The 144,179-nt window shown below is 40.3% G+C and overlaps 2 protein-coding genes and 2 long non-coding RNA genes across 6 annotated transcripts; 3 read left to right on the top strand and 1 right to left on the bottom strand.

Annotated features, from left to right (window-relative positions):
- The first annotated feature begins 9,651 nt into the window (after nt 1-9,651).
- LOC308040751 lies at nt 9,652-18,899 on the top strand. The gene is made up of 3 exons (XR_013922170.1): nt 9,652-9,709; nt 15,904-16,013; nt 18,843-18,899. It is a non-coding gene; the product is annotated as an uncharacterized lncRNA (long non-coding RNA).
- A 9,407-nt stretch (nt 18,900-28,306) lies between these two features.
- Nucleotides 28,307-29,477, top strand: WDR89 (WD repeat domain 89; the record flags this gene model as incomplete). The annotated part of the gene is made up of 1 exon (XM_080344594.1): nt 28,307-29,477. The coding sequence occupies one exon, from the start codon at nt 28,307-28,309 to the stop codon at nt 29,474-29,476; it is 1,170 nt and encodes a 389-aa protein (XP_080200720.1). The 3' UTR covers nt 29,477.
- A 6,877-nt stretch (nt 29,478-36,354) lies between these two features.
- Nucleotides 36,355-57,405, bottom strand: LOC308041304. Its single transcript, XR_013922211.1, has 3 exons — nt 57,220-57,405; nt 56,563-56,638; nt 36,355-37,228 (listed from the first exon to the last, which is right to left on the bottom strand). It is a non-coding gene; the product is annotated as an uncharacterized lncRNA (long non-coding RNA).
- A 160-nt stretch (nt 57,406-57,565) lies between these two features.
- PPP2R5E (protein phosphatase 2 regulatory subunit B'epsilon) lies at nt 57,566-134,424 on the top strand. Of its 3 annotated transcripts, none has more exons than XM_080344786.1 (14): nt 57,566-58,197; nt 60,984-61,144; nt 102,314-102,510; nt 115,496-115,597; nt 117,671-117,763; nt 122,509-122,639; nt 122,724-122,783; nt 123,433-123,541; nt 124,296-124,349; nt 124,446-124,496; nt 125,267-125,386; nt 127,223-127,350; nt 129,582-129,683; nt 132,242-134,424. In XM_080344786.1, exons 2-14 carry the CDS (start codon nt 60,988-60,990, stop codon nt 132,339-132,341), a joined length of 1,404 nt encoding a protein of 467 aa, XP_080200912.1. In that variant the 5' UTR covers nt 57,566-58,197; nt 60,984-60,987; the 3' UTR covers nt 132,342-134,424. The 3 variants fall into 3 exon arrangements, with proteins under 3 accessions (XP_080200912.1, XP_080200911.1, XP_080200913.1); XM_080344785.1 differs by having other exon boundaries at nt 60,981-61,144; XM_080344787.1 differs by lacking the exons at nt 57,566-58,197; nt 60,984-61,144 and adding an exon at nt 94,972-95,070.
- Nucleotides 134,425-144,179: the final 9,755 nt, after the last annotated feature.

The raw sequence follows: 144,179 nt of genomic DNA, 5'->3' as shown, positions 1-144,179 counted from the left end.
AGGACGTCTCATTGAATGACTTCATACTAGGACTTTATTCTAGTGGAAAGCTTAAGTGGCCTTTTGTTTTGGCAACAATAGATAAACCTATTTTAAAATTTACTGTAAATACCATATTTGTCAAATTAACAGATCAGTTGCGTCACTAAAGTTGGTTTTCTTTCCGTAATACTTCTTGAAACAAAGGCAAACAAAGCTTAATTTGGGAACAAGATGTGATATAGTGTGGTGGAGATGATATTGCTTTTCAGTTCTCTAAAAAGTGAATATCACATGCTGGAATTGAAGCAAATTTAACTATGCATTAGAAAAAAATATTTGCACTCCATTCTGCACCAGAAATAATTTGTGTGTTGGTAAGAGGCCATTTAACAAAATGAAGCAAAGCAGTATGTGCTTGCAGCGTGTAATTAGTAATGGTTCCCGTAGGATTAAAGAAGAATAGGGGGTATGTAGGGGAATATTACCTTAAAGATATTGACCAGTAAATGTAAATAAAAAGCCCTGTCAAGTTGGAGTATTTTGTTAGTCACTAAACTTTGACTAAATTAGTCACTATGTTTTTCCCACAACTTTATTTTTGTTAGAAAGTGCAATGAAAGACAACGGTGGTATTCCCAAAATGGAAATTAGATCTTAAGACAATTCTAGATATCTAAAGTATCATAACTGCAAAAGATCAGTTCAGGAGCTTGTGACCTGAGAAGCAAGAGCAAAATCTGAGGGGGATTTTGTATTAATGCACTTAAAAATGATGCCAAAATTTGGCCTATACTTGATTTATATGAAATCTGTAGTACAATATAGATACATATATATAATATATTGCGTATTGGAGTTTAATGTTTTTAATGTATAGATTTTTAAAATTGTTACTGCATTCCCTGATAAAAGCAAGTGTTTGTAAAATACAAAACAGCTTTATCTGTGTAAGGTAAGGCTGTATGTTAGTATTTTGGGAAACAATGCAGTTGTAACCCCCCTGGTCTCTCAACCTCTTGGATTACTTTATTTAAAAAATGGTACTTTCAAATGTAAGCCCTGAGTTAATTGAGGATCATATAATGGTTGCTGTATAATAGTGTACAACTGATGTCTTAATAATTAATACATCAGAACTTTTTGTTACATTATTGTTAATAATTTTGTACTCATTGTACACTTTCTGCAGTTGTCAACTAATATTTAAACTCATAATGACTGGTAACTGAAGTGTCTTAACTTCATCTGCAACGAGTGGGTAATAAACTACTGTTGGATTCAGGTGTGTTCTGTCATTATTCCTTTATATTGTGTCTTTATTCCTTCCAGCGCTCCAGGACACGTGGTTGGACACACACCGCAAGGGTAAAATGCTCATCACAAGAAAACTGGCATTCACATTACTGTATAGCAATAATTGTTACAACAATATTGTCTTTGGAGGTGTGGGGCTTAGATGTAAATGTTTAGAAAAAAGTATGAGGAAATACTGAAATTAGGTTTTTCTTTTTCCACTGCCTTAAAATCTGGACTGTTTTGTTTCATGTACTGAACAATAAAAGAAGCTATTGATCAGACTATTGATCAAAGATTTAAGTTGCATCTTTCTATAGGTTTTGTCACTTGTTGCACACTGATAAATGAATACAGAAACATGCTCTTTCTCTGAGAAGAAACTTGCTTTCTAGGAAAGCACCTGTTGTGGGGAACAAAAGGTTTCACAAGTTCTGGAAGTACCGCAGTTTGGTTTTCCAGTGGATATCTGATTATCTGATGACTGCTTGGACTTATGCTGCAGGTGTAGTTTGAGACAGCTCAATCCTTACCTGTAATCAGAATCCTCAGAGAAAACCACCACATGAGTGAGTATCCTGTTGGGTCACCTTCCAGTAACTCTGCTCACCTCCCAAATCTCCTTTGAAAATTGGCCAAGTGGGGGTATTTTTTTTCCCAGACAAACGAACATCTACAGGTTTTCGTGGAATGTATGTAGGCAGTACATTTGCATGAGTTTCGCGTAGTAAAGCAGACTAATTGCAGGATACTATTAATTTCAAATGCTGTGAATTTTGCTTTACCATGGTCTCAAGAGGTTTTAACTGCAATGTAATATACAAGTAGCCTTAAATTACTTGGAGAAGTGTAGCAAAAAAAAAATACCAGTATAACTCTTGCTTTCTCTCTTCCTGCAGTTGTACAATGCGCAGTGAGAAGGTTTGAGCGGTTAAATAATGTATCTGAAAAGTATTGCAGAATACACTAGAAGAAGTGGGAACTGCCCCTTAAAAGGAAACTTCTATGCTATTTCGAAACCATTTATTGGACACTGTACAGCGTTGCTCCTTGTTTTGCTTCATGTGGAGCTAGTGCACAAAATTCTACTCGTTACATAAGGTATGAACTCTTATGCTAAGCAAATCTACAACTTGTTGAGATTGCTGTGGTTTTTTTTGTTTGTTGTTGTTGTTGTTTTTTTATGTCCCACCAAGGCCTTTTTGGCCTTTGTTAGAGCTGTCAAAAATTGAGGTAACCAGGATGTTAATTGCAAGGACCACAGAAACGTATGATCTTTTAGTTATTAGTTTGTTCTATAAGCTTCAAGTTACTTTTTAAGAGGCTGAGAGAAAGGAGTAAAAACACCACCACCAACACACACACACACACAAATACTTGAAGAACCCCAAAAAGGATAAACTCAAAGTACACGATGAAAGCCTCCAAAAGTGTACTTAAATCACACCTCTTTAGCTAGATCTTTAATTTGTCATTCCACTGATGTTTGTGACTGTTTATGGTCTTTGCTGGGGAAACAAACGTTTATTATAAGGACTCGAGTTGTTACTAAAGCAAAGCTCTGGTCCCTTGCTTCATAAAATGACTCATAAGTCCTTGGTCTTCCTGATTCTTCATTCTAAATAAAATAATTTTGAAGGGATTTGGAGTGCACATTCCTTCTCTGCTTCAACAGTTGATGGAGCTTAATGATACACTCATGGCAGTTCTAGTTATTACAAGAACGGAAACCAGAAAGGTGTAATTTGAACCCTTTTGATCAACCCATCCTGGCCAGGTATTACTGAACTGGTAACTAAGTCTCTATAGACATGAGATTTGTATCTTCTTCATTTATATATTGCGCTTGTTGCTGTTTCTGTGAGACTGTTCCACCACAAGAGTGGACCAGATGGAGAACTGCATAAACCTTTATAGATACAAAACATGTTTAACAGCCTTTTGACATCAGTTTAGCCATGACTGGCATATAGATTGTCTGATTTGACTTTTTGCTTGCCCATTACTTTGCAGAAAGTATCTTGTAGTTAAAAGTAAGTTCCTGCCCGAAAGCTTAAACCAGCAGCGCACTGGGAATTGTCCCCTCCTCCGTTATATGTTTTGTAATAGAGCTTTCCCTGTGCTTTAACCTTAGGCTGTGAAGAATAACTATTTTTCTTTTCTGAAGGATTTTCTTTTTGCTCCGTTAATTGTAAAAAAATTATTACACCCTTTGTTATTGACTTAACTGAATGCTTTGGCTTTATACAAGTGACTTATTCCAACCACGTGCAATAACTTCTCCAGATGGTGTGGCAAATCCTTGGTTTAGAGATGATGTGTGTTTGGTACAGTATGGAGCAGCCCTTTGTCAGTACAGCTGCTTTTATTTACCTCTGATCTGACCTTCCCTCCCCATTCTGGGACTAATACTTTCTTCTGTCCCCACAGCTATTGAACATGGATCACATCCTAAGGAGAAATCTTTTTAAAGTACACAATAAATCTTTTAGATACAAGAAAGGATTCTACATCTGTTATGAATCTGTGGAGTTTGGGTTTTTTCCTCCACTAAGTGCATATACATTGCAGCAATATGTAGGGGAGCCAAACTTGTTTGCTTAATCTCAAGAGAAAAGTTGCAAACTTCTTTACACTGCCATAAAAATCAGTGAAAAGCTGCTGCTAAAACAGATGCCTCATAATGAAAGTCATTGAAGTTTTGACGGACAAACTCAAGAGATTTTTGTTTCTTTGGATACTATCCTAAATGTAGATATTATCCTAAACTCCTTAGTTCAACAGAACTAAAGCCATTTGTTCTACTCTAGAAACCCCTACAAATTGGTGATAGAAAACACCAAGTCTGCAGGAGGTGGAATTACCTACAACTAGATTCTGATCAGCCTTTCCTGGGTGGGAAAGGAACAATCATGCGGAGTGAAATTGTAGATGAAAAGAAATAGAAAGTTGGGGAGGAAGCTGTGTGTAGCAGAGGTAACGTGTTGGCATATGGAGGTGGGAATGGGTAAGGGGAGGACATAAGGGATTAAGAGAGGTGTTGGGAAACAGGCTGTAGAAGAAATTGGGAGTTGCAAAGAAAGGATGAGCTGTAAATTCTTTGCCTTTTTCAGAATATCCTTGGGGTTAGGAAAAATATTCCATCTTCATAGTCTTTTATAACTTTTAAAATTCCTTTTTTTTTGCCATCCCACCTCGTTTGTTTTTTTTTCCTCCCCTAGCTGCTATGCAGTTGTATCTGGCTTTACTTAAGAGTCAAAAAGGTACTAGTTAGACTTTCCCAAAGCTGGAGAGTGGGGAGCTGTATTGGCTTAGAGTTGCGGTCACCTGTTGTGGTAGCTAGAGAACAGTCCATCGCCTGTACTAGTTCTAATGCAGTTTGATTCCAGGTAGTCTCAGTTTTGAGTTTGTTGATGGATTCAGTTAATCTCCTCAGAATCTTAAAGACAAACAAACAAGTTGTTTTCTGAGAGTTCTTTTCCCCTTAAATGTATACGGCTAATGTGCTGTGATAGCTTAAAAAGCATAAGTAGGAAGTATATTAAAGTACCAGTTGAAGACAAAAAAAATCCTCTGAATTATTTAATCCATCACGTTTTATCATCTCTCCTGCTATGCCAGTAGCCATATCTGGATAATTCCTGCTGTTAAGAATTCAGTCCTTGTGGCTAATCAAGTTCACAACTGCCTTAGGAAGATTGCCAAAAAAACGCCTGTTATGAAGAGTTACTTTGCAATTGCCAATCTGATGCTGTTAAGCAAAGGGAAGTGATCATGTTTGCCTTGTACAGAATGATGACATTTCAGAACAAGGTGACCCAGATTCCTACTAAACTGTAAAGATTTCTAAACTGAAAATGTGGAGAGGCTGTTACCTTCACTTCCAGTGTGTACAGCATGTATTTTGTACATGTTAATTTTTGGTGATTTACCGTTCACAGTATTATTCATGTTGGAATGGCTACTAATTGCTTTGCACTTACTGCTGTGGACTGCAGTGGATCAGTTGCAGACGCTGGACCTATAAATTAAATAAAGCTATTACTCAAATCGACATTTGCTGCTTTCAGACCTAGAATATTTGGCCTGATGTTTATATGATAGCGCTGTCTCTGTTATTTTTTAATAACGTTTTAATAACGTTTGAAGGAGTAAAGGTTGCCAACATCTTCAAGACAGCGCTAAAAGTACAAAGTCAACCAGTTTAGCATTCAGGCTGATTTCATAGCAGTGCTAATTAGCACTGCATTGTGCTTGGCCTTGCAACAGCAGTTCTGTTCTTTCTGATGCATTGGCTTTGTGACGGTATTGTGTCTAGATTCCATGTCAACCAATTTCAACTCAAGTTAGAGGGCCGGCCCCAATTAAAAAGTGTACAGCACATGGAATCTGTCAAATCCATGCTTTTAAAAAATTACCCCCCCTAAAACTCGATAGATGGCAGATTTGAGCTGCCTCATAATGCCTCCCTGCACTGTATTTGGGAACCTCACATGTTAATGTGTTGGCTTAATCCTGAGGTTCTTGGAAAAAGCCAGGAAGAAGGTAAAGGCTCAAGCAAGGCTGTCCTGTTTAGTCTGTGCACAAATCCAAAAAGAACTGACAGTGCTCCTGGTGTACTTTGTGTGCCCTCTGCCACCACTCGGAGGGAAACCCCCTGCTATAGTGTCCAGTTTGGTCTTTCTGCTTCAGGGAGGAATAAGGGGTCCTTGCCATTAACAAAATTGCCAATTAAAAACAACCAACCTCAAAACAAACCAAAACCAAACAACATCTCAACATGTATACCCCTAGCATGGGTGTTCAGAAAGAGAGGGTGATCAGGAAACCAGAAATACTTGTCTGCAGTGTTCTCCCTACCTGAACTATATCTAAAACATCCACTCGGCCATTTAGGGAGAATTACAGGGAACAGCTGGGGAGACTGAGGAGGTGCCCGGAGTGCATGGCCTAATTTTCTGCTTTCAACAAAATCAAATATAAATACAGTCGCACTCTGTGCAGGTCATGAGAAATTGCAAGCATTGTTACCAATAGTAGCATTATTAAAATGAAAAACAATTTCTTCACAGAAAGGGTTGTCAGACATTGAAACAGGGTGCCCAGGGAATTGCTTGAATCGCTGTCCCTGGAGCTGCTTTAAAGATCCACAGATGAGGTTCTTAGGGACATGTTTTAGTGACAGTGTTAAGAGTTGGAATCAATTATGTTAAGGGTCTTTTCCAATGAAAATGGTTCTATGAATTCCCTCAACGAAGAGATGATGGACACAGCTTTTTTTTACTGGAGATGTGGAAAGTCAGCTTAGGTTCTCTGAATTCTGAAGCTGTCGGCTCTGAGGTTACTTCTAAAAAATGGTCTCCTCATCCAACAACTTGACTTTGCAATCAAAAGATCCTTTTATTATACCATGTAATTGGAGTATATGATCTAATCATTTGATTTAGGTTTATAAAGTGCTTATTCAGCACTAAGTGGCAATTAAGTATTAAAGTACCTTCGATAAATCCAGGAACTTGATAATCATCAGTCATAATACATTTGTCTCATTTCTACACTTTGTGTCAAGTTCTGCAGGTAGAATTGCAAAAAGTGATGGAGAGAAGTTTGCCAGCTCTCCCCCTCCAACAAACAACTGAGAACTGAAAAGTTAAACAATCCAATGAGCTGTAACTCTTGAAGATGTTCAAAATAAACTGTTTCTCCACCAAATCGAGTTACCTTCTACTTCAGCTGCAGGAATCTGCTGATGGAATTATGTTCATTGATCCCTGGTATATAACACTTCATCTACAGGCATATACAAGTTAATTACAAGTCACTTTTTTGTAAAAGTTGGCATAGGTGGCCAAAAGATACTGCTACATAAATAACCTTGATATACTAGATAGATAGCCAAGTAGTCAGAGTACAACTACTTGATTTGATAGGCCTTACCTGAATAGTTCCAATTAAAACTGCAACAAGCAACATTCAGAATTATCAAGCCCTACAAACGCTAATTATGGAAGAGCATCTTAAAGTAATTCCAGCTACATCTAGATACTCTTATTTCTTTCTCTGCTTTGAATGATATACATAAAATTACTCTAAAAATAATGGTGCTTTCATTCCCCTTCCCTTTTTTAAGATTTAACTTTGCTGGGGGAAGAAACACTTCTCACTGACCTGTGTCTGACACAATGCAGCCCAAGCAAAAAAAAAGAGAGAAAAAAAGGCAAGCAAGATAGAAGAAATTTTTGTGGTGCATTATGATAATGTCCAGAAGTTGCTGGTTGTACTTGGGCAGTCGTGTCACAACATATATTATGGCATTATGTAAACACAAAGAAAAAATTCTTCTCCTAGAGAACTTGCTGTTTGAGTGCTTGACCTTAGTCCTAAAGTACATTAAACTGAAACTCAGATTTGTTTAGACCGCTACACTTTATTGTAAGGTGGAGATCATAAAGATTCCTTTCTAAAAATGTCTTTAGTTTTGTCTGTAAAGGAACTATCAAGAGTTACAGGTGATCTCTGGAGTAAGTGCCAGGCAATTAAAGTGGTGAACTTCATAGATGCATTTCTACCCAATATATACTGTGACTCAGCAGCGTTAGTGTGCTATGGAGAAAATCGTGCTTTCGGTTAATATAGCTGGATTCATCTGGGAGTACTGAATACCAAATCCATGCCTGTATAACCATGTCATTCCAGTTGATCTTGCAGCTGTTTTTACTACGTGAACAATGAACAGAAGGTATTTGTTGAATTTGCGGCAATACTAACCACCCCAGGAAACTTGGATGAAAAACACTAACTAAAAATATTTCTCACTGGAATGTTGACATTTACAATACAGACTTAAGTATTATAATGTATATTGTGTTAAATTCAATATTGTTTCCAATGAAATAATATATACTGACACTTTCAGAATAACTCTCATCAATTTGAGCATTGGTTAGTGCTGGGCAATAGACTTCAGCAGGACCAGGCATGACAAAAATGATAGGCAGCTATTTACTGCAAAAACAATGAGCATGTGAGTCTTTGTGCTTTGATGTCATTTGCTTAGATATTTTTCTATCTTCAGTGCACCATGCATGAATAAAATGGCCCCAAAATAATTGTTAACAAAATAGCAATTAAAAGCAAACAAAAATGGGCACATTTGATGAATCGGTCCATCCCCTGTGATACCTGCTTGGCTAAGAGGCTTCTGTGAGCTGTGCACCTGTGACTCCTCACAAATACCAACAGCTGCGTTAATATCTGGTCCTAATAAACTGTTTAGAGAGCAGATTTTTAGCTGTACGTGAATCACCAATTCACCTGTGACATACAAGTCAAGGTGACCATGCCACGGTATTGCAGAAGAGTATTCACTCAAAGAAAGATTCTTATGCTGGTAGGCCTGCAGATAGCTGCAGTAATAAAAATAACAGTAATTATACTGGACTACTGGAGCGTGTAAAATTAATTCAAATTTTGCACACTACGAGTGGCAGGCAACTGAATTTGTCAGTATTTTCAAGAGTCTTTGGACTGACTTTCTGCTTTCATTAGATATCAGAGTTAAGACCATTAAACTGAGGTTCAAGTTACGTTTTTTATAACGTTCTGTGGTTATTATTCATATGACTTGACCACATTATTTGGTTTAGATAAAGCTGGTCTTTTATCTTGCTAGAAAAGTATATAGTCAGCTCAAATGTTTAGATTTTAACTTGAAAAATGGCAGTGAAAACTAAGCTGACAAAAAATACATCTTGAAACAATTTATCTGTGATACTGGTAAAATTATTTACCACAATTTACAGGATTTATCAGAAAAGAGCACAAACCTGATTTTAACTGGTACAAAAGTAAAGGTACAAATTACCTTTCTCACTGCATTAATACCCATCTAGGAGTACGGGCTAATGCAAAACACGGCAGCTGCGGCCACATGAACTTCAGAACAGTAAATTAAGAACAGGAGGTTTGAAATCCAACACTTCGGGCAACATTGAATAAAAAGTTAAAATAAGCAAATGTTAAGTATGTTATCTTTTTCTAGTAAACTGTACGCGTTCGCCCCTTGCATTGCAAATTGCAACTTTGTCACAGCACCGTCCGTTCCTTCCCCTTTAAGGGCCGTTAATGGCGCCGGCGCTGCCGGGCGGGGAAAGGCCCCGCTACCATGGCAACGGGGGCGGGGCTCCCCGACTTGCGCGCGCCGCCTGTGGTAGCCAATAGAGCTCCCCGGCCACGCCCCCTCCGCGGCCTGCACCAATCCCCTTCCTCTGCGTCGCTTCCTACTCACGCCGTCAGGGAGGGAAGATGGCTGCCGGCGGGGCGGCCAAGGCAGCCAATGGGATGGCTGGGGCGGGGCGGCGAGCACGCGGCGGCCGCCGGCGGGAGGGGGCGGCTCTGAGGGGCCGGTGCGGAGCCCGGGAGGGGCCGCGGCGGGGTAAGGGCAGGGAGAGGGGTGACCCTGAGGGGCATCGTTTTTGCGGGAGGGGTGTCCTCTGTGGAGACTGCGGGTCCCGTGGGTTCGGCAGGGGGTGCTGGGGGAGGGTGGGGGTGGCCCACGGCGGGTGGTTTGGCCCGGCGGTGCCGCTGTCCTGACCCTGGAGCTGCCCCGTCCGGTGTGTATCGGGGTGTGTGGTGCCCGGTGCCGTACGGAGGAGAAAAGGGGCTCCTGAACTTTAATTCTGTCACCACTGCCTTGTCTTTCACCATTAGTGTGAGCTGCGGTGTCTCTTGTTTTCCTGGTAGTGATGCTGCCTGTGGCACTAGTGAAGCGTGAATGAAAACTCGGCTCACACAGTGGGTTGACCCTGTTACTGAGGGAGGCCTGGGCTGTTCCCTCTGAGCTGCTGGGGGGTTAACGCTAGTCTGATCACCCTTCCTTGGCTTTGATGGTGGGTTAGAGTTGCGCCTGGAATGAAGATTCATAGAATGTCCTGAGTTGGAAGGACCCCCAAGGATCATGGAGTCCAACTCCTGTCCCTGCACAGGACAACCCCACAGTTCACACCGTGTGTCTGAGGCTATCGTCCAGTCTCTTCTTGAACACTGTCAGGCTTGGGGCTGTGACACCTCCCTGGAGAGCCTGTTCTAGTGTCCAGCACCCTCTGGTTGGATCAGTGTATTGCTCATTTGGGCAGGCACATGTGATTAGAGCTGTGACTGGCTGCTTATGTGCTGTCAGGGTTAAAGTTAGAACCTGTATTGGCAGATAAAATATGTTTATTAAAGAAGTTATGCTGGTAACCAGCTGACCTCGCCTAGGTTTGGTGACTGAAAAAGGTTATTAGGAAGGTGCTGGAGAGAGACTCGAACTCTTGTGGGTTACTCTGAGCAGTATTTATTGTAGAAGATTCGCAGGAACAGCAGGGTTGGATCACCTCCTCAGAGAGTGACAATCATACAGCAGTACAGCTAGTCATTATATAGGGTTCTAACAGGTATTATGCAACTAAGCAAAATTTATCACTGTCTATCACTGTCAATGTCTTCAGGTTCCTTCCATCCCAGTGGTCTGCAGGTTTCACTTCTTCCTTCATGTTCCACTTTGGCAAGTACTGAACGAAAAGTCCTTGGGTTGCAGGGCTAGCTTTGAAGTTCTACCTGTCTCATTTGTTATCCATAGTTCATCAGTCTAGTACAGAAATCAGCAAACCTAAGAATAGCATTTATCAATGTCTAAGGGTACAAAGCAAGCATAAGGTAACCATGCTCATGGTTCTGGGCAAGGGCTATACAGGAGACAAGCTGAGACTTGCAGCCTTAGCAGCACAGCTTATAACACTGATATCGGCCTAAAATCCTAATTCCCTATTTTCCTACAACAGTGACGATGGGGATCTTTTTTTAAAAATATTAACAGTCTGAAACAAAAAATCTAGAGAAGTAAGAAGGAGAAGAAATAAATTCTTTGTTTTAGTTTGCTTTTTTTCTTTCCCTTGAGAAAAAAAGTGAAAATAAACTTTTAAAATGTTTTTGAAGAACAAAAAAAGTACTTAAAGTACTGCACGACCTTAAATGATATTTTATGTAACAATCATGTATTTCAAAACGTGCTGTGTTTGAGAACTTTTCCTCATGGATTAAAGGAGTGGAATTGTTAATGCTGTGCTATATTAAGGATATGTATTGCTTATAATTGTATAATTCCAAATTCATTTTCCCTAGAAATACATTGTACGTTTGGAAGAATGCAGAAACACGAGGGCTTCTCTTACTGTGTTCTTTTTTGGCTCTGTAAAAACTTTGTTCTCATAACTAAGCTATGTTAATGCCTTTTATTTCATAGAATCACAGAATGTCCTGAGTTGGAAGGGACCCACAAGGATCGAGTCCAACTCTGTCCTTGCACAGGAGCAATTGTCAGATTTGGTGAAGTGTGTTTGCTGAGCAGTTCTTTTGAGCCAACTGTCATTGTCAACGGAGTAACTGGCAAGATTTCTGTTGATGTGTATCCCAAGGATTGCTTTCTAGGTGCTGTTTTTAGGTAATGCTTCTCTGAAGTTTACATGTTGGTTTCTGTTTGTTTAGGGTTAAAGGCTGACTCAGCTAGTTGCATTTTCCTCCTAATGTCTTTTTATGGATGCAAGGAGCATCCCTGTAGGGAAGGTGGATCCAAGGCTCCTATGTGGGCAGTGACGAGGGGCCTGGTTGGTTCTTGTGTGTTCTCAGACTTTTTGGAAATAATTTTCTTCATTTTTGCTGTGTAAGAGTTCTTCTGTACGTGGGATGATGGATGATGTTGAGGTATCTTTTAAATGCCTTAAGTACAAGATTATTTTTGGGTTTTTAATTTTTTTTTTTTCACCGCATCAGTCTTGAGGACAAGGGTCCCTTTCTAGGCCGCCGTGGGGTCTGGTCTGTGCCTGACTGTGTGAGGTCTTGTGTAAAACCAGGTTGTTGTCATTATGTGCTGGCAGCATTTCCCAGCTGCGTTCTGCAGCTTGGACATGCTTTTCCTGTAACTGTACAAATAATGTGATTTCTGAGCTTTTCTGGAAAAAATCAAAGTAGAAGGAAATCAGCACCACCATGCTGATGAGCCATGTTGATATAAAGTTTCCTGTGCAGATTTCTAGGGTTTGGTTTTAACTGGTGAGTGAAAAGACACCTTTGTGGATCAGTTTCTCCTGTGCGATGACAAGCCTGTTAGTGGGTTTTACACCAGACATCAAAAAAGTCTTGAGACTTGTGAATTGGAGACTTGGTAAGGCCTCTGTGTTTTCTGGCTTGGAAGTAGTTCAGGTGGAATGAAGGGTGTAAGAAAAGGCAAGAAAAGAGCGTGTTGTCTATAGCCATGTGGGGCTGGGAAGTTCAACTTCAAACATGCTTTTGTCCTCTTCAGATTTTAGCCTGACCCACTATCCCCTTCTCCCTTAGCTCTTCCCCTTCTCATCTTTCTGTACTGTCTCTTCCTTTAATAGAAGTGTTAAATAAATCCATACTGGTGCATTGTCCTCTCTTCTTTCCTCCTGCCACCTCCTTTTCCTTCCCCTCTCTTGCCCTCATGGTTTGTTAACTTGTGGGGCTGGTGTAGAGATGGGTCACATTCGATGCAGTCTGTAAAGGAGCTCAGAGCATTTAATTTACGGTTGGTTAGTTAAACAGATGTGGACATAACTTGTGTATGGATGTGACCAAGCAGGTTGTGTTGTATTAGCTGCTAAAATAAAGAGGAGGGATTGTGAAATTTTATGTAGAAGATTGTTGCTTTGGTAGATAAAGCTTTAGATGAGAGTGAAGGATGGCCGATGCTGAAGTCTTGCCTTCAGATTAAATTTCAGTAGTATGGATGAATTGTTTCTATGATCTGTTTTTGCCTCAGCTAATACTTTGATGCAAGTTTCAACAAAATATTTCAGTGAGAAGCAAGCAGGGGATGGGGTGGGCAGCTCACTGGAAAAAGAAAGTATAGCAGCCTATAGCACTGAAAACATCATGCTCAAAGTGCAGGACAAGTTTCATTTGGCTCTTCTGAAGGTTTCAGCACAGAATGTGTTTTCTGGACCCTATGGGATATTTAAGTATTTTCAACAATCAAAATATTTTGTAAGTAGTGATAAGAAGCAGATATTTTACCGCCGTCCATTTTAACAAGTTCACCTTATTTTTTCATAAAATCTCCTTAATCTAATATGGTTTTATTCTGTTTCATTGTATCAGGTGTCCAGAAGGACTATTGCTTTATCTAGTCTGATCTCCTTTGCAAGAAAACCATCTGTACTGTTGTTTATACCCTTTACAAGCTTCTACATAAATTTATCTCCCCTTTTTATATTAATGAGGAGGCATTTCTTGCAGACAGTTAACATTCTCAGATTTTTGTTGTTATTTTTTATTACGCTATTTGTATTGTCAAAATTGTTTCGAGGTGACCTTAATGTTTAGTTCCAGACTAAAAGTTAAAACAGATAGAGGAATGAAAGTATTTTAAAACCTCTTAGTCCCTGTTGTTTTACTCTTTGAGACTTACTGTTTTATATATGACTTCGCTGTGGCCTTATAAGGGCACCTGCTATTTTTCTTTAATTCTCTAGTTTTCCAGCTAAGTGAAAACTTAATGAAAAATCAAAACTAAAGGGTTCTGGAAATTCTTTGTTTAATATAGCAGCTGAATCTTTTCTGTGAAAGGTGCATTACAACACTCATAGTTCTTATACTGGATTAAAGTAACAGATTAAAAAAGTCTAGCTTTAAAGTACAATTACTTTTTTGCTATATGGTGCTTAGGAATAGTAGCTATTCAATTTGAAAATGTTGAGAGTCTTTCTTACCATTTCTCTTTGCCTTTAGATGGATGAATGAACATATTGTTAACATCTGTAGCCACTGCTGCCGATTCTTTTTTTTTTTTTCAGCAGAATCTATTTTATTTATATTATTTTTTAATTGATAGCTTTTCACTTGCACCTTTCTGCAGCTCACTGTAACTACTGTGATCATTCTTTTTCCCCATGCCTGTTATTTCTAGGAAAACTATTACTCGGCTTCCAATTAATAAGAAGATGTAAAAGTACTGTAAAGTTGGTAAGCAGTTAAATTGGTAAATGACAACACAGCATTTAACTAAAATTGGCAAACTGCTTGCTAGATGGAGTTATATGCTGGCAATACCTAGAACAGGTGTGTATGTTTGTTACTATGGGAATGGCTGAGAGAGCTGGAATTAAGTGTTAACATTCCCTTGTGGAATCAGAAGGGACAAGTAGATGGCTGTCAAAGCAAATAAATTCTTGTTTAGAAACATACAGTTCTTTTACTAGCGAACCCGACTTATTAGAGCTTTTTTATACCATTTGTGAAGGATTTTTTTTTTAGGTGAGCAAATTTGATTTTAGTTTACTCAGTATCTGTCAAATATCGAAGGAAGTACATGACCCACTTTTGAGAAGGGGAAAAATAGATTTAAGGAACAAAGAATTCAAGTGGTTTAATGTTTCAAGTAAGTATTTACCATGTATGTGTATTGAACATTCCTGCTTCAGGAATGTTCATAAGAGCCATCTGTGAGTGTAACAGATTGAGAGAGGAAGGGTTTTTTAGTTGTTGGATTGAGTTTGTTCCCCTCTCCTCCCTGAGAAAATTTGGTGGTGGGTGGACTTGACACTCGCTGGATGCTTGAAGAGCAAACACAAAAGTCAGTTGTTCCCTGTGTGCATTGCACAGAAATAGCAGAGTCACACCTTGCAGCATCATGAAGTCTGAAAGATCAAAAGCTCTGAGCTGAATTCAGGAGAAAATTAGATGTAAAAATGAGTGTGTGACTTATTGTTAAACTCTTTGACAGATCAGAAAGTTGCAGTGTTGTTGATTTTGAGGGCTTTTTTCTTCAGTTTTTGGTGGTAGATAGTTCTAAGTGACTGTTGTGATTTTTTGATTAACAGTCTGATTTGAGGATCCGAGGCTTTTAAAAGGAAAAATAAATGCTGGTACGTTAATACTGTTCTTTCCGGTGCTTCAGGCTTATTTACTGTGTCCTGCGCTCTCAGTTTTTGTTTCCTTGAATGCCACTCTGTTAAGGAGACAACTTATTGTAACTGATTAAAATTAGTGGAGGAATATATCGATGTGAAAAAAAGTGCTCTCGTTTGGAATGGAGTGATCTCAGTCTGTGAGTACAGCTCCTCGGAGCGATCGTTCTGCTCGGGAGTGGTGGTCACGGGTGACATCAAGTGGGCTGAGTGTGGAATAACAGCTGCTGTCCCTGGGCCACCCTTGTCACCGCCAGGGTCTCCTTGACGGATGTGCTCTCAGCTACCCTGGTGTCACGTTTGTGTTGCACCGAGGGATGCAGTCACTGCAGGACAAGAAGTCTTCGGTTCCACCTTGCAGTGACTGGTGAACATTCAAACTTGAGAGGGAGGCATTGAGTTTTCCAGCCTTTGCAACAAGATGTGACTCTTTGAGGGGCATGCTCAAGCCCTTAGGCTGTTATCCTGATAATTTCAGGGGCATGGAGAGAAGAAACCACCCTAAGCTGGAAGTTGCATTCTCTCTGTGCACATTCATACCCTCTTACTACAGCCTTAGTACTGCCTTTTAAACTATGCAGTAAGCAAGTGCTGCAACCTGCTGTTGTCTGTCTGGCAATGTGGTATATTCTAGATAAAAATGATGAGCCAGCTTATCTTGTAGTTACAGAATCACAGAGTGGCTGGGCTTGGAAGAGACCTCTGGAGATCATCCAGTCCAACCCACCTGCTAAAGCACGTTCACCAGAGCAGATCACACAGGAATGTGTCCAGGTGGGTTTTGAATGTCTCCAGAGAAGGAGACTCCACAGCCTCTCTGGGCAGTCTGGTCCAGGCTCTGGCACCCTTAAAGTAAAGAAGTTTCTCCTAATACTCAGATGAAACCTCCTGTGTTTCAGTCTGTGCCTGCTGCCCCTCATCCTGTTGTTGGGCAGGAGTCTGGTCCCATCTTCTTGACATTCACCTTTCAGATATTCATAAATGTTGGTGAGATCCCCTCTCAGCTTCTCTTCTCCAGGCTGAACAGCCCCAGCTCTCTTACTCTCTCCTCATAAGAAAGGTGCTTCAGGCTCCTCATCATCTTTGTAGCCCACTGCTGGACTCCCTCCAGTAATTCCTTGTCCTTCTTAAACTGGGGAGCCCAGAACTGGACACAGATACTCCAGATGCAGCCTCACCAGGGCAGAGCAGAGGAACAACCTCCCTTGACCTGGTGGTCACACTCTTCTTTATGCACCCCAGGTTTCATTTGCCTTCTTGGCCACAAGGGCTCATTGTTGACCCATGGTCAACCCGTTGTCCACCAGGACTCCCAAGTCCTTCTCTGCAGAGCTGCTTTCCAGCATGTCCACCCCTAACCTGTACTGGTGCCTGGGGTTGTTCCTCCCTAAATGACGGAGTTACTTGTTTTTCAGTCTGCCTTCCTATTTGTGTTCTTTGCATGCAAGGGCAGTTGGCAGTGCCGGGCTGATGGGGTTATAAAAGTAGATGAAGACAGTCAAAGTTTTTTTCCTCCACTGTTCTAATTGGAAACTATTCTGAAATATAAATGTTATAATTTCTGCTCTAGATTTTATTTATGGTCAGTTTATGCTCTCAAACTGTTGTGCCAGTATTGTTCTTGAGTAGCTCCCCTCCCTCCTCAGCATTTATTCCTTTGATGTATTTGTAGATAGTAATCGTATCCCCTCTTGGTCGCTGTCTTTGCCAAGCTATACATGGCAAAGCATGCCAGCGACTTCTTGTAAAATAAACAGTCCATTCCCTGGGTCATCTAACCCATCCTCCTCTGCACTTGATTATGGTTTAGTTATCAAGAGGTTGGCTTCAGCAAAGGGCCCTGCTGGCAACCTGCTATGACCCTGCGAAATATGGATTGACTAAAGCGTTGAGAACAAACATGACTTGAGAGCAGGGTTATTAAAATGCTTAAAGCTCTTGACTTTGATTTTCATCCTTGTCTTGTTTAAGGGCAACATTGTCTGCCAAAGATGTTGCAAAGGTCTTTGTGGATCTCAGACACATAAATTTGCCACACAGGTTTTAGGGGTTCACAGGTGCTATCAAAAGCATATAGTAATAGTTCTTGTGATTCGTCAGCCCGGATTGTCTGTGGTGCTGCATACAGTAGGTGTCTTGATCAGAAAGTGGTGGAGTATCACTATGTACATGCTTGCTCTTGTCCCTCCTTTTCACCATTCCATTTCTTACGACTGAGTCCTAAATCACTCTTTGTAGTGGAAAATAAATTGATCATGAACTTCCAGTGCAGTATGGTGGAAAAATCACTGTGCATTTGGATGTTATAAAATGTGAAAAATGTTGGGTTTTGTTTGTTTGTTTGTTTAATCTGTGTATGGCATGGATGAAGCTGGAGTGTTGAGTATGGTTCAAGTGTAAACAGTGTCTGAAGGCTCTTGAAAACAAAGAACTGAAGAGAGTGCCTTGCATGGGTACAATGTGCGCATCCTTGATGCCTCGGCATCTTTTATGAAGACTGAGAGGTAATTTTCTTGAACACGATAGAGTCAACATAGCTTAAACGCCTTTATTTTAGCCTCTTCTATCCTACCGTTGTCACTTAGATGACAGTTTTTTTCCTTTTGTCTGCTACAAAGCGTTGAAACTTGAGCTTAGGGCATGATAATGATTCAGCAGAGCCTCCAGCTGTCAGGCTGTGCACAAAGAGTGTGTTTTGGAAATGGATAGTCTGTGAACTGTCACCGATACATGAGGATCTCCTGTTTCTCCTGTTGCTTTGATACTGGAGAGGGTCTGACAAATTAACCTGGTGATGTTCTGGCTGAGCTAAATATCAAAATATCTAAATATCAAAAATGCTATTGTAGGATGTGACTGGTGAAGATACTGTAGTGATCTACATGTTCCTGGGGAAGAAAATGAGAAGTTGCTTCCCCTGCTTAGGCTCGACAGATGTTTGTGCTTGTGCAGCACATCTGGAATTGCAGAGGATTGCTTAGGCAGTGATGGTTGCATAGTGTTAAAAATTGCCAAGAGCACAAATGTTGTGTTTGGAAAATCCTGGAGCCACATGTGCACATGAAGGGGAATATCTTCTAATCTGTTCACCAGCAAAATCCCCTGTGGAGATGAGAACTATAGTAGCTGATTTCAGCCTGAGTTTGTAAGAAGAGAGTCTTGTAAACATAATAGTCTTGTGTTTTGAAGAATGAGCTCTGGTAACAAAGTATACTTAAGCTAAATTACTGTTGTGAAAGAATTTCTAAAATATTCTGGCAAATAGAACATTTTATCTCATTATAGGTATTTTGGCACCAGTGTGTGGTAGTGGGAGCTATTTTTCCTGCTGTAGCTAAGTTTCTTTATATCCTTTTATTCCGGTTGCTGCTAAATTTAGGCTGAAATTTCCCAGGCTTCCTGTGGAGTAGAAACAAATTCTTTGAGAGATTTTAGCAAAATTTAGTAATATTTGGAAAGAATCTTCTTAGTTATTTATTTTATTTTTTACATGAGGAGGTTGGTACCAAGTGGCAATGTCTAAATTGAAGGAAATTAATTGTATTATTTCAGTCACTAAATTATTCCTGCAGCTGCGTAAGTAGTTTTTTCCTTTCTCTATAGGGTAGAACACTGGAGCTGCCCATTCATGTGGTGCTTTTGTTCAGCTTAAGATCGCCCTGAAAATCATCATTCTTGGAGTCGTGTCTTGTAATCGCAAACTTGAAAGGACATCGAAGGACTTTTTGATTGTGGAACTCACAGGTGTGTTGCAGCACTACTGTAACTTTTGCGTTTTTATCTTGTGTTATAGATGTTCAGAACTAGGCTTTTTCTTTCGAAAGGCTGCTCATGACTCTGCTTAATAATGTTTGTGTGCACAAATAGTATGAGTTAGGCAAATACTGTCTTTGTTGCACTGATTAAGAAAATAAAGAGTGAATGTTGCATCTTGCTGGGAATTACTTAGTAAGCCGTTCTGCCAGAACCAGGACTAATAAGTGTTCCTAGGCCAGAGTCTTGTTCAAATCCCCTCAGATGAATAGCTTTATTTCTGTCTTCCTTACCTGTGAGATGACCATCTTGGTGCACAGCTCTAGCGCCAAGTCAAACAGCAAGCTGTATGACCTTTTAACAAAAGAAAATGCTGTTAGCCAGGAGGGTTATGAGGAATAGTTCAGCAAGAGATATGAACCTTCTCAGAGCTGCTCATGCTTATAGTGTGGAAATGTGAATGGAGAAAAAACTTAATACTACGCAACGTTGTGCTCTGTGTGTTTGATTTCCAGAAGTTGCTGGCTGTACGTAATTGACAGGCTGATTAGTTCTGTATCTTCTTTCTTATGCTTGTGGTTACGAAAGTAATGTCAATATGGTGTCTATGGTGGGAGGTGCTCACAAGGGAAAGGAAATGACTTTTCTGTGGTCTGATGAGATAAGCACAAGTGCAGACGGCTGAGACTTGGATTCTCTTCAAGTCTTGCAGCAGGTTGGATGAATAGCTGTGGTTATATGGCAGCCAGACACCAGGACATGAAGGTGCTGCATGCTGAAGCAGTGAGGTGTCTGTCATCTGCTGGAGTTGCCAGCGTGGATGTTTGCGTAGCACTGGGACAGTGAAGCCTTCTGTAGCGGTTGGGTGCACTGTCCACCTTCTGTCCCTCGAAGGGGTGTTAACCAATATCCTGGGTCCCCTCCTAGGAGGAGGTGTTTGTCAGAGAGGGGGTGAGTGCCACAGAACTGGCCGTGACTCCCCTGGGTGGTGCTCACCCTTCCTTTAGAAGGTGCTCTGCATGCCTCACCCTGTGTGTTGTTAGTGTGCTGAGGTCCAGCACTTTTTGGACCCAGGAGAAGGGGGGAGCAGTAAGTACAAACCTCATCTGTGACCCCCATCTCCCAGACTTGCTCCAGAGCCAAAGCCAAGGCCCAGCCCCACGACAGTTATAGAATCACAGAATCATTTTGGTTGGAAGAGACCCTCAAGATCATCAAGTCCAACGACAACCTAACTCCAGCACTAAACCATGTCCCAGCAGCTCTTGCCTGCTCTCTGGAGTCCACCTGAGGGTGCAGTTTGTTGTTTACCTGTTCAGAGGCTGTGAGTGTGCAATTTAGGCATAGATTAGCTTTTTGTTTTAAAATACAGTATTTATTTCCAAAATAAAGGAGAATGCATAGAATTTAGAAAATAAATGTCCGTATTACAGTATCTTCGGTAATTTAATCTTTGCCTGGGAATCTTTCAGATCTGCCTTTATAAAATAGGATTGTTTCTGCTGCAGTTTCTATCAGCCTGATCTAAGAATAGCCATGAGGGTAAAACAGAGCATCTCTTATCCTCTTATTACTTTGCTGTCTCCTTTATTGGCTGACCACCTCAACACCTGAATGCAACAACATCCTCCTACCTGGTGAGGTCACTACTAGGAAAACCTGCCCCTCACCAGTAAGTTCTAGATCCAGTTTTTCATGTCAGAGTGTGATTTGGGTTATTTTAAAATTTTTTGTGGTATTTTTCCCACATCAGAATGTGATTTTGGTGGTTTTGACCTCCCTCTGCCATATTTTCCAGTGTTGGATGTAGGTCTTTCTAGTTGGAATGCAAAATCTTCCACCAAAAAACTATTTTTAAGAGTTTTCTTTTGATGAAAATATTCAATATGTGGGGTTTTTTTATGATGTATGCATTTAAAGCTGCATCTGTTCAAATCCAAAAGTTGGATTTGTGTTCTGTCTCTATGGATATCTGGTATAATATTCAAAAAGAGGTTTCGTTTCTGTATTGACATGAACACCTGCTTATGCTCCCAAAAGATGAGTACAAAAAAGTTGTGGTTTCCCTTTTTTTAAATTATTGATTACCAAAGCACCCAGCACCTGGGACTTTCTCCCTTTGTTTTCTCCTGGTTTTGACTCTATTATTTTCCTCTACCATTATTTAAGGCCATTTCCTTGGCTCTCTGTGCCACCTACAGCTCTTCAATTGCTCCATTGTACCCCCAAGGCCTGTCTGGTGGGAGGGCAGGATAGAATTGATTTCATGGAGGTTTGGTAGACTTATTTTCTTTGCTCATCCCATAGACACTGTTGTGCCAGTATTTTACCTTTTTCCTCCTTTCTACTCTCTTGATATCATATTTTTTCTCTGTACTGCAAATGCAAAATTACATGGTGTTTTTTCTTGATGCATTTTACGTGTGGAAACTAGATGTAGCTGGTTTGAAAGGATGAAATAATTCTCTTGGCAGTTTACATCTTGTCTCTGTACTTTACTGCGGCTTCTCGCGCATCTTATTCCCTTCTTGCACAGTAGAGTAAAACGCTTTTTTCTCTGCCTTAAAATGGCTTTGTGGGAATGCTGGAAAAACACCGTATTTCTCTGCTTTGGTAAAATAACCAAATGGACTAGAGGAGTTTGTATACTTCAGAAGTTCTGCCTGATGGGTGTTTTGTGCTTCCCCTCAGTGCTTAGATCATTTGGCTGATCTGTCTTCTGCTATGAAGCGGTGCCAGTGAGGAGAGGTCTCCAAAGACATTTTGCATCAGTGAAGTGCAGCGTATTAATGCGTTCTCCTCAACCAACCTCGTGCTTTGCTTTTTTTTTTGTTTTAAAATGCAAACCACATGTCATGTTGCATGCATGAACTGCTTTCCACTGCCCAGAGCTCTAGGTTTGTTCTTAGTTTGTTCTTGAACTTTTAATAATGGTGAAAATAAAGGGAGGGTCAGTTTGCATTGTTTATAGTAGGAAAGAACAGCACAAGATTTCATCTACTGCTGTTCAAATCCCTTGCTATTTTTGGTATTTGACCTCTGCAGAGAAGATTGCCAAAACTACAGGTTGTTTTCATTTTTATTACGTGTTTCTACCCTCCTGCTTGTAAGTTACTCTTACGTTACTGATTAAATCTTTGAGGCAAAGTTCCATTTATCCCATATTTTCCACTATATTTTTCAGGGGCAATTTTATGTTTCTGTATGTTGTTGAGCTAACGTTCCCTTTTGGAAATGAGAACTGTGCCATTTGGCAGCATCTTGTGTATACAACTGAAAGGAGAAAGAGAATAACTTATGAATTGCTGGATTAAAGAGGACTCGTGAGCCTGTTGTCTGGAGTTGAGACTGTGATGTTTAGAACAGTGAACAAAGACCCCAGCAGAATATGCTGTGACTTGTACTTGAAGGTCCAGAGGAGGCCACAACAATGGTGAGAGAGTTGGAACAGCTCTGCTGGGAGGACAGGCTGAGAGATTGGGGTTGTTCAGCCTGGGGAAGAGAAGGCTCCAGGGAGACCTTATTGTGGCCTTTCTGTACTTAAAAGGGGCCGATAAGAAAGATGGGGACAGACTTGTTAGCAGGGACTGCTGTGATAGGACAGGGGATGACGGTTTTAAACTAAAAGAGGGGAGATTCAGGCTGGACATGAGGAAGAAATTGTTGCCCCTGAGGGTGGTGAGAGCCTGGCCCAGGTTGGCCAGAGAGGTGGTGGCTGAACCATCCCTGGAGACATCTCAGGCCAGGCTGGACGGGGCTCTGAGCAACCTGATCTGGGTGAAGATGTCCCTGCACATGGCAGGGGGGGCACTGGATGAGCTTTGAGGGTCCCTTCCAACCCAAACTATTCTGTGAATAGTAAATGTTTAGTTTGTGCTGATAGGTGCTTACCTTTCATTCTTCTGCCATAGGAAAGGTGCTTGGGCACCTCTGGCTGTTTGCTTCTAGGGTTGTTTGCTTGTAGGGTTGTTTCCACACCCCACTAGGGAGATACACACAGCAAAGGCATCTGAAAATCCTATTCTGCCTCTTTGACATCCCTTCCGCTTCGTGCCTTCTGCTCTAAAAATCAAGCTTGTTTTTGTTTTGTTTTGTAAAAGGAGCCCTGTGGGATGCCCTGCAGGTCAAAATATTTTAGGTTATTTCAGAGAACTGTATTAATTCTAAGTTCTCAAGATGTAATGAGTTTTGAGTGTCCTTCAAGCAGCTTATTGTTTCTGGTAGCTGTGATATGAAGGAGTTGTGCAGGGCGTTCTTGTAACTGCAAAGTTCATTTACGAAGGTAGTTCAGAGGACTAGATACCATAACACAGAAGTTCCAGGCATAGTTTGAAGAGGTGGCTTTACCTTGTTTCGAGGTGCAAATGTGAATGCAGATGAGAGATGCAGCTGCAACTTACAGCTAGTCACTGAGGATGGGCTGCTGTGAGCTGGGATAAGTGAAGAACCTGAATTTAACCAACTATCTCGTGTTCTGAGCAAAGGAGGTGCCTTGGGGAAAGATTGTTTTGGCCAGTGCTATCTCTGCCATTTCTTCTGAGAATGAAACAGCTCAAGAGCAAACTGTCTGTCCCCTTCAAAGTCTTTGTGTCAGATGGTTTGTCACATCGGCAGGAGCAGTTTTCCTCACTGGTCATCGCAACCGGCTGTTGTGCCATATCCAAACTGTTGGGTTTCAAAGATACTGGGAAATTACATATTAGAGAGCAGTGTAGGGGAAAGGGACCTGGAGGTCCTGGTGGACAACAGGATGACCATGAGCCAGCACTGGGCCCTTGTGGTCAGGAAGGCCAATGGCATCCTGGGGTGTATTAGAAGGGGTGTGGTTAGTAGGTCAGAGAGGTTCTCCTTCCCCTCTACTCTGCCCTGGGGAGACCACACCTGGAATATCTGGAATATTGTGTCCAGTTCTGGGCCCCTCAGTTCCAGCAGGACAGGGAACTGCTGGAGAGGGTCCAGCGTAGGGCAACAAAGATGCTGAAGGGAGTGGAGCATCTCCCTTATGAGGAAAGGCTGAGGGACCTGGGGCTCTTTAGTTTGGAGAAGAGGAGACTGAGGGGTGACCTTACTAATGTTTATAAATATATAAAGGGTGAGTGCCACGAGGATGGAGCCAGGCTCTTCTCGGTGGCAACCAATGATAGGACAAGGGGTAATGGGATCAAGCTGGAACACAAGAGGTTCCACTTTAAATTTGAGAAAAAACTTCTTCTCAGTAAGGGTGACAGACACTGGCCCAGGCTGCCCAGGGAGGTTGTGGAGTCTCCTTCTCTGGAGACATTCAAGACCCGCCTGGACATGTTCCTGTGCGACCTCACCTGGGTGTTTCTGCTCCAGCAGGGGGATTGGACTAGATGATCTTTTGAGGTCCCTTCCAATCCCAAACATACTGTGATACTGACTTTGCCAAAGGATTCTGGGTGACCATAACAAAGCAGATGCCTGTCTTGTTGAAATTAAGCTAAAAGTGCTCCAGTTCTGCGGTGCAGTGCTCCATGTGCTTTGTAGGTGGCTGCAGTCCAATGCTTAGTTATCTTCCATTGTGTTTGGAAGACCATTGTTTCCTATTTGTCTCATAAATTTAACACAGATCCTATTCCTGCCATTTAAACTTTCCCATCAATATACAACAGTGACTTCCCCTTCTGAAAAGGAAGGGCTGGCAGCTACACCCTGAAGTTTGAACATGAATTGTTTATATAACCTTCAATCACAATTTCATAATAGTCTGAAGACTTTCTTACTAGGGCAGACGTTTTACTGAGTTTTTAGCAAAAAACTAGCTGCAGTCAGATGCAGTATTAAGGCTTCTTAGTTATTGCAGTGGAAATAGAATTGAGAACTGTACCCTCCAGCTTCCTGATGATAGAAATCGCACATCTATCTGGAAGCATGAACAGCATGTTTTTGGTATTTCAGAATAGCTGTACCTGTGTCATTCAGGGGTGAAAGCTCAAGAGCTAATTTTATTTCCCAGAAAATATTATTAAATGTGAATGAACATGCTTTTGCAGACTCTGGCTTTTTACAACTTCTGGGTACTTATAGAGTCTCCTCGCTCTCCCCTCCCCAGCAGTAAAAGCTCTGACATGAGTGTTGTAGAAACCGCTCATTGAATAATATTCTCTATCAAAGTCAGTAATATTTAAACAACTGCAGCTCGCTTCCCAAATGGATGACATTTGTCAGGAACATGTCTGTTTGAGTTTACTTGGCCTTTTGAGTATAAAAAGTCTGAATATTTAGAGCCTGAAATGGAGGTCAGTCTGGAAAACTACATTTTTCTTACAAAAAGTTTACAGAGAACCCAGTTTTTTTTAGTAACCATAGTACTACAGGATAGCTGGTTTATGAAAACCTTCTCCACCTGTAAGCATGTGGTTTTGAAATGGTGGTAATCCAGTAAATTGGGTTAAGTAGAAGTTATTAATAATAGTTTGTTTTCTTAAATTTAAATTAATAATTTGCATGAGTGTTGAATAGTTTTGTGTTGGAGCAGAGTAGCAAACAGTGTTTGAGAACAGTCCACTTTATGTAATAATTCTTGTAAAAGCTGGTTCCCTTTGAGGATATACCCAGAAAAGTAAGTCAGGAGCAGCTCTGTGGGTTGGGTTGTACACAGGCTAATGCCAGAAAACATGTTGAACTTCTTCTCTTCGGAGGGGAAAGGAGTTTCCACAGGATGTCTGCGTTTTATGGCAAAAATTACTTGTAGATGTGCTCTGAAACGTTGCTTTGATGTAGATGATTAACCTGGGGCCCTCACTGTCAGGATATTACTGAGGCAAATAGCTTAGTGAGATTATTTGTGACTTGGGAATTAAGCATTTTGAGTGGCCTGCTGAAGTTTTGTTTTAATAATTTGCTCGTTTGTCACATGGCATCGCAAATATTTGTCTGTACCAAATAGGAGGAGGGAAAACAAAACCCTGAAACTACAAACACCACCAAGAAGAAAGAAAAAGAAGCCAAATGCAGTTTTGTTGTAGCGGCTTTTCATTTGTTGCTGGTCTCTCATGGACCGTTAAAATAATTACCCTAAAACAAGTAATACTTGGAAACTTGCTTATTCCATCCCTAAAAATCCAGCCTGAAGAATTACCAGAAAAAAATAAGATGGGATAGCTAAACAGGCATGAGAATATTTTCTTGCATTCTGGGGCTGCCCGATTTTTACTCCGTTTTTGTGTGGATTTTTTTCAAAATGGTCCTTCCATGCATGTGATAATGTCGAGGGTTTAGATTGCGGGGTGACAATAAAACCCTGGCAGATGTATTGTTAACCCCCTCTCCCCGCCTTGCTTCCCCCTTTTGCCCCTCCCTCTCCCCCTTCCCACTCAGGACAGGCGATCGGGAGGGAAAGGAGGACAGAGAGAAGAGAGTTGGAAAAATTAAAAATGTTTTACTGATGCTACTAATAAGGAGAAAATAATACAAAATATACAAAACCAATCTTGAAAGTCTCAGCAACTGCAGAGCCAGCAACCAAAGTCCTGGACTGGACTCTGCAGCCAGCCGGAGCTGGATTCAGTGTCTCACTAGGCCTCAGTTCGCAGGGACAACTAGCAAGGTCCTCTCCTAATGTCGGCCATAAGCAGAAGGGAAAGAAGAAGAGGAAAAAAGGGAAAGGGACGAGATCCTTGTGACCTCCCACTTTATATGAAGTATTCATGTGAATGGAATGTTACACACAGTTGGTCAGTTTCTTGGTCACTTGTTTCTCATTGTCCCTCTCGTGAGATGTCCATCCATGCTTATCAATAATTTCGCATTCCATTGCTATGTTTACCAGAACATGTATTTGGTTCTCAAGGAAAATGCAGCTAATATGAAGGCAAATTCACTAAAAGAGAAACTTGTTTTTAACAAAACCAGGACAGATAACTAGGGTTGGGTGCTGGCCTAGTCCTTAACGAAATAAGGAGACTTTTGAGTATTGCTTTACCCTTGTTTGCATTACCTGGAATACCTGTACCATTGAGAAGTCACTGGAGTGTTGACCCCCTAAAACCCTCAATGCTTGTTTGTTTTTATTTTGTTTGGGGGGCTGTGTTTGCTTGTTTTGGGTTTTGTTTTGTTTTAAACACAGAAGAGTAGTCTAATTGAACCTGTAATTTAAACAGAAGTCATTCATGTGGATGGTTATTATGTTTACTTAACGTACCCCACCTACATCTTTCTTTTAAAAACGGTTGTAGTTTGTGAACTCACTAAAATGATGCATTGTTTATGATGGCAAATATCTCACTGAAGTGCTTCAGTACTTTGTCTGACTCTAAATTGATGAAAGGCTTTCCTGCAATTACACAATAGAATTTTCCTTTGTGTTATAGAAAGGAGAACTGTCTCCTCTTCATTTTTTTTCTGGACATGCTATTTTTTAGAAGACAATCGATGTATGAGAGGATTGAGAGACTATTTTTTAGTGTTGTTTTTGCTTGGTAAAATCTGAACTTGTGTACATTGCTGCAATCGTACGAGTTTCTAGGAGGGTTCAGCAGTGCCAGAGAAGAATTGCTTCTGAACTGAAGAATTTTATCGGTTGCACTAAGAGCCAGCGTTATGTGGTTTTATAGGAGACTCGAAAACCATTTAGGGTTCTTAGGAGAAGTGATGAAAAGGCAAAGGCGCTTAATTCCAGTGAATTCCACTGATGTCATGTAGCCTCTTTCAGTGGTCCATGGTGTGCTGACAGGTGTTTATCTGCGTCATTGGGCACCTAAATACTCGTAGCATTTACCTCATCTGGCCATTTCAGGCTGTAGTTCTCCATAATTTTGGTCTTGTTCTCTGCCTGCCCTTTGCACACCCCCCAGCAGAAAAGTTCACCTGACAAATCTCCTGCAGTTGTACTGATGGAACTATTTGTGGGCTGTGCCTGCTGGCAACCTTTTAAAACAAAAAGTACTCCTCTTCAGGTAGTGCTGATGACTTCATTTTCTTTCCACTCGTGGTGAACATCACTTTACTATTTACTTTACAAAAATAATAAAGCAAATTTAGCTACGTGACTTTCACAGGATTCACAAACAGACTGTTTAATCTTTCAAGGGGATTATATCATGTAGCATTTAGAGTCACACAAGACTGAACTCCTTAACTCAGGGAGCCCTTTCCAGTTCTCTGTTGCTGTAAATGAAGTTGTAGTGGGTAGGACATCAGGATAATTGAATTTTGACTGTGTGTCATCTCCCATGCAAGATGTTTTTCACACAAGTTTTTAAATCTAATATTATTTCAGAATGCTGTAATTAAAACTCGCCTTGGATTTTATTTCTTGCAGGTTTGTGACAACGTCAGGAGCAGCAGCTGAGATGACCGCAGTGGAGAAGATAGAGGAGCAGCTCGCTAGCCTGCGCATAGCGAAACGTTCTGCGCTGAGTGAGGAACCTGCTTATGTACTGGATGTCGATGTTTCCAACCCTGCTCAGTCTGAAAACAGTCGCCTTGTGGCAGTTTCATGTTCCAATAAGTCAATTAGAGTATACAACAGGGAAACATTAAACTTCCTGCGGGAGTACAGCAGCCAATCTGGGGTGCTTAATGGAGTGAGATTTGCACACGCGTGTGACAGCGTGCTGTTTTCAGCATGCAGCGACGGTACAGTGAGATGTTGGGATATTCGTCTAGCAACTCAGCAAGCCACGCAGGTATTTAGTGGTTATCCTTCCAATGTTTTCATCAGTTTTGATATCAGCTGCAATGACCTCATAATTTGTGCTGGAACAGAAAAAGTTGAGAAGGACGCATTTCTGGTGTTTTGGGATGCAAGAGGCATTACAAACTGTGCCAGCACAACTAGAGAACCCTTGGGAGTCTATTCGGAAAGTCACAATGATGATATCACTAAAATTTGCTTTCATCCTGTCAAACCAAATTCAGTGGCTTCTGGATCAACAGATGGGTTGGTTAATGTGTTTGACATTAACAAGGATAACGAAGATGATGCTTTGATATCAACTTGCAACTCAGATTCATCAGTGAGTTTTATTGGCTGGTCTGGGAAAGATTATAAAGAAGTCTACTGCGTGACACACGATGAGGGATTTTGTTGGTGGGACATTGCTCAGTTAGATACTGAAGAATCGATAACACTTTTGCACGTTCTGGATGTCAGAGATGCTGTCTGCATTGAAAACGACACCTTAAATTACCTGGTAGGTGGCTTGTACCACGAAAAGGCAGACAAACTCTTTCTTCTTGGGGGAACATCCACAGGAAACATTCACCTCCTGGGCTGCAGCACCAATGGGCTGAGCCTGGTGGGTTCCCTTTGCGGGGGACACTCTGCCACCGTCCGCTCCTTCTGCTGGAACCCGGCAGATGAGTCTCTGGTGACGGGTGGAGAGGATGCTCAGCTGTTGCTATGGAAACCCGGAGCTGTGGAAAGGTCCCTCACAAAGAAAACATCTCTGAAGATTGCGTCTTCTGTGCAGAAGAGAGTCAGAGTTCACAACAGCTCCCTCAAAAGCAGGAAAAAGTAACATTCTGAAAGTGGGAATCTCTGCTGTGTAGAGTTTTCCTGGAGTTTAATCTTGCCAGCAATACGTGGCTGTGCTCTGTTTGGAGGAGAGAAACGCGCTGCTTGAATTCTACCTGGGAATGTATTGCAGTCATCAGATGGATGCCTTTTTAAATTAATTTTTTCAAGTTACTGATATTAATCAGGAAAAAATAAATGTTTGCTCTCAAGTTCTTGAACAATAGATCTTAAATCACATTATATAAAAACATTTCTGTGGTTGCTAAATGTCTCAACCAACATTTTCAATGCATAATATAGGCCTGTGGCTTGCATAATTTGTTACCTTTCCACTGAAATTCCCTGGCATGTTTTAAAAGGTTTTGTATTTCATGCTGTATTTTGCTTTCTTTACAGAGAGCTTAAGGAAATCTCTCACTATATTAAAAGATTTTATGTCACATCTTAATGCCTGAAGGAATTACTTCTTGATGAAGCTGAACGTGAGTCCTGGTTTGCACTGTCATATCACCGGTTTATAACAAGCTCATAAAGAAGCAGCTGATAGAGCCACATTTTTTGCAGCAAAGATACAAATGTATTCAACTAAACAGCAACACTGATTCCAAGCAGCTAAGTTTTGAGTGTATGAGAACTGTTAAACTGGCATTATTTAGGGCATATTTCCTGTGTGGAAATACCCAAGAATTTCGCAAGCAACTTCATTGTCTCTGGGTAAGTGCATCTGGACGACCAGGGAGATCTTTGATGGGTTAAAGAAATTAATAGGTCTAATTACACCAGTGATGCTTAAAATCCCAAATCCTGCATTTGAAATAAACTCATATCCCATTCTAAGTGAGAATGTTAAAAGCTAAAAATGAGCCCTGCCTTCTGAGACGGTGGTTGTGGAGTAACAATCCAACACGCGGAGATTTTAACAAAACCTTTTAAAGGTCAGCGTGCGTCCTTTTAAGAAATGTGTCTCTCTGCAGTGAGGTTCTAAGCTTAGACGTCTCGCTAGGACAGCTTTGCGTCGGTGTTTCATCAAATACCTATTAAGTGCTGCAAAAATTGCCCTGCGCTTCTGAAGTGGTTGGGCCTTTGTGCTTCTGCTCCGCTGGCAGACGATCTGCGCATCTGGCTCTGCACACACAATTACCTCCGGCCTTCCCAGGCCCATCACCGTCACACAGGGCTTGGTAATTATGCTGCAGTTGACATATGTGGGTACAACTGAAAACAGCACAAGAGTATTTAAGAATTGCCACGTTATAAAACAGTTGGCGAAGGAATTAAGAGGGGCTGGTCTTATTTTTTTGCAGGTAGTTCCTTCAAGGTTTGAATGTCAAGTTTAGAGGATTACACTGGAGTTCAGGAATGGCTTCTGAAGTACAGCACATATCTCTAATATACAGTTACAGCTGTGCTGAAGATGTCTTAATCATCTCTAGAAACAAATCCCGTTCAACCAGAAGTATCGAGTTTCCACATGATGTGTTTTACAAACTGTCAAAGTCCTTCAGCCACAACTACGCATCTGTAGTTGTTTTGGGTCTGCCTGTGGGTGACAATTAAGATGATTCACTTGCTTTTACTGCTGGTGATTTAAAAGTGCAGCTTCAATTTAAAAAATCACATTTCTCTCAACTTTTTTTTTTTTAATTACTTGTGTCAAAATCAAGTTATACCCAACATCCTTATTTCCCAGTATCACAGTATGTTTGGGATTGGAAGGGACCTCAAAAGATCATCTAGTCCAATCCCCCTGCTGGAGCAGGAACGCCCAGGTGAGGTCACACAGGAACATGTCCAGGTGGGTCTTGAATGTCTCCAGGAAAGGAGACTCCACAACCTCCCTGGGCAGCCTGTTCCAGTGTCTGTCAACCTCACTGAGAAGTTTCTTCTCAAATTTAAGTGGAACCTCTTGTGTTCCAGCTTGATCCCATTACCCCTTGTCCTATCATTGGTTGTCACCGAGAAGAGCCTGGCTCCATCCTCCTGACACTCACCCTTTATATATTTATAAACATTAATAAGGTCACCCCTCAGTCTCCTGTTCTCCAAACTAAAGAGCCCCAGCTCCCTCAGCCTTTCCTCACACGGGAGAAGCTCCACTCCCTTAATCATCTTTGTTGCCCTACGCTGGACCCTCTCCAGCAGTTCCCTGTCCTGCTGTTGCTTCTCAAATTACTTTGTACTCCTTTAAGACCACTGGGGCAGTGAGTGTCAGGGCTATGAGGCACCTGGATCATGTACCCTTTCAAGATTTATTCCCACAGGTCACTATTGCTTATTTCTGTGGAATTCACGATTTTGTAACTGAGTGGCCCAAAAGCTTCAGTCCCCTCTGAATTCACCACAGTCCCCTTACAGGCTCAGCTTCTTTCAGTACCAATAGTTGCGGGTAAGGAACTCAAGGATTATTTTGAGGGCTGTTTCCTTGCAGGTGTGATGTGTAACATGATTTGGGTGTTTATCCACTCTTTCCCTGCAGTAAGGTCAGTGGGCCTGTCTGGTGCTGGATTTCTTGAAGAGAGTTTATGTGCCGCCTACAGAAACAGACAGTGAGGGAGGTTTCTGTTGCCTCCGCTCGCTTGCAAGTGTCTGAGCGGGATTGTGGTGCGTTCTGCCAACTGTCTCTGAATTAAAGCAGCAGAGGTGGGAGTTCTGCTACTAAAGAATTTAAGTCTTGCAATTTGTATCTCTTATCTTGTTTCTGAATTAAGTTGATACACAACAAATGGATAACCATCACAGGTAAAGCCATGCATTTCCCTGAAAAGTTGAGTTTTCTCTTTTACGTACATAATTTCAATAGCAGTGGGAGGGGGAAAAGTATATGTATGTATCTTAAAATTGTAAAAATATGCAGCAGCTGTCAGGGGACTCACGCTTGTGTTGCCTCTGAAAATACTTGATATTTTTTCTTTTGTGTTGACTTAATGTCAGGTTAATATCTGTCACATAAACATAGATGGAAACCACATGTTAACAAGTGATTAGCATCACTTACTTTTGTAAACTGCAAACACTATTACGTAGACCACAGAGCATGGGCAGAGTACGTATGTAATCATATAAATAATAACAGACTTGAAATTAGGCAGGTTAACTTGTGGGACTGTATTTAATCTCATAGGTTAGTTTTGATGTCTGTAAGTTCACTTCGGCATTGTTAAGAAACATATTTGACCTTTATAAAACTGAAGTAATTGAAATGATGTGCAAGTAGCAGGCGTTCAGATAGTGTCACTGTGTGAATTGTTTAACCCCAAGGGAAGCCTTAATTCTGCTAATAGTATGTCATTTTTTTTCAGTAAATGAAAAGCAAAAATCAGATAGGCTACTTAAGTGCAGACACCAGTGTCCGTCCTTATTCAGAGATGATAGTAAACCTGTCGTACAATATTTTCGAGCACACAGAATCACAGAATGTCAGGGATTGGAAGGGAACTCGAAAGCTCATCCAGTCCAATCCCCCCATGGAGCAGGAACACCCAGATGAGGTTACACAGGAAGGTGTCCAGGCGGGTTTGAATGTCTCCAGAGAAGGAGACTCCACAACCCCCTGGGCAGCCTGTTCCAGGCTCTGCCACCCTCACTGGGAAGAAGTTTCTTGTCTAATTTAAGTGGAATCTCTTGTGTTCCAGTTTGTACCCATTGCCCCTTGTCCTATCATTGGTTGTCACCAAGAAGAGCCTGGCTCCATCCTCCTGACACTCACCCTGTTTATATCTGTAAACATTAATGAGGTCACCCCTCAGTCTCCTGTTCTCCAGGCTCCAGAGCCCCAGCTCCCTCAGCCTTTCCTCACATGGGAGATGCTCCACTCCCTTCATCATCTTTGTTGCCCTGCGCTGGACTCTCTCCAGCAGTTCCCTGTCCTGCTGGAACTGAGGGGCCCAGAACTGGACACAATATTCCAGAGGGGAAGGAGAACCTCTCTGACCTACTAACCACCCCCCTTCTAATACACCCCAGGATGCCATTGGCCTTCCTGGCCACAAGGGCACAGTGCTGGCTCATGGTCATCCTGCTGTCCACCAGGATCCCCAGGTCCCTTTCCCCTACACTGCTGTCTAATAGGTCATTCCCCAACTTATACTGGAACCCGGGGTTGTTCCTACCCAGATGTAAGACTGTGGACATATGAAAATAAACATGCGTTCGACACATTCCTAAATTTCATCTTTGATTCTTTTTCCTTTCCTCTGTAAGTAAAATCCAGCACTTGCACACTTAGTTGTCATGTTGCAGGTGTGTTCCCCGTGCATACAGCCTTGCTGCCTCTTCTTGAATTGCTGGTTTAGTATTTCATTTTGTTGAAGTAAGAGGTGGATCAGGATTACATCCTGTAGTCAGTGGGTAATATCAGCAATTATTTCAGTAAGTGTAGGATTTTACCCACACTTTGGGATTGCGTTCGAAATTATTTGACAAATCTAACTAAAGCTGTGGATTTATTTCTAGGTGGAATTTAGTTCGCCAGTTGTCAGTCATAAGCCATTTTGTGGCCAAATCATATATGGCATGTGTCCTGTGTATAGAAATGGACATAACTGCATACCTCTATGTTAACATCCTAATTAGCAAAGGCACTGATACAGCAAAACACTGTAAAGACATAAAGTGTAAGTTTTATACTGGTTTTGAATGACAGCTTTCTCTTGGCCAGGATCTTATGCAGCCCTGGGGGTCATACCATGATATGAAGCAAAATACGTTGTCATGTGAAGTGCTGACTTGGAAATGGGCTTTTAAATGTGTTGGGAGGTGGTACCTACACACTTACGTAGCTGCATCTTGTGCTTTGTGGCAGGACGCCCCCGGCTGGGATGGGAGCCCGGCCCCAGCCTGACGGGGTCGGTGTGGACGCACTTAGTGGCACTGTCAGTTTTTCAGCAGAGCTTTTATGCTCCTGAAAGAACCAACGCTTGTGTTCCACCCCGTAAAGCTCGTCTGCACATACTGTTAATTTGGAATGACATCTCACCGTCCCCTCAAAATGGTCTTATTTGGCTTCTTGGTCTTTTTTTTTTGGGGGGAAGGGGGCGGTAATAGAGAGTTGTGCCTCGATACCTGCTTTTCAGGAGGGGATGAGCCCTGTCCACCCTGTGAGCTCTCCTGTCCTCTGTGCTTCTTATTACACCAAGCAGGTGGTGGAAGCAGAGAGAGGGAGGAGAAGTGAAGTTGGCCCCTGCCAGCCCTCTGTCCAGGGAAACTCCTTGACTAAGGAGTCGGACCCTCTACCTTGGAAATAAGTGTCATGGCTTGTTCTTGAGCTTGATGGAAGTAAGATAAGACCTTAAATAAATTATGCAAGACATAAACACCCTTCAAGCATGAAAGCCAGTTCCTGTTTGTCTGAGAGATGAACAATTTGGCAGCGAAGCGTGCAAGAGAGGCAGAAGGTGTTTGCTCAAAGGGGCTGGGTGTTCGAGAGCCACCAGGCAAGCCAGGGCTGCTGCCTCTGCCTGGCAGGAACCTGCAGGTTTGGAGATTTCATGTGCCACGGCAAAAAAGGACAGCTAAAGTGATTGTGGAGAAGGCATCTAAAGCAGCAATTCAGTCTGTGAACTTCCAGCTGTCTGTTAGGTGATGGCACAGAGCTCTGTTCCTTGGGTCCTCAGCAGAATTGTGACGATCACAGAGTAATTGGGGTTGGAAGGGACCTTCAAAGCTCATCCAGTCCAACCGCTGCCATGAGCAGGGACATGATGACATGACATGCCCACATCAGGTTGCTCAGAGCCCTGTCCAGCCTGGCCTTGAATTGTGGTAACTTCTTATTTTCTATTTCCTTTTTTCTACACCAGTTTGTAAACTGGCCCAGGTTGGGATGGGAGTGGAGGTGACTTCAGTTCTGCCTGCGACTGCTTGGCCTCAGCTTCCCATCCTACTCAGACTTCACACGCCTTTCTTCAACTCTTGCATCCTCATGCCTTTAGATCCTTTGGAATCTCTATTTTGGAAGTATATCTACTTTCCTGGAAACAGAATGACAGAAAATACTGTTCTATATACTCCTGCTGCCATGTTGGCACCGGTATTTTTATGGGAATATGTTTTCAATTTATCAGTTCCAGTCTTATTCTCTCATGTTCTGGATGAAGATTTGGTGCTTCTAAAATGCCGTGAAGGTGGTACTTGGGCAGCCTGTAAAATAGCTGGAAGTGACTAAACTTTTACTGGGACTTCTGGAAGGTGCTGGAAAACTCTGCCTAGAAATTCAGTACAGTGGTTGTGATTAGTTTCTTTGATATATGAAGAACGAAGGCAGAAAGTTAAACCAGTAAGTGTTTGTAACAATACCTTAAAGTATAATTATTCCTTCCACAGATTATTCATTGCTGAGGGTACCGGGTGGTGTGTGAGCTGATCCCTGGGTCTTGGAAGTAATTGAGGATGACACACTTTGATGATGGGAAATCTTATTTATACATGGAGATCTCAAATGGTGCTTTACAATTCTTGCAGAGACAATACTCATGAGGACAACGGTGTCTTGGATCAACTAAGATGGTGGTTCTGCTTCACACCCCAAAAATCAAAGTCTGGCTGAGGCTAATACTAGACAACCTAGTGTTTATTAGAAAGAAATGAATGTTTTCTAGAACAATTTTGTTCTGCTAAATGAAGACATACAATGGTGCATGAGTCAGAGGGAATACCGCCAGATCTTGAACCATTAACAAGGTAATCATGAAGATCTTGTGTAGTCTTCTGTCTCTATATGGCATTAGAGCAATAAGATGATTAAATGATTGTTGGAATCAACTCTCAGAATTGGGTTGAATTTATTGAATTTATTGCAATAGTAGAAAAAAATGAAGGAAATTAAGGAATGTAACAGGAGCACACAGGCATCCCACCACATGCCAAGGAACAAATGGTGGCTTTTGGTTAAAGTCTTGGCTAAAATGAGCCCAAATCCTTATTGATTTTTATTTGTGTTGTTATTTCAACATTTCTGGTGTGGTTTAGTTTTGCAGGGTGCCTGGACAGTGAGTGAACTCTGACCCTCGGTGGCTATGAACTCACTTGGTGACACGTGCAGCCAGTGAGAGCTTCTCTTCCCTTTATATGTTCACCTGCCAGCCAGGACACTCATGTTTCACCTTTCTTTTGTTCCAGATGTTCTAAGCCTGCATGTTTATTGTCTTTAATGTAAGAATTTACTCCCATTTATTTTGCAAACTGTTAGAATTCCCCAACAACATGTTACGATGAGAAATAACTGAAGTATTTGAGGTTTCTTACAGGGGTGTCTAATGTATTAGACACATTTGCTGCTTTACTAACATGGTAAAGCTACCTCATGCAGATTTACCTGGTTATTGCATTAGTATGGCAGTTTTAACTGCCCTGTCAATACTCAAATACACACACACAAAAAAAGTCCTGAGACTTGATGACAGTTGACAATTTCTGTAGGTGTGGGTGTTTTTAAAGAGCTTTGTTTATGAAACTACTCTGAAAAGTTCCATAGTATCTCGTAAATGAAAAGCCAGTGTTTTCCAGATAGCTCTATAAATAAATTGGGTAGATACAGAAATAAGTGAAGGTATTTCAAGAGCTCCGGGCGTGTTTTTGCGCGGAACGCTATGGTGAGCTAACAGAGGAAATGAACTTCCTTTTGTTTGCAAAATAGAAAAACCCTCAAGTTCGTGACTTTTTTCCACGCTGCTGGGCGACTTAAGCTACAACACAGGTTCTTCTTGTCGATCGCAGGTCTCCGTGCGCACCGCGTTCATGAACCCTCCTACAAAACCTTGAGGAAGAAAAGCCATGGTCAGCTCACATGGGTGCAAACCAGAGCGTTCTGCTGAGTCCAAATACCAGGTATCGGAGAACAAAGCGTGTGCGTGTAGCTGTCCTATAGCAGAAATTACAAATAACAGTTACTGCTGTGTTGGTATCGTCATTCCCTTATTTTTCCTGTATTTTTATTTTAGGTTGGTTTAATGTACCCTGCAATCCCAGGTCATCTTACTACAAAAGAGAAAGAGCTACCGAAGTTCTCTCTAAGAACTCCAGGTATTCTCTGCCTTTTCTCATTCTCAGACCATTCCTATTCTTTAGGCAAAGCTGAACTCCACAGTTACCATGATAATTTCCAGCTGTCCCACACAGCGACAGCACCAAAGAAACAAGACTGGTTTAAAATGAACGTTTTTGAGCCCGTGCTCCAAAAGCACCGTTTTTCTTCCTGGTTTTCATGCAGTATCTTGAAAAAAGAGTGGGAAGTGCAGAGTGTTACAGCCACCTTGTCCAAATGTGCAAAGGGACCTCGCGTGTTCACACACCTGCCAGTACGGTGCTTTGTGTAATGGAACACATGGAGGAGCTTGGAATCGCTGAGGAATGTGATCAGCTACCGGAAAGGTTTTAATATGGTTGATGTTAAAGCAACTGTGTAAGTGGAATAGTCTAAATATATACTTGGAATAATAAACTATTGCTAATCTGCTGGAAGAACTGTCATTCAAAGATGATTTTTCCCAGATTTTAGACAGGATTTAAGCTTTCTCTCCCCTCCATCCCGCCCCATTATCTCCAGTATAACTAAAATAAACCAGCTCATTTTTAAAGGGATGCCAGACAGTTGTTCTCAAGGAGTGAAATCAAAGCTTCTAAACTTTAGAACCCAAGCAGAATTTGGGTTTCTAAAAGTGCAGCTTTTTCAAATACATAATATCCATTCTGTTCCATCAAGATGGTTTCATTATTATACATTTCAAGAGCATTATATACATTTCAAGGTCTTGAAAACCATTATATGTATTAGATCAGCTTTTAGAAAATGCTACAGAACAGCATCTATCTTTAGCTTCGCTAAGAAACTCTTCAGTGAGTGCCACTGATTTACTTGCTCTGTGTTCTACCTGCTTCAGTTTGTTGTGGTTGGAGGCACCAGCAGAGGCCAGGGCTTCCCTGTGCAGACCAATAGCTCTGTATGTGCTGTACGTGGTGCTGTACGGGTAAAGAGTGAACTGTCCTGCCAGAGTTTATCATTTAAATGGGTCAGTCAGGGAGTGGATGTTGTATTTTTCATTTTACGGACAGTTGCATGTAAGAAATCTGTGCCAGAATTGGATCGGAGCCGAGAATTCCTGCTTCTCTCCTGCACCACACAGGGCTGCTGCTGCTTTGGCCTCTTCTGGGGTTTATAATGTTACCTGCAGAGATTATTTACTTAATTTAATGCTTTGGAGCCCCTGTCAAAGTCTAGAACCCCACAGGACAGAGAGACAAGGAGCATGCAGCCTATAGACCGGAGAGCATAAACCAGGCATGAACAAACACAGTAGGGTAAAGAGAGAACACCCAGTCACAGCTGTAAACCCCTGACCTTTCCCCAGTTCCGAGCCAAGTTTTGCCAAGCTTTTTAGACACTGGTGGCAGGGAGGGGAATGTGCACAAGGTTTTAAAGAATTCCTGAATGAGAACAAAGTCATGGTTTGGTGGTTGCTTCCTAAGAGCCTCTGGGAAGAGCGAGAGGTGGCAGCAGGGGAGAAAGCAGGAAAATGTTCATTTGGAAGTCAAAGAGGTGATAAGAGCTCCTACTAGATGTGTATCAGTGAGGCACGAGTAAGGCGGGTGTAACCTGTGTGGCCTGTCCTGTGCTCCATCAAGGCTAAATTGCAAACCCAAGGGTTTGTGTAGGGATGGCGAGGGGACAGTAAAGTCTCAGAGTCCTATTCTCCTAAAGCAGAAGGACTTGGAGAAATTGCACAGCTCCAAAAATGTGCCAGAGGCGGAGTGATGCCACTGCTGGGTGTGAGGCTGCAGGACCATGCCATGGGTGACGGATGGATGGTGAGGAGCCTTCACAGGAGCCAGTGGGCAACATTTGGGAGAGACAGAAGGAAAAGCTAGGCAATTGCGGACAAGATGTAAAGAGGAGCAGCAGCAAGGTGGCTGCAGTGTCAAAGGCAGCAGGACAGAGGAGGAGGAAGCGGTGCTGTTTGGGAACCAGCTGTCACCCACGGTATTTCATGATGATGCCCTGCGATGTCATCTCCCTTTATATTTTAACAGATCCATTTAGCAAACGCGGTGGTATGATTCCTGCCAGCTCTATTCAACCAGCTTTGTTTTCCCCGCTAACAAGTGCTGGTGGAAGGTGAGCAGGGACAACCAACCACTCTTGTGGCAGTCCCACAAACAGCTGTGCCGGGTACAGGGGACATGGGGCTGACGTTTGCGCTTAGCTCAGCTTCTCTCCCCCAAGGAAGGATTTTTTGCCAAGCTCTGCCCTCAGGCCCCTTTACACTTTGCTCCTGTGTGCACGTGTCTTGTTGCTGGAGCAGAAACTGTCCCAGTAAAATACGGCAGAGCTTGGTCCTGCTGTCTCTCCTGCAGCCACCCACCTCCAAGCCCTCATCACAAATGCCACAAGTCACCTATTTTGCACAGTTCAGCAATTTACAGTTGAGGAACCCCAAAGTGGGATCTGCTTGATCTAAAGCCCAGGCAGCTCAGCAGACACGGCCCTGCCTGTGTGACTGACATGGGGCTGCAACAGGTTGCAAAAAATATTCAGTTGCAGTAGACCTGAGATCAAGTTGAATGGAGGCTCTTTACCATGGCTGAAACTAAAGCAATCTTGTTGGGTTTTTATTTAGAATCATAGAATCATGGAATCTTTTTGGTTGGAAAAGACCTTTAAGATCATCAAGTCCAACTGTTAGCACTGCCAAGTCCAGCTCTAAGCCACATCCCTAAGAACCTCATCTACGAGTCTTCCAAACCCCTCCAGGGATGGTGACTCCACCACTGCCCTGGGCAGCCTGTTCCAGTGCTTCACAACCATTTCCGTGAAGAAATTTCTCTTTAATATCCAACCTAAACCTCCCCTGGCGCAACCTGAGGCCATTTCTACTTGTCCTATCACTTGGTACGTGGGAGAAGAGACCAACACCCTCCATGCTCCAACCTCCTTTCAGGTAGTTGCAGACAGTGATAAGGTCTCCCCTCAGCCTCCTTTTCTCCAGGCTGAACAGCCCCAGTTCCCTCAACCTCTCCTCATCAGACCTGTGCTCCAGACCCCTCATCAGCCTCATTGCTCTTCTCTGAACTTGCTCCAACAAGTACTTTTGTCCTTAAAAAGCCAGAGGGAAGAGCATCAAAAGTGAGTGTGGGGCACAGATAGGAAGGAGATGAGCCTTCCTGCTGGGTCTGTTTAGATACTAATAGTTTAGTGTTGTATTTACCAACTAAAGGCACTGATAATCCCTTTAAAGTCATGCTTAGAAACCAGGGCAGGTCTTAAGTGGCTGTGATCACTCGCAGCCTCCATCATGGGAAGGTGGGAGATATATTTATTTTAGTACATATTTAGGCTTTGCAAATGCTCTGAAACATGTGAAACAAACCCTAAAACCTTCTGAAAAATCTTGCCTTGGAAGCAAAGTTGCATATTGCACCTGTCTCCCTTGTACACTTAAATAGCACGGGGGAACCTCCTCACGCCAATGCAGACCTCACCGCTTGAGAGGTTCTCAGGTGGAAAATGGCACAACCCCCCTGGTGTAACGCTGCTCTGAATGCTTTGTGATATTTATACTATAGTTGTAGATTTTAAAAAAAGAACAACAAAAAACCCCGAACCAAACCAAACCAAAACCACAAAAAAACAACCAACCAAACCAGAAAACCAAACCAAAACACCCCCCCTCACACCAACTTATCGTGACAACAATGCTGTTGCTTTGAGGGCGTTTTTGACATTCTGTAAGTGCAGCACTGGTATCTGTGGCTGGATTTTACACTCACAGACTGACCATGTAAAATAAACTTCCCTAATGTGTTTTTCATCTGGGACTAAGGATTTCCCAATTTCTTCCCGTCCTTAGTTAACTTAGCCTGACTGAGATCTAAACTTAGCTCAATAAGACAACTTGTTCATGACTTTTGTCTAAACATCTGGAGTAAAAAAATTGTACTTCAATGTCTTCCCTGATGTTTCTTTTACTCTTGTTTCATTCTTATTGAAGTTTTCACATTTGTTGCTTTCTCCATAAGGAAACAAAGAGTAAGTGCCAATATCATCACATACCTGCAAGCTGTAAATCCTTAGTTGGCTTGAAATGTGTGCATAGCAACGCAGCCTGTGTTAGTAGCATAGAAATATACACAACAGACTGAACTCTACAAATAATTGTCATTTCCCTAACTTAACAGTGCTTTAACTCAAGTACCGTGTATAACAGAGCTTGTATACCACTGAAATCTAATTACATTTGAAAAATATCCAGTGTTAAATGTAAAAAATTCAGACTTCAGCCATGTTTAAAATTTCTTTTGGAACAGAAATTGTAATGTATTCTTCTGTGAATACATTAGAACTAGTGGCAAAAATAATTAACAGCCAAGAATGTGAGCATCTAATACTGCAAGACGCCTGTGAGAACCACTGGGTTCAGGTTTGGTGGGATGACTGCGCCCAAACTCATCAATGTTTTCCTTGCAGTGGTCATAATGTAGAGAAGAAACAAGCGACCCATCTCCCCTGCAGCTCATTGTGGTTTACATGTGTATATTCTAGCATTCAACCTTTCTGGAATTATTTTCCCCGACAGGAAGCTTATGGCCTCTCTGAAGCACAGGTGAGTGTTGGCCATCCAAAGACTGGGTGTCTGCCCTGTGCTGAGGGGTATGTGCTACTTCGGGACCTTGTATTTGAATGTGATCCCCTAGGAAGCACAAGCTCAACACCATGGCCTCTCCTCCACAAGACCCTGTTGTCCTTCACTGCTCCCGTGTGCTGCAGAAAACTATGGGGAAAAAGAGAGAAGGTTGGAAAGAGGCAGCATCTCCCTGCTTGAACAGCCTGAGAGTGCTACAGACTCTGCTCTTCAGTTAATGACCGCATGTAGGAAGAAAATCTGGTAATAATAGGCTTTTATTACAATAATCAACACACCTGGGTGCTGAAATTGGACATCACTCATTAGAAATAAGGTGTGTTACAATCACGGGCACCAAAATGAGCCATTCTAGCAACTTGCTGGACCATGGCAATGGAAATACTAAAAAATTAAGACTGGATTTACTTTACAAGAAATGACAACTACTTATTTACTATAGCATCACGTTTAAACACTGATAAATATTTCTTTTTTCTCCTGAAAACTCATTTCACTGGCAAAATGCAGGACAATCAATCTTGTAACTCTTTAGCCAGAAGTATTAACTTCCATTGAATTCTTCTCCCTTCTCTTCCCCCCCAGTTAAGAAATTGTCCCTCTTGTTAATTCAGTTTAATAAGTCCATTAAAGGCATCATGTTCTCTCCGCTCCCTTAAATTCTCAGCTTTCCTTAATTTGAAGCATTAAATGTTTGAACTTCAAACACTTCAAAAGATGAAACCATCTCCCTTAAGATGCCTGTGCCAGCCTGACCTTTCTACACCATCAGCAACACGGGATTGTTTCAGGACTGTGTGGATTTGGTCCATACTGTGACTGAAAAGAGTTGCACTTGTTTAGTGTCTTTGTCTTACTTTTCAAGTACTTTTCATGATAAAACCATGGGCAAGAGCTGCTCTGCACGAAGGAAGGAGCCAAAGGAGCTTTTGGAACCGCTTCCCTATTCACTTGGTGGCCTCGACAGCAGCAGGTCATGAAAGCGTTAAAAGCTCTGAATGGATGTCGGAGGGATTTGGTGGGTACCAAAGGAGCAATTTAGTGCTAGATTTAGGTTAATAGTTGGACTCTTAAGGGTCTCTTGATCTTAAGGGTCTCTTCCAACCAAAATGATTCTATGATTCTAACTACCAAAGCAATTGCTGAGGAAGATGCTGTAACTGGTACTAAAGAATCTCCACAGGTTGTTTCTGTCCCTAAGCAGAAACTTCCCATTTTTAATGTTCCAGAGCAGAACCAGGTGCTTCACCTGGAGAAAGAAGAAGATTCATCATTATTATCGTGTTATGACAGGACAAGGGGTGATTGTTTTAAACTAGAAGAGGAGAGATTCAGGCTGGACATGAGGAAGACATTTTTGACACTAAGGGTGGTGAGAGCCTGGCCCAGGTTGCCCAGAGTGGTGGTGGAGACATCCCAGGCCAGGCTGGACGGGGCTCTGAGCAACCTGAGCTGGTGAAGATGTCCCTGCTCATGGCAGGGGTGGCACTGGATGAGCTTTGAAGGTCCCTTCCCACCCAAACTGTTCTATGATTCTATTTAAGCAACCACTCCAGAGACACCTTAACATTCCTGCCTGCTCCTGTTCATCCCCATGCTGGGAGAGGGTCAGCGCTCACTGGGTTCAACAGGGATCTAAAAGAAAGGTAACACCTCAAATTTAGCTTTCAAAATATGCCTGTCTGTGCTCTTGGTGTATTTTCCATTTGCTTAGCTCAGGTATATAATTTATCAATTTTCAGGAAAAATCTGCAAAGCTGTAGCAACTGTGTATATCCCAGGACATGTGAATGACAGAAGCTAGTGAGGGACAGTGTAGGGAACAGTTCTTTCCTCCTTAGAATGATGCTCAAATACACTGAAGGTTTTTAACTTTTACTTTTGTAACACAGATGAGAGCAGCAGGGACAAAGATATATTTAAATACATACATATATATTTCATATCTATATTTAAAAGGTGTTAAGGAACGACAAAGTTATGGGAGAAAATGACGCTGAGAAATTAAGTGAGAAGAAATAAGCAATTCACAGGAAGAGGAGAATCACGAGAGGAGAGAAATTAATGTATTGCACAGTGCAGGCATTGAGCAGTGTGTTTTTACAGTCTAATACATTTATGTTTGACTATGGTATTTTTACCCTCATTTCCTCATAAGAGCTGCAAAGAAATAGTTCTGGTTAAGCTAAAAAGAATGGAGAAAAGGGTGGTATTTGTAGAGGAGAGGTATTTTTCATTTCAAGGTTTGAGAATTCTGCTCGCAATGCTATTGGTTCCTCTCTCTTGTTCATGTTTTGAATTTTCAAGTCACACACTGAATTATGCCAAGTGACAGAAGGGAAGATGCCTGTGTGGAGCAGTGTCGCGCTCCCACAAGGAACGGGCTTCCTTGGCATGTCAGTGTTTTCAGGCACTAGTGACCCTCGGAAACAGAACAGAACGAAGAACGACGAGACAGATTTTCAGGCAGGCACGCACAATTAAACGCATTTGAATGTGCCTTATTTATGCTCGTAAGGAGTTATTTGTTTTTCTTTCCTGAGCAGTTGGAGCCCACTGTAACCTTCTTTAATAGCCAGGCAGGTTGCTGCCTTCTACAAGGGCTTGACATTGATTTCATCCTTTCGAGCAGCGATGTAGCCTGTGACTGGGTAGAAAATATTTTGGCCAGCTGTAAGGCATGCACAGGAGTTACAAATTAATAGGGAAAAAACGTGAGCTAAATGTAGGATATACATATCATGCAGGATCTGAGTTTGGAGCAAGAAGGTGGGAGGCTGAGTGTGTTTACTAAAGGTTTCTGGCAGTGCGTGTTTGAGGCTGTGATTACGATGAGCATTTTCACAGAATCACAGAATGTCAGGGATTGGAAGGGAACTCGAAAGCTCATCCAGTCCAATCTCCCCATGGAGCAGGAACACCCAGATGAGGTTACACAGGAAGGTGTCCAGGCGGGTTTGAATGTCTGCAGAGAAGGAGACTCCACAACCTCCCTGGGCAGCCTGTTCCAGTGTCTGTCACCCTCACTGTGAAGAAGTTTCTTCTCAAATTTAAGTGGAATCTCTTGTGTTCCAGTTTGAACCCATTAGCCCTTGTCCTACCATTGGCTGTCACCGAGAAGAGCCTGGCTCCATCCTCCTGACACTCACCCTTTATATATCTGTAAACATGAATGAGGTCACCCCTCAGTCTCTTTTCCAAGCTAAAGAGCTTCGCTCCCATTTAAAATCCACATGGCTGTACTTGTGGCTCATTGTTTCTTAATAAAGCAAACAGCAGTAGAAATGATATATGTTCTCATGACTTGGCTTACACTTGAATCCAATGTTCTGCGTGAGGAATAACTGATTTTGATGTCTCATTCGACCACCGATACCATTCACGGTGTTTTTACTCAAGCACACTTGTGCTAGCATCGTAATTTTTTTGTACAAGTGGAAAAATTAGTCTGTTTTTGTAGTACATTGGTTTATATCATTGTCCTGCTTCCCAGATGAAAACTCTACATGCCCAAACATGCATCTTACTGTAGTAGGGAAAATGGCTTATGGATGATTTTGTTGAGTTCAAAAACCTCAGTGGAAAAGCTGAAGTGGCTGTGGTTAAAAATTGCAAAAAAAAAAAAAAAGGTAAGAAATAGATACAACTTTGTGTTCATAGTTTATTTAAAATCATCTGCAAGGGGGTCAGTACAAGCAGCCCTAAAATCTTCTGGATTGAAGAACCGAAACAAGAACTGGAGTATTGCAATTAGCAACACTGACTATAATATTGGCAGAATTCAATGAATGCAGGTAGTCCACTTGATTTCAATGCCTATCTTTCTGTGGCCAGGATACATGATAAAATAAAGCAAATAGAAACTGCTCTCCATATAATGGAGAATGTTGATAAGTGGGGTTTTTTGTTTGTTTGTGGGATTTTGTGTATTTTTGGGGGGGTTTATGTTTGTTTTTTTTCTGTCATACTGATTTTTATGAGCACAACCTTTTGTAGAAAAACCCATCATGTCAAGAAACTCTTTGGCTGTGCACACCAGTCAATGACACTTGGTCGCATTAGTGGGAAAATGGACATAACCCCCTAGAGAGTCTCTCTGCAAGGACACAGAAGCAGCTGTTGGGACACAGGTGAACAGAGTCTCACCTCTTACTCAAACTAGTTAGAGATTTTGACCAACAGTGTATTCTATTTAACCACAGAAAAAAATGACTCCAAGATGATGTTCCCATCATGGGAAGTTATAAAAAAAAATAGTCATTTTGACTAGAACACTGTAAATTCTCTGGTTTCACAGTTCTTGCCTCCTGGGTTGCTCTGAAATGACCAAATAGTGAATTGAAGGGCAAAATGGCTAATGATAAAGTGATAGAGTGCAATGGACATGGTACAAAATATCTTAAAATACAATGAAACTGGGCTTAACAATAGTTTATTGAAAAACAATGAAATGTGGAGGAAATTGGAAGTGTAAATACCTTTGATTTAGGAAATAATAAAGACTTGATGGGTTTTGGAGTGGGACCATCTACTGGATCTGTACTGAAAATACGCATTCGAAAGCCACTGGGAACTTTCTGCATTGGTATGATAGAGGAAAATATCCCATTATATAGGCCTATTGTGTAATTAGGTTTTCATGAATCAGAGATGAAGGTACACAAGGACAGCCAATGCTAGTCTAGCTTGCACTCAGCTATTTTGGTAAATGGTATATTTGGAGGAGAAACATCGAAATGTCTTAATTCTTTAGAATTACTTCTTAAACAAATGCCACATTTTTTAGGGCCTCTGAATGCAACAGAACAGATGTGTAGCCTGTTGAAATCATCCATGCAAAAGAGTTAGTACGTAAATTCTAGAAGAACGCAGAGTTGTCTTTCAAAAGCTTTTTCCTTTGATGCTCAGTGCTCTAACGCAATGGGCAGTGGACATGAGTAGCTGAGACCAGCCTGTTATTCCGTGGAGAAAAATTTTAAACAAAAAAAGGTGAAGCCCACTCCCAAACTGCCTCTCCCTCAGGACAAAACATCCTCAACATTAAGACTTAATAGAGACTACTCAGCAGACAAAATAACTCCTATGTTGCTTCTTTTTAGGAAAGAAGTTGAGGTGGGAATGAGTCCCTGAACACGGACACGTGCAGGGTCAAGCCTCAGGCTGGCATTGCTGCTAATTCACCCAGGCACTTAAGTGCCCGTGATCTCAGAGACGGAGTTAAGCACGGAGAACATCAGGGCAGTGCTGCTGGAGGGAAACCGGGAGGAGATGTACACCTGAGGATTGTGTCTCCGGAACGCTGGCGGAGGTAGAGCAAACACACACCATCACCTGCAGATCCTGCACTGTCCTGAGCAGGGACTGGCTCTGAGCACTAAGGTGAATTCCAGCCATTCAAGAAACACCATCTATCTAAAAAAATAGAATCATAGAACCATGCACTCATTTTGGTTGGAAGAGACCCTCAGGATCATCGAGTCCAACCATAACCTGACTCTGGCACTAAACCATGTCCCTAAGAACCTTGGCTAAATGCCCTTTAAACCCCTCCAGGGATGGTGACTCCACCACTGCCCTGGGCAGCCTGTTCCAATGCCTGACAACCCTTTCCAGGGAGAATTTTTTCCTAATATCCAATCTAAACCTCCCCTGGCACAACTTGAGGCCATTTCCCCTTGTCCTATCACTTGTGACTTGAGAGAAGAGACCAACACCCCCCATGCTCCAACCTCCTTTGAGGTAGTTGTAGAGCGCTTATTGTCAGAGAGAAAAATAAACACACACAGATTGTAACAAAACCAGAAGAACTGCACAAAGAACCTTTAGGCTCCATGATCAAGGACCTACATGTGGAAGCTTTTACCTGCAAATTTGGGTGGACTGGCAACACAAGATATGCCCCTTTCCAAAAAGCAAGAGGGTCTGAGCTACGAAGTGTCTCCACACAGGACTGATTTGGGCTAAACTGCATTGTGGTGAGATCAGTGTTCCCACCTGTAAGAAGCAGCCTGGGTTTGGATTCCAGAAATAAGTCTGCTGCATGGGAAATGTGAGCCACCCTTCTCAGCACAGTTTGTAAAAGTAGCAGCCATCTGTTGGGGTTTATAGAAGGCTGAGAAACACAGGATGTTTACTTTTATTCAGATGTGCAGTGGATGTGCCTCATATGTGCAGACTTGTTACAGTACTAATAAAACAACTGGGATATTATGGTCGAGAAAAAAGCTTGTTTTATGTAGTAAAATTGAACTTGAGCAAGATAGAAAGCATTACAAATATACACGCACACACGCATATAAATAATCATTTAAAGAAAGGTCAGTGGAAAACAGGCCGGACAGAAATTTGGAACAAACAGAGCACTAACTTTGAGACTCCATTGACTGCTTTCTGAGGTGCTTTAAGGAAACCATTCCCAGAAGAAATAATCTACAAAAGGCAAGGTAAGGAAGGGTCAAGTTTCAAAATAAACCTACATGGCAAAAGTAGGAGCTGAGATTAGTTTAGATAAACTCTCCAAAAGGCGATTTGGCATTACTGACAGAACTGAAACGTGAGTGCATATGGTGTGAACCATGAGATAGATAGAGGCAGTTCCTTAGCATTGACAGCCATCATCGAGACCATGTGAGAAACTGGAGGGAGAGCTGGGCTCAGGTGTCTTTGACCACAGGGAAATGTCATCCACAACATGAATAACTTCGTGCTGCTGTGAATGTTCCCCAAAGGGGAACAATTCCCAGAGTAGTTCAGAGGATGCAAGCGGAATTCTGCAAATAAATGCTATGAGAACGAATCCAAGAAGTAACCGAAGATGCAGATGGAGACGCTGGCAAACAGCATTAGCAACAGCCAAGGTTGTTTTTGCAAACAAAGGAAAAAGTTAACTATAGTAAATCAAATAAAATTAAACATGTAGCAGCAATAGATGCCCTATTTTTTTCTGCAAATGCCTTTTACCATTTTTTTTTCCCAGGAGGTAATGACTATTTTTGTAAATCCCAGTTGAAAGCAGACTGCCTTACTTATACTTCTGTCTAATGGCTTGAATAAGCAGATAACATTTCAGATGGCAAATATTTTTGCAACTAAATTAAAATAAAGAATTCTGCATACATGGCATTCTGGCTGAAATATCCTGTAGATGATCAGCAGCAGGATCAACACTTGATGGTAATTCTCTCGAAGAAACAACACAAATGGGACGATAGGCAATGGTACCATACAAAAGCTTTGGCATGCATATTTGTTATAATTCTGTCAATTTTTGTAAAAGCAAAGCAGTGAGTTATAGTAGGGAACAAGAGGCAAATTAATTTGCTTACATATATGTATCAAACAGTTTGCTAAGTGCAATGATATCAGGAACTATGAAAAAGTATCTAAAAAATCTCAACAGTGTTGTGTATCAGAACGGTAGTGTATAATTTCCTATAACAGCCACCCAAAAATAGCTGGATCCCATTGGCAAAAGGCCTGAGGTGGGTTTTGATGGGTGTGGAATTACATTTGACGGGATCGGAACAGTTTGAATATCAAGGAATGAAATTCGGGATCAAAACTGTGTATTTTGGAAGGAAGTTCAGTAACTCAGAAAGGATGTTTTATGTACAAGATGGAGAAAATTTATGTTCATATTTTCCAGGATGTGGCTTAAGTAAGATTTTAAGGTTCTAAACAATGCTGCAGTGTGTTTTCAAGAAAGGAACTTAAGGTCATAATATGAATTTGATCCAGGTATAAATCAGTGAAAAGAACAAAATATCACATTTTAAAATGGTACCCAGGCAGGCATTGAACGGTGTTGCTCGGGAGTACTGCACACTTAAGCTACAAGATGGTAATAAAACTTCAAGAACTAAGCTCTACAAAGATTACAGGACTAAAATAACTGCCCCAACAGCCCATCATTAAAACCCAGTAACTGCAAGACACCAGAATTATTCTACATCAAACTTCCAAGGAAGAGCTTGTTTGAAGGGCTCTCATTTGTCATTTGTGTACCAAAAGCTCCAATATTAGCATTTCATTGTCCAGTGTATTTTTGATGGACTTCAACACATGAAGTACAGACACACACTTAAAGAATTGCAGTTAGAGATGAATCTTCTCAAAGGCAGGAGCTCAACTCGAAAGACATATTAGAAGTAAACATGACTCAGAAGTGCACGATTCCATTAAACATTCATTTATTCAAGATGAGTGAACAGTCTGTGTGATCTGATTATTTTTCATCTGTATTTGAGCTGAAATGGCTCAAGTGGGAGCCACGATTTCTTGGAATGTACTAAATAAAACCTAAAATGAGTTTTCCAGAGGTGTCTGGTGGTGCTGCTTGGTGTCTTAGCAAATCATGGGTTTATCTCCTCTTTGCATCCTCTTAAAAAGGAAAATCTCAACTCCATTTTTGATCTTCCCTCATTCAAGTCTTCGGTATCGATTCTTGCTATAAATTCATCCAGAACCCACCTGACAATGTTGAAAATTCCCTAAGTGTGGGGACTGGATAGCATGTCAAAGCAGCCACTCAGTAACGATAATGGGCCAAATCTTACCGTAACATATCACAGATTTTATATTGGCTCAAATTCCTCTGTATTTACTGAGTTATCTTACCCTAAATCTGGTGTCCAGACTTCTCTATAAAACCGATTTTTAAAGTTGCTAGTGGTGCATTTTTATTCAGTGGCAAATAAGTTCGTAAACTCATTAATGTGCTGCACATGTATGTTGCAATTATGGTAGCCTGTTAAAATACAAGGCAAATTCAACCTCCTTGCTGCTTTTGGGCATCTGGTTTTAAAAATTTTGTTGTATTTGAACCTGTTCATACCTTTTGTCTCTTTAACAGGATGTAAAATCTTGTAATGCGCCATCTTGCCAAATAACACAAGAGCAAATAATACAAAGCGGTTTTGAAAACTACGTCACTCATTCACCCATCTCTGCTCCATCAAAGATCTTCACAGATCTTTACAAATTCAGCCTAAAGTTTTTTCTTCCAAGCTCAAGACCCCAGTGTATTAACCCTCTCCTTGTGTGGGAAGGGTACCAAGCCATCCTATTTCCTGGCTTTGTCTATACTATCTTTTCTAAATACAGTCTATACCACATTACACAGAGTTAAAGATAAGATGCACGATGGATTTGTACAATGGTGAAATGATGTTTCCTGTTAGATTTGCTTTTCCTTTCCTAAACTTAGCATTCCAGTCTTTGTCAACAAGGACTGGGGAGGTTTTCATGCCATTCCTTCTCAGTGTTTCCTAAAAGTCAGTTCTATCAATGTGCTCCTTTAAAGCGAGACATTCTCATCTTTTCAACTATGTTTTTAAACTTCCAGCACTTGCACAAAAGAACAGTTCTTGTTCTTTTTCCAGTTATCTATTTTTGTGGGGTCTGCTTAGTCAGGAAATTTAGATGGTTCTTTGCTATTTTCTGTGTAAATCTAATAAATTTCTGTCTTTTTCTAGGATTTATTTATTTTGGATTTTAACCATGGTTCCAGTCTCATGCGAAGTCCTGTCATACTAGTCATTTGTAGGGTACCTGTAATTCCTGTACAGCGTCATGAAAGAACTACAAGCCTCCTTATTCACATAATCTTCCCATTAGTGAAATGATCCTATTTGTCTGAGCCTGACGGTGCATCCGGGAAGATTTCAGAATATGCTTTTACAACCTTTCTTTTCCTACTGTTCCTTTTTCAGCAGTATCCATGCAGATTCCCTTCAAGTGGTTCCCTGCAGTAACATCTTTCCTGCTGGATCCACTGGCCAGGGAAGGCGGAGGTCAGGACTTTGTTTTGTGCTCCTGCAGCTGACTCCCAGGAGGATTTGTGTTCAGACCTGTGACTAACAGCCGGTTCCTTACAAGTAGCTTTGCTTCCGATGGCTCTTAACAAGTTGTTCAAAAGCTCCGTGGAAGTGCCCTCGGCACCTGTACAGCCCGTCCCCTGCCCAGCTCCGTACCGCAGGCTTTGGAACCCATCAGGACTTGTATTTTAAACTTAAGTGCTGTGAATCCCCCTGATGTTAAGCATTCCCTACAATGCTGAGCTCATACAGACTCTAGAACACCTTCACTTGCCACAATCGAGCTCTAGAAGAAGCTATAGAAGAACACTTTCACTCACCAGAATTTGAAAATTTAAAAGTATCTAATAGGTTAAAGCTGTACCATGACATAAAGAAGATAAAGCAAGCTGAAAAAAAAATCAACACAAATATTTGCTTGTTCTCTTTTGCAACAAGGAGAACAAGATACCTCTATCAGAGCCTACTCCGCCCTCAGGGTTTCTGTACTTGGGGAAAATCTCGAGTGTTTTATCAACCGCTGCTCTAACCATGAGAGAGGCACGAAGCTGGGGAGGGAGCTGGTGCGTCTTTCACTGGAGAAGTGGGAAGCATCATGAGAGCAGCAGTTCATGCACTGCTGGACACTTTCACCACCCACTGCTATTTTACTCATTTTCTTTGTGATAATGTAGAAAGCTGGGCCACAGGAGAGGGTGCTCATCTGAAGAGGATGGATTTATATGGGGAGATCATAAGCTTGTATACATTGGCTTACGACGCATTAAACGCAGAGATAACTGAAACACAGAGACTTGATCACAAAATGAAGAAACGGAACAGACCCCATTTCCCCTGGGATTCAGATGTGCTCCTTTGGCACAGGGGAAAAAGTAACACCCGGGCAGGCGCTGTGAGCCCAGGTGCAGTTTTGGGCCCCTGAGGCAGCCCCATGGGTGGCTGGAACCTCTGGAGGCAGTTGGGGAGTGACGGTTGGAGAGAGGAGGTTGGCTGAGGAAGGCACCGTGAAGCCTGGAGAGCGCAGAGGTAAACAGAGAAGGTAACAAAATATTCAGAAAAAAACTGGGCTTAAAGGAGCGCCTGGGGCTTGAAGGCAAGTTAAGACCCTGGGGGAGGGGAAGGATTCAACAAAAACACAACAAAAAAGCAAACTGGGGAATAACTGAAAGCAGCGCTGTGCTAGGAGGGGGCAGCTGCAGAGGCCAGCGAGCTCCTGCTTATCTTGCCATGTTGACTCCAGAAACAGACTTCAAGTGACGCAGTGTCTCTAAACAGAGAGGGAGAGTTAGTTCCCTCTCTGGTAGCTGTGTCCATGACCCTAAAGTGCGTACCCCACACACACATCGGGAATTCGCTTCCCGAAGGCACCGACAGTGTTATCGCAGAACTGGTACAAGGAGGAGCAGAAGGCAATGAGTAACAAGCACTTGCTTATTATTGTAGAAACTTGGTACTGCGATTAGAAATGTGGCCCAACAGCTGGACATACCATTCCTCCCTAAAATGTAAAACATATGAATCAGAAGTCAACTGCAGGGTAAGAAGACTAAACAGATTTTTTTTCTTTTTTGTTACACATGAATTTGATTCAAAAGTAAACAAAAAATCTCCGATTGTGTTGTTTCAATCAAATGGATGGAGCAGGACAGTTACTTTGATGCAGTATTCCACTGTGTTCATTTTTGTTAAAAGATGTATCAGAAAAGCCTTGTTCGCATGTTGATTTGCCTCTTCAAACAGCACTGCTGCTTCCTCCATAACACTTTGTCTTTCTGGTCTTTTTCCTGCTGGTCTGAATAATTAGTTCTCCAGGGAGATCAAGTCTTTTCTTGCTTACTGGTATTGGAACAGGGAATGTCTGAACTAATCCCATGGTACCCCCAATAATGCTTCTTTTGACATACAGGAGATCCTTTATGGAGCATTACGTGACCCTTACTGTAGAGAAATACATGTCAGATGGGCTGTGTCAAACATTTACAAGCCCCAGCCAGATCTATTTATGTTTCTCACTCAACGGAGCAGGACTTCCACCACGGTATCTACGTAGCAATCCTGTTTGATGAACTGCTGTGTAAAGAGCAGAACTGCAATGTGGATGGGAGCTCCGTATTCCTGCCCGGGTGGCCACAACAGATGGGCTATAGTGGAACTCCAGTCACACAAAAAAACGTGAAGTGGCACAAATCTGAGTCACTAGTACAAAAATCTCTATTTTGGAGGACTCTTGACTGCTGTTCTGACTGTTGGGGTGGTAATAAGGACACTGCCTAACTGGTGACAAGCTGGTGCTGAAAATTCCTTTCAAAGGTATTTTTAAAAATCCCTTTTGTAGGACAGTAAGGCAGTGTAACTTTTTAAAAGGACAGGATTGTTTTCTGCCTTTGATAGCAGTGGAGGAACACTGACCAAAAGAACTCATTGCTTGTAGGTCTTCAGGAAGGCTTGCAGGTATTGAACATGTGAATATTTTATATATATATATATGCCTACACACTTTTACGTGATATGTTGGCCATGTGAACTTTGATGACAATTTTTATTCTTGCAAATTGATATTATATATATGCATCTATACAAACACATACATACATATAGAGAGATACAACTCCCTGTAAAATACCCGTAATATTTCTTCTCCATCTTCCTTTGGAATTCATGTAATCATTTTTAAAGTAGTATTTTTTTGCAAAATACAGACTAAAGAGAGAAGAGGAGAGGGACAAGTAATAGTGTCCCTTTGAAATACTAGCAGTTTTACATTCACATCTTACGTTGCGGTCTTAAATATCCCTACAGATGGAGATAACACTGATCAAAGTAGAAAGAAGAAAGCAACCTAGAAATAAAAGGCAAGCCAACTCTGTAAACTCTGTGGGCCAAGTGATAAAGAGAAGGTAAGTTTCTGTTTATTGACTGATAAAACCTGTGTTTTTTCGAACTGTTACCATACAAACATCACCTGATGTAAAACACATCATAAAAATGCTTTACACAATCAAAACAGACAAAACATACCACACGATGCATTTTTCATATAAGAAATGAAGTAGCTGAATACTTTATTTACCAGTTTGTTCAGCTATACTGAAGGACTAATCTTACAGCTATTAAACAAAGACAGAATGAAAGGCAGAAAAGCCATGTGTGCACAGGATAGCAGTCCTGGACAGGAGTCTTGATTTTTATCCCTTCTACGGCAGTAATTTTAATAAATACCTGAATCACATGCTTCAGATTTAGATTTTTAGTGTTTTACAAAGACAGATTTAATTTCATATTGGGAAGACCAAAGCACAACCATGTAAAATGATATGCTCAGCTGCACCTAAAAAGCCAGTCTGGCCATCAGACTGTGCTAGAACATCCCTTTTGCAGAGTATTCCAGCAATCACTCCATGAGCTGCTCATTGCACTGCTCCATCCAGATCAAAAGCAGCACACAGGAGAGCAAACAAATCTAAGTGTTAAAGTGTCACTGACAAACACAATTGGCCGAATTAAGTACATATAACAAAGCAAAACATGCATCTGCAAGTTACGCTATTTTTGCCCAATTTTAGCATCCATTGGTATAAACCCTCTGCTGATCTATTCTCTGTTATCAACTGTTGCTTGCACGAGGATTATTTTAGTTGGTATGGCTTAAGTGAATTTAAAGGTTTAAAAACTTACAAATATGTACTAGTTTCCCTTCTAAATTTAAAGTTATACAGCCATGCTGTAACTATGGCACAGTTCAATTTTAGTTAAGTTTTGTTTTTTAAATACAACTCTTCTGAGAAATGCAATTGATTTGCAAAGGATGACAAACTCTGCAGTTTTCTGACTTAAAATCATGCTGGATTTTATTTCAAGAGATGACTTGACTGTTTAGTTGTCCATCTGTCCAGCAATAAAGTGAAGGGATAACATTAGGGCAGTTGCAGTAAATCATTTCTCAAGTAGCGTTACTGTCTACTTGAGGGAGAAATAACAGGCTTGGTAGGTCACCAGAAACGGATGTGGGGGTAAAACAGGTCAGCAAAATTGTGAATAGATCATACTGACTCAGAAATATTCCTATTGGCATGTGTAAAGAGGAATGTAATCTGTGACAGGCAGGACAGCAGATGATGGAGTTGTTGAGGTCTTAACTGTAGTACTGTGGCCAGTCTTTGATGCTGCAGTTCCAGAAAGAACCAAATGATTTTTAAACAACACTGGGAGAAGAAACAAGCATCTTGAGAGGTTTAAAACTATGACACACAATGAAGGATTAAAATAAAGTGGAATTGCTTAGTCTATAGATAGAAAAATTTAGGGGAGACATATTTCTTACGATATGCAAGACGCATACTGATAGACAAGAGGCAAAAATGTCCATTATAGTTATACTTCAGTAGCAGTGAGCTCTTATTTTAACTGGAGTGTTCCCGTTCCTCAATGTGAGCTGGACCAGTGAACTTACCCGGCTGAAAATGAGCAATTTCGAAAGAATTTTCACACCATCTTAAATGGCTATAAATTGAGTCTGTCACAGTCCCATCCCCGCCATTATACCAACATGGGTACTTGCATATCTGGACAGTAAACTGAGTGGGACAAAACCCAGGTATCCTTCATAAGATTAGTGATGTCCAGAAGGTTCAAGCACTCACTATCTGAACGAACGGGGGACATGTCCGACTCCTCAGAGGAACCAGCTCTCAAACTGCCCTTGAACTGCCTCATTTCCTAAAAAAATGACAGTACCTCAGCAGGTCTTGGTCATATCAACACAGAAGAGCTGCTCATATAAGGCTTTTTTTTTTTCTCTGTGAGAAATACAGGGGAAACAGTGGATGTTGTTTTCAAACATAATAGGCATAATAGTAATATTTTGGGAAAACAAAACAAAAAATAACCACCAGTACATCATGTAAATAAATTTAAACAAGAATTATGATATTTAACAATACTATTTCCAAGCACTCGTGCTGGCTGACACGTATATATATTAAAAACAAAAGAAGGCAAAATGATTCAGACAGCAATCATACACTGCTAAAGCAACCCATGTGTAAGGTGTGCAGGGCTGCAGAAATCCTGTCGCCGCTAAGTCCCCACTGCTTTGGGGCTCTCGTTACAAAGTGAGGAACCCGCGGGCCGTGCCCGGAGCGGAGCGGTTCGGTCCCCCCGGCGGCCCCGGGCACAGCCAGGCCGGCCCCGAGGCCCCTCCCGCCCGCTGCCCTCCCCGGGAAGGGGGCGCTGGGCCCCGCTGAGAGGGCCCGGTGCGGCGGGACAGGGAGTCTACCTCGGCATCAGCAGGGTGTTACCTCAGTATTAGCGGGGTTTTACCTCAGTATTAGCGGAGTTTTACCTCAGTATTAGCGGGGTTTTACCTCAGCACTGCCGGGTTTTTTACCTCAGCCGACGGGCCTCACTCTCGCGGCGGCCGGCGCGCACCCGCCCGCCCGCCTCCGCCCCGCAGAGGGACGGGAAAGGCGAAGGCGATGGCGATGACGAGCCGCCAGCCACCGCCGCTGCGCGCAGCCCCGACCGGCCCCGGCCCCGGCTCCACCTCCTCCCCCGGCAGCGCTCCCCTTTCCCGGCTGTCCCGGCGGCGGCGGCGGGCGCCAATGAGGCGGCGCGTCCCGGCGGCAGCTCCAGTGGGCGGGCGCGGGGGGCGGGCCGCGGGCCGGGGGGCGGTGGCAGCACGCTCGGTTGTGAGTGAGTGTGTGTGAGTGAGTGCCATGGCCGGAGCCCGCTGAGAGTGACAATAGGAGCGAACCGGAGCGCGACCCCGACGCCCACCGGGACCCCTCCTGTCACCTGAGCCAGCCGCCGGCGGAAGAGGCCTTCCCTCCCCTCGCAGCACCGCCGCGCCACCCGCCCGGCCTGCCCCCCGCGGCCGCCCGCACCGCGCCCGCCGCTCCCCCTCGGCTCGGCCCGCACTCGGCTCCCCCCGCGTCCCCCCCCCCCCCACCTCCTCAGGGCCCCTCCGCAGGGCTCCGCCGGGAATGTGAGTGCGGCAGCAGCCATCGCAGGCAAGGGGCCGCGCCGAGTGCATGGGACTGAGCGGAGCCCGAGCAGCCGCCCGCTCCTGAACCCGCCGCCAACGCCGCCCTGCGCTGGGGAGGCCGCCAACGCCGCCGAGGCCTACAGGCTCCTGCGCCGCCGCCGCGGCACGGACCGAGCCCGGCGCGTATCACACTCGGGCCGCCGCCGCCAGGCATCGGCCGCGCTCCGCCAAGCCCGGCTCAGGCCGTCGCCGCCTCCCTCCCGTCTCCGGCTTCTCTACCAGGAGGGTCAAGGTAACTCCATCCCTCCCTCCGTCGCTCGGCGGGGGAGCGGCGAGGCGGCGGCGGTGCGGGGAGGAGGCGCGGGCGGGCCGAGGCGGGCGGGGGGGGCCGGGCGGCGGTGAGGGGCTGCGGGGAGGACATGTTCCAGCTGCGGTGCTCCGCGGCTCCCTTCTGGAAATGACAGCCGAGAGCAGCAGGCGGGAGGCAGCTAATTACATCTCAGCTTCCCCGGGCGGGGAGCGAGCCGCTGGCTCCTTCCCCGGTGAGATCCGTCGGTATTTTCACGTCCACTCGCCACCCCCCCACTCCCGGGAACCAGCAGATCTGATGTGCGTGGCTTCGTATTTACCAAAATACGGAATAAAACCAGATCCCCTGCTGAAAGAAACGAGAAGCCGTGGCTTGCATTTGCAGCGTTCCCCCTCGCACACAATAAATAACCTCTTGCTTCCTCCCCCCCCCCCCCGCCCCGTGATAGTGTATTCGGGGGAGCGAATGTTCATTTGGAGAGATGAAAAAAAGATCAGTGTTTACTGTAAGGTTGTTAGGCTGGATGTAGTCTTGTTGAATTAGAATTAGATTTTAATAATTTATAAAGCAGGTTAGGGAAACTGTTACTAAATTTACAGCACAGAAGTGTCGGTAAAGCTTCTTGCTGACACAATGATCCTGCAGTTTAAGTGATCTACTTTAGTCCCTGTCCATTATTTTTTTTTTAATTTTATTTTTTTTTTGCTCATTTGAGAGAGCGTGCAAATGTTTCTGCAGAAATGGTTACACTTTAATGATGCACGTGATGAGGAGGGGATTCTTTTTGATGAGATGAAAATAGGGCCAGCCTATTCAGGTTTTACAAATGTGTTTTTGCCTGTATTTGCAGAATTTGGTTTATGTAACAGGTAACTTTATGTTTGTATGTTTTTGGTGGACTGTTGAAATCTTAGAAGTGGGTTGCTAAACTACAGGCCATTCTATTTCAGTTTATCTGACTTTTTTATTTATTAATCTTGGCTGGGGCCTGAATGCTCTGGTGATGCATTTTTTTTCCTTCCCCCAGATGATAAACAACCCAGTTTAAGGTGCAGGTTCATGTTGCTTAGAGTATATTATATTTAGAAAGCATAAGTTGGTAGTGAAAGAATACCTCAGGAGAAATCAAAAGGATGGAATAAGATTTTTTCATTATTGTAATGCCAGCTGCACAGTGCAGCTTCTGGATGCTGCACATGCTCTCTCTTGAAGAAGCTATGGAGTTTATAGTTCCATTTTTGATAGATTTAGGGCATATATATGTAATTTTGTATTAAACAGTTCTTATCTTTTGGAACTTGTTTACACTGTTGCAATAAGGCATACTTTCTAAAGCTTGTCTTACAAAAGACAAACCCAAATAATAGCTGTTTTAATGGATTTAATAATTCATGAAGCAGATGAGTAACCAAATATTTTAATAAAACAAGTAGTCAAAAGTCTTGTGTATATTGTGGAATCAACTTCTTTTAGCATACCGGTCGCTTTGGTAATCGAAGTCAACAGACATTGAGGATGAGTAATGCTTTCCAAGGACATGTTCTAAGACCCTGATCCTGCAAATGCTTATGCCAATGCTTAACTCTGCATGAGCGTGTGGCCTTCCTGAATCAACAGAGCTGCTCTTGTTGCTGATCATGTTATTAATGCAGATACTTCTGTTGATTTCCGTAGAGGTGCACACGCTGGTGAAGTTAACTGTACACAGAGCTGCCCAAAATACGTAGGCCTAAATTCCTCTTATCTTGTTTCCCTGAAGTATTACTCATGTATTTCACTAAGATGTGATGGGCCTTTAACAGACAGGACAAGGCCGGTAAATACAATCGCTGGATGGATTAATTTACTGTTTAACTGTTTCCTTTTGGTATTTCTTAGTAGTATGGAGTCAGCTACAGGAGTATTACGATGGCAAGTGTTATAGGAAGAAGCAATGCCTGTTTCTTAGACCAGCTGATAGAGTTGGGAAACAAACAAACTTTGGCTTGCAGAAACCTTTTTTGGCTCTCTGCCTCTTCCCTGCAAACCTTGTCTGGCTTATGCCCTTAGAACATTTATGGCTGCCACACTGCTATTCTTACAGAAATGCCAGAATGTGGAATAACTATATGTAAGGAGAATCACAAGAAAATAACTGAGTATTTCTAAAATGGAGAATAAAGAAGTAATAGGTAAACTTTGTCAGTTTTAGTGAAATCATGATGCATAGCAATACTTTTTTGCTTTACTTTCTTATATTTCTGTAAAATATTTTATGTAGATGTGACAAATAAACTGAATTTTTCTCCGTCCTCTTTTCTTTGTCCTATGCATATTGATGACTTTAATGCCAAAAAACACACTTGCAGCTTTTTGCATACCCATTCTTTAGCATGCATGGTGCCTTGCAGGATGACTTGAAATTACTTTGTCCCAAAGAACATATAGTTTAAGGCTACAATCCTGTGTCAAGTGTATGTACAGGTGTATGAAGTTCTATTGAAGTAATGATGCCGGCATTAGGTCTGAATTTTTCTTGTTGCAGGATTTTTGGCAAATGGGATACACAGATAAAAAAGTGACCAAGAAGAACTATTACACTGTTCCATTAAGTTTATTCCATACAATTTGTACATATGTTGGTGGTTTAGCTCTATTAACAGCCTGTCTGGCTGAGGTGTCAGCAGGAGAGTGGTGCTGAAAGAGGAAGATATTTGGAAAATTCAGATTAATCTTTACACATTGCACCCATTTGGAATGCGTTTGTAACACTTGTTTTCCTTCAGTAGGGATATGTCCTCAGCACCAACTACTCCTCCATCAGTGGATAAAGTAGACGGATTTTCTCGGAAGTCCGTCAGAAAAGCCAGACAGAAGAGGTCACAAAGCTCCTCCCAGTTTAGGTCTCAGGGCAAGCCCATCGAGTTAACTCCCCTGCCTCTGCTAAAAGGTAAGATCAAGGATGATTTTTGATTAATAATACAATTTGACTCTGCAGCTGACTTCTAAACTCAAAGTATTCTATTGCCAGAAATTGGAAAGAAATTTTGCCAGCAATGAGAAATGTTTCGTGCCAGAAATATATGTGTTTAAGCTCTGCAAAATATTTTATCTGTAACTTGAGGGTGTGGTACTTGTTTGCAATACTTTTGAAAGTTTTAAATGCTGATATTAACCCGCACGGTGACTTGAATTTTCAAGGCACTCAGACTATGTGTGAGTATTTTAGTTTCTGAATCTTCAACAGTTGACCTAGATGAACAATAATTTTGGTAAGGGCAGAGAGAAACTGGCTTTTAGGGTCTTGCCTTGTAACGCGTGGATCTGCAAACCTATGACAGTGGTGCCAAATGCAGCCCATTTTGAATACCATGTGGCAAGTTATTAGTGGGGAGATGGGACCCTCTCCTGTAGCATTTGTGAATGGATAACTCCAAGCTCCTGCCTTCTCCTGGGTTTTGAAATTGAGAAGTCCCATGAGCTGCAGCCTCTCAAGAGGAGAGATGATGCCAATCAGGTCTTAGGCAAGACGCTACTGTTTTGAGAGCCTGCGTTTCCCAGCTCTGGTTGAGTTTCTGCTGGCAGATTTAACCTCTAATTTGGGAAAGAAAATTATGATCTAGCATACTACTCTGGAACAGATGCCAATATTTCTGTAATATCTTGAATGCTTCCCCTAAATCCCAGTTGTCACTGAATTTCAGTACAGATCCAGGGGCCAAAAGCACCTCGCAGAATTATGTCTGTCTGATGAGGAAGGGGGAATCGTCTTCCAGAAGGGTTTCTTTTACACTGAATTCTCCAATGGTTTCTTTGGTTTTGTGAATTTCTTTCATTGCCATTTTTCTGTTTTGTTACAAGTAGTGAAAACAAGCATGGTTGGTGCTGATAATTCTGGAAAATAGCAAGTTTAATAGATGTAATATTATGTCTGTCCCATTTTTGCTTTGTGGGCAAGTATATTTCCAACATTCCTTCCTCTACCTGTTTGACAGATTTGTTAATCAGAGTACTGAAATATGTAATAAATGTGTAATTGTACTTTAGTTTAGTTCTTAAATCTGTTTCTTCATAGGAATAGAGAAGTTGCAAAAAACATTGCACACCTTCATATATGCCTTTTAATTAAAACTAAGATTCTGGGATTAGTTCTAGTGGAGTTGTCATTAAAGGATTTGGGGCTTGTTTATGTGGGATACCTGTAAGAATGCACAAATGGCCATGCATGGTCAAGAGTAAGGTCCATCTTGCCACACTGCATCATGCCTGACAGTGACCGACTTGGAAGCATAGAGGAGAGTAGAAGAGCAGGAGGCCAGGAGTGATAATTCAGGCTAGACATAAGAAATTTTTTACACTGAGGGTGGTGAGAGCCTGGCTCAGGTTGCCCAGAGGTGGTGGATGAACCATCCCTGGAGACATCCCAGGCCAAGCTGGACGGGGCTCTGAGCAACCTGAGCTGGGTGAAGATGTCCCTGCTCATGGCAGGGGTTGGACTGGATGAGCTTTGAGGGTCTTTTCCAACCCAAGCCATTCCATGATTCTGTGCTGTACCAGAATGCTCCCCCCCTTCAGCTTGTCTCAATTTAGGGTCTGTTGTTGCCAGTGGATTTGACTTTGTAGCCCACAATGAGTATTATTTTATGAGTTTTCCCTTTTGTTTTGTTACAGTATGATAAAGAAGCAAATACTCTGTTAAAATAATGTTAAAGCTCAGTTTTATACTTCTGCAGGTCATTTTTGATGGGCAGGTTATTTCCTTTAAAAATATACTTCAGAAGGTTAATGGAGTTTGTCCTTTGGTTTAAATGGCTAGATTACTGGAAAACATTGAGATTTGTATTTGTAAAAATGAAGACATTTATGTTATAATTATTCTATTGTTTAGTCCCATTCGGGGAATAAACTAGGCTTGAGCACAGGCATAAGAAAAACCTTGCCTTTGCCTGAGGACCTGGTCTTACAGAAACACAGGCATATGCAGGTGCTTAATTTGACTACTGCAGCTTGTCCCATGGATTGAGATATAAAACTATAATAAGATAAAACAAACAGATGGGGAGCAGAGAGTGTTGGTGAGACATTTATGATTAGTGTCATAATGAGTTACAGTGGTCCAGCTTCAAATTAAGAATCTGATCCTGTGAGTTAGTTTTCCCCCTTTGACTTAATACGGATTCCCAGAGGCACAGGGATCTACCTGTGCAGATTAATTTGCAGGATTTAGGCCCAAGAATCGTTCTTAAACAGCAGTGGTGTTGGTCCCTGCTGAAGGGACATTACCAGTTAAAAATCATGCTACTGTTTGGAAATATTATTGACCTACATTAATATTTTTAACATTCAGGATTATAAAACCTGAAAGAGATGAGGGAACAATTTTCTTCTGCATTTTTCTTACTTTTATTGGCCAATTGCCTGAAAGTCCTCGTCTTTTAAACTCTTAAGTTTTCAGTTACCTTCAAACAAGTGACTAGTCCTGTTACTTCAGTCCAGTAACCATATTATTTCCAATTTTATCCTTATTGTTTGTGTCTTTCAAACAAAAACAGAGATTTCAGCAAAATAACTTTTTAAAGTCTCATAAAAATGGGATCAGTTTGGAGATCTACAGTTGTTAAGTTTATTTAAAATTTTTGTTTTGGCTAAATTTCAAATTTAATTAAACCCCTCCAGAAATATTTCAGTACAGGAAAGTTTTAGAGGACAGACCTCAGATTGAACCTTAGACTTATTTCATATTCACAGTGAAGGGGCTTTGTTGACAAATACATAGATGCTGTGCCCCCTTTGTTGTTGTTGTTGTTAATAACTATATGGCATATTGACATTTGCATACTGTCTTCTCTCAAATAGCACTTTTATGGACTTCAGTATCTTTTTGATGACACGAATCATGTATGCAGAAAACTAGATAAATGCTTAGTCCATTCTTTGCAAGTTTTTATACTATGTCTGTCATTATAATGATTTGAGCACCTTCCAGTAGTGTATTAAGTGACGTGACTACACATCTGTCACATCTTATCTGCTCTCATTCCTTTCCCCAGGGGCAGAGTCAGATCTAGTGAAATGGCTTGTTTTGGTAGTGGTTTAATGCAGGCTGTTGCCTTCTGTGAACATACATGCCTGTGTTGCAAAAACAGATAAGTCAGTGTCATTGTTGTTCATTTGGTAATAAAAATGTTTCAGGAAATAGAAGTAGAAGACACAGTATGTTTTTATGCGATGTACAAGTCTAAAGAATAACCAACCATTTAGGAAATGTAATAAGAACTGAAATTTTTAGTATTGCTTATTCCAGGAAAAAAAATAAAAGTATGGAGAAATTAAGTTTTTACTGTTGGTTGGTTTTGGCTTTTTTTTTTTAATTAACAAAAGTCTGTGTGTATCTTTTTGTAAACAAACATTTAATGTATTTAGAAAATAAGATGTGCCTTCTGAGGCACTCTTGGGCTGAGTTTAGGCTTCCAAAATCCACAAGCCAAGAAGCTGCTGTTTGCCTGCAGTGAACATTTAACTTTTATGTTAATTTAATTATATTTTTATTTATTGCATTGTGACTAAATCTAATTGGGAGTTATCTTTTTTTTTAGTATGACTAATGTCCAATATAACACTTTTAAACCAGCTTTTTTGCCTTTCTTTCAAGTGTAGAGGAATGGGATGAGCAGTGCATATGGGAGTTGTGATACAATTGTCTTGCATTTTCAATATGTGTACTCTTATGTTTCAATCTCATTTTTCAACATCTTGCTCTTGCCTGGTGTCTCCTGCAGTGCACTATGGCTTTTGATTTTGGCATATTTTTAAAGAGGCCATGGGTATCATCCAGGCTGGCAGCTCCCCCCAATAACTGGTTTGTGGCAGAGCAGTCCTGGTGAAGGGCCCTTTTCTGGGAATGAGTAGTTCTACCTCTGTGGAACCCCGACTTAAACCCAGCCCAAGTTTGTTAACCCAGTTTGTGCCATGCTTTAAATAACACTTGTTCCGTAGAGGAAGATAATAATATTGTGTGTGCATTGGGTAGGTGTATTACTTATTAGAGGCTTATTTTACTTTCATTTTGTATAGAGACTCTTTTTACGTAGAAGTATCTAGAGACAGGTTGGTAGGAGTGTGATGTTAGAGACCAATGGGTTGGAAAAAAATACATATTTTAGCACTGGACACTTGAAAACAGAGCAATTTCAGTATTACCTGTAAAAGGGGAAAGGGGAGTTCCCTTGTATTTCTGCTGGTATCTGTAATGGTAGGGGAGTGTCCAGAGGATGAAGACATACATATAGATGATAAAGCAAATCATATGCTTTATGAATACATGTTTAGCATCTTGAGAAACCGGACAGAAAACTTGCATGTAATTCACAGTATTCCTCCCATCTCCCCTCACCCTCATTAAAAATACATGTTAGGTAAAGCAAACCATCCAAAAGTAAGATTGTTAAATTTTAAATCGATGTATCGCATTTTTGTAATTTCAAGGTGTGCCTGTTTTTTTCCCCCATCATTTTCAAACATTTTCCAATGATCTCATACAATTAGTGTAGTTCACTTTCAGATTCTCTAAAACTCCTGTATATTTTGATTGAAACCAGTCCAAAGTATGATTTTTATTTTTAGATAATTTTTCTGCCTTAAAATAGGCACTCAGAACAGAAGTTCTCTGTCAACAATACCAATTGCTTTTCTACCTCAATATTATGAAATTTATTGAGCTTCTAGTACATTTATCAGATAGTTTCCATGGCATTAAAGAATTGCTGTAGTGGCAACAAAAGAGCATTGCATAGTCAGAAAGAGAAAATATCTTTTTACTTGCTATTTGCTTTTGATCATCATATTATTTCCCTGTAGTTGAGATTTCATTGTAAGCTTTTCTTATGAATGCTCTCTATAGGTCAAATGCTGAACTTCCGAAATAGTAAAAAATCCTACCAGAAAGATTTTTGACTGAGAGCTGCTAGATGTGCACATTCTTTTTCAAATACAGTCGCTTTCATTTTTTAAAAAAATATATTCTTTATCATAGAAAAGTCTGTTTTTTCCAGACTTATGTATACTGCCTTCAGAATTGTACATATGGGAAATAGTTATGATTTGAGTGGTAGAAGAAGGAAGATAGAGCTTTTATTTTCTGTTTGCTTCCTTGGGGGTTGACTCCTTGTCTTTTCTGTGCTACTCTCTATTTGTGAAATTTGGAGTGCTTTACAGATATCAAGAAACTGTTAATAATGCACCTAAGTTAAACACTTTACCCGAACATATAAACAGGATTTTAGGGTCATAGAGGTTATGACTTTTCAAAATAAAATTTTGCTGTATTTCCATCATTGGAAATAGATTCCAGGACTCCTAATTCATTGTGTGTAAGAAACCTGGAACTTGGTTTATGCTGTACATAATCAATAGTGGATCCAGCATCAACCTTGGAACTACTGCTAGGAATTTTGTGCCCATTCTGCTTGAAATAAATCAGGACATGATGGGCCATCTCTGTATAAGATTGGGGAACAGGGCCAGAACCCCCAAACGGAGAAGAACTATTTGTTTTTATTGTTTTTTCTCAAGATGTATGGGGTTCTTGTCATATGTAATTAATTCCTTCACTTTTTTCTGTGCTCTTGGCAGTTGTTTTTTGAATATATACTTTCTTTTAAATTTCTTTCAGCATCATCATCTCAAAGATTCCTGGGTGTTTCTGAAAAGTATTTTTTCAATGGTGTTTAGAAAGGGCCCTATACTGATTACATCCCGTCTTCTTGAATTTTCTCTCTCTTGTTATTGTCTTCCAAATGTGGAATGTGATTTTGTAGGGCTGTATTTGTATGGAATGGGCACGTGTAGAAATACTGACTTGCAGTTCAGGTGAAAGGAAAAGAAAACCTCCTTATCTCAACAGTGTGTTAGTGAAACTGGAGTTGGAGAGAAACGCCGTCAGCTTAGCCCTGAGCTTCTAATGTTTCTTTTGTCTTTTATTTCTAAGTCTTTTTAGGTCTGGTGATTTTCCTGTAGCCACTCTGGTGGCATTTTCTTGTTTGTTGTGTTTTGTTTTGTTCTGTTTTTTAACCTGAAGCCTTTGGTATAAATTGTTTTACTCCCTGAATTTCTCAATCGATCTTCTGGAAGTGTTAAGTGGTGATTATTCCCACCTCCTCCTTTTCTTTTTGTTTGTTTTATTTTTAAAGTGAAGTAACTTGTAATCACTGTAAAACATATTTCTGTACTCTTCACAAGATTGAGTCTAAAATCTTGATAATTTTCTACAGGAATGTTTAGACTTTACCATCATCAGAAACTTTTGTTTTCAGTCTGTATTTGTACAGTATGTCTCTGTGATATGTTTCCCAATATTATTTATTTCTCTAATAATATTAGAATTTTCTTTTCTGTGTCCAAGTGTAACCCTAGGGGTCTGTAATAGAACCTCCTGTTTCTGTAATAAGTACCTCCTTTATATTCCTTTCCTGAAGTACCTTTGACAAATATAAATTCTGATTTAGCCACGCCGTTATTTCTGTACAGCACACATGATTATTGAAGTATAGTCCTGCCTTTATAATTGATTACAATATGGAACTTTGCTCTTGTGAATGTGCATTTTCTATATCTCTGGAATTATGTGTGTACTTACAAAATGCGTGTTTGCGTATATTAAGTGTTTATAATATATATCTGTGTATATAAATAAGTTGTATATTTAATGTCATATAGAAATTTCAGGTCTTGAGTTTATTTGATTTTCTGTTTTGTTTTTAAAATGCAATACGTACAGTGGGATACCTGTACTGTTCATCGGTGAAGGTTTATAGTAAGGAAGCAGTCCCTTCGCGTTCATCCGTTCCAAGCTACTGCCTCCCTGAAAAAAGCATTTTCATTTATGGTTTCTGGGGAGTGGGAGGAGGACACAAAACTATTTTTAGGGTCAGGGTAACTTCCTTTCACCTACGTTTTTTTCATTCAAGTTATTACTGTTTCTTTGGCTCAATCAGGCAAAAGTCGAGAAGACTCACTGAGTTCAGGGACTTTTGATAGGGTTGGGCTTTTATGGGTTAGTGGTGTGACCGTGTAATCTTGCTAGCTGTCTTAATTCATAAATATCAACAAATGGGCACACGTTATTTATCAAAGATGAAAAAAAATACTGCAGTCATCTTATTTTAGTTTGAAACCTTGCTGGTTGTTTGTGTCAGTCTTCTTTGCAGGTGCAGTTCCTTAAGGTTTTTTTCTGGTGGCAAATCTTCGAGAAGTTCCCGTGCATCCGATGCCATGCACAGCATCGCATTTGTGCTGAGACAGGTCTGGGGGGCCACAGTGTAAACCACGTTATGAAAAACATTTTGCCTCCTCTGAATTTCAGTGATGTGCTTGATCCTTGTGTTCTCTGAAACAGTTAATTCAGCAGAACTGAACTGGTCGTCAAGTGTTACGTAGGGTTGGTAGCTTCTGTGTGTGTGGTTTTCTGCTTAAAAAAAAAAAGCAAAGGAAAATTGCTGCAGCTACAGCCTGAGGATCTTCATCAAGCATTTTCGAAAGATAAGGCACCTGTCCAAAGAACTGGTATAAAATGCTTTTGTGCCCTCAGTTATTGCACTTGATTGAAAAAATTGTCTGTTTTGAGCAAAGTCTTCAAGTCAAGCTATGGTTTTTATCAGGAGTAATAATGATTTACTATAATGGAAGGTTTCTCACCAGAAGGCCTTTCTAATCAATAGTAACATGTGTCTAACTTCAAAAATGTATCTATTCTTAAATATATGTCATATAACAATGTATGGCGAGAGTTCAGAGGAGGGTGATGAGGCTGGTGAGGGGCCTGGAGCACAAGTCTGATGAGGAGCAGCTGAGGGAACTGGAGGGTTCAGCCTGGAGAACATGAGGCTGAGGGGGAGACCTTATCACTGTCTGCAACTACCCAAAAGGAGGTTGGAGCATGGAAGGTGTTGGTCACTTTTAAGTAGCAAGTGATAGGACAGGAGGAAATGGCCTCAAGTTGTGCCAGGGAAGGGTCAGATTGGGTATGAGGAAAAATTTCTTCATGGAAAGGGTTGTCAGACATTGGAAAAGGCTGCCCAGGGCAGTGGTGGAGTCACCATCCCTGAAGGGGTTTAAAAGACGTTTAGATGAGACTCTTAGGGATGTGGTTTAGTGCCAGTTAGGTTGTGATTGGACTCAATGACCTTTAGAGTCTCTTCCAACTGAAGTGATTCTATGATTTTTTGATCTCCTGTAGAAAATATGTCTGATATTTACTCTGTTATATTAAGTTGTATGGCTTGAAAACAAGTATGTAATAGAAAAAAATTATTTTAATATGCTTTAACATCTTATGATGTTTTTATTAATAAACTTCTATATAAAAATCATTATTTAGCATTTATGCTCTTTATTAATGTTACAATTATTTTTTTCCTTTCTGCTCTGCATGATAGGTTCTTAACTGTGGTAGTTTTCCTTGCATGTAAAGTAGATGGTCCTTTCCCCAGCATGTGCAAGAGTCTACGGCAGAGAAGGGACAGAGTATAACAGGGTTGATGTACCTGGTTAACTGGTCAGAAGGTAAGAGAGAGAAAGGGATCCTTTCTGGATGGCTTCCTAAAAGAAGAAATAGAATATCAGATTGCTGTAGAGTCTGTTGAACATCACTGGACATATTGCTAGGTCGTGTGTAACAGTAGCTTCTTGTGTTCCCTGATCTGATGAGCTTGTTCTGATAACATCATGTTGGACTTCAGAACCAAACAAGTTATGAGAGAGGTGGAGGCAAGCAGTTTGGTGTTTTGATTATAAAACTTTGTGCATAACTAGGGTTTTTGGAAGATTTTTAAGAATTTAAAAGGTGTATCTGCTGCAAAACATCAATCACAGACTTTAACTTCCTTACTTGATGGATATTTTGCAGAAGCTAAAGTAAGTTATCAGTGGTATCTCAGGGATGAGGAATAGAAGTATGTGTATCTACTGGTAAAAGTATTAATTTTAGGGCTTGGCTACCCAGTTGGAGATAGAGCTGAAGTACTTAGATACAATAATTTTTATTCAGAAAAGTCTGATACCTTCGTGAATAAGGTAAAGCTGAAATTGTAGGTTGTCTGGAGAGGTGCTTTACTGTCAAATTTTGATTAAAACAATGAAATAAATTTAACTTGCATAATGATCCATTTTGTGATTTTCAGAGTGGATAGGGGCTAGGTATATAAATGTGGTTTGTGTAATGGGAGGGAAGCGTTCCTCTAGGTATTCTGTTATCATAAGGTTAAGAAGATCTGTCATTAGAATTGTTTTTTTTAATGGATTTCTAACTCTTTTGAAGAGGACTAGAAAAAAACGTTTAGTGTCATTAAGGTAACTGTGGTTTGTGTTGGGTTTAGTCTGTCGTTTGCTGTGGGACTCCTGAAAGATTTTCGGGATACATTGTGTGAAATACCTTAGTTTTTTCACCACAATTGTGATCTCTTCCTGATCTGAGTAGACCCTTTGTTTGGGATTTCTGTGCCTCTGTGCAGTGTCTTGATTTTGATTTAATTATCCCAGCTTTCTTGGCTTCTTTTTTTTTGTGTGCTTGTAACAAACTTGGATTTTCAAGTTTTAAAGTGCAGGTGGCAGTAAATTTGTCTGTTGCTTTCAAGGTTTTGAATATGTTGTCATATGGATTATGTTGTAGACTACTGCAAATTAAACTTCTCATATTATGAATTGATATTTGGGATAGTCAGAAACTGAGGAAAGGATTATTCCAGACTTTAGAGGAATTAAATATTCTGATTTTCTTTTTATGTTACCCAGTAAGATGTAATGTGAATGCATGAACTTCCATTAGTTTTCTTTGCAAGCTTAGCTTGTGTGCTCTGCACTTTCACATTCCAACAGCAGGGCATAGATGTTACATGCAGAGTTTTTAAATGAGAAAGTATCTAGCAAGTGTTTTCTGACTTAAGTTACAACTGAGACAGTACTTGAATCGCTGTAGAGAACGTAATTTATTTGTTGAATATTGTCAGTGTTACCAAGGGAGAGTAAATTTGGCAGCTTGTTATCGTTGATATTTCCAAACAACATTTTTGGGATAGATTTTAAAGAAGTTGAGGTGGTATTGAGTTACTAGTCATCTTTGTTCTCCTTCACTGTCCATTTATTCCACCCAGCCCATAACTCTCATTTCTTCTTCTTTGCTTGTTCTTTATCACTGCCTTCCTTAGTCACACTTTCTGCTTCTTCCTGGAACCTCTGATGGATACAATTCACTTATTTTTCCACAAGAGGGTGATAAAACTCACTCACACATGTGAAAACAAGCACTCCAGGTGGAGTGGGTTGCAGAGGTTATTGAAAATCTTGCTATAATAAAATTGGCTATATTGATAAAGAAAGACATCGTCTGTTCATCTTAAGCTCCATCAGTGTGTGACTGTGGTTGTTTGTCTTCACTTCTGGAGACAAGACTGGACCTGTCAGGATGGAGATCCACCCTGGGAAGAGCTTGCCAGCTCCGTCCTGCCTCTTGCAGGAGTCGAACTTTAATGCAAGACACTTTTCCTTTTCTGGTATTCATGCCATAATTTTCTTTGTCCTTTCTCCTCTGTGCACTCTCTTGATTGTTTTAATTTTTTGTTTTCTTTTTTCTCCCTCTTGCTTATCATTAGAAGCAGCAGAACCTCCTTCCCCACCAATGGTGAGAAACTGCAGTGGCTGAAATTTCTAATCGTCTTTAAAAAGTGTGAAAAGAGTGAAAAGGCAATGCAAAGAGGAAGAAAGTAGCCACCCCTGTGATTTGCCTCTAATAGAGCATCTTAGTGGAAATCTGTATCTACTTTTGGTAAAAGCTAGACTAACAGGTATTTGACTTAAGATCAAAAGTCACTTGTTTTTAGGACTAGAAAGGATGATGGAGAGAAGTGGTTATTAGTCCTTCTGAGAAGAATAGCTCCAGAATTATCTGGATGAGTGATGGAGATTGTGGTTAAAGTTCTGGTACCTGGCTTGGGCCCTTGGAAAAGCGGTGAGATTGTCACAGGGTAGGTTGGATGGCAAATGTACGGGAGGAGACCTCTTAGGTTTGTGGGAGGGCTGGGATGCAGGGCTTTGTAGATATACATTGAGGAAAAGACAGCACATGGTTGTTAGCCTATATTTTGGATACCATAAACTCAGAAAAAAGTCCGTTGCTGTAAACTGCTTTCGAATATCATCTGAGCTGCCAGATGAAATCTTGTTAGCCACAAGTAAAAAGAACTGCAGTGAGTTTTTTAGTATTAGAGAAATGAGCAAATGGGATCTATACTGTGGGTTCGGCGTAAGCTGAGCGGTGAAAAGGCTCCTGGAAAAACTCTAGACACTTCATTGTGATGAGTGAAAAGGAGTTCTGGCAAGGAAGGAGAAAGGAACAAAATGCTTGAGGTTATGTTTACACCATCCTTTCATTAACTGTGAGATTTCAGGTCATGGAGTGAAATTTCAGGAAAAAAAGCCCTTAACAAATAAATGCCCAAAATCTTAAATTAAGTAGACGCAGCCTGTTAAGAAAAAGACAGCCACAGTCAGTGATCTCAATATTTTGTCTCCTTGTAATAGGAGGAAATTCCAAAGTCAGGAGAAGTGTGTTGAATTTCCCAGGACAAGTCTGTTCATCTTCCTGTTCTTTAAGTGTCCCGTTGTCTCTAAACTACCATGATGCGCACAGTCAAGTTCAGCAAACAGCATTTGGAGCACCTTGCTTCTTGGGCAAGAGGGGCCAAGTTTAAGGTTTGGTTCAGGTATCTCTAAATCTCAGGTGGGACAGATGCTACCAACTATCAAGAAGAGACTGGACAACACACTCAGACACACGGTGTGAACTGTGGGGTTGTCCTGTGCAGGGACAGGAGTTGAACTCGATGATCCTTGTTGGGTCCCTTCCAACTCAGGACATCTATGATTCTATTACCTAACACACTCGAGGGGGACATCCCCACTCCAAAGCAGCCCTTCTACAAAAGAAAAAATAAACCCCACAAACCCCAAATCATTGCTAGAATTGCTGTATATGCTTCTTTGCTGGTTCTGAGTGACTGTAAGGTAACTTGAGAGATTCTAATTTATATTAGAAATGTAAAATATTTTTCTTAAGTTTTCCAGATATTATCCTAATGAAGGAATGCCGTAATATCTAGAAACAAAAGTGGCAAGAAGCAGGTTTTGAAATATCTCTGAGCAAGTTCTTTTATTTCCTGCTTGGTAAGGAACAGTCATTCCTGTTGCAGAAACTTTCTTAATCAAGGATTTTGCAGAGGAGGATTGAAATGCGCTTCAGAATAGATTCTGAGGTGAGCTCATTTGACTCAAGTAAGTTAGAATCATAGAGTTATAGGATGTGCTGAGTTGGAAAGGACCCACAAGGGTCATGAAGTTCAACTCCTGTCCCTGCACAGCGCAACCCCACAGTTCACACCATATGTCTGAAGGTGCTGTCCAGTTTTTCCTTGAACACTGTCAGGCTTGGGGCCATGACATTGTTGGGCCCCCTTGTTTTGCACAGTTGATCCTAGCGGGAACAGGCATTGGACTGCAGCAAAAATTCATTTGAGAGCCAGCATCTTCAAAGTTCTTCCACTTGTAGCCAAATGTGCAAAAATGTCATGGTCAATAAAAAGCAAATGGTTTGGAAATGAACATATTTTCATGTTTATTTGGTTTTGGATAAGTATTGCACTTCTGGATTAAAAAACCCCTGATACTTCAAATATAATAGAAAAGCTCTACAACTCTGCATAATATACAATAATAAAGCAGACTTTTTCATTACAGTCGATCTTTTTAGATAAAGCATTCAGTACCTGCTAATATTTTTGCCCATGGAGTTTACATGTCTCGAGCAAGAGGACCTATCTCGTGTTCAGAGCTGCAGCAAAGAGAATTGAATTGAGTGCCCACCCACATGAGTTTTGTTTGGGAAAGGAGTCAAACGGGTGAAAAGGAAGTTAATTCAGCTTTTCCCCATTCCCAGGTTCAGTGGCTGCCTCGGCAGTGCCTCCCCCTCTTCTGAGCTTGTGTTGCATTTGTGGTTAATGCCGTTTTTCTGCATTATTGTTTCCCAGGTTTCTTGTCCATATTGAGTATCTATATTTGGGATTATTTTCCCCAGATGTATTAGTTGGTGTTTTTCCAAATGGAATTTCACTTTATTTTCTGGCCATGTAAGGAATTTGCTTAGGTTCCTTTGTATTATTTCTGACTTTACTGCTATTCAAAGTTCCCTATTTAATATCCTCAGAAGATGTTATCTATATGCTATTTTAATCATATACATCATTAAGGAAGTTATTAATGTCTGGACTAAATTGATTCTTACATCTCGCTGGCAATTCTTTCCAGTTGGATACTTTGAGATTTTTATCACTTATTTCTAGACTTTTTGGCAGTACTGTGTTTCTCAGCCTCTCCTACCCAGAGACATTGGAATTGGTTTCAAACGTAGGACTCCTGGGGAAAACAGAAGTGTGGTTCATGCTGGAATAAACTTCGTAAATCCGATCACAATCAAAATTGAAGCTGTATTGTAATAATTGTGTATGTATCTTCACATTGATTTCAATATGCTGTCTTTGTACTTTAATTTGTACAGTAGTAGTTCTTAAATGATAAATTATTAAGTAAATATTTTCCTAGTGGAATGTACTTTCTATTTTTGTATATCATCTTGAGAACAGAATGTGATTCCTTTTTGTAGGGTCAGCTATTTGAAATACTTGCCTATGTTTGTTCTAACTACATAATCTATAATCCTCTACATGTCTTTAATCCACTTTATCTCCTACAGAACTACATATTTGGAAAAGGGGAGAATATAGTGTGATAGAATATGAGGGTATAAAGTTTGGGAAGATTAGATCCATTTCTGAAGTCAGTGTTGATCTATTTTGGCAAATAACAGAAGAAGTGACCAGTTAAGAAAACTAAATACTACTCATGTTTTCATTCCTGTGGAGTGAACAAATCATAAGTAACACAGAGGGTTTACAGTATTTCATATCTGGAAATATGATAAAATGAAAGATGGAATTTACCACCTGGATAATCTTAAACATCTCCTACAGCGTTAAGGGAAATGAATTGATTTATTTTCTTCTGGTTCTTTATGGTTATTGTGTGAAGTCGAATTGAACTTAAAATGTTTACCTTGGTATACATGACTAAGGTAGAAACTAGAGTGCGTGTATCTTAGTGCTGAGCACGTGAGACTGAGTGGATGAAATAACCTGGAACAAATTGAGGCGTGGGTTCAAGAGGGGGGTGTGTGCCTGTGCACACACGTGTTTAGAAGTGTGTTTGTGAAAGAATGAGTATGTCCTGGCACGGCTTAGCTGTGTGTTTGATAATTTGGTTTGCTGGTTTTGTTAAGGATTGCACGGAGAGCTGCTGTTGTGATTGCTCTGTTGGAATAATGTGGGAGAAAATCATCTGAAGAAAATAGCCGCATTTTTCAAGTAGGAGAATAAGGAAAGACCAGTCATCAACAATCAGCCATCAACATTTCAGAAGATTTTTTTAATTAACTCCAGACAAACTTTATTTAAACCCCCTATTTTTGTGTATAAATTTCAGGTAGAGTATTAGATTAGGATTGAGATATTAGATGCAAGTAGTTGCTGTTGCTTCTGTATGTTTTGGTAACTGGCAGCAATTGAAGTTTATTAAATAAAACAAGTTGTCAAAGGTCAGGTTTCTATGTTTGTCTAACGCTAAGGTATTAGGTAGCACTTGTGAGGGGACAATGGATTTCTCATTTTACCCAGTGAGGAATAATCTGATCATACAAGGTCTTTTGGTTTGGGGGATGAGGTGGGGATCGTGTTAACTGGAAAACTTGCACAGCAGTTTCATGTTGGTGAAGCCAGTAGTTGCTGTTAAACACAAATACTCCTTGTTTTGTATTTTAGAAGAAGATGAAGATCAGCAATATTAAGTAAATTTAGTGCATCTACCCTAACGCTTGTTGTTCTTACAGATGGTGAGGAACATGCGTAACACTGAAACCACGACATTCTTATAATACTGAACAGAGGGGAAAAAAGTGTGAAATTTTGGCATTCTATAGTTGTAAAACTTCTGAGAATCCTGCAAGGAGATGTAAATTGCAGGGAAGCAGAGTTTTCCTTTCTAGAACAAAAAGATACCATGAAAAGCAGCACGGTTCTTGTCTGCTCCTTGCCCTTAGGAACGATTCCACCTGATCCATCCCTGGAACGGATGGGAACTGGTTATGGGGGCAGCAAGTGAATCTGAGCACTGAAGTGTCTATTTTGCACATGTATGTGCCATTGCGATTGCGTCCATGTGGCTGCAGGGAGGAAAGGCCTGCGTTGTGTTTTTCTACTGAGGAAATAAGTAGAAATCTGCATTTTTTCCTTCTAGACAACAAGAAGTTTTCTACCAGCTTCACTGCTTAAATTCATATTGTGCTTTCTGTGCTGCCATACCATTTTCAGCAAAAGAGCAGTTGCATGGAGACAAAGAGGCTGCTGATTTAAGTCTCAATAGAGAAGTCTGTTAGGCTGCAGCTGTGGGAGGATACTAAATGTAGCTAAGAGGTTGGCAGATGCTACCTGGACCAAAACTACTTGAAAATATTAAGCAGCTGTTCAGTAGGTTTGCCTAAAAAGCATTTAATGACTAGAAGAATTGCTGAGAAAAATGTGACGGAGGAGTTTTGGTTTAAAAATGTACTTCATGTCTGGATAAAATTTGCTGTTCATGTTGAATAAAAAAAAAAAAAAACCAACCAGAGTTTAGCGACAAATATTTTGCTGGTGTTGATGTGAGGGGAAAAAAATTCCAACCCCCTAAGCCCTTCTTTCCCTTCTTCTCTATCAGTTTAGGCAACATTTTGGCTTTCCTTTTCAAAGGGAGTAGTGTGTTTCTGATGATGAAAGTTAAGCCAAAAGTTGTCGAGTGTTGTCTTCCGAAGTTTTCAGGAAGCTCAGTGTATCTGGTGCTATTAATGCTTTTCTAAGCTGTGAAAATTCACCTGAAGGGTTTATTTTGTGCTGCAGCCTTTGAGAGTGCCATGAGGAGGCCAGAAGCTAAGTGGTGGGACCAGGCCTGAATTTCTCCCAGGTGCAGAGCTGTGCACAGAATGTCAGGGATTGGAAGGGACCTCGAAAGATCATCCAGTCCAGTCCCCCCGCTGGAGCAGGAACACCCAGATGAGGTTACATAGGAAGGCGTCCCTGTGGGTTTTGAATGTCTCCAGAGTAGGAGACTCCACAACCCCCTTGGGCAGCCTGTTCCAGTGTCTGTCACCCTCACTGAGAAGAAGTTTCTTCTCAAATTTAAGTGGAACCTCCTGTGTTCCAGTATGTACCCATTGCCTCTTGTCCTATCATTGGTTGTCACCAAGAAGACCCTGGCTCCATCTTCTTTACACATTTATAAACATTAATGAGGTCACCCCTCAGTCTACTTTTCTCCAAGCTAAAGAGCCCCAGCTCCCCCAGCCTTTCCTCATAAGGGAGATGCTCCACGCCCTTCATCATCTTTGTTGCCCTATGCTGGACTCTCCCCAGCAGTTCCCTGTCCTTCTTGAACTGAGAGGCCCAGAACTGGACACAATATTCCAGATATTCCAGGTGTGGTCTCACCAGGGCAGAGTAGAGGGGCAGGAGAACCTCTCTGACCAGCTAACCACCCCCTTTCTAATACACTCCAGGTACCGTTGGCCTTCCTGGCCTCAAGGGCACAGTGCTGGCTCATGGTTATCCTGCTGTCCACCAGAACCCCCAGGTCCGTTTCCCCTACACTGCTCTCTAATAGGTTGTTCCCCAACTCATACTGGAACCTGGGGAAGATTTCTTCATCTGCACCTTCCTCATCCCCTCACCAGCCTCCTCGGCAGGTTGGATGGTCCTGGGAGCTGCCCTGCCCGGTTTCTCACCTTGTTGCCGAGCTGCACTGTAAACACTCTTTAGCCGTATCATTTCTGACCTGTCGGATGTTGTGTGGGACGCATGAAATCAGCTACCACAGCAGTTTTGGTTTGTTTTCCCTTTTGGCGGGTGGAGAAGGGAGATTAAAAAGTTGGTTGAAGCTGTTGTGCTGTGTGACTAAACATGAAGAAAAGCCCCAAGGAAGCCACTGCTCAGGACCGGGGTAGTTAATTTAAGCGAGGAGTATGAACTTCTAATTCATTTCTAAGTGCGGTTCCCTTTATGACCAGTTCCATGGGGAGAGTTGATTACAGGATCTCTGTGCTGGGTTATTAAATAGTTAACATCAGGGGAGGTATTGATGCTTCAGAAGCCAAGTTTTGTACACATGTTTGTATAATCCATTTGATAGTTAACCTGGAAAAAAGTCAAGAGGTGATTAATGTTTTGTACCCTGTTTTCCCGAAAACAAGACAGGGTTGGTATTAGTTTTTGTTCCAAAAGATGCTTACTTTTCACATGTGTAGCTGCCTGGACACTATTTAAATTGACCTTTTTTTATGAAAGGTAACTAGGGCTTATTTTTTTAGTAGTGCTTATATTTCAAGCATCCTCAAAAATCCTGAGAAATCATGCTAGGGCTTATTTTTGGGGTAGGGCTTATTTTTGGGGAAACAGGGTACCTTTGGAATAGATTTAATTTTGTGTGCCTAAAGCTTCTAGCAGGTGCTGTAGAAACTGGAGGAGAAAAAAAATCATTTCAGTATGTGTCACCCATACTTCACATAGAGCCGCAAAATAATATTAAAAAGAACAAGAATCTCGTGATTGAATCTAAATGGAAAATGCAGTTTTCCATGGTCTAATTATTCCAGAAATGATAATTTCATTGTAGGCAAGTTTAACTAAAACCTAGGAGATTTCTGCAATGTATCTGAAAGAAAAAATGCTCTTCTCTTTTAAAGTGAGGTAAAGAAATAGCAAGAGCTTTTTCACATGGTCTGCGTTGATCTATCTTGGCTACTAGTTCTGCTTCTGATAGGAAGGGGTTTTCAGTTTTCAGAAGTGTGTTCTTTGCCATTTGCTTACTATTTTGTTTATTTGTTATTATACAATAACATGGCTAAAATTTCGGTACACAGTTTCATAAATTTTCTTGTAGAATTTCTAAAAAAAATTATTTCTGAAAGAGTGCGCTTTTGGCCATGCCAAGTGTTTCCTTTAGAACTTCTTTAGTGGTCCCTCGCTGTTCGTCAGGGTGTTTTTTGTGGCCTGGATCAGCCTCTTGCTCTGTCCGTGAATACCAGCCCAAATTTGGCAGAGTTCTGAGATGGCAGAAGATTATTTTGTGTGCAACAGCTAGATAGGGTTATCATAATTAAGAATGATCAGGCTCTTAGCATCTGTCATTAACTGGAGTGTGCGTGTGTCATCCTCACAGAGCAGATGGGGATGATTTGTTTCCTCTTAGTTGTCACAGAGGCATCAATGTCACTTGTCTTCGTGGCTCTGGTAAGATCAGACTAGGATGGATCACAGGGCCTGGGACTTACTTGAAGAAGCTATAGGAGAATGAGAGAGATGTAGAACCATTAAATGCTTGAAGACCCTGAGAAAATGCCTTATTCAATACAATTTAAAAAAATCTCTTTGAGTAGTTTATCAAAAAGCTTGATGTGAATATGGTCACAGGGTCATATGGGCAGAAAAGACTGGTCAAATACAAGAACTACTAATGCTGTCAGCTAAAGCCAGAAATTAGGCATGTGTTTAATAATGAGGAAAAATAAGAGCTGCCAGGAGCATGTTAAATTCTCTGTCTCGGAGAACGTTAAATTCTCTGTTTGCGTGCTTCCACATCAAGAATCACAGCTTTTAGAAAAGTTACATTTTAGTTGAACACAAGTTACGAGACTTACTTCAGAGGGTTGCTTCATTCTGCAGTCTTAGGGACTGTTTCATTTAGGTCAGACTATCTGTAAAATCCCCAGCTTTCCCCATTTCAGCAGCTTTGCAAGTCTGTAGGAAAGGCAGGAAAGAATTTGGGAAGAAAAGTGAGTCTTTGAGTTAGAGAAGTTGAATCTTTCCTTGAAGGAATCAGACTTTGTTGTTTCCTCTGCTCTGTGTATCTTGGATGATACTCTGCTTGGGCTTTTTACTGCTCAGCCTGAGACACTGGGTTGTGATTTACAGAATGGATGATGACTCAAAATGCAAGTGTACTTGGTGGGAACTAGTCCTAAAAACTACGCAGCGCTGAGTAAACATCCAGAATGTCTCAGGTTGGGCCTTGAAAATTAATGGATACTTTTAATTGGAATATTTTTATTTCTCTGTGTTCTTTTAAATTAATATCTTGTGAGGAATGCAGCATAAAAATGACAGCCTTTAAAGATGTTATTCTTCTTTGGTTTGAGAAAAACAAGATAAAAATCAAATACAACATTATACAAACTCTTTAAGATTCACTGCTTTTATTATACCTAAGTAACTAAAAAATTGCTCTCATTTTAGTAGAAAAAAGTCTGATAGAATTGGTTTTGTTTTCAAAAATCACAGACTGTCATAAACCTTTCTCAGAAGTCTTGGTTAAAGGTAATGATGCAGACCAGTGAAATTCAGGTATGATCCAGACTGGAGCACTGGTGCTTCATTGGCTCATCTTGAGTGTGAAGTCCCATCTTAAGCAGCTGTTTTCTTTAAAGTAATAAAACTTTGAAATGAATTATTATTTTTTAATTCATTATTATAAAGCATAATGTCTTTATGCAAAATTATTTTTCCTTCCTAGGGCTACTGTGCTGTGTGTTTTTTCACTGTTTTTACCGAAATCCAGAATTTATTTTATTGCCTCTTCATTTCTTTTCATTAGCACATTTTAGCAAGCCTCGCCAGGTTAAAGTAGGGCTGTAGATTTAAAATAGTTTGAAACTGTGATCCTGCTTAAGCTCTTCTATTTTCTCACTTCCTTCTGCCCGCCCCGAGCAGAACTCTGTTTGCCCTTTCCCCATGGGGACATTTCTAGTACCACCTGCATTTGTCATCTTTATTGTCTGAAAACAGTTCCGTGGCAAACGCTTTTTCTCTTCACTTGCTGTTCACTTTTTTGGGTCAAAATCTTTGGGAATATGGAATAACTTCTCCTAATACTGTTTAGTGATATTTTATAGCACCAAAAAATTCATGTATGTGTGTATTCTCGGTATGTTTATTCCACTGATTTTGTGGTCTACCATGCAGTAATTTATTGTGATGTGTTACATGTACTTACACTAACTTTTGCCTTTCTTAGGCATTTGCCTTCCTGTTTCCAAACAAATATCTTAAAAGTAGTGAAGCAGATCACTGAAAGTAGAAGGGAATGTAATGGCTGCCCTTACAGAAATGAGTGAAACCTCACAGGTGCTGATGATGTGATTTGAAAAACAAGTTAAAAAAAAAATTAAGAAAAAATAAAGGAGTTTTCGTGACTATTTTCTATAACCTCCTTAAAACTTTAGTTTTGATTTATTCTTCTTGTGAAATACATGCTGATGAATCTAAAATTTGTTGAGATTGGATATATACTTCAGTACAAGGAGTGAATTGATGAAATGAAAGCTGTTCAGTGAATACTGTTGAAAATTATTATGCTTTCATTCTCTGCAAATCAGGAATTGGAATTTGAGCCTGCCTTTTTAAAAGAAGGGCTTCCTCTGAAGTTGTTTTGAAAATGGAAGTAATTTGTAAAATACAGTTCAATCTCAAAGCAACCCAAGAATAAAATAACTCAAAATAAATAGTTGCTCTTATTTTGAAAGCGTGTCAAAGTGGAGGAGATTTCTTTACACGTAGTTGCTATTGGCTGCACCCCCCCCCCCCCCCCCCGAACATTAATAATATAATTCATGCCTTGTCATATTTTGCTGCTTAATCATCTTGTTTGGCACTCCCCCGCTCGTGTTCCGTGTGGCCATAATTCAGGAATGAAAGCTCCCTCGGCATTACAGTCCAGTAATCAAAGGGGCCGGGATTCCACGGATAATGAAAGGCCCGGCCAGCGCGTGTTTCCCCACGAGAAGCGGAGCGAAGGAGCCGGCGATCGGAGCCGTGTCCTGCGCCCCGCGCTGCCTGGGGGTCCAGGGCGGGTGAGCAGGAACCCAGGGCGCTCTGGGGCTCGGGAACGTGTCAGCGGGAGCGCTTGAAGTTTCCGCCGTGAGATCTTGTTCAAGTCGTCGGTGATGTTGTGTTTTGTGTGCTGTTGCTGCTGTTAAAAATAGTACTTCAAGGAGGTCGCTAAAGTGAGAAAATACTTGATTTGTAATGATTTATAAGCAGTTAACATAGATTAGAAATAAAAAGAATGGCTATAGCATGAATCTGAATGCAAATAAAATAGAAAACCAGTGGTTGTTTTTTTTTTCCTTAATTTTTTGTTAACGACCACAATTCTAAAATGTAAACCTAACATTTTATCAGAGACTGGCACTAAATGTTGTGGGTTGCCTGTGATTCAGAGCATTGCTGGATGACTTCTTTATTAAATTTTGGAATAGACGGCAATTGCTTGACTCGATACTGAAGGTGGTTGTAGTTGGGGGGCACCGTAACAGATAAAATGATGAGAGGATAAAAGGAAGTATCTAAAACAAATGAAAGGGGAAAATAAGTTTGTTTTCTTTTGCCTTTTCTTGGTTTATAAACGGTGTTTCATCTTTAAGTAGCGTAGGTTTTTCCAAAATACCCGTGATTTTTTTTTTTTTGTGAAGCGGTTTCCATGCTCTTGTCAATGCATGAATAAGAAATAATAGAATGGGTGGGGAGGAAGTTGATTGTAATTTGACTTAAAAGCATGAATGTTTTGACCTCAACGATTGGCACTTTGTAAAGAATGATTTGCTGTGCTGTTTGTCTGAGCGTTGGGTTGTTTAGTGTTAATCACCATCCAGTTATGAATATAATTCACTTGTTAGGCAAGTGAATTAGACCATAGGTTAGTGCTGGACTTTTAAACATACCTTCAGTAAGCACTCGTGTTAGAAGGAGGGATGTTGTTGAGAGCGCTCCGTTGATGGAAAGAGCAATGTTCATCTTGTGGATGTAATGAAGGTATGGTTCTACAAGTTGGTGATATCTTAAAATATAAGAATTTTTGATTTTTCATGATAGTTTCTTATGTACTTTAAAGGCGGATTTCCTGAGAAACCATTTCAAGTGACTGCTCGTGAAATTTTGGTCCATAATCAAAGCTCAAGGTGTTGGGGTTTTTTGGTGTGACTTTTTGTCGTTTTTGTTGTTTGCTTTTTCTGATTGTTTATGCTAATGTTCTAAGGTTTGAGTAGCACATTATTTGGTTTGGTTTATGACTTGAGACGGCTTTCTTTAGCAGCTGTAAACTTTCATTGACGGGTATAATTTTAAAATATTCTGTGTGTGTGTGCTGTAGCAAAGCAGTGGACTCAGAGGAAAGCTGATCCTTATTTTTTTTAATGATATTTTTATTTGGCTTGTGTTTACAGATGTATGATGAGCTTTATGAGACAGTGAGTGGAAACTGGATCAGCTTATAACCTGATCCTACATCCAGAATTCTTCCAGCCTTGAGAGCCCTAAGATGTGAGGAAGCATAGAGTCAGTTTCCACGTTCTAACAGTTTTTCCTGTGTTTCAGAATTAAGACCAGCTTTTGTGTTATTCAGAAACAACTCTAATTTGGTTATATTAGCACTTTGCCTAATTAAGTATTGGTGAATCAGGTTCAATATTTCAAAGGCAGCCAAGTAAAGGGAGGTGTGTGTTAATGTCGCTGTTACTCTGGCTGATGTGCTCTATGGTAACATTAACAAGAAAAGGGCTGTTCTCTGTGTTAAAAGGGGCTGCATTTATATTTTAATTCAAAAGAGAGATTGCAGTATAGTTTATTTTTTTGCACATCGTTTGCTGAAATTAAGACAAGTTTTGAAGTTGTCACTGAACATGCCTGAGCTGGTTCTCCTCCACTTGGAGGTAGAGAATTATGTGCAGAATTAAGGTAAAATTGGCTTTTAAAGACAAATTAGAATTCCAGTTTTCCAAGTTTTTATGTGAAAGTTTGAAATTGATATGTTTTCATGTGTTCTTACATATTTCCATAGGGAGAAAAAATATGTGTTTCTGTTTGCTTTAAGGAATGACACTGGCATTGTGTATTAGGCATAATAAAAAAGAAGCTTAATTTCAAAATACCAGTCCAGCAGGAATTTTGTATGCTTCCTGTTAGCCCGTATATTCTACCCTTTAAACATGTAGAAAGTGGAAGGCGTTTCAATTATTATAATTCATACATTTCTTCTGGTCATCAAATAATTCTAAGATTCTTCATAGTACTGATTTCAATGAGTTCAATGCTTATATTAAGGAAGAAAACCTGTATTTTTTTTTTTTTAATAAGTGCAGGAAGTCCAGAAAGATAAACTGTCCCATGACTGTTATCTTAGATGTACCCAAAAGTGTAAAGGGTTAACGGCGGCTTGCTGGGGAGTGATGAGAAAAGGTGGAATGATGAGCAGGGAAGGGGGAAGACTAAGGGAAGTTGTTGCTGGGTGGCAGAATGAGGCAGCAGAGGAACCCGCCAGACCTGTTGGATTGGAGGAGTTTGGGCTGTAACAGGTGCAGGGCAGTGGAATCGGAGCTCCCCAATACCAGAACAGGGCAGAGTACCGGGGAATGGAGACAACTCTGCTCGAGCTGATTTTTTTCTGTGAGAGAAGGGGGAAGGGCTACTGTTTGTGGCATCTGAGCTTGCTGTAGTACCTAAACCTCTTTTCCCTCAATTTTTTAACTTGGAGAACTTCCAAACACTAGAAAAAGAGGAAAATGTAAGGATTACTTTGAATGCTGTTACTTGGAGATAGTGAAGATGTGGAGAAATTATAATAAAATTTTATTCCTAACCAGGTGAAGTACATTATTGTAATATATTACAGTTTTGTTTGCCTTAGAAGTACTTTAATCAAAAATACTGATGCATAACTTGCATCTGTCTACAAGCTGGTCGCATTTTTGAGTAATATTATTTTTTTCAGGTTATCTGAGCAATTGAAGGGAGGGCCAGGAGTAAATACTTGCACGATGAGTGCCCTAAGGTGGTGCTAATGCCTCAAGGAAGGCTTATCTTGTAGTGGGAAGAGTAGTGGCCAGAGCAGAAGAACTTGCCGTTTTCCTCTTGGTTGCACAACCAGCCTTTTTCATTTCCTCTGCCTTGCTGTATCTGATCGAAACAACACATCAGGCCAGGGAAACCTGTGTGTCCAGGTAAGGATGTGACTAGTGACAGAGGACAAACTGAGCTGCTCTTTGTACCTTATCTGGGTAAGGACAAACACCTTAGGAGAGCTTGTCCATCTCTGGTAGGCCTGGTTGAGTGCAGGAGGTGACAATGAAATGGCAGAAAAACCTCATGGGCAGTAGGGACCTGTGAGTCTAAACATTCTTCATGGAAAGGGTTGTCAGGCATTGGAACAGGCTGTCCAGGGCAGTGGTGGAGTCACCATCCCTGGAGGGGTTTAAAAGGTGTTTAAACAAGGTTCTTAGGGACATGGTTTAGTGCCAGAGTTAGGTTATGGTTGGAGTCGATGATCTTGAGGGTCTAACTGAAATGATCCTATGATTCTAAGCCGGGAGTGAAGCGTGCTGGGTGGATGGAAAGTCCTCTCCTGTGGCTGAGCCCAGCCCAGGGCTCTGGGACTGATTGGTGCTGGGTTCTATCAGAGATCCCTCGAGTCTCTAGGCTCATCACGTATTACTGTAGATCTGAGGCTGACTCACCTGCCACATCTGCCTCAGAGATCAGAGGAGAGGAGCCTCCTGTGAAATGATCAACAACCATCAGGCCTTGGTCTGTGCAAAACCTGTTTCAGTCACGCCTGAACATCCCATGGAGAATGTGAGTGTGTAACTGGGAAAAACCGTGTCCTGTCCCATCACAGTTGTGCCCACAGCTAGAAACTCCCCTACATTTTTCCAGTGTTTTGGATCAACAAGCACGAGGTTTGGGAGTTGGAGGAAGAGTGAGGGGGATGCTCTTGAGCTGTGGTTCTAGGGCCCAGGTGCTTCTGTGACAGGCTCTGCTTGTCCTATGGGATTTGCTGTCCCTCTGCTCACCCCTTGCTCCCTCCAGACACTTAATGTCACTCATGGCGCTGTCGTGGGCAGCAAAGATTCCTCCTTGGTTTTGAAGCACCGTACATTTGACCCCAGATAGATGTGCATGCCTTTTCTGTCATAGAACTAGCTTGAATTCTTGCTGTATTACTTGAGTTCTCAGTCTGGACCAAAGTTTTACATAGCCATACAGAACTGTTTCTTTAAAAACAGTTCTTATGAGGAGAGACTGAGAGAGCTGGGGCTGTTCAGCCTGGAGAAGCTGAGACGGGATCTCATTAATTTTTATAAATATCTCAGAGGTGGGTGCCAAGAGGATGGACCAGACTCCTTTCAGTGGTGCCCAGTGATAGGATGAGAGACAACGGGCACAGACTGAAGCACAGGAGGTTCCATCTGAATATGAGGAGAAACTTCTTTGCTGTGAGGTGCCAGAGCCCTGGACCAGGCTGCCCAGAGAGGCTGTGGAGTCTCCTTCTCTGGAGACATTGCAACCCACCTGGACACATTCCTTTGTGATCTGCTCTGGTGAACCTGCTTTAGCAGGTGGGTTGGACTAAATGATCTCCAGAGGTCCCTTCCAACCCCTACTGTTCTCTGATTCTGTGAAAACAAATACAACCGCAACCATTCTGTGATTCTGTGAAAACAAATACAACCCCAACCAAACCAAACCAGAGAGTGGGAAGTGGGGATGTGCAGGGCTGACAGTGGTGGTGGTTTGCAGGGCAAGGATTTTGCAGTCTGCTGTATGTCTTCATTCTTTTTAGCAGAATCGCATTCAGAGCAGATCCTTTTTGCCTTCATTTCTAGTGAAAAGAAGTTATTTTCTCAGCAAAACAAACCATCATGTAAGCATTTAGTTTCTCATTTTCACAATATATGATTTCAAGTTCTTTTGAGTCCACATGGAAAAAGTACCCCACCATTTTACCAGAGGCTGTGCTCTCCAAAACATCCAATTTAAAAAAAATGGCTATTTCTTGATTATCTACAGCTGAAGGCCCTTCCCTTTACTCTTGGCAGCCTGTGCAGTCTTTATGGGGTGGAACAGGACCTTCCTTTCGGCCTAGGAAATAGTCTTAATCCTGCCAGTATTCAACTGAATGCAGGCTTACTAATTTGTTGAAAAGCTCTGCTTTTAGTCTTTACTGATGATGTTCAGGATCCCTGATAGTTGCATTCATGTTGTCAAGGACACATGCTGTGTTTGTCTCTGGCAACCTCCGAATTTCTAGAAGAGATTCATTATATTAGTATTAAACAATCGTGGTCTTTATTATTGAAAATGAATCAGGTTCTCTTAATAAAATGGTAATTTTCTCATGTTCTAGATTTCTGAAGTAATGGTTTTTAAATACTTGGCATTTAAATTTGCCTTTCTAGTGGAATAATAAAGTATTACAATGACTGTAAAGTAATTTAGAATGAATTTAGATCATTTAGTTATTTACTTTTCCCAGTGTTTTCCTAGTAAAAGCTGCCTAACTAGTCTGTCTCATGATCTGCTTTTCCTGTTTATATCAATTTGGTTGATAACTATGGAGAAGCAGAATGGTTGGGAGGAAATTTCAAGCTTCTTCAAATTAACTTTTCATTAGCAAAATGATGAGGAAGCAAGAAGAGCTCACTGAGTTGTCTGAAATATCGTTTTGTAATTGTGAACCCAGCTGCTTTATGTCATGTATATAAGAAATAAGTCCGTGTGGAAAAACACCTGTTTCAGAACAGGTTGCTTGTATGTGTGTATTGTCATCACTTGTTCTACTCTTTGAAAATCTGACTTTACATGGGTTTTCTGACATTTCTTTTGAATAGATCCTTGCAAGTTCACATATTGGTCTAGGTAATCATAGAATCATTTTGGTTGGAAGAAACCCTCAGGATCATCGAGTACAACCAGAACCTAACTCTGGCACTAACCCATGTCCCTAAGAACCTAATCTAAACACCTTTTAAACCCCTCCAGGGATGGTGACTCCACCACTTCCCTGGGCAGCTTGTTCCAATGCTTCACAACCCTTTCCATGAAGAAATGTTTCCTCTTGTCCTACGTGAAAAAAGAAATAAGACCAGTGAATAGATAGAGTACAGTTGATCGCCAGTGCTATAATCATTTCATGTTTTATGTGGTGCTTCCCTACATGATTTAGAACTTTCTATGCACAAAACTCTCGTGCGGGAAGGTTGTTGCTTTTAAAAAAGCATGCGAGTGAGGTTGCTATAGAGTTTTAGAGGCTAAAATCTGCTCTATTTGTATTAAACTCTGGGCTTTATCTTGCATGGGAACGAATGTACTGGAACCTTCCTTGTTAGAATTAATGTGAGTGTGAGGCAGACAGATTCCTGAACGCAGCAGCTCAGAAAGAGTTACTCAGCGAGGTTACTTTTCCAGTTGTGACTAAGGGGCCAATTAGCAGCATCCGGAATGAGACGGCAGCAGTGCCTGGGTAAAAATAGATGGCATTTGGAGGAGCTGGGGCTGCTCTGGAGAAGGTCTGAGAAAAGCAAGACAAAGAGACAAGCTTCAGAAAGGAGTATTACAGGGATGATTGTGAGAAACTCCACGAACAGGCGAAGGTAGGAGCAGCCCAGAGAGATGGCAAGAAGTAACACCAAATTGGACTCAAACTGAAGGGCTTCTGCTGCCGAAGGAACGCCTGAGCTGGGTTCTTCACTCCCTTCTGACAAGAGAGGGAATGCTGGCATTGATATTAAAATGAAACAAGCTGTAATATCCTCTCAAAATGACAGGAACCAGAGGAGTGGGTGTAAAGCTCACTAGATTGTTAAGTCTTATGTGAAGGATTGATACTTTAATGCTTCTGTCAGGGGAGGGAGTGAGACACACACAAGTGCTGCTTCAGTAGGTTTGCTTGAAGGTGATTAGTTGACTATGCTGAAGTCTCTGAGAACAACTCATTAATAACATGCCAGGGACAGGGAGGGGAACTTGATGGCATGGAATGGTATTTTGCTTTCTAGCCTTTACAGTTACAACTTTGGCCTGTGACCACAACAGTTCTGATGGTCCTTCTCTTTCAATTTATGTAGGATACTGCAGCCCCTGGATTAGGATAGTTTAAAACTCTTTCGTTTTTCACTGACCTACTTTGACTGCACATTAGCTGTTAGATTGGGAAAGGGCCACCTGTATATGTACCCGCTGATACAGCCTGGATGTGAAGAGAATGCAGAATACTGCTTGCCTTCTCTTGATAAACTTCAGTCCAGGGCAGGTAATCACATAAAATACTCATTTTTATTGGAAATGGCAAGCTCCACTTATCAAATTCACTAATACATTATTAAATGACATTTCATGAAAAATAAGGCAAGATAAGGATCCACCTGAAGCCCTATATTTAAATATACAAAGAGTGTAAATTAAGAGTTCTTGCTAGTGGACTGGTAGTGAGCCTGCCGCTTCCTAAAAGGTACGGGCAAGCTGGAGGATGTATCATCTGTGTCTTCATATGGCAGATACAAAGTATGTTCGCAGTACTACACATTCTTTCTTGATCAGTGATCTGCACCTGCAAAGACTATAAAAATGCCTTTTCAAAGTTGTGCTAATTCAGTAGAGTATTTGGATCACCTCTCTTATGAAGAGGAGCTTTCAGACTGACCTATGTATGTATAAACCTGCAAAATACACACTTTCGCTGCTGAGTTCTTCTCGTATTATTTTTTTGTGGAATACATAGCTGATGCTGCTGCCTTTCATTTTCTTGATTAGTAAGCAATGAGCATTCTGTCAGTTAGAGCAAAGGTGTAATTGCAGTCCTACTGAACCGACATAACACTCCCATTGACTTCAGTGTGGCCAGGATGCCAACTGAAGATGGAGTTTGTGACCACAGCACAGCTGAGGATAAATATTGTTGGTAATCTAAGTTCGGTTTATCATCTTCAATACAGATGCTCCTCAACTAACGAGGATTTTGGAAGAGGTAGAGAGGTTAGCAGTTGATGATGAAGAGTATTGTTTGATAACCACAGATGAAAGGTTTTAATTATATTTAATGCCTCAACTATTAGGTTTGGTTAATATTTGTAACAGTCTAAACTAATGAAGTTTTGCAAAGTGACTTGATGCGCAGCAGAGCGATACCTTTGGTTGCATCATTTGCATGATATAAGCTTGTCTGTGTAGTTTTCAGTTTCCTTGGAGTTATTTATGGATCCTTAGAACTTAATACAAAACTCTTTGTTTGTAATGGGTCAAATATTTATTTTTAAAGGTAATATATGCTGTAAACTGATAGTCCTATTGCAGAGGGGCTAAATAATCTCTAGTGAAATTCACTTCAGGTGCCACGGCCCAGTGATCATCAGATAGGTTTGTCTGTGCAGTAGCAGATGGCATTTCTGAGGGATAAAAACCCCTTATGACTGATAAGCATGTGTGCAAGTCAGTAAATTCTGCCCAAAGAAAACTGCATTTTTTTCATTCAGCGTTTTTTGGAGAGGTCAGAAGTAAAAAATAAATGAGAAAATGTCCACACAAATTATGGTAATGCAAGGGTATGATAAGGGTTGTTCTTTAGACAGTTACAAAGATTCAGAAAGGAGGTCTTTGCTCTCTAGAACCTTGTGTTGGGAGATAAAATGTTTACCCCATTTCGAATTAAAGCACAAAAAAAGTTGCTGTTTGAAAGAGAGAAAAGTGGCCTAATACATCACATTTCCAAGTTTTAGCAAAAATATCCAATTTATGTATAAGAAGAGCAGTGAACTCTAAATGTGAATGATAATTACTAGTAAACAAGTCTCTCATTTACTTTGTTTTAAAACTGATAACTTGAGACTTGCCATTTTGTGATGGAGAAGATCCTATTTTTATTAGGATAGCTGGTATTTTTACATAGGCATGTGTCATGATAATACATATAACATAAAATATCTGGTCTAACACAGACTAATGTCACAACTTATAGGGGAGTATTATATGAATGTCATGTTTTTCCCCTCTTGGTGAATTGTTCCAGATCCTGAAGAACCTGAAGATCAAGAGGTTGCTGTAGAAATGATCTAAATGAGGATATATGTCTGTGTACCAGGGAATGTAGGAGACCTCTACAGTAATTGCAGAAGCAAAATAAAATCAAGTAGATGTATTTATTTATTTTCTGTCATTTAGACAGATCTACTGGGCTTGGCTTTATGAGAAAGGGTGTTCCCTTAAGCTAACAGCTTGACTAATTTGAGTTATTGTCATATGTTATTCAATAATGTGGTCTGAGCCTCACAGATGACCATATCTCAGGGCAGCTGATTGAGCGTAAGCACTAGAAGGTCTTATGCAAGGAAAAGATCTCGAAGGAGGGAATGACGTGGTAACCTCCTTTCTTGACAAATAAACCACATGGATTGCGCGTGGACGTCAAGTCCTCACGTAGCACCTTTGAGCAATGCTTTCGAGTTTCTCAGTTGGCAAGGAAATGTCATCCCAGTGTGTAGACTAGGATGTACCTTCAGGTTTTCACAGAATCACAGAGTGATTGGGGTTGTAAGTGACCTCTGGGGACCATCCAGTCCAACCCACCTGCTAAAGCAGGTTCACCAGAGCAGATCGCACAGGAATGTCTCCAGGCAGGTCTTGAAAGTTTCCAGAGAAGGAGACTTAACAACCTCTCTGGGCAGCCTGTTCCAGGGCTCTGGCACCTCAAAAGAAAGAAGTTTTCCTCATATTCAGATGGAACCTCCTGTGCTTCAGTCTGTGTCCGTTGCCCCTCATCCTATTGTTGGGCACCACTGAAAGGAGTCTGGTCAATCCTCTTGACACCCTTTGAGATATTTATAAAAATTGATGAGATCTCCTCTCAGCTTCTCTTCTCCAGGCTGAACAGCCCCAGCTCTCTCAGTCTCTCCTCATAAGAAAGATGCTCCAGGCCCCTCACCATCTTCATAGCCCACCACTGGACTCCCTCCAGTAATTCCTTGTCCTCCTTAAACTGGGCAGCCCAGAACTGTGTTTTCCTGTGGTTTTTTTTTTCCTGATTTTTTTTTGTTTGTTTGTTTATTGTTGTTTGTTTGGTTTTGTTTTTAATTTGTTTGTTTTGTTTGTTTTCCCCCATATTTTCTCATGGCTCAGCCGGGGTGTAGCGGAGATGATGTTCTCGTGCATGTGAGCGATGAGTCCTGGGGCTGCTGTTCCTGAGGGACACAGTGCTGGCAGATGCATCTCCCCGTGCAGCCCCAGCTTGGTTTTGGCGTTATATTGGATTCAGCTTGAGGTGTCAATTCTGATCTCGGAGAATCTCAGTATGCTAAAACTAGTGTTTGGAAGACTAAATGAATAACAAAGGCCAAACCCAGTAATTTTGTTCTTCTGTCAAGCTGGAGCTTCTGCAGTAAAGAGGAAATGTATTTAAGAAGTTGAGCTTTCAGGAGGTTCTGTTTGGTGACTTTAGAATGAACTTCCAGCTTGTTGCTACATCTTCCATCATAACTTTAGAGTATGTTAGTTAATTTTTGTCTTTTTCTTACACAAATGTAGCATCTTACACCTGTGTGGTTCCATCAAATTCTTACTCTTACACATGGTTCTCCCTCTATGGAGGGAATGAGGGAGCAAACGCATGATGGATGCTTGGATTGCATAGTGCATTACTGGAAAATACTGGGAGTCTATTGTAAATTAGCAAAGAGTAGAATATGTTCCTGACTAAATTTATACTACCAAATGAGAAGGGAATGGAAGTTGTGTTTTCAGGGTTCAATTAAACTCTCTTGTAAATGTATAAATAGGGTTGTAGAAATCTATATTTTATATGTATGTGTATTATTTAAGTTAATGAATGTAAATATTTTTAAATGTAAGCCTGAGCTCTTAGGCAGTGGGTTGTATATGTAGAGTAGCTCTCAATTCTTTCACTGGAGAATGAAGTTCTCTTGGGACTTCTGGGATAAATTAGTAGGTCAGTATCTAGAAGGGTAGCAACTTGTTCTGAGCTCATTTGCTTGAGAGTTATGTCTGGGGTTTCCTATGCTCTTGGTTCAGGGTTTTTTTTATTGCAAGCGTGTGTTTCTGAATAAATTTCATAGAGCAACTCTGTAGTTTGAGCAAAATGAATATTGCATATTTTTATTTGGACTCCTGGCAGTTTCAGAGCACTTACTGAGCAAGGTGTGCAATTTTTGTACCCTTACAGGAAGCATGTACAGCTGTATAATTTTATCATGATTTCATTAGGTACTTAATGCATTAAACAAATTTCGGTGCAAATCCTGAACTGCCTTGTGACTGCAGTTAGAGTGAAAGGTAACTGCAAGATTGCTGTGATGTGTTTGTGTTTTATATTTAATGATCATTACAGAGCAAAAGCTTCTAATGTCATGTAGAAAAAAATTGTAATCTGATAAGAATCTTATCAAAAGGAAGACAGTAATCCTCTTAAGGATTCTTCTGTCTTAGGTCAGCAGGCCATAGTCTTGTTTGGTTTTATTTTCTGCAAAGGCGTTTCTTAGTAGTCTGGAACTTGTAAACAGTTTTCTGGTTTTTTAGATTTTTGCCATCCAAGGAATCTGGAAACCATGAAATGTTCATTATGAATTGCTAGTCTTGCCACTTTCTGATATTTGCCAATAATTTACAACACAAAAAAATAAATTGCAGACGATGTAGCAAGATAAAGTTGAAGCTGCACTGTAAACCAAGATTCTCTCTAAAATTAACCAAAGATAGAAGTGATAGGAGCATAGCATGTCAAAGTTGAAATAATGAGCTGAGACTTGTGTTTCTACTGACATCTGGAATTCCAGCACTCTGCTGAGAACTTAGGAAGGGATGGGGGATGGCAGGATGCTAAGGACCAGCCATGCAATTAAAAATACACTTAAAAGCAGCCTGCAGGACTCTTAGTGATTTGAAGGGAAGGGAAGGTGGCAGTAGGGTGACCCAGTGGAGCACGAAGTTGCTCTTGTTTAGCTTTGCTCTGCATCTGTAATCGGAGAAATTGCTTGGAAAACTGATGTCTCTGTTTACACGATGTTCCTGTCTCTGGTGTTTGTGATGTGTTTTAGGATAAAGGAGCTAAGCAAGTAGGTAAGTTCAGCTTATTTTGGATTTGCATTCGCTCCACTTGTAACTTTTACTATTGAAACATCTGCAGAAAAACCTGACTTTAATTCTTATGTACAGCAGCTTCTGGTAAGAGCTGGAAGGAACCAGTGGAAGGTTCAGCACTGGAGGCATTACCAGCTAGAACTGAGCAAAAGTGCAAGGAGTAACGCACACTTACTACTCCTGGAGGCTCAAAAAAAACCAACTGCGAAGATTTTTTTCATATAGAGTGAGTCTTGTGTTTATAATGGAGTATGATGTTAAAATTCAAAGATCTTTCTGTTTATGGATATTTTGATTTTTAGACTAAGGATGATCTAACACAGCTCTGGATGCTCCAAAGCATGAGCTGATTGTACTGGGTTTTAGTGTTGTCTCCCAGCATAGCATTGGGTTGTTTTTTTATACACCTAAGTAAGTTCACAGGTCAGTGCCTAGAAACAAAACACCAACCAACCAACCAACCAACAAAAAACCCCCAAACAACCACAAATCCTGTAATTGGATTTACAGTTCTACAAATGTAGACAGTAGCAGATGGACAGTTTATGTGTTTGATGTTTTTTTATTTATTTATCTTATATTTGTTTAAGAAGGTTAAAAATCCATCTAATTTTTTTCCCTTCCTCTTGAAGAATACTTTGGAAAGCAACATTTTTAAAAAAAATATCTGCTGGTAGAAGGTTTGGCTGAAAGTGTGTGGCCAAGATATCCTCATAATTTCTTCACTACCTCAGTCAGTGATCTTGGGTGGCAGCAACTCTATGGTGACTGTTCAGCAAACCAGGTACTCCAGCTCTTTGGCATGAAGGTTGACTGGTGCTTTGAAAGCGCAATTCAGACATAACCTACTTAAAACAACTCCGTAATTTTTCTGAGCCAGTATAAAAGAAACATGAGTCAGTCCAGGAAAACTGGCCACAATAACTCTTAAGTGTTTCAGCAAAGTATTTTTGTCTTATTTTGGGATTTTATGCCACGTATTCAATTTAGGAAATTGAAGTAACATGTATGTGCATTTTTGCCAGCCTTTTTGTTTCCCTTAAAGAAATAAATTGCTAATCATTGTTTTTGAAATATTAGTAAGAATTTGGGAGGGAGGGGGAGAAAGCAACCTACAAAACCTGTGATCAGTGTGGGGCTAAAAAATGTGTTAGTTTGATGTCTAGGCAAACTCACCATAAATAATGTAATGGGATATATTAAAGATGTCACAATGTCAGAAACTTCGAGATATGTAGCTACTTAATCAAATCCAGCCCCTAACTACTAACTCATTCATTCTTGTTTTGCTTAAACACTTTGAACTCCTTTTTTTTTTCCTTTTACAATATTCTGCTTTCATTGTGTTACCTATTCCCCAACCAGTTTTTTCTCCCTGTGTTTTCCAAGTCTTCTGCTCATGCTCTAACTCACTGTCTTTCTCTTAGTCTTTTAGTACTTTTTAATGTTGTCATTTGGGTTGGAAGAGACCCTCAGGATCACCGAGTCCAACCATAACCCAACTCTAGCACTAAAACACGATGTACTACCAAATATCTTGTGAGTCTCTATTTTTGTGGGACCTAAACCAGCCACTGTTATACCCAAATATCTTTTTAATCTTGTCTTCCATTAGTTGCTCATGATTTCTCACTGCCTATTATGTATTTCTTTGATTGCTTATTATTATCAGAGATGTTTGATGTGCCTCTGTTTCACAGCGGACTCATCATGTTAGTGATGAGTAGGAGTAGGAGTACCCAACCTTGTAACACTCAGGGCACCCTGGAAGGGTCACTTGAGGGTGACACACAACTGGTGCTAATTTACACTAGTACCGTCCTTTTGCAACAAGTATGGCTGTAATTGTATTTTGCTATGGCTCATCAGTAGCTTTGACGACTAAACTTGTGATCTTTGCCTTCTTCTAAGTTGAGAGATGTTGCCAGCACAGCCACCATTGGTGTAGCCAGTGGTGGGATGAACAAATCTAGATGATATTTCGAGATCCCTTCCAATCCCTAACATTCTGTGATTCTGTGAAGTGTTGGTTCCAGATTAACAAAGCGTAGTTTCAAGAAATCTTTTCATGAAAACCTTGGCTACACTGGCTCTGGATTGAGCCAAATGGGGGAAAGTGAGGAGGCTTAAGCTGTTGCTGTACCATGCTTCCCGTGCAAGTAGGCAAAAAATGTAATTTTAAAATAAACATTAAAAGTATGGTTTTTAAAAATATGCTTTATTGAAATTATTTTCATTGTCAGTTTGTTTTTAATTCTTGGTCTTGCAATGAAGAAGGTCACAGCCCTCTATCCGTCTGTTCTATGAAGGGGCTGGAGCTCCTAAGATTTTACATACGTGAGTAAAGGCAGAATTTTGATTAATATATTAAAAGTATACCTACACTATAAAATTTTGGCATTGTATATGACTAAGAGTGCATCTATTAAGGAGTATCCCCAGTTGCTTATAATGCTACTCCATATGCACTCAAGGCACTCAAATGCTACATCTACGCTGCTTTCAGACTACTCATCCCAATAAATGATGTTTATTGAAAAACTATTACATGATTGGGGAGTATCAGGAAGCAGTAGAGGGATTTGCAATATCCCGGATCCCTGAAAAACTACCCAGGAGACTCCCACTTAGTGAGAACTTTTAAAGTTTGATCAGGGAGAAATTTGTGGTCAGAGAAATAATTCTCAATTTTGTGATTGATTATCTGAAGAGACACCGATTATCAGGAAAATTGGTGAAGTACAGCCTGCATTACACTTCTAATCGTGCATTTAATACTATGTTAAATGTTGTGCTTTTCTTTTTGTGCCTGTTCACTGGTGAAAGCTTGAGTTTGTCACACTGTGTTGATCGCTGTGTGAATAGTGTTGGTACTGGTTAGACTTTTTGTATTTTGGAACACAATGCCTAACTGCTGCCCTGCTGTATAATTAGTAAGTGTAGAGAATGGGTTGGGAAGACAGCTTTGAAAAAAGCACCTATTAATAAATGAATGATTACTGACTTCACAAAGCATTCATAATATTGACAGCCAGTCAGGAAAATTAAATGAATGCAATCAGGATAGTGATTACTTTTCTCAAGAAGTGTGTGTAAGAAAGAGTGGGCAAACATTTGTACTTCTTGGCATCTTAAGACCAAGATCCTACTGTGAGAAGTGGCTTATAGAAATGTGGTGCATTACGTACTGGGGTATATGTACCCTGTTTCCCCAAAAATAAGCCCTAGCATGAGTTTTCAAAATTTTTGAGGATGCTTGAAATATAAGCCCTCCTCGCAAAATAAGCCCTAGTTACAGTTCATTTTTAAAAAGTCAATTTAAATAGTGTCCAGGCAGCTATACATGTAAAGAAAGGCATCTTTTGGAGCAAAAATTGATATAAGACCCTGTCTTATTTTCAGGGAAACAGGGTGCGACAGGACCTTGAGTTAGCGAAAGCCTTGGGCTGGGTGTCGCTAGACCTGCTCTTGAAGTGAACTTCTCAAAGAACAAAAGTCTATTCTTATTTGAATAAAAACTAGAAAGCTAGCTTCTTACAAAACGGAATCTTCATGCAAACGTCATCTTCAGGCTTATTAAGAACAGTAATGGATATACTGGGAGCAATAGTTGTTCTGAAGGCATTTTTATTTTAATTATTAATAAATGTTCTGATAGTACATGTGTGAGTGCAGGGTAGCATGGGTGAGCCTATTCTAGTTTTGCTTAGTATTTTAGATGTAATATACATTATTTGTCTCCTTTTATTCTAATTCTAGGCCCTATACTGTCTTGTGTCTACAATCCTGTGACTTTTTCCTCACAGTTGCTGTGCTGGTTTGAGCAGCTCAATCCCTCCCTGTCTTCTTCACTCCTGGCATTACCCCCTCATTGCAGAACTGCAGGCTGAAGGGAATCGTGGAGCTGATCCAGGGGTTCAGTATCTCCCCATTTTTTGGCTTTTCACTACCACTAAGGGGACAACCATAGCTCAGTTCCCTGGGTGCAGTTTTTCTGGTCTGATGCATAGTTTTAGTTTGCTATGATTCAAAATGGGTTACTTTTAAAGTGCTGGAATTAAAATATGGATGTAATATAAACATGAATAGTTTTTATATGTTAGAGACTTGTGGTGTTATCAGATGTTTATGTCTTTATTTGATAAAAGGATGAGACTGCAGTGATGACTGATGAGCAGGGATGGGCTGGTTTGGCTAGTATTATTTTAGAAAAATAATATTAAAAGAGAAACTGAATAGCTTTGGCCATTTTAGAATTAGGATTTCAGCCCTTCTAGTAACACTTGTTGGTCCATGTTTAAAAAAAAAATTACAGTACTTCTTGTCATTTTTTTCTGGTAACTTTATAAAACACTTGATTTTGTTACAGGCTCCGATTCTCTCTCTAATATCATTGTTGAGCTGTATTAGTACTTGCTTTGACTAAGCCAGTCTCCTTTCAATCTGTGAATACTCAGTGTGTTTCAAAAGCTTTGTACAGTTTTAAGTGGTTAAAGAGAAAATTTACAAGTCTGAAAATCAACTCATAGCAAAGACCTTCAGAAAATGAAGAAAGTTCTCACCGTCATCCAGATGGAAGTTTATCTTCTTTATCTTTTTGATGTATACTCTCCTGGGCATTGGACATAAATCACACGTGCCACTTTGTAGTGTCATTTTGATTTTATCTTCTAGATGATTAAAGTGCTGTGAGTATTTACACAGATTCATTAGAGCAGTTGCTCAATTTTCAGTTGTTTCAACCAAACGTAGATACAACAGTAATATTGCAGGTTATTAAGGTTTGGGACCTAAACATTTGGCTGCGTGTTAGCATGGGAGTAAAATGTTGCAAAATTCACTGAAAGATCTGAGTGTCTGCTGAGAAGAAAATGATTTGTTGTTTTTCATCAACTAACTCTGAAGGTCTGGAAGGAACTGTGTGTTTTACTTCAAGTCGCTGCATTAAGGAGCTCGGTAGCTCTGTACCTCAGGTACCAGAGCACTCCCTGACCCAATATCGGCATGCGGGTGGCCGGGGAAAACACCTCAAAAAACCAAACCAAAAGAACCCCAATTTTATTGTTTTCTGCTGCCCTTTTCTTGTGCTGTACATGTGAAGATCACCTAAAATTTAAACTTGTATGTTTTTCTGCTTGCCAAGTAGAAAAACCCTAAGCATGCGATGTTACCCTGTTCCTAAAGCACCTTGAATTCCCAAGAACTTCTTGCAATTTTCTTTTGTAGCGTGGACGGCAACTTGCTTAATAAAGAAACGCAGATATGACCACAACAATTGGGGTTCGGGGTTTTATTTAATGAGGCTTTGGTGGTTTTGTTTGTTTTGATATAGGTTTGTTGGGGTTTTTTGTTTTGTTTTTGTCTTGGGTTTTGTTTGGTTTTGTTGTTTGCCCCTATAGCTTGCGTGGCTCATTGGCATAGTAATGCTGGCATGAAAGTTCATGTAGTGTTCTAGAGTGGTTTTTCCTGAGAAGAACTTAATTATCTTTTTCATTTTGTTCCCACACCTCCAGATACTTAACTGGAGGAGAAAAGAAACTTTTATTAGTTATTTTGATGCTTAGTCATTTTAAATTTTTTTTATTTCATACTTTCCCTACCTTAAAATGAGTGTTATTTGTAGCAATTTGATCCTGGTTATAACTTGCACTGAATTGTATCTTAATGGATTCCCATTTGATTTCAGCCTGTGTTTCTCTTGGACTGGGATGTCCTTGTCGGCCAAGCCTGCAGGCCAAGTAGAACAATGCAACCAAAACCTCTTATGTTTATGCAACATCATAGACTTTATTGATACCGCTTACATGTCTTCAAGTTGTATGGGGAATTATAGACAGCAAAAGAAAGAGTGGAAGTGAGAATTATAATATTCTTCAAAAGTAAACAGTTGCACTTTTATATCTTTTTGTATTTGTTTGTTTGTTTTCAGCCTGTATTTACAGTCTGTCTTTTGGAAGCAATTGTTAATCAATTAATTGTTGCGTGCTTGTTTATAACAGTGAATTCTGAAGTCCAATCTCCCTTTTATTTTTTTACTTTTTATTTTTATTATTATTTGAAGGCAGGTAATTTGAAAAGCAGCAACAAGTACATTGCTTCTCCAGGCCCTTTATCTCCTGCAAGGCTGTAACCTTAGAAAGGTTGCTAATATTAGTGGTCATTTTTGTAACAGGCTAATGACTTTCTCTCAGCCCTTGGCTTATTTGAGGTTTCAGCATTCCTGCTGTGAGGCACTTGAACTCATGTGAGACACCTGGTGACCTGATTTTGGGACCTTCAGGTGTTTTGGGGGACTGTCCTGCTTAGCTCTTCTTGTTGGGGTTCTGCAGGACCATGTTTCTTGCATCTTCTGTGCCTCAGATGAATAGAGCCTGTGGGAACACAGCGTGAATAATGATGGTGATACAAAGTATGCTGTCATAACCACACCACTTCTATACCCCCTTAATTTGCTTCGGACACCGCTATTGTAGAGCTTACCCAAGCCTAATGAGTATGAGATCAGTGTGTGCTGCCCTATATTACCAATTAAACGTTACCAACATCTTGGTTGTTCTTGGTGGGACGAGGTTTGCAAACCTATTGAAAACATTGAATAGATTTCTACTTCATCATGTCAGGTCAGAAAGTGCCTCACGCCTTTATTTGTACTGCAATCCGTATTTTTTCTTTTCAGTGTTTGAGCAATGCAGAGCGTTGAAGTGAAGTGCCTCGAGGTCCTTGAATCTCTATCAGTACTTTTTAAAACTATGCAGCTCTACATTGTGACCTTGGAATATTTCATAGGCCTTTTGAGCTTGAAACCAATAACTGTTGTGTACATGGTTTTAATTAAAACAGATTAATGGTACTTCGTCCTTAAAACTAGTATACAACTACTAAGAGCTCCCAGTGTTTCCCAGGTATTCCCTAACTTGACCTAATTCTAGTGTTAGCAATAAGAAGTTCCATCTTAGGCTGCCTTTTTACTAGTATATCCAAGTTTTAAGAAATAAACACCAGGTCTGTGCTACTCAAATTTTTCTGCTTGAAATCAGCAAATTTATTTCATTTACATGTTGCATTGTAGCTTTGGAAGGTCACTGGCTGGATTCTGGTGCTGACAGACATTTGTGCCTTTTTAAAACAAAGACGGATCAAAATAAGCAAAGTGCCCCCTAGTCTGAGGGGATACTTTCGAAGTAAAAGTGCATATTTTATTTCTGCAACTTTCTGCTGTTATTAGCCTCTTGTGTACATGACCATCTGAGAAACTAAGCTTGCTGTATACTCTTTTGATGCACTTAGTAAACTAACAAACCACTAAGAAGTTGACATTCCTTTTATTCTTAAGTCTTTTATCTGCTGAGATTTAAGTAAGTGGTACGTTCTGCTTACTCTAGTGGTCAAGCACATGCCGTTATTTTGTGGGAAAATGTTCCTATTAATGCATGTTATGTGTTCATAGCACAGCAAAAAATCCTCACTGTTTCAGTAAAATCAATTTTGCTATGAAAAGTGTCAACACGGAGGTAATGATTGAATCTGAAAACTTGTTTGCAGAATTATAGTCTTGCTGTGTATTTTTATACATATTCATGTGTATTCATATAGAGTTGTAAATGATGCAGTGTTTTTAGAAATATAAATTAATCAAGCTTGATGTGTTTGACAGTTCTTCCATTCTTCTTTGGAGTGCAAGTTAACGATGGTGAATATCAGCCTCCCATCAAAGGAGCGGTATATTGTAGAATTAAGTATTGAATACTGTTGTGCTTTTAGCCACCACTTCAGCCTGGACTTTCTTGGTGAACTGTATTTTCTTAATGGCAGGTGATGATTAAATTACTTCTACAAGATGTTGTTCAAGATCTCAAAACACACAAGAGTAATACAATTCCTACAAGGGTTTTGTTTGTTAATCTCAGCTCTTTTTTTTACAAAAATTATGTGAATGCTGCTTTCCTTTGAAATTGATCTTCAAAAAGAAATCCTGTTTTGTATAATAAGATGCCAGACTCACAAAGATTTCCTTTCTTGTTCCACAGACGTTTCATCTTCAGAGCAGCCTGAACTGTTCCTAAAGAAACTTCAACAGTGCTGTGTCATTTTTGACTTCATGGACACGCTTTCAGACCTTAAAATGAAAGAATACAAGCGCTCCACTCTTAATGAACTGGTGGACTACATTACAATAAGCAGAGGCTGTTTGACAGAGCAGACTTACCCTGAAGTAGTTAGGATGGTGAGTTCCTTCTTTCTCATGGTCTCTTTAAATCCACTTGCAATTCCAGTTACACATCGTGGGCGAAATTGAACCCTGGAGTAGGTGGATTAAATGAGGCGTTTGGTTTGTATTTTCTACTAGACATCACTTGGGGATAATTCTCCAAAGACAAAAATATTAATTTTTATATATGCTTAATTAAAGTCAAGTAGATGATGATTATTATAGTGTCACAAATGTATGAAAGGAAACCTGGTTTGTTTCCTGATCAAATCAGTCACTCACATTCCCCCCCACCTACTCTCCTCACAGCCCCCCCCCCCCCCCCCCCCCCAGTATAAATAATGGAATAATTTTTGCAAGTTTCTTCTATTATTCAACCTCTTGAATGTGTACTTTAGGTGGAGATAGCTTAAAGTATGCATGGATAATGATTTTGAAATAATAAATGCTAAAAATGTTGTATAGGACCAGTGTGAAAATTTCCTGGTTGTATTATATGGATTCATAGCAGCTGCCATTAGAATGAGCAAGATTACTCAACAATAAAGCCATACTTTGTATATATAAATTGTCAAATAATAGTGTTTTCAATGTAAAAATGGAAATAGTACCAGATGCTGGCTATATGGTGAAGAACATTCATTGCAATTGGCAAAATCAATCACTGGTTTAAAATGTTTATTCTATGCTACCATACGGAACACTTGTAACGTGTTACCTAAGTGAGAAGGTAATTAGTTAAATATTGATTTGATGACGTTGGTTTCCTAATGGTTCTGTGTAATCATGGAATCCACTGGCTCTTTGCTGGAAGAACAGAAACATGAATAGATTTTACATTGCATTATATATGCTCCTTATTTCTTTTCTGACACACATATATCTTGTGTTTCTTGTCTGTAATATTTAAAAATAACTGCAGATTGTCACAGAATCATCAAGCAGTTAATAGTGAAGAAAAAAATAGAACTAAGGGTACATGGAAGAATCTTTATATGGCTTCTTTGTGTGTAAGCATTGCCACAAAGCCTATAATTATGTGATCAGGTTTGTCCCCTTCTCCCCTGCCCTCCCTTTCTCCCTTCTGTACAGGACCAGTCTTGTGAATGAGCGGCTTTTCAGTCTGTTGTGTGATTTGTTCAGCATGTGGTCTAACCCACCATTCAAATTCCGCTCTGAATACAGAATTACTAGTTCTCTGCTGAATTTTTCTGCTGACGCTGCACTGTAGCATCTAAATGGTTTGCAAATGTTAGTTTAATCTTACTTGTATCCCTTGTGATAAGGAAATTATGTCGTACCCTTTGTATAGACAGGACACCGATGCAGAGATAACTTCAATAAAATTGGGTACTTTGTGCAGAAGATGCCTCCAAACTCATCTCCTGGGAGAATTTGGTATTTTTATTTACCGTTTCTGTTATTGAGGTTATATTCTTGCATTGACTTTGGTTATAGTTGTTTTACTGCAGCAACATTTGTAGAATAAAGCCTCTGCAAGTTAGGTTGGGCCCCAAGAAGCAATAATTTGATCTACAACTGCTCATAAAGTTCAATTTGAATCATAAATCGTAACCTATGAAGCAAATCCCCTTTGCCAGCATGTCCTACTGTCCCTGCAGTCACCAATGTTGATTCACATAACTGTTTTTATCCTAAGGAAATGAGACCTTGCCTATATAGTTTGAAAAGCATGTTTTAAAATAATTTTCTCAAATGTAACTACGATATGGATGAGTCATTGGAAGTAAAGATTCAGTGTGCATTTTTCCAGTGGATTTCACAGATATTTTTGATGGAAAACCGTTCTATCTTCTTTTCTCCAGTATTCTCCTGACCCTTTCATTGCAATCACACCCATCTTCATCTTCTTCATCTTGCCTAAATAATTAGGGAAGTGGACATGGTTTGATTTTGTTTTTTCCTCCTCCTAAAGAATTTTGTGAGGAAGTTGTAATATTTAAATTTTACAAGAAACTCTTAGGCTGCAAAAGACATGTGTGATTTGAGGAAGGTGTAAAGTGTTGGAAAGCTGGAGTTCCCTATTTGTGCCTGTTGCAACCAGTAGTGTTTGTGGTATATGTGCTCTCAGAAAACCACTGTGGTGGTTGTATTCCATGTGAGCAGGATGCCGTGCTCTGGTATTGAATTTGTGTGAGTGGATCCATGGCACATGCACAACTGATATCTGTTAATCATCCCAACAGAATCACAGAGTGCTTGGGGTTGGAAGGGACCTCTGGAGATCATCCAGTCCAACCCACCTGCTAAAGCAGATTCTCCAGAGCAGATCACACAGGAAGGTGTCCAGGCGGGGTTTGAATGTCTCCAGAGAAGGAGACTCCACAGCTTCTCTGGGCAGCCTGTCCTAGGACTCTACCACCCTTCGAGTAAAGAAGTTTCTCCTGATATTCAGATGGAACCTCCTGTGTTTCAGTCTGTGCCCATTGTCCCTCATCCTATTGTTGGGCACCACTGAAAGGAGTCTGGTCCATCCTCTTGACACCCACCCTGGAGATATTTATAAACATTGATGAGATCCCCTCTCAGCTTCTCTTCTCCAGGATAAACAGACAAATGCTAATCCAGTGTTTCTACTAAACCACATCATCAGGGCTTTTGTGCATTGCAGTTGTTTTGTATTTTACAGGTAGGGTATCTGGTAAAATGCTATTTCCCTTTCTGGTCTTTGCCTATAAAAGCAAGACTTCACCATCACTTTTGATGACGGTTATGTAGTCTTCTTATATAGACTTCTAATATTATATACGATTTCAGCACATATTGCCTGGTGAAGAGACATCATTAGTCACTTTGTCCTTAAGCATGTTGGTTGATGTAACTTGTTCTTTGCAATAAGTGCATGTTCTCGTTTAAAGCAAAATTGTGCTCATTGTCGTATACTGAGACAGACTTAACTAAACACAGTTGGCTTGATGCAACTGCCACCGTCAGCTGCTTTTGAGAATCTTCATCTAGATCTCCAACTGCCTTCACAAAGGAGTTGTCACATTGACAGTCTCTGACCTGTCATGATAGTGAAGAAAACAACAGCATCTATGTCCTGACCGAATTAGTGTCCCCGTTGGCTGCTTGTCACAATTGTCAAGGGAGTGTTTTGATTGAAAGAACCAGTATCTTAAGACTAATCAAAGTGGAGCACAAGTGTTCTTTGTCCCTTTGAAAAGTGTCCTCCCTGATACATTTGCTGTTTATGAATCCAGGAATTAATATTTCCTGCTTGGCCTCTTGGGGCTACTGTAATTTGGAGGTAAAGGGAGGTATTGTGAACAGGGTAAAAAGAAAGAAGCTGTTTTGTGAGTTTTGGCGTCACTTAAGAGCAAAAAAAAAAGGCGTAGCAGTCTGAAGCTGATATTTAAAAAGTTACTAATATTTATAAAGAGGGAATAATGGCTAAAGTGCTTTCCTAATTATTTAAAGTGTCAAGCAAAGTACTATCTGTGGAAGTACCTTTTTTGTTTTAAAGTTTTATAACATTTATATTAGTGTTCTCTGTTCAGGACCCAAAAGGAGTTTACTTTTACCGATAGATAGATAGACAGACAGACAGACAGATAGATAGATAGATAGATAGATAAAGTTTGCCTGTAAAATTCTTCAGAAACTCTGAGATTTTTAATTACTTATAAAATGTGGTGGTGTAATGATGTAAGGGTTTGAAAAACAGTCATTTGTGGTAGCAAACGTAATAGCTCCTGGATATATTTACTGCCAGTCATCCTAAATTCATGCCATTAAATCCTGAATCCTGAACCATATTATCACATTTTCATCTTGTTCTCTTGAGTGTATGATGCTGTATGTAGCTAAATTTGTCAACCTGCTTGTCTGCTTCTTTGAGCCACTCTCTTTAGTTTGATTATTGGTTATTTTAAAACATAAAAGAAAATAGAACTTACTGATGGCCACCCAAACAAGCTTGCGGTGACCTCGTCACTGTCATCAATGTCAGCGGATGGGAAGAGCAGCTGGGATTTGTGTTAATGGCCATAAGCTGGACAGATTTATTCAGGAGGGTTTTGCTCAGTGCGCTTCCCCCGCAGTTTGATGTGTTGTTCAGAAGGGCATCTGACGTTCTTTCGAATGAGGTTGGTCTTAGGAAAAAAAGGCCCTTGCCAATTAAACCACACTCTGCTAAGAAGGAAATGCCAGTAATGTGACTTTATGAGCCAATAATTGGACACTTAATCTGGAATTTGTTCCTGTCTGAGCAAAATGTGGAGGCTTAAACTAACGATGCTGATTTTGCTGGTAGATTAAGCAATGGTAGTTGAGTGAAATAAATGTTTGTTATTATCTGTGGTATCCTAAAGGGTGTATGTAGTCGAGCTTTTTGTGTTTCCTGGGTATTAAGACATAGATTGAGGAAGCTAATTTCTTTCATTTAAAAAATTGGATGAGAAAAATTGACAAGCTGTTAAACTGAGGAATCTGGATGAATCTCTTTGGTGAGCAACATTTCAGCTCTTCTACCTGCTGCTTCTAAAATTGCAAACCCAACCCCTGACATTTACCATGATGTTTAGGCAACATCTGTGGATGATTGTCAGCCCATAAGAAATGGCTAATGAAACCTTTTGAGATTACACCTTCTTTGAACGGAATAACATTACTTTGGTTGTCTCTCTTCTAAGTGCAGAAATGCCTTTGGCCTCTTGTTGTTGTCTATATCTTTTCTGTAATGACAAATCAAGTAAAATAAAACTGTGATCTCTGTAGCCAAAATGAAACGTCATATTAAATGTCTTGTGGCTCAGAAGCTGTGTTGAGCAACACAGTGAAAGAAGCTTGGTTAAATGAATACCCGAATAAATACAAAAAAATTGCATTTAAAAGGTCAGGTTCTGATTTTGATTTTCTTTTCTGACATAAACCTAGAGGGATTTCATTCCTTTTACTGTAGGTTTGTCTCAACAGATGTGAGAACAGAGTCTGATCAGGAGTTTGTTTATGATAGACCTTTTAAATATAGAGAATATCTTGTTAAGCGATGAGTTTTTTAGCCTGTTAAGGAATCTATTTTTAGGACGTTTGCTAGCTGTTAGACTTTATAGATATTATGAATTTATTTTGTATAGCTTTAGCTATAGCTTATGACTAAGTATGCCACCCTGCTTGCTAAGTGTTCATCCTATTTAGAGTTTTCCATGTTAAAATGTTCTTGGATAGAGATTTTTATGCAAATGTACCTATATTCAGTCTTACTTTTTTGATTTAGCAAAAACCCTGTGCATATGTTCCTGTTGATTCTTGTATTAGATTTAAAAATATAGTACTGAATATCATTTTGAGTTTAAGAGAAATAAACAAAGTCATATACTCTTGCAAGAATTGACAGATAATGTCTCTTTTCTAATATAAATTTTATATAATGTCAGGAATTCTGTAAAATATTAGGAATTAATAGTCCTTAACACTTAGCTTGAATCAGTAGAAGTTGAACAGTCTGTTTTGAAACCATCTTAAATGCTGAAAGGAAGATGCGATGCCCTTTGTCCCCCCAACAAAAGGCAACAAAGATGCTGAAGGGAGTGGAGCATCTCCCTTATGAGGAAAGGCTGAGGGAGCTGGGGCTCTTGAGCTTGGAGAAGAGGAGACTGAGAGGTGACCTCATTCATGTTTACAGATATATAAAGGGTGAGTGTCAGGAGGATGGACCCAGGCTCTTCTCGGTGACAACCAATGACAGGACAAGGGGCAGTGGGTTCAAACTGGAACACAAGAGATTCCACTTAAATTAGACAAGAAACTTCTTCTCAGTGAGGGTGACAGACACTGGAACAGGCTGCTCGGGGAGGTTGTGGAGTTTCCTACTCTGGAGACATTGAAAACCTGCCTGGACGCCTTCCTGTGTAACCTCATCTGGGTGTTCGTGCTCCGGTGGGGGGATTGGACTGAATGATCCTTTGGTGTCCCTTCCAATCCCTGACATTCTGTGATTCTGTGAAATGGACTTGGATTAGAAATTATCATGTAGGTGCAGCAATGATGGAGCAAGCATGCTATCAAACTTAAAAAAAAATCGATTAAAATCACATTGTATTTTACATTCTGTTCTTGTTTCTTTAATGTGAAGGTTATCAACTCTGTAGAAGAAAAGAATGTAACTTTGGTTTCTTTTATGCATGATTTCCTCTCTTAGATGCTTTTCTTATTCACATTTTTTATACACCTAGTTTATACAAAAAACACAATGCCTATTAAAAGAAGAGGCTCTGTTGTTCAGTACTCCTCTCAAAAAATCAGTTGGAGGCAGCTCCTCTTGCAGTAGTTGTCCCTAATAATTTTGCCCGACAGTATGTAATTACATTTACCCATATCCATTATTCCTCCTGTTGGTTACATAGGCCTTTCATTCGACAGACTTCATCTGCATAATAGTACAGTGACTAGGTCTAAAGCAAAAAAATAAACTGGTAAAACATTTTTATTCCAAGAATTACTTGTGTCAACTGTGGCTATTTTTTTTTAAAGTGTCCACCCCACCCCCTATTTTGGCTGTGTCATCTTCTTAACTGCCTTTTGAGGGTTGTATCTGTAGATAAGCACAATGTGACTCTTCTGGGTGATTGTTTTCTTGGGTTTTGAATTTTTTGTGTTGCTCCTCAGTTTGGAGCCTGAAACAGTTTGAGTTTTGGACTGCTGTCTGGAGTTCATGTTCATGGACTGGCAGGCTTACCCATCATCTAGTGCCTGCTGTAGAGATGAGAAGCTCTTTCTGCTGGTACTGTGCTTCAGTGTGTCCAAGACACCTGAGTTACCACTATGAGTTTTTTTTAGATTGTATTGTATAGATTTAGCTGGACACACTGTTCTGCTGGATCATCTCAAATCATAGTTATGTGGAGATAGAGATGAACAGGGTTGTTCCTAGTAGGATACCCGGTATGGTCTGGGTCTACGTGACCTCAAGTGGGATTTCAGAGCTCCAGGTTCCAGCAGCAGAAGGTGCACCCAGGGGTGCTGTTGGAGTTGTGTTTGTGCTGGTCCTTCTGACTCAGATGTGAGTGTCCTCTTGAAGTGTTTCTCCCGTTTGTCTTACTCCACTTTGATGCTTGTGACTGAGAAGTCTTAGGGTATGTAAATTCAGTTCCTTTTGGACAAAATGTCTACTCCAGGAGGATACCTTGCGCTTTCCTACTTGCTAATGGGCTTCAATCCAAGAAATCACTAAAAAGAACCTTCTCCCTGCAAGCATATGTAGGGTAGACATTGCACTTGGAATCATAGACTCACAGAATAGTTTGGGTTGAAAGGGACCTTCAAAGCTCATCCAGTCCAATCCCTGCCATGAGCAGGGACATCTTCACCCGACTGTGTTGCTCAGAGCCCCGTCCAGCCTGGCCTGGGATGTCTCCAGGGATGGGGCATCCACTACCTCTCTGGCCAACCTGGGCCAGGCTCTCACCACCCTCAGTGTAAAAAATTTCTTCCTCATGTCCAGCCTGAATCTCCCCTCCTTTGCTTTAAAATCAGTACCCCTTGTCCTATCGCAACAGGCCCCATCTTTCTTACGGGCCTCTTTTAAGCACTGAAGGGCCACAATAAGGTCTTCTCGAAGCCTTCTCTTCTCCAGGCTGAACAACCCCAACTCTCTCAGCCTGTCCTCTCAGCAGAGCTGTTTCAGCCCTCTGATCATTTCTGTGGCTCCTCTGGCCCCTCTCCAGCAGGTCCATGTCCGTCCTGTGCTGAGGGCTCCAGAGCTGGATGCAGGACCCCAGGTGGGGTCTCACCAGAGTGAAGCAGAGGGGCAGAATCACCTCCCTCACTTGAACACCGACTCTTTAGTTCTACAAACTTCCCCCTGTTGCATTTCTCTGCCAACAGCAGCACAGCGTACGCATCTCAGTTCTTATTATTGCTTATCCCTATGGATGGAAGCTACTAACACCACTGAAGTGGGTGAAGTAAGTTAACAAGTTTAGGAGCCCTGATCTAAAGCTAAATTCTTGCAGGTTATTGATTGAAATTTTTAGAAGACTTAAAGGTCAAGAAAAGATGAGAAGCACTGTTTTCCCCCACTCTATGATCTAAGTTATGTTGACTGTGTTCACAGTCCAAGGTAGTTCATTTTAATGCAGCCAAGTTTAAAGCAACTGAGCCAAAAGAAGGTGTATAATATTAAGCCCTGAAAGACTGTATTCAGGCAAGCAGTGGTGCAGAAAAGGATCTGAGCATTGTGGATTACCTTCATAAATATCTTAATATGAGTTTCTGGTACAGCGCACTGTTCAAATAAGGGAACGTTCCTAAATTAAAATAGCAATGTGCAGAAAAAAAGAGGGAGATGGTCTGGCTTTTAATGGGTACCCCAGTTCACTTGGCATGCACAGGTGGGAGCTCAAAGGAAGGAAGCAAAAATAATCGCAGGATTAAAACCAAAGAAACCAACAACTGTCTGGGTTCAGCAGCTCTCTCAATTTAGCAGCACAGAGGTTGAAAAGTGTCACATCTATATAAACACTATATATAAATAGATACGTACCGCTTATGCAAATATATATACACAGATCTACAAGAGGTCTGCTGATTTAACAAGAACCAACAGGGAATCAGGCAGATTCAACCTTGAAATCAGAAGCAGTGCTGCAGTTATATTAGTAGTAAAACTTTAGGAGAAGAGAGCTGGTGGAGTCATTTGTAATCTTTTAAGAGAAAATTGGAGATTACTTTTTGTACTTTAGTCAAACTTCTGGGAGCAGTTCAGTGGGTTATATAGAGAGTTTATAGCTAAGTGACTGCACCAAGTCACTTGAGGCTCTAAAATATGGAAATCCCTTAACAGTATTTAAAAAAACAGATATGCAGATGTATTTTAGAAGGACAAGTTGAGTACCTGTTCCAGGGACCGTTGTTGTCTCCCAGTTAGCATGGCTTTATGTTATGGCTTAATTACATCTTATAGTTGCAGTATGTTGTTTAAATTAATAATATGCACAGTAGTTTAAACTTTGTGCAGAAATACTCGGTTTCAGTTTCATATATACATGATATTTGTTTGGATGGTTCCACATATTGGTAATAGAACAAGTGTTCCCTGTGAGTTAATTGGTTATTCACTTCTCCTGTTTTTATATAGCTAATACATTAAGCTTCCCTGCATGTATGTTTGTTTTCATTTCAGGCTACGTTCAGGAAAGCTATTACTAATAAAAATCTTTGTTTCGGACAACACAGAGTAGGAGCGCTGAACTGAAATGGAATTTGTGAAATGTTTCTGTTTCAGCATCATCACAGCGCTCCAGTGAGGCACAAAGAGAGGTCTTCTCAAAACACTAGTCCTGACTTCAGAATTAATCCTCTTAGCACTTGGTTTTCTAAAAGTTATTTCAAATATAGATGTGGTGATAAAGCTTTCTTGAAGCTTGTTACTGTTTTTATAGTTTCCTAGTTCTGCATTGCCAGGCACCAGTCAGCAGATCTGTTCAGAACTTGCAGCTCGTTCTTTGTGGGGGTATCAGAGCAGCCTTCACTGCCTTCTTGTTTGTTTTAAATGAATCGGCATCGACTTGTAATTGTCTGGAAGAGTTATCTTGCTTCTGGTCAGACTTGTGCCTGATGGACACACTGACATGGAGCTTAGAGCTTTCTGGGCATCTCCAATCTAAAAATTTATCATTTCAGCATTTCCAGCTTGATCTTGAAAATGTTAGATCCAGTGCCTATGGGTAGATTTTACTGATTGATTAAATCGCATTCAGGCACTTGAGTGTTCAAATTCCACGTAGCGGGGGAGCAGCGATGGAGTTTTCTACACGCGGTTTGGTGCGTGCTTCTGAAAGGGACAGCGTGCAGGTGTCTTTGAGGATGTGATAGGGGAGATCTCTCATGATACAACTTTCTCGAATATTAGAGTTCTGGTTTGCTTTACAAAAATATCATCTGGGCTTGGCGGTGTTCCGAGTCAGTGGAAGAGGGAAGTCAGGATTGATCAATAGTCATTTGTGTTGGCTATGGGAGCGGAACCATCGGGGACTGGAGCAGCAGGCTGGCAGGGATGTCCTTTGGCTTGATGATCCAACAGAGGTCAGAAGAGAAATGATTCAGCTGTCCAATTGAAGGAATTTTGGCATGCTGCTCGGCCCCGGGGGAAAGACTAAATAGCTACCTTATGCCTATCTGAGGAAAAGTATTCTTCCCAGATTTGATGTGGCTTATTCCCATCTTTGTGTGGTGGCTGTCAAGAGTCTCTAATGTACAGCTGGGCAGTCCATGCATGGAAGATCTTGTTGCCTTTGGTTTTCCCTTGGAGGCTTATAACCATTAGCCACCCATGGGCTACTGATTTAGATAAACACGCTATGAATTGACGCTGCATGTAAATGAGCTATCATGCTGCGTTGTGGTGATTAATGTAACTGTAATGGCACACATTATCTTTTAAAATTACGATAACCTGGGGAAATCACTTAAAGATAACCTGCTCTGTCTCTTCTTCTCAGGAGAATATCTGCATTTTGGCTCCAGATAGCGTATCTTTATTCCTAAAGCAAAAAAAGAAAATTAAAGAGAGCAGACTGTATGCTAGAATGATATTCTAACGTGCATTGCATTTATTCACGCATGTTAATTATCTTGTGCAAAAAACCCCTGCTTTTGAGTTGCTGTGAGACTGGTCTTTTTTAATAGGCACTCTGCAGAAATCATCCTGGGTTTGTTACAAGCTCAAGATTTGAGTGTCAGTGCTGGCACTTAACTAATTGTTGCTGAACCCTTCACACTTCTGTCATGCTGTTAAGGCCCTGGCACTAACTGCTTGAGGCTTGGCTTAATTTAAATCTTGAAGGAATTTATCTTAGTTTAACTTTTCATTCTGAAAGCATGTACTTTTCCTTGTAGGTTTTGCTTGTGCCATAATTCAATATTTGTTCTAGTTTCTAAACACAACAGCTGATGAATATTTATGTTTTCTCTGATCTGTTGGTGCAAGTTTCAGTTCTTTATGTATGGTTAGATTTGCAGAAAAATTCCTTTCTTGTTTCAAATGAAGTTTAAAGCAGAAAAGAAAATAGCTGTGAAATGCTTTTGGTTTTGGTAGTTCCCTGTTTTGGTCCAAATCCTGAGAAAGCTGGGATTTTTGAATGTGAAGCATTAACCAAAAATGCTTCAGTAAGTATTGGAGAATCACAGATGTTTGGATCCAAGGCACCAGTGGGTTCATTTCCCCCTTTTACCTGGGATTCTTTTGGGCTGTCTGCCCTTTTTTGCTCTGCTCTTTAATACAGAAACTACTCTGTCCTGCTAATTCTGATCCCTTTCCTCCTCTCCCTGCTTTTTCATATCAGGGCTAGTAGGAGGAGCAGCTCAGGAATCCTTGAGGAAGGGCAAACTACAACATGTGTGTGTTCCTGGAACAGTTATTTGGCTTCTGCTCATGCGACCAGACAAGTCTTTCCATGGAGGGGCTCTTGGGAGAAGTGAATGAGTCGGGGGGTTGAGGATGGAAAAGGGAGGAAAAGAAATCTCCTAATGGATGCTGGTGATCGCTTGGCAGGAATGCATCCAGGGCAGGCAGAGTTCACTGTCTGTCTGTGTGTCTGCCTGTGTATCTATCAGGCTGTAATAGGTGCTGTAGCTGTTAAGGTTGAAAACCTGAGACTGACATGTACAGTGAAGGCTTGTGTAGCAGTGGATTTACTGGAACTGTAGTGAATTACACCCTCTTGTGGCAAGAAGGAAAAAGTCCAAGCAGAAACTCTTGTGATGTGATCTCTTCCTTTTCTTACGCTCACAGGTTTATCTTACTTCTCTGTCTTTCCCGTGTGTTCAGTGAATATTCCTCACTACCATGCACCACATGCATTTTCCTACAGTTTTCTGTTGGTTCATCTTTCTGTTTGTGCAGTACCTGAAACTGCTCTGTTCATCTTGCAAATTCTAAAACTTCACTGGGTTTCCGTCTGGTTTTATGAGAATTTTAAACTTTTGGCTTTAAGTGCCCTTTCTTACTAAGTTGCTAACATGTTGAAAGTACACCTTATAGACTAACTTTAAAACTTTACAGGAGTAAAAGGCTGAAAGAGTAAGTAAGGATGTTGAAGAACATAATAGTTTTGTTTTTAAAACAGCTTAGTTTGTCTGAACTATTATGAAGGGGTCATGTACGGGTGGGATTAGGAGATAACATGCTGCTTTTCCCAGCTGTTTGATTAACCAGCTTAGAGATGGGTCGAACACAGTAGCAAAGTGCAAAGAAGACCCAACATCGCCTTCAAAGTGCAGAAAAGGCCCTACAGCATGTTTGCAGCTTATCAGATTTGCTGCATAATAAGCTGTACACTCCATTCAGCATTATAATTAACCCAGGAAAGCACTCTGCTTCAGTCTTTGCTGATAGCATGAATCTCACAAAGCCAGGCAGTCTCAGCAAAATACCTTTAAATAAGATTAAGCAAAGCGAACCAACCATGAAATAAAAAGTAGGCTAAGTGTGGAGCAAATACTATTTGTTGCTTGCATTTAGTACCAAGATCTGCTCTTGGCATAAGGTGCCCAGGCACACAATGTGTGAATAGCGCTGGCAACTCTTAACAAGTGCCAACAGATGAGACCTTAAGCAGGTAATATTAATGTTTTCCCTGTGCAAAAGAAAATCACCAGGTGTTGTATGAAAACACTGGTTGATGGCATTTCCCACAACTCCTAAGCAGTCATGGCTCCCAACGGGACTGAGAATTACATGTTGGTGGACTCATCTGGAACGTGGTGGCCAGAAATGGTGGTAGACTGGGTAATGCTGGGATATCGGTGGAAAGAAGAAACGAAAAGACCTGTCGAAGGGGAAAGCCAAGGCTGGTGGCAGGTTTGTAAAGTGACACATTCCTTAGACAAGTGCTCTCGCTAAAGAACTTGGTCAGACAGCAGACAAAAGGAATATTGGTTATCTGATGGAGGACAGAGTTGGTATAGACATGCTGAGTCCTGAAATTGAGTACTTATTTGAAAAACAGATCTTATTGTTTGTTCTTTCACTTTTCAGGTATCTTGCAATATCTTCAGAACTCTCCCACCTAGTGACAGCAATGAATTTGATCCAGAAGAAGATGAGCCCACCTTGGAGGCATCGTGGCCACATTTACAGGTTTTGATCATTATCTTATAAAAATGCTTATCAGTGCTTAATGTAGCTAATATTTTTCTGAGGTTTTTGTAACCTGTGGGTCAGAACTAGCCCTCGAGACACTGACATTTATTAATCTTGTTCATGGCAATAATATAGTACCTACAAAGAAGGGAGAGTACTTTGTGAAATCTGCAAAATGTTAGAAGATTGATTTCAAAATTGTATTGATGCTGTCCCTCATATTCCTGTTTTATTTCATTGATTTTAAAATTATTTTGCTTTCCACAATGCACGAGTGTTTCCCAGCAACCTCAGCAAGAGCATCATGGGGATGACACTACCAGCAGTTTTGCTTTACCAGGGATAGTTAATTTTTTGATTCAGAACTACAAAAGTCTTGGCAGCTGATCAGAAAAATGAATGGGAAACTACATCCCTTTCTAAGTCTTCCTCTCTAGGGGTCAAGGTTTGCTTGCAGGTGTTTGTAGCAGGATGCATGGTCACCGTGTATCATCCCTTCCTCTGCACCTTAAATGTCAACACAAGGTATATTGTACAAAGAACAAAGTAATTTTGGATAAAGCATCATTGATGCTAATGCCATAAATCCCTTTATAGAAAATATAGATGCAAATCCTCTCTGTATGAGTCAGGACAATGACTTACACCACTAGTAAATTTAGAAGCCGCTTGCACAAGTAACAGTTTGTGGAGTCTGGGAGTTGCTGTGAGCAAAAAAGCACAGTTGATCTCAGGTTGAAATGAGGATTTTATTTGACAGTTGCATGTACAGTCCTTCCTTGCCTGTGAGCAGTTTGGTTCACTCTTTTGTGCTCTCAGATTTAGAATCTGTTGAAATGTAGGTTTCATCCCTCATTTACATTTAAATTTCACAAAAAAATAAGAATCTTAAAAGCTTCAAGGCAGCTCTGAACAGCTCTGCCTGCCTGAAAACAGCAGAAGCATACACGTCTGTTATGTTCATTGACACTAGTGCTGTAGTTTTAGAAGTCATGATTTACATGGAAATGATGGAATTTCTTAGCCAGTGGATGATTTACCATTGTCAGGAAGAAAGGCACTAAAGTATTTGTCAGGAGTTGATGGAATTGATTTCCTGATGATTTAATATTCGTTATGTAAGCTGTCGCTTTTTTCCATGTCATATTTCTAAACCTCTCTCCCCTTTTTTGATTTCCTATTGTTTCCTTTTAGAAGTCAGAGAACGCTGACATAAAGCAGCAGCAGTATTGCAGAATATTAGTGTTTGCGTGGAAAACTTTAAAATTATTTTAAACTGTGATTTTTAGCTTCCTTTCTCCTTTCAGTATATCAATATTCACACTCACTGAGGTCAGAAAGGAAAAAGTTTTCAATGGATGTTCTTCTTGAATAGGTTCAGCAGAGTGAATTGCTGGCTGGTGGCTCATCTAATCAGGGATATATCAGAGCTGCTGTCTTACCCCTTTGCCTGGTTTTATACTCTTCTTTTTCTTCACTGCATGAAAAGTCTGTTGCTGTCCCACTGAATAGTTTAGGCAGAGATGGAATTGCATGAAAATAAGCAGGTTTTCTCCAGCCCCGAGGCTAATCTTTGCACTAAGTTAGGAACTTCTGAATAAATTCCAGTTTGTATTCTTCTTCTGCGTTTCAAGTTGTAGGAGAATGCTACTCTAAGCAGTTTCTAATTTAATTTAAATATTTCCAACTGTTTCACCAGCCCTTTCAGAATCGTAATGTCTGTATTTGATGTGACTTCAGCAGTTCAGAGGGCACTTTAAATGGGCTTTCCAATTACTTGAGGAAGCTTTACAAGATGATAATAAGTGTTACAAGATGGCAGCGTCTGTTCTTGGTGATGAAATGTCTTTGACTGGAGTTAAATGAACAAAACTGACTTTAAAAGGTCATGTAATTAATTCTAAATCTAAGGTAGCAATTTGATAAAGGAGAAGAGTATTTTTCATCTTTTAAACCTTTTGCTCTGTGGAAAAATAAGTATTTTGTAGCAAAAGGATTTAGGGAAATACTTAAAAATATGAAGAGTAATCAAGTCATCAACTAAACTTTTTTTTTCTACCCCTTCCGCAGCTTGTATATGAGTTTTTCATACGATTTTTGGAAAGCCAAGAATTTCAGCCCAGCATTGCCAAAAAGTACATAGATCAGAAATTTGTATTGCAGGTAAGCTGAACTGTTTTCTCTAAGACTTTGTTTTGCTTCTGAAAAAATTGCCTTTAAAAAGATTTTGGTTTGAATCTGGAAGTGTAACTTTATTTGCAACAGAAAAAGGCTAAACAAACATATACAATGACAGTTTTTAGCATACAGAGGCAGTGGTGTGTGTGTGTTTATATGTCACCCTCTGTTGCTATAGATATATACAATAGTTGACTTTGCTCCAGTTTCGATACCTTAATCAAAATATTTGACTTAACTGGTTATGGGAGGGAACTAAAACAGTAACTGTTGAAAAATGAAAGGTTTACTATCAAGTAGTCCAAAAATGCTGCTATCTAGAGAGACAAACACCAGTTTGAATGTCTCTTAATATTGTTAAAATATTTCTATTGGAAAGGGAGAATATTTCTCCCTTGTGTCTCTGCTGGAGAACTGGCCACAGGGGCAGAAGTTCATTAACAAACCTCTTCCCAGTGCAATACTGAAAACAGTGACGCTATAGTGGTCAGGGAGGAAGTAAACTGAAAGGCCATATAAAGTTCAAGCTCTATTAAAAGCATGGAAGAAGAAGTAGCACCAATAATAAGCAACATTGCCAAAGAATGCATAGCTTTATTTGTGTAGTTTGCTTGCCATCGTTACGGCTAAACAGATATGGCCTCTGTCACTCCATCAGCTGGTAGCCAGGTATTTTCCACATATTTCATCTTCCTCCTCCGCACTTAGAAGTTTGGCTTCTCTTGTACTTTGTTATTTCACTTGAAACTACAGTAATTGGTCTTCTCTGCTGAGGAATTTTTGTCCAGGCCTTGACAGGCCCCGCAACAGAGGTGGCTGAATGAAGACGTTTTGTGGGAGAAGCCGGGACACTCCACAGACAGGACTTTTGTCTTCAGCTTTCGGGAATAAAGCTTGTCTTGGGTTTTCTGTTCCTAGCGTGAATTTTTGTATAACTGCAAAGTCAGAAAGGACTTCGTGCTTAGTGCTGTCCATAGCTTGCTTTGGAAATCAGGGAAATTTAGAAAGATTCTTACTTTGTTAGAAAAGGGAGTTTCCTCGCAGGCTGAGACTTGAAGAAAAGCCAAAGTAGAAGTGGCAGGAGATACTCAGCATTTCTGCAGACTTTTCTCTTACCCCTTTGTCATGGAGCTCTTATTTTTCTCTGTAGTGATCAGACAAGAAAAGTAGTGCTTTTGTTGTCCTTGTGTATTGTTTGTATTAAGAAGACCTAAAAAACATAGCTAAAAGAGCAATTTCTAACCTTAAATTCAAAGAAGGTAATTTAGTTTCCTTATTAATATCACAAGACTTTCTTCACCCTACAAAAGCAATGGGATATTATTATGCTTTTGTTTTTTCCATCCTCTAAGTTTGAGAGCATTTTTCGTCTGGATCAAACACCTATGGTGGAGTTTCCTTTTTATTCGTCTAAATATTAATTTGAACAGGGGGACACACTGATCTGATCATCCAGTACCTGGTGGAGATGGAAGAACATGCGGGGTGGAGGGGGTGTAATCACTCTCGACAGGTTTTTCCAGACTGGTTTTATTTTCTTTAGATACAGCAGGATTGCATTAGAATGGATGCTGTGTTCTGCTTCAAAATCTGGAGAAAATCATTCCTAGATGTTCCTAGATTTTATGTGCTGCTGAAGTTGGTTGTGACCAGTGCCATCTCATGCCTTTTCAAGGCATTCAAACATGTTACAATTTGACACAGGAGAATGAGTCTAAAACAAGGATATAAAAAGATTATTCTTAATCCTGTTAGTCTATAGTAGTATAAATCTATTATACTACATGCAAGAGTGATATCTCCCGAAAGAGGGGAAATGCGAGATTTTGAAACTTGCATATCTGAAAATGTATCATGCGACACATAAGAGTTCAAAAGAATTCTGAGAATTCATTAAGTTCTTGCCACATGGTTAGATGAGGCGTTTTTATATATTTCTATACACAGTGTGTGAATTTAAAATTCATGTTTTTCCACAAGAAGTTCTGTTGAGCCTTATGTATGTAGGTTAAGATATATTGCCGTGTGTTCACCATGTGTATAACTGGGGTGTCCTTCCACTTGTTACTGTCTTTGTTGTGTGTCTAGAGTAACACCCAAGAATCTGTGACTACGGACACTTACATAGCCTGTTTCCCCCACAATAAGACAGGGTCTTATACAGTTTTTGCTCCGAAAGATGCTTACTTCTTTACATGTGTAACTGCTTGGACACTATTTCAATTTACTTTTTTACTAACGGTAACTAGGGCTTATTTTTGGAGTAGGGCTTATATTTCGAGCATCCTCAAAAATCCTGAAAAATCATAGTCGGGCTTATTTTCGAGGTAGGCATTATTTTAGGGGAAACAGGGTTGGAAGCCAATTTGAGACTTAGGAACATTAAGCATGTTTGGACCTGATTGGACATGGCACTTAGTGCCATGATCTAGTAAATGGACTGGAGTTGGACCAAAGGTTGGACTTGATGATCTCTGAGGTCTTTTCCAACCCAGTCGATTCTGTGATTCTCTGATTCTGTGATGTTTCATGACACTGACCACACAAATGTGACAGTCTTTGAAATCAGTTTTCTCTCCTTTTTTTTTAAAAAAAAAGATTATATGTTTTTATTTTTATGGGAGAAACTCCATAATAAAGTGTTTCTTGGCAGTAAGAATGCCTATATGAAAAAATAGGTTTTTAAATGGGCATTTTTCGGTCATTTTCTTGTTTGCTTTTTGCTTTTGTTTCTTGAATATTTTTGTGTTTCTGGCTTTCCCCTGTATGTTTTGATAAAACACTGTGCTTTAACAGTGTAACTGTGCATTGCTAAAGCCGGCTTATATACAGTCTGAAAAGGTTGGCAGTGGTTGCTAAGAGACATACTATTAAAATATATCCACAAGTGTCTGTGTTATGTAGGTTGCTATTTTGGAAAATTTATTTCCCTTTTCTATGTATGTTTAGTGTCAGAGTAGTCAAATAAATTATGGACATCTTGCAGCTTATCCTTAAAAATAAGACTTTATTGTTGAAACCTGATAACAAATTGGACATATCAAAATAATTGTCTTTTTTTAATGAGAGACTGAGTCTTAGTTCAGCAATGTTTCCATACAGGATCAGTATAAGAGAATTGGAAATATAAATATTTTGCTCCTAAAAGCAATCTAGTAAGAAATTTAAAAACATCAGCATTTCCAGCTGTTTGCTGTCTTTGGGTGAAATTTGCTATTTGGGAAAGGATGGGGTGACTATTTATTTCTTTAGCTGTAGAACTAATTGAACAAAGCGATGTGTTTATGACCTCTGGAGGGCAGCTCACAAACCTCATCATTGCCTCATGAAAATTCCCACCACGGATTCTTACTGCAAGGAGAAGAAAGTGGGATCTCATTACGACCTACAGAAACATCCAAACCAATGAAGTAGCATATGTACATCAGGCCTAAACCTGGATGCCAGGAAGCAAAATCCCAGACAATTTGAGCACTTTTAATCATCTTTTTCTGTCTTCTTTTCTTTTTCACCTCCCCAAAGTTGTGTAGCAGTTAAACAGGGATCAGGTAGTATACATACACTGACGTATCTGCTTATAATAGGTAGTTATAATTTATCTATTTGTGAATCCAAGATAATTTTGTTTTCTACTATTCCTATAATAATTTTCTGACGTCATCTTATACATTTGTAAGACCTCTTTGGCAGACTCTTCATTTCTCTTGCAAGTTGGTTGACAGTTGCTTGCTTTTTCATGTGAGAGAGTTTCTCGTTGCTTATGATGAATACCTTAAACTTCCCAATTTTATGTGTGTTTAGGAGGGAGTTGTTGTTTGTGGGGTTTTTTTGTTGTTGCTTGGTTGTTTTTTGGTTGGTTGGTTGGTTTTTGTTGCTGTAGTTGGTTGGTTTTGGCTTTAAATAAAGTTTACCTTCTAACTTATTCCAAAAGTCTGCCAGAATAGCCAACGTTGTGTCACCAAAAAAGATGAAGTACAAGTACAACATGATCATTTTGCTGCTTTAAAGTTTTATTTCAGAGTTACTTAGTAAAGGTGGGTGTGTTTGTGTTTGTTGTGGGGTTTCGTTTGTGGTTTTTGTTTCATTTTGTTTTTAAACTGGATATTAAATTTACCATTTTGTTTAACCTGGAAGATTAATTCCTCCCGATGCTTTGATTCGTGTGTTCATCCCATGACAGCAGATCCAGTGCTGGCATAGACTTCACTGTTGAGTCGTTCCAGAGCCTGAAGGCCATGCAATCACTGGGAAGGCTTAAGAGCTCATAATATAAGTTACAAGCAATTAGAAAAATGTGACCTTGATACAATGTTGTAAGAGCAAAATATTAGAGCAAATGAGGATCTTTTAGTTCTGCAGAGTGAAGGAATGGTGGATGGTAAGAGGCAAACGGTCTTATCTTGTAGATATGAGAGCGTCTAAGAGTTTATTTTATTTATTTCTGGGGAGAAGGAGGCAGCATTTTGGAGCCAGTTAATCAAAAGTTTATTAGTTTTTGACGATTTCCAAAGTTTTGTTATGTCAGAAGTGAAAATTAATAAACTGAGTTTCATGATGTTGTGCTGGGATTACAACAGATTTTTTTAATACTCTGTTTCTACAGCTTGGCTGACATCGATATTGAATTCTTATGTGCGTGTGCTTCCATGAATTTAATTTTTATATAGAAATCTGTGTGTCATACTTGTCAAATGTCTACTGTTTCAGTTCTCTTTTTCTTTTAAACACAGCTGTTGGAGCTGTTTGACAGTGAAGACCCTCGAGAACGAGACTACCTAAAAACAGTCTTGCACAGAATTTATGGCAAGTTTCTGGGTCTTAGAGCATTTATCCGAAAACAGATTAATAATATTTTTCTACGGTAAGTTGTGGGAGAAGGTACTTTTCACGTAGGAACATTTTAAGAAACTGATATATTACTTATATTTCACTTTTCTTTTTTTAGATTTGTTTATGAAACTGAACACTTCAATGGCGTAGCTGAGCTGTTGGAAATTTTAGGAAGGTAAATCAGTCTTTATTTATTATCTGTCTCAAACTTCCTTCTGGACACGTTAGAATAGTGTTGGATTCAGAAAAAGTATTGCTATAAGCCCTGATTCTGAAAACAGATGTGCACACGTGCTCTTCTCTAAGGCCACGTGCAAATCTCTGCCACATCTTTGCCAAGACTATATAACCGGTTGCAAGTTGCAGCCAAAAGCGTTGGATTGATTTTGTCTTTGTGTATGTGCTTGTTAAATTTTATGCACTTTCATTCTTACATCCTGCAGAATATATATATATATTTTTGAGCACACTAACACTGTGAATATTTTGAGTAAATCTAGTTCTGGTAAGTTAATTACTCAAGAACACCTTGCTCATATGAATTTACAGACCACATAGGCAAGGTCTTACCTGTTTGGCAACAGGTTTGTGCAGATGTTTATATGATTATTCCTGAATTGGAGCTGAATTGCTACTTACATATGTACTGCACTGCTAATATAAAGCAGGACAAAGTCAGCACCTGTTTGCAAATGGTGTGAGCCTGCAATTTGCAAACAGGTGCTGACTGCTAAGCTAAATTAATCTGGAAAGTGCTTGTTCAGACCTCAGTAATGTTTTCTGTGATGATAACACTAACAAATATATTTTCTTTTAATTTCCAGTATTATCAATGGTTTTGCTTTACCTCTAAAGGCAGAGCATAAACAGTTCCTGGTGAAGGTGCTGATCCCTTTACACACTGTCAGGAGTTTATCACTCTTCCATGCACAGGTAGAAAATATAAACATTGTAACGGTGTTTTATGCTCACTTAAAATGATAATTTTTTTTTAATGCTGCTTTGGAAACTTAATTGTGTAACACAAAAAGGGTGGAAGGAAGGTTTTGAAATGTGGAAAAAATGCAATAATTTAATGTCCTTTGTATGGTAATTGTCCTCTGATTGGATAATTAAAGTGCGACATACATCTGTTATTTTGGGGGGATTTTGTTTAGTAGTTAAACTCTCTGTTTAGCTTTTCCCCTCTGTTGTTTTCCCATTCTCACAAGTTTGCCTCTCATGTTCCCTCTCCCAAGATGAAGTTTGGGTTTCCTTAGTCTGGTGCTGTCAAGGTTCTTCTTCATCCTGGCAGTTTCCTGAATATAAATACCCACATTTTTTGTGTAATCTTTGATTAATCTTTGCATCATCACAGATTTTTTAAAACTGCATTTATGCTCTCATATATCTTTTTATACATCTAGCTTTAATGACATAACTTTTCCTCCAGTAAGTGATACCTGTTGCCTTTCTCTCTGATTTTCAGATAGTGCAGTCTTTCTTATTCTGATAAAGCTGTGCTCTCTAAATATCATTCCAGGCTTTAGCTGTGTTGGCTCATCTTGCGAGAGTTTATGTTTGTGATGATGTAAAAAATGTGTAGAAAAATACAGTTTCAGAGAGTAACAGAAGCTTCAAAACATTGTTTGTTTGTTTTAATAGAAATGTTCTAATGTCATTTTCTTAAATCTTTACCTCTTCACAGCTGGCCTATTGCATAGTACAGTTTCTGGAGAAAGACCCCTCACTCACAGAACCGGTAACTATTTCTTTCATAGTTTTGCATCATAAACAGCTTACCTACCCTGTTGAGAGAAAAGTAAAAAATGTAACTTCTTTTTTCCTTCTAATCCAGGTCATTAGAGGTTTAATGAAATTCTGGCCAAAAACATGCAGTCAGAAAGAGGTAAGTGGTAGCTACTGTTAACAAAACTTAAAAGAGTTATTTTGTTCTACAATACAGTAGGCAGGGAATCTTTAGATATTTCCAGGTAGATAGCACATGTTGTGGTGGATCTTGGTATTAATTCTTCTAGGTGGTTTTCCATATTTGAATTATGAGTTTCTGGACAGTATTTACTATGAAAGTTTTAATAACCACGTTTTCTGTTCACAAAATAAGCACCGGTTTTTCTGCAGAGAAGTTTCTTTTTGCTTTAAAAAGGAGAAAGTAAGCATAGTCGAGGATAGATTGGAAACTCTTTTAGATTTGGAATTGTTTATATGTAACGATAGTATTTTTCCAGGGAGGATGAAAGAGATTTTATTGTCTGACATTTGCCCACTAAGCACGTAGAAGGTGTAGTTAGACCTTTTCATTTTTATTTCAAATTCTTGATGCAAATCTCAATTTCCCTAATGAGATTTTGTGACACAACAAAACCGTTGTTTTATATATTGTTTCCAAAAATTAAGTAAAGAGATTTTTTAGCATGGATATACCAGTGCTATTCCAAATTTTGTTCCTTTAAATAAAGCCTTTGCCCACACTCATCGTCCTTTGAAGAGCCTGAATCTAGAAGCTACTAAAGGTAGAACTGATCCCATTTTTTGAGAGGGTCTTTCTGAGCTAGTGAGGTTTCCAGTTTTCCCTGAAGTGGTTTGAGGGTTATCAGCATTTTGCTGATCAAGGTGATTCAGAGGTTTTGTATTGAATGCTTCCTTCCTTGTCTTTAGGTCATGTTCCTAGGAGAGCTGGAGGAAATCTTGGATGTCATCGAACCGTCACAATTTGTCAAAATCCAGGAACCATTGTTTAAACAAATTGCCAAGTGTGTTTCTAGCCCTCATTTTCAGGTCAGTGGTAGAGGTTATTGTCATATAGGAATGTATAATCTCGATTTCAAACATAACACACCCCCAAATGTAAACATTATTTTATATTATGTGATTTTAAATACCTGTCTTCTGGATTTCTATGCAAGAGGGCATGTTGCAGTGGAAGTTCAGTTCTGAGCTCCATGAATTTTTAGATGTATCTGAGGTTACTGCACAGAACTTGCCTTTCTAAGCCCCATAAGGCCTTAAACCAGGATAAATGTGTAAATGTGTGAATGTAACTACTAAATGTAACTACTCTTACAAATTACATTTGGCCCTTTGAAGGCAACCATGAGGCTGATGTGAGCCCCAGTGAAATTGAGTTTGATCCTCCTGCTTTAAACTTTGAGACTTCGAGCCCTTTTGACTGCAGTTGATGGGTACTCACCACATGGCCCGTGGACTTATAGACCATGTAGGGTTTATTTGCTCCCTTTTTTAGCACAATATTGTGCAGCATTCTTGTTTTCCCATTTACTTCATTCTGTAAGGAGATGTCTGGTTAGAGGTGGGAGAACTCATAGCCTGTTTTCTTCACGTTGCGTAACAGAAAGAAGAGGAATGAACAGGATTTAAATTGAATTATAAGTGAAGAAGAGATAGGCACAGAAGCTGATGTGACTGTTTTCAGCTATTTCTTGGACTACATTTGTTTTTAGCGTAATTTAGATCAGTGTTTTCCCCTCTTACCCTCACCAGCTCTTCCCCAAGGTGATTATTATCATTGGTACCTTCCCTACGCTTGACATCTCTTCATTCTGTTAATCATAGAATCATTTTGGTTGGAGGAGACCCTCAGAATCATCGAGTCCAACCCTAACTCTAGCACTAAACCATGTCCCTAAGAACCTCGTCTAAATGCCTTTTAAACCCCTCCAGGGATGGTGACTCCACCACTTCCCTGGGCAGCCTGTTCCAGTGCCTGACAACCCTTTCTGTGAAGAATTTTTTTCCTAATATCCAATCTAAACCTCCTCTGGCTCAAATTGAGGCTGTTTCCTCTTGTCCTGTCACTTGCTACTTGGGAGAAGAGACCAACACCCTCCATGCTCCAACCTCCTTTCAGGTAGTTGTAGACAGTGATAAGTTCTCTCCTCAGCCTCCTTTTCTCCAGGCTGAACAGCCCCAGTTCCCTCAGCCGCTCTTCATCACACTTATGCTCCAGACTCCTCACCAGCTTCGTCACCTCCTCTGAACTCTCTCTAGTATCTCGATGTCTTTCTTTGTGATGAAGGGCCTGAAACTAAACACAGGATTTCAAGATGTGGCCTCACACCAGCACCAAGTACAGGGGGACAGTCAGTTCTCTAGTCCTGCAGGCCACTCTATTTCTGATACAAGCCAGGATACTGTTGACCTTTTTGGCCACCTGGGCACACTGCTGGCTCATGAGCAGATGCTGGCAACCAACAGCCCCAGATCCCTCTCTGCCAGGCAGCTTTCTGGCCACTCTTCCCTGAGCCTGTAGCGCTGCCTGGGGTTGTTGTGACCCAAGTGCAGGACCCGGCACTTGGGCTTGTTGAACCTCATACAATTGGCCTCAGCCCAAAGATCCAGCTGGTCCAGGTCCCCATGTAGAGCCATCCTACCTTTGAGCAGTTCAACACTCCCTCCCAATTTGGTGTCATCTGCAAACTTAGTAAGGGTGCACTCAGTGCATGTTGTGCTGCTGATTAGAGTTTTATTTCCAAAGTTAATTATTCCTGTTAATTCATCGTTGTCAAGTTTCCCGGTGATTTGTTTTTCCTTCAGAAAATGACAGAATTATAGATACCTGAATTGCTGTTAATATTTTATTCCTTTGACTCTTAGGTGGCTGAGAGGGCGTTGTATTATTGGAATAATGAATACATAATGAGTTTGATAGAGGAGAATTCAAATGTTATACTTCCCATCATGTTTTCCAGCCTTTATAGGATTTCTAAAGAACACTGGAATCCGTAAGTTTTGTCATTTATCTTACCATTTGACGTATCACTGATAAACTTAGGGTATGTCTGCTGAAGAACATCCGAACGGGAGAGATCCAAATTCAAAGCTGGCAAGAGCAGGTGCAGCTGCATTAATGCCAATATAAACTAGTCTGTATTTGACTTGTTTTTAATTATCTGGTATGTGTACAAAAATCAGTACCTTACAGGATTAAAATAGACCTTCTCACAAGTTGGAGAAAAGAGAAATTAGATGTTACATTGTTATTGAAGAAAGCATTGCTCATCAGGCATTTCTCCTACACAGTTTTTTATAAACTGGTTAGCGTCTTAAGCCTGATTGTAACTTGTCTAGAATAATATCGTGTGGTGTTGGTAAAGCCCTGTGACAGTATCATGGATGATGCTGATACCTCTGGTACTAGGATTTTTCTAAACAGCTGTGAAACACAAAGACATCAGTATATTCTTAGCTTGGGTTGTTTTTTCTAGATTTACTTAAATACAGCTGTTCTCTATTACACACAGTAATAGAGTGGTTGCTTCATATTGATATCTTGTTAATTTGGAATTTTTATTTTTAAACTGAATGACCTAGTCAAAAGTGATTTAATGGAATATACTGTTAGAGTTAGGTGCCGTGTATTCTAAACTTCAGTTGAAAAGTTTTTCTAAGTCAAAGTGTTCACCGATTGGTAAACCCAGTCTTTTTAATGATCTGTGCTACATTCAAGTCCCAGTTGCTTTAAGACCTCCCTATCAAGTATTTGTAAAACATTCCATCTTGAAAAACATTAGTCCTTTTGTTCTGTATCTAGCCAAACCTCAAGTTTGTGGTTTTTGTGATGAGTCTAATGCTACTGGAAAGGTTCTGTAACTAAACTTGTCACAAAAAGACATTTTCTGTGGCATGTTAACGTATTACCAGGCTCCAACCTGCCCAGCCTTTTATAGTGTGCACTGGGATGCTTCTGGCAATGAGTGCTCCAGTATCCCCGTCCTCAGAGTTTTCATACCCACAGGAATGTTGTGCCTTAGACACACAAGCCAGGTTAAGATACATGTAAAATGAATAAGGTGTTTAAAGAATTTTTATATTTATCAGAACATTTTTAAATGCAGGTGACAAAGTTTATTGAGAGAGGTGAATAATAAATGGGGGTAAAGTGTGAGAAATGCCATATAGTTTGTGTGCTATAGAGGTTTTCTCCAAAGGTAACACCTGTAACATTGATTTTGCTGCCTCCTGGCTGAAGAGCTATTTCTTGAGCAGCCCCATGCCTGTATATGACAAGCATCAGGAACTGGGATCTCTTGATTGATAATATACTCAAAATTCTTTGAAAGTATTTTAGATTTTGTTCTTTCCCTTTGCCCTTCGCAGTTGGGATGAAAGTAAACTGATTGTACCTTTTTTAACCTTTGTAGGACAAAATGCCTTTGAAGCCTTTTTGAAATTATTATTATACATAATTTCTTCCTGTATGAACAGATCATACCTGTCATGTTTCATGCAATTAAGCAACTCTAATTCAAATAAGCAGTGGTGTATTGGTTCTTGGGTAGGGTCAGGAACAATAATAGGCAAAGTAGGCAGAGATTAGAGAGACAGACTAATAATTTTTTATATATGTATATATAATATTTATATTTAATATATATATACACACGCACAGTTTTACACAGATACTGCGGCATTTGTCTGAAGAATTTGCAGGTTTTCTAAGAGTTTTTTGCTGTATCAAAGTGAAAATGAATATGAAATGTATGAGTACAAGGAAATTGCTCTTGAAATACAGCCTTGTATTTTGCATAGATGCACTGAATATTCAGCTTCATAGAAAAATCATAAAGAAGTATGAATCACTCCCATTTCGTGTTTAAATTCTGTTCCTTCTGCCAGCATTCATGGTTTGAATCCCTGGAGTTGCACTCAGAATTGCTCCACAGCATGAAGGAAGAGTCTGTAGTTATGTGTAATAGCTTTCTGTTGTTACCTTTTACCCTGGAGTTTTGGTTTGCTCCATTTAAGTAGTCAGTAGAGACATGAAAGCTGATTCTTACCTTTAAATATGTTAATTGAAAGTAGTTTCACTGAAATCAAAGAATTTACATTATCATACTTGCAAAAGCAGAATTGGTCGCAGAAATGCCGGTAAGAGAAGACACTTTTATTTCACGTTTGATTTCACTTGTAACTAATAGACTCCTTTCTCTTTTTCTCTTTTAATGTTTCACAGGGCTATTGTGGCTTTAGTCTACAACGTGTTGAAGGCATTTATGGAAATGAACAGCACCATGTTTGATGAGCTGACAGCCACTTACAAGTCAGATCGTCAGCGGTAACTTTTTAAAGCTTTTTTTGTCAGCTGTGCATAAGGCCTGCTGTTTAGTTTTTCCCTTGAACTCAGGTGCAATTGCATAATCTCACACATAATAGACATGATGACTCATTTATCTCCCTGCACGCTCCTTAGCCTTCTCTTTGCAAGATGTGAGATAATATCATGTACAGCTTGTTCTTTTCTCTTTACGAAGTACAGTATCCATTGCCTTACTTGGGAATCCACATTCCTTGTGGAATTCCTTCTCATGCCACATTCCAGAAAGATTAAATAAATCAAGATTGTCAATAATAAAAAGAAAAACAACGGTTAAAGACTTGGAAAAAGTCTCACTGAGGTTTAGGAAGATATAGGAGGGAAAACCCTAAGATTTGATTTTTCCGAACTTCTGTTCTTAGGCTGGATGTGGTCCTAGAGCAAAGAGGCATCTCTCAATCCTTTTGTTTCTTATTCAGAGCTCTTGCTGTACCTGAATCTTTAGCATGCAAGATCCACTACTTACACCATTCATACAACCATTAGTTCCACCCCAGCAAAGTGTTTTTGTCTTTTCTCCTGTTTTCCTTGATCTTCATTTTCCAGTTTTAGTGCGGCATCTTTTCTCAAAAATTTCAGCTTATCCAAAATGCCAGGTGAAGAAAAATGAGGAAACTTCAGAAACTCTGCACAGTTTGCAACTTCATTTAAGTCACACCTGTTCTGTGACGCAGGGTCCCCCACGCAAAGCACAGCACTGGTTAGGGCTGTCTAGTCTCTAAAGGCTCTTGGAGGCCAACCTGGTGTCAGCAGAGCTGGTTAGGGTTGTCTAGTCTCTAAAGGCTCTTGAAGGCCAAACTTTTTGAGTTTTGTGAGCTTTATACACAAAATAAATGCCTGATTAATATAGCATTTTGCTTTTAGAGACTTAGATCTGTACTTGAGCCAAGGGGCTCGATGACTTCTCAATAGGTGAGTGCTCGGGCAGCTGAGACAACGCTGCCTGGAAAGGCAAAGAATTTTAGGACTGAACTTCTAATCCAGCCATTTACTGAGGGACCTCAGTGCCTTAAATCAATTTTGCGGCTGCTCTTTGCCCCATAAGATGAGGAACTCTGCTCTGAACAGAACCAGGCACTGCAGTAGCACGTCCTGGATGTGGATCGTGGGTGAGATTTACTGACTGAACTGCACAAAGAGTTTTTCTTGCACCTACTGATGTTGTATCTCCTATCGAGGCTGGTCCCAACCATTTCGCCGTCTTTATTTACTATTTATCGTTTCAAAACATGGAAATGTCTGCATGTATAAACTGGGATATTTACCTTAACGTTTACAGAAAATCTTTAGCATCTTAATATGACTGCATTTCAAAAGGGTCGCTTTGATATCATTAAAGTTTCAGGAGAAAGATGTTCAATATTAATGACTACGATAGGTCACATGAGTAAGTTGGATGAGGTGATCATCCTCTAACAGTCTTTTAGGTAAGCAGGTACATATTTCGTAATGATTAGAAGATGAAATATGTGGTAAATAGCCTGAAAATGTCAGGCTGTTTCACTTATATTTAATTTTAAATACTTCCTAGTGACAGTGAGCTCTTTTTCTAAAAAACAAAACAAAACAAAACCAACAACCCTGTTCTTCAGGGATTTATCTGAAAGTTGTTTGTATTTTATTTATATGTTTAAAATACTCTTGGGAAATTAGAACTTAAAATAAATGAGCCAGATGTTAGTACTTTGACCAAATCAAGATGTGTAGGAGTGTTTCTAATGAATGACAGAGAATCAGAGAATCTGAATTGTTAGATTTCCATTTCACCTGAATCTACAAAGTAATTTCATAGAAATTGGAAGCATTTTGTACCTTGCAATATCAAGGAGATGTATTCAAAGAAAGCTGTGGCAGAGACAGGAAGTTTAGAAAGCAAATAATGCAGGTAAAGTAAATGTTAGGTGAGCTGTTTAATTTCATTGAATCAGCCATTCAAGTTGTTAAAGCAAATGCTACATAGATCTTGTAGGAATTTGGTAAGGAAAAAGAGTAAATCGCTGAAGAAAAGGCACATCTTGTAGCTTGAAGTTTCCCTCGGCAGGTGCCTAAACTATGTGGAAGGAACCAGTCAATGTAATTGAGAACAGTCATTCTAAAAGAATAAGGGAATGCTTGTTCTAACAAGTGGCTGCTACTCATAAGATTAGAAAATACCTTGCTTAAATAAAGAAACTTGAAAATAATTAAGTGGGAGTTAGTCCTGAAATGTTAATTTTTATAATGATGATATGTTTACTCTGCAATAAAAGTCCAATGCATTTCTTTCTTTAGCGTTGCAAATTAGTGTCTATGAACACTTTGTTCAGCTGACATTTGATGTTCTTCTCGTCCTGCTTTGTTTAGTGATACTTATGTAGGTAGCAAAAAGAAAAGAAAAAGTTAATTAAATATCTGTTAGGGAAATTGCGGTTGCATTCAGGAAAATTAGTGCTGCTAATTAATGTCAACTATATATTTTTTAGCATAAATATTCTACACTCTTCTCTCCTGCTAACTCTTTGTTTTATTTCACCTGTCAGTGAGAAGAAGAAAGAGAAAGAGCGTGAAGAACTGTGGAAAAAACTGGAGGATTTGGAATTAAAGAGAGGTCTTAGACGTGATGGAATAATTCCAACTTAACACAAAAACAAAACCGCATTATTAACCTGTGGAGTCACACATTTATGTAGTAGAAGATGGAGCAACAGTTTTCTGTATTGTGCAACTTTACAGTAGATTTCACATTTGTTTCATTATTACAACAGCACTGTATATACCTGTCTCTAAGTAAAGGAAAAAAATAAGGACTTTAATCCAAAGTTTGGACAGCAGATGGACTTCTCAGAACTTTGCAAACATAATCATTGTTTTAACCCTTCTTTAAAACCAGTCTTCAAAGATCTGTTGATGAAAATTGCGATGTCAAATTCCATTGTCAGGACCTGTTCCTTATTTATCGTTAGCAGAGAGTATAACACAACTTTCAAATGTGAACAATCTTAAAATTTAGCTTGTCTTTCTGCTAAACTGTTAAGTGTATTTATAGTAAAAGAGAAAAAAGACTGTCATTTCCTTATGAGTTTGTGTAACATCCTCCTTCTCTGGATAACTTTACTGTAATTTGACTTCTTTTCCTTTTGCACATCTTCATAAGTTGAATGTCCTTTCAGATCAGGGCCATGAAAAACATAGGTCCTGAATAAAAGTTTTGTTTACTGGTGTGAGCATTTTTTTAGTACCAGGCTGTCTCTGGTGCTTCCTTAATTTGAACATTAGGAGTCAAAAACCAAGTAGGTGATAAACATAGTAGGAAAGGGAGCTTTGGATTCATGCACCTATTTATTGCAAACCCAAGTTAGTGTCCACAATCCTTTAAAAACGGGCAATGGTAACACCCTGGACTTCGGTACCTAACCAGTATTAGTGGTAGAGCATTGGACACACGTACTGGAGTTGTTTTAGACATACTAATTGCTAAATTATTACAGTATGTTTTTATTGGACCATTTTGAAAGAATAAAGACAAACACTAAACAGTGCAAGCATGAAATTGATCCCCAGTGGGCATGGATCTAGTTGGAAATTGGGTGGAGGTAGCAGTTTGGACTGTTTGGAGTTGTTGCCTTACTTTTTAATATGTATTTATAAAGTGTTCCAGCAAAAGAGGATGTAGCCTCTAAGAAACATACCCTAGTGTTTTTGTGGTTCTAGTACTATTACTCATCACAGTACCAGCCCTATGGTCTTAGCTGGAAAGGATTCTGGATAATCTACTTCTGCATTCTCATCTGGATGCTCATTCCTAACTACTGTATTTGTTACCAAAAGTGGTTCTACAAATGCTACTGAAAAAAAATTCTGGAAATCCTAATGTTCTGAGTATTAATAATAAAGTTTAAAATGCTTTTATATCAAAGGTGCATTGTGACCAAATTGTTTAAAACAAAAGAAAAAAAAATACAAAAACAAATAAGAGGGCTGTATTATAAGTATACATTATTGGCTATCTGCTTTGTATTTGAAAGTGGAATCTTACATCTTTGGTAGGTAAAATGCTGATAAGACTTATGTACAGTATATATTTAGCTAATGCAGTTGCATTATTATATACCGAAAGGTATGTGTTTCAGGATTTTTCTCCAGGATGCTTTTGAACTGTTATAGACATATGACAACAGTGAATTGATAATCCTAAACCATCAATCCAGCAGTATTTACAGTATAAAACTGAATTGGTGTTCATGAGTCTTTGTGATAGTTGCAAACATGAATTTATGACCTGTTGCCATTGATAGAAATACAGTATAAATACAAGCTTGTATATTTTTCTTCCTACCATTTAAATATACAGTAGGATTTGAAGTTTTCATGTTTTCAGGCACGGAAAAGAGGTAAAACAATAATTCCCTCCTAGACTACTGACTGTTTCAGGATTATCAGGTCACAGTTTGTACTCCTGGGTCTGCACACACAAATGCTGTAAACTCAAGGGTTTTGTAAAAACTCGACACTGTTAATTCTGGAAAAAACCATGGAATTAGTCATATGCAACACCAAACACAACGTAGTTTAATGGGATTAATATGAGCTTCTTTTAAGAACACTGACTGGGACACTGTAAATTAGGCAGTTACTGTCAGAGTTGAAACATTTTATTTTGAAGTGCTGAAGCAAAGGTGCAAGCTGAAATACTGAAGATTAAATAAATTTATAACAAATCATGTCCCTTAGCCCCTTGATTTTGACAGTCTTTTATTTCTGTTACCAAAAAATACTTGCAAGTGTGATTTCTGTGCGAAATGATAATGCTTTACAAGAGAGTGGACTTAAACTCATACCTAAAGACTTTGTTCATTTGTGAAAAAGCTGAGATAGAATGGAGGAAAATAAAAATCATGTTTTCCACCTGGTGGAGTAAAACACAACAATGTGAAATGAGAAAAAGCACCTTGTCCTGTACTTAGAGTTTAGATGAGTGTTGTTTGTTCATAACTATCTTTGGTTTTGCCATGACATTCTGGTATTGATCATACAAAACTGACGAGAACCTGATGGGTTGCAATATTTTGTTAACCTCTGATGTTACCTCTGCTGTGGGGATAGTGGGGAGTATCTAAAGTTTATAGATGATTTATCACTTCCGAGAAGGAACGTTTCTTTGAATGAGACGATGTGATACTAGTCACTTGACTCTAAAAGGCTTATCGGGCACTAGGTCGTGCTGTGCGATGGCCGTGAAGAAGCACTTGCCGCAAAGATACGACCGTCCCCCCAGGACCCGCTGTTTGCTGCAATCCCAAGGTGATGTCCTGCTGCTCTGCAGAGCTCCGGCGCTATCGGCGGAGCTGGAGGCAAAGAAGAAGGCAGCACATGGGCCCAAGTGTGATCAGTGCGTCTATTTAATGATGCTTTTCGTTTGCTTCTTGAGTTCCAGAAACTACCTTTATGTGTGTAAATGTTTTGAAGTAACTGCTGGGACAGCAGTTGTTGGGTGGTCGCTCATGTCCTGGGCCATATTGGTGTCAGGAGGAAGGATCCAATGGTCTCTGGTGAAAGGGAAGAGCTGCATTTTCAATACTAGGGCATTGCATCAGGTCATGGGGATAAAACAAGTATAAAAGTAAAGTTCCTCTCGTATATACTTCAAATTGAGCACGCAGCGCTTTCTTCATCTTGCGAGTCTCCCTTATTGTTTTCCTTTCATTGCTTTTGGGTGTTTCTTGTCTCTCTTCCGAAGGTTGGAATGCTTTAAATGAAAGTATTCTAATGCCCTTGGAGCATTCACTAGCAGGGTTATAGTCAATTTAATCTTGGTTTTCTTAGCATAAATAAAAGGTTTTAATTTATTTTTTAATCTCCTCCTACACATGGAAAAAATGAGGATGTTAGAGCCAAGAATTGCTGCAGTAACAAATGCAGCAGCTGTACTTACATTATAGGTGTGTAAGTACGGCCTCGGGCTCTCTCGATCTGTGGAAAGGAAAATATATTAGGAGCTTTATAAACCTCTATATTGTTTTGTGAGGAGGGGGAAAGACGAGATTATTCCCCCACCCCAAATAAAGCCGATATAATTTGCTTTCAGTTCTGTGTTGGAAAACAAAGCTGGCCTTTTCTCTTAATTGTGTAACAACATCCTCCCAAAGCGGTTGCCCTGAAACAAGACAAAGGTGACGATGCGCGAGATTGAAGAATGTTTTGATTTACATGTGGCTTTTTAATTTCGGCTCACCGGCTTCGCTTCGCAGCTCTGGAGTGAGCCATGGGTTAGTTTTTCTAGTTGATACATGCAGCAGGTTTTGTGTAGCCCAATTTTTCATTTTGAAGTCTACGAACCAATATCTTGAAACAGAACGGAACTAATTTGGATTGAAAACTTTGATCCACGTGTTGCTTCCCATGCACAGAAGCACACGCATCTTACCATGACCTCCCCGAATACAAGTTTTTGTTAATTGGATCACTTTGTGTAAATATGTTGTACTCATAACCTCATGTAACCATGAGGAACTTTTCAAATATAAATAGTACCGATACATTTCTTGTTGTTGTCCTATTTTTGATTGTAGTATAGCGAATGACCTGTCATGCTTTTTGTTTCAAGGTTAGCATTAGATTCATAGATCTTAATATTTTAGCATTTCATTGTTTAAGCAGGAGAGGGCAGCAAAAGTTCATTTTTCCCCATAGGAATGCTCTGGTCCATTACTGTTTTTAAACTTAGATGCATTTAACTAACTGTGGGTAAAGGGGGGGGAAAAACGAAACATTTTTTATATATATTAAAAGGTGCATATGGAAATACATAGACTGGTCCAACCAGACTGTGAAAATGTCTTCTAATCTACATCAAAGTAATAATAAAAGAAAAATACCTTCCACCTCTGGAGAAAGTACAAGCAGGTCTTAAGCTCTTGGATTCAAATGTCATTCTTTGGAAACAATTTACTTTCTTAAAAATGGTATCAAAGAAACTCGAACTCAATGGTGCTCCCAGCTATAAATGTGTAACCTTCCTCTTTTGCACATGCTCAAGAGGCTCTGTACTGTGGGTGCATCTAAATAAAGAAGCAATGAAGTGTTTTCCAGGTGCTTGGCTTTTCTTTCCACCTCCTCCCATCTAAACTTCATGTACCTTTTCAACAGTGAACTGCCAGCCATCAAATACCCACTCGCCTGTGTTAAATCTAAGGACACTTGTTTGAGAAAAAAACCCAAACGTTGAGGTGGTAATTTAAGTTTCTGCCATTATTACTATAGTAAAGGCTCACTTTGCAGTAAGTTTCTTTTGAAAAGGTTTTCTCATGATGATGAGCATCCTCATAGGTGCCGCCAGCAATGCCGGTGAGGGAGGTAAAGACCTGTGGGCACAGAAAAGAGGCGTTAGATAAACCATTGTGCATTACACTTTGCAGCTGGTGAAGGAGCTTCATTTACAGAGTCGTTTGACTGTTTTGGTCCTCGTGCTGCTCTGCTTTGTGGTTTGGAAGCCTAAGACGGTTCCGTAGATGGGAAACACCCCGTGGAGAGAACACGGAGCCCGGGAAGGGGCGATGCTGGTGAACGGCTTTAGCAGAAGCACAGTAGATGCGGATACTGCAATAAAACCCGAGACAAGATGTATTAAGCACCTACTTCTGATTTTAAAGTATCAGTTTCCTATGTGAATTATTCCAGTAGCCTGATTCTTAAAAATTCTTTCCATTTTGATTTTTTTCCAAATTCGATTCTCAGCAGCTGGATCTCGCGTGCCTTGGTTAGAAAAACTCATTACCGCAAATCTCTTTAAGTCCTTGTAAGCCAATATTCGGATCGCTTAACAACCTCATGTCTCTTTACTTATTGCAAGGCAAGCATTTTCCAAAGAACTTAAAAAACTGAGAACACGCAGTAAGTTTAGCCTTCGGGGTAGAATTTGTCTTCAGTACCTGCAAGTTAGAAAACAACCTTTAAAGGGTTGAAAGTGAAAAATCAGTTTCCTACTTCTGGTAATGATAATTGCTTTGCTAATTTTTCATCTTTGTCTTTCCTTCTCAGGAGTGTTTTGGTTCCTTATATAATAGACAAGTGCTGAGTTTATCTTGCATTAAGCTTGGACCCCAGATCGCAAGTCCGTTGCCTACACAAGTAGTTTGTGCGCAGGTAGAGGCTGTTCTCAAGTCTGTGTTCAATTATTGCTTCCATGTACAGTAAAGCAATATCTTGGGTATTAAGCCAGAAACTGATACGAGGTCTTGCATTATGAGTTTGGAGCTGGCACGGTTTTCAAGATTAAATGCTGCAGGCAAAGCGGATATCCTGAATTTGTTAGTAAATACCTTGGAAAAAAGTGTACTAACCCACTGTGGGTAGTGAGTGCTAGCTTTTCTGGAAGTCTTTTCATCACGTGAAAAGTTGTTGTATTGAAACTTCCTTTTACTATTTTTCTGTGTGCTTCCTCACCCCCTTCCCACCCCGGCTCCCCCTTTAATTTTGTCTATTCAGTATTTCCAACCCCCACCCCCAAATCACTGAAGGTGTGAACAGTTAGGGGTCACTCTGGAAGGACGGCAAGCTTGCGATATGTTTAAATGTATATATATATTGTATTGCTGGACAGTGGTTCACAACTTTGATACACACTGGAACGTGTTTGGGAACCTATCTCACGTTATCCCTGAATATGGAAAGATCTTGCAAAAAGAGAGGGAGAAAAGGATATTCTACCCAGCTTCTGAATCTTGTTTTTGAATTTCTTCCTTTGTTATCAGCTGCGGCAGGTTTTCATTTGTGTGCGAAGCCTCCACACGCCACCCACAGAGAAAGCAACAACCCAAGGGGCGTTATTTGCAGAGCATCTGGCTGGGCGAGTGGTGCTCTGAGGATTCGGATGCCAATCTGGCAGCCAAAGCAGGAGGATGCTCGAGTAAAACAGCACTGACAGCAAGGAAGGAAGGACGCCGTGTTTGTACAAGGATGTGTGCAGAACCTGCAGCAACAGCAGGCAGAGGGTACCTGCGAACCTTTTTGTGAGCTGAGCAGCCTCAGTTTTGCATCTTCTCCTTCTAGTGAAGCAAACATGGTTTAGTAGTGTAAGCAAATTGGTCGAACAGTCCAGCTCAGGTTTGGCTATCTTTTAATATTAATTCCACAAAATGTACTGGGTAGGACTACAGCTTATGCTTGTTTGTCATTCCTAAGAATATGTGATTACATCCATGCTGCTTTTCCAGAAATTACTTTGGCTATATAGATAATGTGCATAAGTGAAAAATACACCATACACTTAACTATCGCAAACCAAGAAGAGCATCTGCATTATATAGTCTTCCATTTCAGGCATCTTGGAGGCAGTAGGCTGAAGTCTGTAGCTGAGAGAGTCAGCTGTAACTTGGCGTAACACGCTCTTGATTTCTGGAGCAAGGAAATGTGGAATTCAGACAGTGGTAATTAGTTTATTAGTCCACAGACTATTTCACAAAGGGATATTATCACTCTTTGCTGTCTATGACACTCATCAGACAGTAATTGTCATGGTTAGTGATTATGCGCTAGATTATGAACGTCAGTTCTGGTCAAAAATGCCTCTAGTGATACAAAAGAAAGAATATTTCCTATGGTAGAGCGGTGCCCCACGCCGTCCCCCTTTCTCCTTGTGCAACCTCCTGCAACAAGGCCCTGCAAATACGAGTGTGAAGGCTTGCAATGGGCTGGGTTTAGGGAAAATGTGTTGTTCTATTCAAAATTGTCATAAGGGGGACAGGATTGATGATGTTGAACCAGACAGTATTTTAACCTTATCTAAGCAAATTGATTTCCACGTGTTTTTCGAGAGGTCCTCACCGGACCTCACAGTGAAACTCTGCTTTAGCAGAAACTGTGTTGGGGCTTTTTTCAGATGAAATTCCATTTCCATAACAACCCTCAGTTTATTAAATCCCCCTAATATTTCCAACATGAATCACTAAGAAGCCCCTCCCCTGCTTCAAATCCCTTTGCTATCTACTTGATTTTTCAGAGTTTATTGGTGAAGTGCTTAGAAAATGTTGAAATCTATAAACTTGCGCCAACATTTAGAAATACTTCTGCAATCAATGCAGCAGAACAACTAAAGGTATAGGGGATAAGGGCTTTGATTGCCACCCTAATGTAAGAACATTCCCTTTTTTTCCCCCTACCTGACCTATTTCTGTTTTCTCTTGTTCTAGAGCTGGTTCTGCTGATGGTAAATTTGAAAATGTGCAGCACAGAAGCCAAAAGAGAGAGAAAAGGAGCTACTTTCAAGAGCTCTGCTCCCAGAGCAGGTCCATGGGAGTCCCCCTTACAGCACAACCTCCAGCACTCCTCCCTCAAGCCCCCATCTTCACATGGAAATCGGTGTCCAGTTGTCCCCCAAAGCTCCTGGAGGTGTAACACCTCGATTTTGGGGCGTCTGTGATCGATATCTGCAAAGATCCCCACAGGCTGCCTAAGCCTTTTTGGTTATTCTGCTAACACCATTTACACAGGCCAAGCATGTGCACAAATTCTTGCCGATTTGCAGGTTTCTGTCAGAATTAGAAAGAGCAGAAGTGGCTGTTTGTCCTGTGGTGTTTTAGTCCATTGACTTTAAACTTCTTTTACTTCTTTTTTTTCACTGAATTGTCCTCGTTTTTTGTCACAATGACTGTGTTAGTCACTTTTTCTGCAGCCCAATTGCACTATAGCAACAAAGGTCAAGCCTGACACAGGGTTGAACTTAACTGGGACAGAAGCTGTGGAGGGGGGAGCTGCCAGTGGTCAGGTGCACGTGGCAACGGCGCAGAATTTATTTCCATAGGAAACTTTACCTAATAAGTAGGTAAGAATAGGTAAGTAGGTAAGAATAGGTAAGTAGGTAAGAAGGTAAGAATATCTTTCCATAGGAAACTTTACCTAATAAGTAGATAAGTGGGCTTCTTGCCTGGATTATGAGAAATGGTATTCCAACAGCAGCCCCCTGGTTTATATCAAGTGTTTCAGACTTGACCAAACTAAGAAGAGGCCATAGCATTCGAATGCAGGAGCACGCTATCATGTAGCAGGTATCAGGTGTGTACATGAATGTATGAATTCAGTGCCTAGAAAAAGAGATTAACTAAAATAGTTAGACTGTTAAGACATGCCCCCTGCTTCTTTCCCCTTTCAATCAAGCGTAATTTATATCCCTGCTAAATCCACCATCATTAAACTGCTTTCTCTTTTCCTATTCTAAATTACCAAACCGGTTTAAAATGCTTGGCAATGAAATATATGCAGTATATAACTTAAAGGGACACTATCCAACCTTCTATTGGGATTTGAAATCTAATAATTAAATGTAAATGCTTGGATTCATTGTCTAGGAAAACAGAACCTATAAATAAGCCATTCAATGTCATACTGGTATTTTGTTTTGAGCGGGCTTCGATTAGTCACTGACGTAGGATATTCTGGTTTGGTTGCATCATTATTGCAGCCGGGAGTGTTAGCATAAAATCCAGACCTTGCAGTAATAAATAACAACTCAATTTTCAATGCTTAAGCTGTTGTTTCTGCATAGGCTTGATTTCATGGGATGTTTGACCAACCTCCATTCCTTATGGTAGGATAGTTGCAAGGCAGAACTGGGAAAAAGTATTATATCTCAGTGCTTTATCGAGCAGAACAGAAACAGAAAAATCAGATTAAAGGGGTGCATTTCCCTTACAACAATCTTTTTGAGTAGCCAGGATGTGGAAATACAGGTAAGGCTTAGGAGCAGTGATTTCAAGCTTGTTATGGAAATCCCAGCGGTCAGTTAAAATTGCGTGACCTTACTTCCATACTGGCTTGTCTCTGTCTGTGCCGCCTGACTTGGCAGCAGTTGAAGTCCCCAAAACACATCTTTGAAATGTATTTTCCTTTACTATAACCTTGATTTTTTTCCATGTGTTTGCGTTCTTTCATTCCCATCCATTACCCTCATCAGTTTGCTCATGCTGATACATTTTCCAAGCAATGTCTTACTGTCTGGAAATGTTCCTTTGCAGAGTTGTGCTTGCAAGAAGAGGGCTGGGCAGGTGGTGAGGAGCAGAAGGGTTTCTGGCATCCCGTGCCAGTGGGATGGAGCGTGAGTGATGCAGGGAGGATGTATTTGCTCTGTATGGGTTTCGTTCCTCCCTGCCCTGGGTCCTGGGGTGAGAGGGCTGTGGGGTAACCTCTACTCTCTCCCCATGGGATCCCCAGTCCCTTCCCTGAGTGTCTCAGTGACCAGACACCTTCTGATCCCTCCTTGCCCCAACCTGCCATGTGCCCTCATTCAGTTTTCCTTTCCTTCTTCTTATCAGAGATAATCTTTCTTCCTCTCCTGAACTCTTCCCTCTCCCTCAAGGGCTAACTCTTACTCCTTATTGCCAAATCCATTGCAGCCCCAAACTACATTTCTGACCTGGAGCTCATGTAGGATCCAGATGTTTTCTCTGAGCCTGCTCCTCCTGCCCTCCAGAGCTCATACCCTCAATAGCACCATCCTCTGGGACCCCCTGGAAGGTCGCCATCTCTCACCTGGGCATACCAAGTCAGTGATGACCCAAATTCAGTAAGATGCTTAGAGGAGAGAATGTGTAGAAAAAAGTGTTTGTGTTAGTCTGGAGCAGAATTTGGCCCTGTGCAGGAGGGGATTCTCTTTTAATCTCAAAATGAAACCCCATGTTTTCCTATCCATGGCTAAGGGTTGTGGTTTTTTTGGTTGGTTGGTTGGTTGGTTGGGTTTCTTTTTAGAATATTTTATGGGTTTTTTTACCTTGGCTGCACTCATACTTGCTTGAATGATGGAGATCTTCCCTCTTCTAAGTACGGAAACATGATGAGAAAGATTAAGTCCAGCTCTTCTATAAACTACAGGACTTAATTCCCTTCCTGCCAGACTCAATGATGGAAGTCCTGTTGCTGTCACCAAAAGTAAAATAAAGATCTGTGAGGAGATTGGACAAATCTGCTGTGTCTATACGGGAAACTGGTCAGTACTAACAGGAGTGATGTGAACTCATTTCCTCTTCCTGCAGTAAATTTATCCTGTTAATATCATCTACTTTTTGTGTGTGTTAACTGAGTGACCTCTAGGAAGATTTTATGGATATAAGCTTCAGAGAGAATGTGCTATCCCTCTTTGCTTCCTGCTGGTCTTACGACGATGCGCCCATCAGCTCCAGGGAAAAGCCGAATAAATTTATGCTGCATTATTTGTGACCGGTACGTGAGCATGCAGTTAAACACTTAAGCACATCCAATCCAAGCCCTTGATGCTAAGTAGAGACAGTTTTTCTAAGACTGTCTAGACACAATGTCTGCATACAAAAGAATTTGGTTATGAACGGGGCATCATTGTTCAAAAGATGATATTCTGCTCCTGGGGAAATAGAAAGGGATTTTTTGGCTTTCAACTACCCTTTCCTGGTGCAGTTCTCATTTCACGATCAGTGTTACTAAGATAATGTCTTTTCTCCTCAGAGACTCCCCATTATTGTTACTTACCTAAGACATGCTGTCTTGAGAAAAAACTGCTTGCCTAGTCTCTGATGTGACAAAAGATGGAAATGAAGCAGTGTAGCTTCACTTTCTTTGTCTGGAGAATACCAAATGCACACAGGAGAGGTGTTTTGTACAGGCTGCAGTGAACATCAGTGTGATGCTGAGGAGCAAAGTGCGTACTGTCTGGTTTGGCACCCTGGAATGGAAGTGAACTGGCATTTTGTAAGCCATGGAAGGAGGTAGTTTGTGTGAAGTACACTACCCTTACCACACCTGCAGAGGAGAAGGGACACTGGGGAAAAATGTGAGTTTGGAATGTAGTTTTGTAATTGGGAGTGAAATGAGGTTAAAACAAAGATGAGGCAAAATCCTTTCCAGCATTTATCTTCCTTCAGGCATGATCAGATGTTTAAGAAATTAGGGAAACAAGTCATTTTTGAACATGTCAAATCTGTCTGCATCTAGGACAATGCTTTACTCCAATTGCCCCAATGTGTCAGTATAGGGTTGTTGTAGCTGTGTCAGTCAAAGGCTGAGTCTGGACCTCTTGCTTTGGCTGCCTGAGCTGTACCAGTGGTTGGACACCATCGGTTTGTCTCCCGGGACAGCAATTTATTGGGTATGGGTGAGCACTTGGCTGATGCAGGGTTAGTGCATCTGACATGTCCCCAGCAGTGACCCTAGTGAAATGTCGTGGTATATAGTAGGAATCTGGAGGTTAGGGCACCCTGAGAAGTTACCTGTCCTTGAATGGGAGTTTTTTAAGCTGGTCTCTGTGTGGGGTTTAGAGAAGTTGAGGCCCTTCTCTTCAGTGGTGAAGGCCAGGTAACAGAAGGAGCAAGGAGCTGTATTTAGTGAACCCAGACATTTGCTGCTTCCATGAGCCAAACTGGTTCTGTATTTAGTATTTAGTTCTGTATTTAGTGCCTCCAGACATTTTCTGCTTCCACGAGCCAAAGGAGAGATTCTGAATAAAACCACCTGTGGATG

This window comes from Nesoenas mayeri, assembly GCF_963082525.1.
Source record: "Nesoenas mayeri genome assembly, chromosome: 5".
In the NCBI taxonomy this organism is placed as follows: domain Eukaryota; kingdom Metazoa; phylum Chordata; class Aves; order Columbiformes; family Columbidae; genus Nesoenas; species Nesoenas mayeri.
This window is presented reverse-complemented; position numbering and strand designations above follow the sequence as displayed.

What these genes read in the sequence shown, in the direction of transcription:
- PPP2R5E (XM_080344786.1), top strand. Translation starts at nt 60,988, where the DNA reads ATGTCCTCAGCACCAACTACTCCTCCATCAGTGGATAAAGTAGACGGA. An exon ending in ATCAGAAATTTGTATTGCAG is followed by an intron (nt 117,764 to 122,508) that starts GTAAGCTGAACT and finishes TTTTAAACACAG; the next exon opens with CTGTTGGAGCTGTTTGACAG. An exon ending in CTGTTGGAAATTTTAGGAAG is followed by an intron (nt 122,784 to 123,432) that starts GTAAATCAGTCT and finishes TTTAATTTCCAG; the next exon opens with TATTATCAATGGTTTTGCTT.